General features: G+C 37.9%; 4 protein-coding genes across 6 annotated transcripts; 1 reads left to right on the top strand and 3 right to left on the bottom strand.

The window, feature by feature from the left end:
* The first annotated feature begins 7,766 nt into the window (after positions 1–7,766).
* On the top strand, positions 7,767–39,567 carry prdm6 (PR domain containing 6). 2 transcript variants are annotated; one of them, XM_067393431.1, is made up of 7 exons: positions 7,767–8,193; positions 10,439–10,746; positions 19,528–19,655; positions 28,488–28,612; positions 30,833–31,175; positions 36,589–36,765; positions 39,299–39,567. In XM_067393431.1, exons 1-7 carry the CDS (start codon positions 7,767–7,769, stop codon positions 39,411–39,413), a joined length of 1,623 nt encoding a protein of 540 aa, XP_067249532.1. In that variant the 3' UTR covers positions 39,414–39,567. The 2 variants fall into 2 exon arrangements, with proteins under 2 accessions (XP_067249532.1, XP_067249533.1); XM_067393432.1 differs by having other exon boundaries at positions 36,589–36,775; positions 39,299–39,437.
* A 7,750-nt stretch (positions 39,568–47,317) lies between these two features.
* On the bottom strand, positions 47,318–69,907 carry cep120 (centrosomal protein 120). Of its 2 annotated transcripts, none has more exons than XM_067393429.1 (20): positions 69,756–69,907; positions 69,270–69,426; positions 69,083–69,197; positions 67,473–67,608; positions 67,041–67,189; positions 66,683–66,880; positions 66,362–66,586; positions 65,950–66,256; positions 64,620–64,782; positions 64,395–64,544; positions 64,107–64,289; positions 63,622–63,715; positions 63,394–63,525; positions 63,147–63,236; positions 59,250–59,342; positions 59,010–59,171; positions 56,325–56,447; positions 56,127–56,225; positions 48,369–48,514; positions 47,318–47,761 (listed from the first exon to the last, which is right to left on the bottom strand). In XM_067393429.1, the coding sequence occupies exons 1-20, from the start codon at positions 69,802–69,804 to the stop codon at positions 47,563–47,565; spliced, it is 2,970 nt and encodes a 989-aa protein (XP_067249530.1). In that variant the 5' UTR covers positions 69,805–69,907; the 3' UTR covers positions 47,318–47,562. The 2 variants fall into 2 exon arrangements, with proteins under 2 accessions (XP_067249530.1, XP_067249531.1); XM_067393430.1 differs by having other exon boundaries at positions 66,013–66,256.
* A 1,706-nt stretch (positions 69,908–71,613) lies between these two features.
* znf608 (zinc finger protein 608) lies at positions 71,614–85,185 on the bottom strand. The gene is made up of 9 exons (XM_067393428.1): positions 84,568–85,185; positions 83,721–83,856; positions 81,412–81,499; positions 78,640–80,893; positions 77,907–78,300; positions 76,653–76,792; positions 76,400–76,547; positions 73,910–73,972; positions 71,614–72,210 (listed from the first exon to the last, which is right to left on the bottom strand). Exons 1-9 carry the CDS (start codon positions 85,183–85,185, stop codon positions 72,191–72,193), a joined length of 3,861 nt encoding a protein of 1,286 aa, XP_067249529.1. The 3' UTR covers positions 71,614–72,190.
* Positions 85,186–86,540: 1,355 nt separating this feature from the next.
* Positions 86,541–124,171, bottom strand: LOC137026759 (solute carrier family 12 member 2-like). Its single transcript, XM_067394228.1, has 26 exons — positions 123,663–124,171; positions 120,052–120,177; positions 119,894–119,969; positions 119,725–119,820; positions 119,403–119,542; positions 119,139–119,249; positions 118,938–119,046; positions 118,713–118,840; positions 95,899–95,983; positions 95,667–95,818; positions 95,278–95,385; positions 95,018–95,141; positions 94,840–94,941; positions 94,608–94,763; positions 94,275–94,374; positions 94,094–94,205; positions 92,805–92,945; positions 92,397–92,503; positions 92,211–92,284; positions 91,992–92,132; positions 91,778–91,900; positions 91,566–91,677; positions 89,786–89,872; positions 89,566–89,701; positions 87,236–87,303; positions 86,541–87,131 (listed from the first exon to the last, which is right to left on the bottom strand). Exons 1-26 carry the CDS (start codon positions 124,116–124,118, stop codon positions 86,996–86,998), a joined length of 3,306 nt encoding a protein of 1,101 aa, XP_067250329.1. The 5' UTR covers positions 124,119–124,171; the 3' UTR covers positions 86,541–86,995.
* Positions 124,172–124,436: the final 265 nt, after the last annotated feature.

The following is a 124,436-nucleotide window of genomic DNA, read 5'->3' as shown; positions in this document are numbered from 1 at the left end:
TTTGGTTGCTCATACAGTTCACTGATTGCGGTTTATCCAGCTTCAGTTCTGTCGGGACGTGTTACAGGTATTACGATGACACGAGCAGCAGCGACTCAAAGCGCTTCAAGCTTCAGACACTGAACTGAATTGAGGAAGACAGCAGGAGAAAGAGCAGCGTCTCTCACTGATGGCATCTTCAGATCTGCTTCACACTGACGTCTTCACTGACGGCTCAGAAATGGGTTCTTGTGGTGTAGTGGTTAACAATCTGGGTCGAACCCCACTCAGTATTGAGTTACTGCAGTGAGACTTTATTAATTAAAGCATCAGCAGAATTATCTACAGATATCTCTTCATCATTGAGATGTATTGCTTTAATCATACTAAATCATGCCAAACTCGTGTTTGTTGCTTGCAAGTACAGCTTTTATATAAAACGGCAATAATAGTAATAATGCAAATGAGGTGTTCAGAGTTTGTGTGACTGGATGATGTTGACAGGCTCTAGTGCGCCCCCTCTGTCCCGTGTGACAGAATGACATATATCATTATAGTCCATGCAAATGAGCCGTACATGTTTAATGTGTTGAAGATATATAACTTAATATTGTCTGATTAACCACAGTGGGGGTTAAACACAAACCAATTTGGGTTGTTTTCAACCTAAGGGCTAAGAAAATAAAGGACAGAACACATGTTGGGTTAATTTTATTACCCAGCAAATTGGGTTCATTCATTTTTACTATAATGCTAACTTTTTCTTTTTTACTTCATACATGAATTAATGTTTACAGTTTAACTTAAATCCTCTAAACCTTTTTAAATACTCCACACTACCATTGGTTTGCATGATATTTCATTTATTTTCAATCATATTTTATATTGTTTTTTATACATATTGCCTACATGTAAGATCATTTAACAAATATGAGAAGTAAAAATGAAACATTTAGAAGTAATTCAATGGACCGGTCTCTGTTGTGCTGTTTCCACCGTAACCGCGCTGGATCTCGCGTTTGATGGGGGAACTGATAACTTCGCCTGCTGTGCTGTGACTGACTCCATAACCTGTCCATAAGTAATCAGAGTACAATTCTGAGAACATATTTTAACATTCTGAGTATTTATATTCTGTATCTTTTTTTTAATAAAATCCTAAAATTTTATGCAAGGCATCAGGCGTTTCCCTCAAAAGGCCGACGTGGCACTCATTTAGGTGACTCACATCCCAATCCCCTGTATGCTGCTTTACATAAAATTAAAAGATATACAGAACAATAACGATTTTTTAGATAAAATAAAACGTACACAAACCATTTTACCAAAGACATGCAGCAAGTTGACGGAGTTGCACTGATCTCTCCTGAAGAGGACGCAAAAATCCTGAGATAAATAACTCAACACCTGGGTTGTTACGTCTGACCCAGGATCTGTGTAACACAAAAACTACCCAAACACTGGGTTGTTATTTCTGACCCAGGATCTGGGTAACACAAAAACTACCCAAACACTGGGTTGTTATTTCTGACCCAGGATCTGGGTAACACAAAAACTACCCAAACACTGGGTTGTTATTTCTGACCCAGGATCTGGGTAACACAAAAACTACGCAAACACTGGGTTGTTACGTCTGACCCAGGATCTGTGTAACACAAAAACTACCCAAACACTGGGTTGTTATGTCTGACCCAGGATCTGTGTAACACCAAAAACTTCCCAAACGCTGGGTTGTTACGTCTGACCCAGGATCTGGGTAACACAAAAACTACGCAAACACTGGGTTGTTACGTCTGACCCAGGATCTGGGTAACACAAAAACTACCCAAACACTGGGTTGTTACGTCTGACCCAGGATCTGCGTAACACAAAAACTACCCAAACACTGGGTTGTTATTTCTGACCCAGGATCTGGGTAACACAAAAACTACCCAAACACTGGGTTGTTACGTCTGACCCAGGATCTGTGTAACACAAAAACTACCCAAACACTGGGTTGTTACGTCTGACCCAGGATCTGTGTAACACAAAAACTACCCAAACACTGGGTTGTTACGTCTGACCCAGGATCTGGGTAACACAAAAACTACGCAAACACTGGGTTGTTACGTCTGACCCAGGATCTGGGTAACACAAAAACTACCCAAACGCTGAGTTGTTATTTCTGACCCAGGATCTGTGTAACACAAAAACTACCCAAACACTGGGTTGTTACGTCTGACCCAGGATCTGTGTACACAAAAACTACCCAAACACTGGGTTGTTATGTCTGACCCAGGATCTGTGTAACACCAAAAACTTCCCAAACGCTGGGTTGTTACGTCTGACCCAGGATCTGGGTAACACAAAAACTACCCAAACACTGGGTTGTTACGTCTGACCCAGGATCTGCGTAACACAAAAACTACCCAAACACTGGGTTGTTACATCTGACCCAGGATCTGGGTAACACAAAAACTACGCAAACGCTGGGTTGTTACGTCTGACCCAGGATCTGGGTAACACAAAAACTACCCAAACGCTGAGTTGTTATTTCTGACCCAGGATCTGTGTAACACAAAAACTACCCAAACACTGGGTTGTTACGTCTGACCCAGGATCTGTGTACACAAAAACTACCCAAACACTGGGTTGTTACATCTGACCCAGGATCTGGGTAACACAAAAACTACCCAAACACTGGGTTGTTACATCTGACCCAGGATCTGGGTAACACAAAAACTACCCAAACACTGGGTTGTTACATCTGACCCAGGATCTGGGTAACACAAAAACTACCCAAACACTGGGTTGTTACGTCTGACCCAGGATCTGTGTACACAAAAACTACCCAAACACTGGGTTGTTACATCTGACCCAGGATCTGGGTAACACAAAAACTACCCAAACACTGGGTTGTTACATCTGACCCAGGATCTGGGTAACACAAAAACTACCCAAACACTGGGTTGTTACATCTGACCCAGGATCTGGGTAACACAAAAACTACCCAAACACTGGGTTGTTACGTCTGACCCAGGATCTGCGTAACACAAAAACTACCCAAACACTGGGTTGTTACATCTGACCCAGGATCTGGGTAACACAAAAACTACGCAAACGCTGGGTTGTTACGTCTGACCCAGGATCTGGGTAACACAAAAACTACCCAAACGCTGAGTTGTTATTTCTGACCCAGGATCTGTGTAACACAAAAACTACCCAAACACTGGGTTGTTACGTCTGACCCAGGATCTGTGTACACAAAAACTACCCAAACACTGGGTTGTTACGTCTGACCCAGGATCTGCGTAACACAAAAACTACCCAAACACTGGGTTGTTACATCTGACCCAGGATCTGGGTAACACAAAAACTACCCAAACGCTGAGTTGTTATTTCTGACCCAGGATCTGTGTAACACAAAAACTACCCAAACACTGGGTTGTTATGTCTGACCCAGGATCTGTGTAACACCAAAAACTTCCCAAACGCTGGGTTGTTACGTCTGACCCAGGATCTGGGTAACACAAAAACTACCCAAACACTGGGTTGTTACGTCTGACCCAGGATCTGCGTAACACAAAAACTACCCAAACACTGGGTTGTTACATCTGACCCAGGATCTGGGTAACACAAAAACTACGCAAACGCTGGGTTGTTACGTCTGACCCAGGATCTGGGTAACACAAAAACTACCCAAACGCTGAGTTGTTATTTCTGACCCAGGATCTGTGTAACACAAAAACTACCCAAACACTGGGTTGTTACGTCTGACCCAGGATCTGTGTACACAAAAACTACCCAAACACTGGGTTGTTATGTCTGACCCAGGATCTGTGTACACAAAAACTACTCAAACACTGGGTTGTTACGTCTGACCCAGGATCTGTGTACACAAAAACTACCCAAACACTGGGTTGTTATGTCTGACCCAGGATCTGTGTAACACCAAAAACTTCCCAAACGCTGGGTTGTTACGTCTGACCCAGGATCTGGGTAACACAAAAACTACCCAAACACTGGGTTGTTACGTCTGACCCAGGATCTGCGTAACACAAAAACTACCCAAACACTGGGTTGTTACATCTGACCCAGGATCTGGGTAACACAAAAACTACGCAAACGCTGGGTTGTTACGTCTGACCCAGGATCTGGGTAACACAAAAACTACCCAAACGCTGAGTTGTTATTTCTGACCCAGGATCTGTGTAACACAAAAACTACCCAAACACTGGGTTGTTACGTCTGACCCAGGATCTGTGTACACAAAAACTACCCAAACACTGGGTTGTTATGTCTGACCCAGGATCTGTGTACACAAAAACTACCCAAACACTGGGTTGTTACGTCTGACCCAGGATCTGGGTAACACAAAAACTACCCAAACACTGGGTTGTTACATCTGACCCAGGATCTGTGTAACACAAAAACTACCCAAACACTGGGTTGTTACATCTGACCCAGGATCTGGGTAACACAAAAACAACGCAAACACTGGGTTGTTACGTCTGACCCAGGATCTGTGTAACACCAAAAACTTCCCAAACGCTGGGTTGTTACGTCTGACCCAGGATCTGGTAACAAAAAAACTACCCAAACGCTGGGTTGTTACGTCTGACCCAGGATCTGTGTAACCAAAAACTGTCCAAACGCTGGGTTGTTACGTCTGACCCAGGATCCGGTAACACAAAAACTACCCAAACACTGGGTTGTTATGTCTGACCCAGGATCTGGGTAACACAAATACTACCCAAACGCTGTGTTGTTACATCTGACCCAGGATCTGGGTAACACAAAAACTACCCAAACACTGGGTTGTTATGTCTGACCCAGGATCTGGGTAACACAAAAACTACCCAAATGCTGTGTTGTTACATCTGACCCAGGATCTGGGTAACACAAAAACTACCCAAACACTGGGTTATTACATCTGACCCAGGATCTGGGTAACACAAAAACTACCTAAACACCTAAAATAACACCAAAAATGACCCAAAAGGATGAACTCAGGACTTGTGTAGAAAAAATAACCCAATATATTTTAGAGTAAAGCAAGCAAGCACTATAAATGGTTTCTCGTGCCCTAAACCACACCGATACACACTAGTCTGAATGAGTTCACTTAGAATACCTCTATCAAGTGACACAAAAAGAGTTTTGTTAATGGATAAATAGCAAAAGCGCTTTTACATCATTAATAGATTGATGTAAAACACACTCGCGGCACTTCTATAAATCTCTTACTTGCAGTGCGGGTTATTAGCAGGCAATTTATTATAAATATGAATTGCAACAACAGGACGACAAGCATCAACTCCCATCTGAATATACGTCTATATTAATGAATTATATACTCAGCAACCCGTGACCTTAAAACTATAATAAGAGGCGCTGGTGGCTGAATTCTTTATCGGACTCCTGTCAAACGGGTCCGTTCATTTGTCTTTCAGCCATCAGCGGAATTAATTAACAAGAAATGCAAAGGGTCTAAGTGAATGTCAAACAGCAGTCTATGTTAATGAAAGACACACCTAAACACTTTTCTTCACGCTCTGAAAATATACAAATGAAGCCCAAGCTTTAATAATCCGCTTTTTTGGCACGGAAAATGATATATTTGGGCAGTTAATGTATTGATCCCCGCGGCCCCTCGAGTGCACTTTATTTCACTGCTCATTTATCAATGAATAAAAACACCAATACGCTGTCATAATAGCAATGTTATTTGGAAGTATGACAACTATAAATTGTTTTGAGGTTAGATTTGACATTATTATTGTTACTTAAATAATAATAATAATTCAATTAATTAGCCTAATAATGTTAATGACAGGTAATTGCGCCAGATTTTTGGAAGTCTATCCTTGCGAAAATTCTAATGAACATTAAATCTGTGTGTTGTTATTGCTCACATTCTTAAAGGGTGAAATGCATTTGTAGACAAGAATTCATTTTCAGACGATTATGTTTGTGTTTTGCTTCGTTATCAATCTACAGAGACCTCTGGATGACGAATGGGCCTGTCAGAGTATTGCCAGTCAAAACATTTACCCCTCCTCTGCTGTAAAATGCCCTACATTCAGATATAGAGCGGCTTTCCAAACAGCTGTAACTTTCTCAAGCGTCTGGAAGGCTGGGAAACTGAGAATAGTTACACAGTCTTATCTTTGTGCGGTCATTTCGAGCGAGAAACGGCATGAATATCCAAGGAAATAATGCGTGATTGATCACGCGAAAACTAAAATATAAAATTCTGACATTTGTTATTCTATATCTCTCTTAACGTTCTTTAATGGCGTAGATTGGCGCGAACATCCATTGAGTGAATAAGATTTTTAAAATGGAGGCCATTTTTAATGGATTGTGATGACGCGTTTTAACGGTCATCAGCATGGTAAATCTTGCAAAGTTTTTTATATTTTCTTTTTTTTTATGTATGTATGTAGGCTACACTTATAACACTATACTTAGTATTATATTACCTTTTAATCAAATTACAATAAATAAAAACTAGTTAACAGTGCTGTGAGGGTGTTTCTAATAACGGCTGTGTGAATGGCGGTAAAGTTGACACTTCTGACTGCCATTATCAATCTCTCTATTTTTCCCTCTTTTCGAAAGTTGTAAAAACACTGTTGCTGAGTTTTTCTTTTGCTTTTTGAGAAAATGGGGACACAAAAAATATATTTAATGTATTCTCTCATTCACTGCCATAGAATTTTACCAAAGTATGACGACTTCCGTTTCGAGAAACCAAAAAGGGTCACAAGAAAAATGAATTATTTTAGTTTGGAAACCTCCCTTTTGGAAACTTTATTTTTAAGAGTTGTAGCAACTTTCTTATATGAAATTCTGACATTTATGATTCTATATCTCTCTTCCCGTTGTTTAATGGCGTAGATTGGCGTGAACATCCAGTGAGTGAATAAGATTTTTAAAATGGAGGCCGTTTTTTTTAAACGTATGTACATTTATAACACTATACGTAGTATTATATTAACTTTTAATCAAATTACAATAAATAAAAACTAGTTAACAGTGCTGTGAGGGTGTTTCTAATAACGGCTGTGTAAATGGCGGTAAAGTTGACATCTTTCTCATTTCTGACTGCCGTTATCAATCTCTCTATTTTTTTCACTTTTTGAAATTTTTTGATGAGTTTTTTGCTTTTTGAGAAAATGGGGACACAAAACATATATTTAATGTAGGCTATTCTCTCATTCACCGCCATAAAATTTTACCAAACTATGACGACTTCCGTTTCGAGAAACCGAAAAGGGTCACAAGAAAAATTTGTTCTTTTAGTTTGGAAACTTCCCTTTTGGAAGCTTTATTTTTAAGAGTGTAGGAACTTTCTTACTACAAAAGCAAGACGTTTTGTTTTGTTTTGTCAAATTTGCCGCGTAAACTAAATAAAAGCATTTGCGGTTATCTTACAAAAGATAAATCAAAACTGCTTGAGACAGATGCTCAGCATCACTTCTGTTCTGCGTCCGTCTGTCCGGAGGCACGTGCCCGCGCGGGAGCGCGAGAGGAGGACGGGTGCGCGTGAGAGTGGGAGGACGCTCGTGCTGACGGGGTTCTCGGTCAACACTGTGATGGTGTGAGTGTCCGGGAGTCACAGCCTGGACTCTTCTGACAGGGTAAGTGTGTCTTTACTCGCGATCACTATCATTTTCACGCGCAGAAACATGAGGCGCAGAACTTCCTCACTTGTATTAGTATGTTTAAGTTGAGCGATTCTTCTCTGAAGAAGAGCACATGAGAGTCCATCATCATCATCTGTGCTGCTGTTACAGTCGGACATGCTGAAGCCGAGCGAGCCCAGCGGTTCTGCTTTCCTCAAAGTGGACCCGACCTACATCCAGCACTGGCAGCAGCTCTTCCCGCAGAACCCGCTGAAAAGCGCCGCGCTGCCGCCGCCGGTGCCGCTGGAGAGCCTTCGCCTGCAGAGACCCAGCTTGATCTCGTGCACCTCCTCGTCCTCCTCGAGCTCCTCCACCGCGTCTCCCGCGTGCTCCTTGAGTCAGCTCGCGCTGTTCGGACAGACTCTGAGCTCCGACAGCGGCGGAGGCGCTTCTCAAGCCAAAGAACTTTGTTTGTCGTCCAACTTTAAGAATGATAAAGGCTCGCGGCTGAAGCTGAGCTCCGAGGAGCTGGACTACTACCTGTACGGACAGCAGCGGATGGAGATCATCCCGGTCAACAACCACAACGGAGACGCCAACAACCGTGAGCATTCATCCATCCACACATGAGGATTACACTTTATTTTAATTATGCGTTTGAGTTATATCAATTAAGAGCATGTAGCTACTTTTTAAGGTTGGTTACATGTATAATTTACTGTTAAAATAAAGCGTTACGGGATTCGATTATGAAAAAAAAAAAAAGCCTGATCAAGAATGGGAACTTTTTATTCTCTAGTTCTTTAGAAAACATCACAATTAAAGAATTTGTAATGAAACATCAATAAGTATTTAAATAACTCAAAGGAACTAAAATATGGAAAATAAAAATAACAGAATCGTCCTTATTTTTTAACAAAATGAGCGCCGTGTTTCAGAATATAGTAGATATCGTGATAAATGTAAATTTATGCGCTGTTGTGTTTTAAGTTATTTATAAAATATGCTTTTAATAATTTGGTTTTATGATAAAAAAAGGCGCAATTTTCTGAAAACTAGCTATTTTTGCAGTAGGCCAAAGAATGTGTGTTAAGTGAATTCTGTAGTGATCGAATTGAATTAATTCTCGTGTCGAGTTTGTGAGTTTTATTTTATTAACATCGCGATCATCTCGCGAAATTTATCAGCGCGCGACAATTAACACGAGCAAAATCCCGAAATTATAATTAAAATGAATAGAAATATCTTTAAAAAAAATAATATTCACACTGAAGAAAATCAGCCTTATTTTAAAACACATCAACATTTCTTCAATGTTTTAAAGCTGATTTGTATATTAAAATCGACTTATTTTAGATAAAATCTGAGATGTCTTAAACATTTTTAATTAGGTAGCCTATATCGAATATATGATAATTACACTTATTGTCAACTGAGATCTTCTGAATGGAATCTTTATTAATCGCGCGAATGATTTTTAGCCCGTTTTATTCCGTCTTTTTTCCTCTTTTCCTCAATAAGCGCTCTTCATGCTGTATGATTGTGAGATGTGAGAGTGATCAGCAGATCTTCATCGATAAATGCAGCAGCACATGAGGGATGAGCGGACAACACACAATTAATTGCTGTATAGTTTTGTAGAGTGACTCCGGATCACTGATCGATCTGCTCCATCGGCCCACATTCATCATCCCAACACGGGACATGTGTGTCTCCCGGGGACAGCGAGACTTCTTTATCTACATGCGCGATTCTGAGCCCATATTTCAGAGCAGTGGAGCTCGTTTATAAAGCGGGACACATGTGCTTCACAACCTTCATTTGCGCCGATGATTGGAGGAATTTCAGATGCAAACACGAAATAAGATGCACATTAAATAAATAAGAATTGTGTTCACATTGAGCCGCGCGCTTGATTTCTCTTTGACGAGCAGCACGTGTTCACATGCGTTTAATCATGTGTTTAAGAGATATTTCAGTCGTTTACAATTTCATTTAATTGATGCAAAAATCTTTTAATTTAAAGTCCCGAATGCACAACACCTTTTTTGAATGATTAATATAAAATGCATCTGTTTTTACGTTCATCTTTAAATTTAAAATCATTCATGATTGTTCCACGCACAGTATGCTGGGTTAAAAACAACCCAAGTTGGGTTAAATATGGACAAACCCAGCGATTGGGTTGTTTGCTGTGTGGTGTTATTGTTTAAAAATGACTATATGAATGGATTAAAATGAACCCAAAATAGGTTGGAAATTAAAAATCAGACACATAATTACTAGAGGCAACAATAATAATCAAAAGGTGAACATTTATTAATAATCAATTATTGTTTAATTATTATTCATTAAACATATTAATAAATGTTCATTTCCAACCTATTTTGGGTTCATTTTAAGAGAGCAATACAGTAATTTTTAAACAATAGTTGAGTTAAATAAAACTACCCAGCAGGTTGGGTCAAACATTTAATCCAATCGTTTGGTTTGTCCATTTTTAACCCAACTTGGGTTGTTTTTAACCCAGCATTTTTTAGGCTGTAGAAGGAACGTCTTCATGCACCAACTGATCATTTAAAGTTTGTGTGTGATGAAGTATTTGTATACAATTTAATTTAGTTTTATAATATTTTTCTTAGTCGCAAATTTAACCTGATCTATTTTTACATCCATTTTTGGACAAAGCTTTAGATTTAAAGTCTCCATTCGAAGCACAGCAGAAGGAATGTCTTCATGCACCAGCTCACAGAGGGACAATTTAAAGTTTGTGTGGATCTGCGTGGGCCGTTCGGGGTCCCATCTGTGTGTGCGGTGACTAACTGGCCCTCTCGCTGTGCGTCCCGCAGGCTGTGACATGTGTGCGGACAACCGTAACGGAGAATGCCCCATGCACGGACCCCTGCACTCGCTCCGGAGGCTGGTGGGGACCAGCAGCTCCTCGGTGGCCGTCCCTCCTCCGGAGGTCCCGGACTGGCTGCGGGATTTGCCGCGTGAGGTGTGCCTGTGCACCAGCACCGTCCCGGGTTTGGGATACGGCATCTGCGCAGCCCAGCGCATCCCGCAGGGAACCTGGATCGGGCCCTTCCAGGGCGTCCCGCTGCCGCTGGAGAAGGTGCAGTCGGGATCCGTGCGAAACTCAAGACACTTGTGGGAGGTGAGTGTGTGCTTCGGTACCTGGCGCTCGCAACACCAAAGTCAAGGGTTCGATTCCCAGGGAATCCCAAAACACACAAATGCGTCTGTACAGCGGCAGCGTAAATGAGTTACAGATATTCATAAACTTGCTTTATTTTTCACCTGTGAACGCTTGATTTGAAGCTTGACACAGAGATGTTGTTTGGAGTGTTGAGTAATGTGACATTTATAGACTAAATTAAACTGTACCTGTGCTGTTTTACTGTGGTAACTTACACTGTAGCTCATGTAAAGTGTGTCAGCGTGTGTTCGCTTCTTCCATCACTGGAGTACCAAGATGCACTGCAAAAAATGACTTTCTTAGTCAGCGTTTCTGTCTTGTTTTCCAGCACAAATATTTGAACATTCTTAAATCAAGATACATTTACTGCAGAAGCAATTTGTTAAGATATTTATATGATAAATGAATCAAAATGAAGTGAGCTTGTGCTTAAAACAAGAACAAATATTTGCTAATGGAGTCAGAAAAATAAACTTAATTCAAAGTGAAAACAACATTGTAAAAATGCTGGGTTAAAAATAACCCAAGTTGAGTTAAAAATGGGCAAACTCAGCGATTGGGTTGTTTTGACCCAGGGGTTTGGTTAAATGTTTGCTGGGTAGTTTTATTTAACTCAACTATTGATTAAAAATGACTATATGTCTGGAATGAACCCCAAAATATGTTGGAAATTAAAAATCAGACACATAATTATTAGAGGCAACGGTAATAATCAAAAGGTAAACATTTATTAATAAGCAATTTAATACATGTTTATTGTTTAATTAATTTAATACATTAAACTTATTAATGCATGTTAATTTATTAAACATATTATGGCGAGTCACCGTGAATAAGGTAAAAAAACATCTAATCAACATCAGCACACGTCTCCAGTTGATTGATTACATTAAGAATTGCAAACATTTTTTGCATTACAAGTTTTCTGAAATGTTATGTTTGAATATGCAAATGAGGCATTATCTAATTAAATATGTGCTAATTTGCATACATTTCTAAAACAAAAATCTGAATACTGGATAAAGTCTGGTTTAAAATTCTTGTTTAATTTTTTTGATAGATTAGAGTCAAATGTTTTTTGTTTGTTTTTCCAGAGGGGATTTTGGATTTCTCTTTTTAACACTCCATAAAAATCCAGAAAATACTGTCAATAGTCAGAAAAAATACATTTTCACCAATATTTTAGGAATAAAATATTGTATAAAATCAGGCAAATTATATATGAACAAACCCCTCAGCAGAAACCTTCAGAATATAGACAGGAATAAAACTGGAGATTTCTGACTAAAAACTCATTTTGAGAAAACGTCCTTTAAAGACGTGAAATCTGCAGACGCAAATAGAGAACGTTCTGTAAAAGATGCACTTAAAAGTGTGTTTTGGATGTTTTCTTTTCACCAGTCTGAAAAAACACTAAAAAGTGCAAAATCTCAAAATTGACAGGTGCATTTTCAACATAGTTTGGGTTCATTTTAAGCAATTTTTAAACAATAGTTGAGTTAAATAAAACTGCCCAGCAGGTTGAGCAAACATTTAACCCAAGAAGAACATCATATTAGAACAGCTAAAGCATGAATTTTGCTGAAAGATGAAGACTTGAAAATCTGTTGTTCGGAGTCTGAACCCAACGCTGTTCCTGGTTCAGTGTGACGTCAGTAAATGAAAGCGGACACAAAGACGGTCTGAAGCTGCTGAAGTGTAAAACACAAACATCTGAGCCCAGATCTGCTGTGAACTCGCTCGCTGAACTGAAAGAGCAGAGTGATTCTCTGGAGTGTGTCAGAAATCACTGCTAATGGCAAATGAATCACAGGCTGGATTTGGCAGACTTTGGGAGAGTGTTATTGGTAGCTCGGCAGATTAATATTTCCCCTGTTAGATCATCTATTAGTTTAATATTAGCCAAACAGATCACACGCTGCACTTTGATTAAGACTGTCTGGCTCTCGCCGCTTCCTGACCTTTTATTGACTGCATTATTACGGCTCCTGCTGTCATATCGCTGATGAATGCAAGTCTTGCTGCTTAAACACCTGATCGGAGCCATTTGTTCAGTCAATTAGGAGCAAATAATACTGATAGTTCATCTGGTATTTATTTAACTGACAGAATTCAAATATTTTCATATTGTGCTGGAAAACAAGACAGAAATACTGAGGAACAACATTTTTGCAGTGAAGAAAATGGCTGCAAAATAAGGTGGTTAAGTTGATTAGAGAAAAACACGTGAATGAGCCGTTTGTGCTGCACAGGTCTGATCATATATATATATATATATAAATCAAATGGTGTTGATGTAGTGATGTAAATACAGGTGAAGAGCGAGGCCTACAGGACATTTACTGCTGCTTGTTTATTCTTGCGCTGGTGTCTGTGGATTTGAGTCTGTCATTTCTTGGCTTCTCTGTCATAGCGCTGGAGAATTATTCTGGCTTTTCCCACCCTGAGTCTGGAATGCTTTTCTTAAGAATATTGTACACATGTCTCTCATCGATATTGCCCATTATCAGCCATATTTACCAGCTGTAAATCAGGCGAATAGTTCTGTTTGGTCGTGTTTCACGGTCGGCGTGTCCAATTCAAATATCTCTGCCCTGACACGCGTGAGTCTCGCCCAATAAATAGAGTCTCTTGTTAGAGGTGCTGTCATGATGTCGTGTGTGCGACGGTCACGAGAACCTGCGCGACTTGAGTAATGTGACGTTTATAAACTAAACACTCGACCTGTGGTGTTTTACTGCGGTAAATTATGCTGTAGCTCATGTACAGTGTGCCAGCGTGTGTTCGCTTCTTTCACCGCTGGATGTCTAAAAGGAAAGTACCAAGATCTTGATACTCAGAAAGGCCAGATTGTGAAAACAGCCAAACTGTTTCGACTGGTTCTGTGTTGGGGTAGAAAATTATGGAAGCTTGTTTCTGACACGGGATTAAAAAAATTGAAAGGTAATTGTGACTTTTTTATCTCACAATTCTGACTTTTTTCTCAGATTTGTGAGATATAAATTCGTTATATAGCCTGAATTGTGAGAAAAAGTCAGAATCACAAGTTTTTATCACAGAATTCTTACTTTTTTCTTGTAATTACAAATTATAAAGTCTGAATTGTGAGAAAAAATAAAAATTACCAGTTTATATCTCGCAATTCTGACTTTTTTTCTTGTAATTACAAATAATATAATCCGAATTGCAAGAAAAAAGTAAAAATCGCAAGTTTATATCTCACAGTTCTTACTTTTTTCTTGTAATTACAAGTTATAAAGTCCGAATTGTGAGAAAAATTAAAAATCACAAGTTCATATCTCACAATTCCTACTTTTTTCTTGCAATTACAAGTTAAGTCTGAATTGTGAGAAAAAGTAAAAATCACAAGTTTATTGCTCAAATACTTACTTTTTTCTTGCAATTGCGAGTTATAAAGTCTGAATTGCGAAAAAAAAGAGTAAAAATCGCAAGTTTATATCTCACAATTCTTACTTTTTTCTTGCAATTACAAGTTAAGTCTGAATTGTGAGAAAAAGTAAAAATCACAAGTTCATATCTCAAATACTTACTTTTTTCTCGCAATTGCGAGTTATAAAGTCTGAATTGCGAAAAAAAGAGTAAAAATCGCAAGTTTATATCTCACAATTCTTACTTTTTTCTTGTAATTACAAGTTATAAAGTCTGAATTGTGAGGAAAAAGTAAAAATCACAAGTTCATATCTCACAATTCTTACTTTTTTTCTTGTAATTGCGAGTTATAAAGTCTGAATTGCGAAAAAAAGAGTAAAAATCGCAAGTTTATATCTCACATTTCTTTTTTCTTGTAATTTCAAGTTATAAAGTGTAAATTGTGAGAAACAGTACAAATCGCAAGTTTATATCTCATAATTCTGACTTTTTCTTTCAATTATGAGTTATAAAGTCTGAATTGCAAGAAAAAGTAAAAATCGCAAGTTTATATCCAGATTATAAGTCACTTTATAATCTGTTAGAAGTACATCAATACTAATACAGTATTCGTCTCAGTGTTTGTTCTGCTGTTTATACATTTAAAATACTCTGTTTTATTATTCAGTCTGTCATGTTAATCATTTTGCAAATAATTAGATCGTGAAAATATTAATACATAATAATTATAATACAATTTTGTCACCTTGTCACTTTGTCAGTTATTTATTTATTCTTATTTTTTTATTTAGTTATTTATATTTATTTTTTATATCTCACAATTCTGACTTTTTTCTTGTAATTACAAATAATAAAATCTGAATTGCAAGAAAAAAGTAAAATCTTAAGTTTACATCTCACAATTCCTCCTTTTTTCTTATAATTACAAGTTATAAAATCTGAATTGTAAGAAAAAGTAGAAATCACAAGTTTATTGCTCACAATTCTTCCTTTTTTCTTGTAATTACAATTTATAAAGTCTGAATTGTGAGAAAAAGTAAAAATCACAAGTTTATTGCTCACAATTCTTCCTTTTTTCTTGTAATTACAAGTTATAAAGTCTGAATTGTGAGAAAAAGTAAAAATCACAAGTTTATTGCTCACAATTCTGACTTTTTTCTTGCAATTACAAGTTATAAAGTCTGAATTGTGAGAAAAAATAAAAATCACAAGTTTATTGCTCACAATTCTTCCTTTTTTCTTGTAATTACAAGTTATAAAATCGGATTTGTGAGAAAAAGTAAAAAACTGAAAATTTATTTCTCACAATTCTGACTTTTTTCTTGTAATTACAAGTTACAAAGTCTGAATTGTGAGAAAAAGTAAAAATCACAAGTTTATTTCTCACAATTCTGACTTTTTTCTTGCAATTACAAGTTATAAAATCGGATTTGTGAGAAAAAGTAAAAACTGAAAATTTATTTCTCACAATTCTTCCTTTTTTCTTGTAATTACAAGTTATAAAATCGGATTTGTGAGAAAAAGTAAAAACTGAAAATTTATTTCTCACAATTCTTCCTTTTTTCTTGTAATTACAAGTTATAAAGTCTGAATTGTGAGAAAAAATAAAAATCACAAGTTTATTGCTCACAATTCTTCCTTTTTTCTTGTAATTACAAGTTATAAAATCGGATTTGTGAGAAAAAGTAAAAACTGAAAATTTATTTCTCACAATTCTTCCTTTTTTCTTGTAATTACAAGTTATAAAGTCTGAATTGTGAGAAAAAGTAAAAATCACAAGTTTATTTCTCACAATTCTGACTTTTTTCTTGCAATTACAAGTTATAAAGTCTGAATTGAGAAAAAAAGTAAAAATAGCAAGTTTATTTCTCACAATTCTGACTTTTTTCTTGCAATTACGAGTTATAAAATCCGAATTGAGAGGAAAAAGTCAGAATTGTGAGATAAAAAGTTTCATTTATCTTTTTAATTTTATTCCTCCATGTCAGAAAGAAGCGTCCTTAGAAAATAGTCTGTTCATGCATTTTATTAAACACACAGTATAAATATGTAAAATCGCTGCAGATGAGGCTGATACAGTCGGCCGCTGATGGGAATAATATTTTCTGTCATCGTCTGCCGTCATTGGCTGGACGCGATGATGTCATGGTGACGGGCTGCAGTCCAGGATAAGTATTTTATTTTCTGTTCTTGTTTAATGTCGGTTCGCTGACACAGAAAGCACTGTAATTTGTCACTGAAGTTATTTTATGCTTCATTTGTGTCTTTGTTGTGAAAGAAAGCATCTTTAACCATATCAGACTCTCAGTGTCAACACGAGCTTCATCTGAACGTAAAACATGCTGGTACTTGAATTCTTCTGTTGGTTTTACTCTCGTTCTTCTGCTCTGGAACGAGCGTCTCCAGTGTGTTTTCATTTGAGTTTTTTATGGTTGCTTCTAGTTATTTTAAGACTTGTTTAGTCTGTACATTTCTAAACCATGTCTGACTTTAAACGTTTATATTACACATATTGACGTCCAGCTCAGCCTGTTATGATATTACTGTGATGTGAACATGGGCATGATATTTGAATTGACATGGAGATCCATTTTGCAGGTTTGTTCTGATAGTTATGGGCAGCAGGGAAAAACACAATGTTAAATGTATAATAATCAAATTAACTGAAGCCTTATAATGATGTTTAGTCAGGAGAGAAAAACACTGTGTGTCCAGATTATAAAAGTCACTTTATAATCTGTTAGAAGTACATCAATACTAATACAGTGTTTGTTCTGCTGTTTATACATTTAAAATATTCTGTTTTATTATTCAGTCTGTCATGTTAATCATTTTGCATATAATTAGATCTATGAGGTTTGTGAAAATATTAATACATAATAATTATAATACAATTTTGACACCTTGTCACTTTTGTCATATTTATTTATTTATTTATTTATTCTTATCTTATTTTTTATTTAGTTATTTATATTTATTTTTTATATCTCACAATTCTGACTATTTTCTTGTAATTACAAGTTTTAAAGTCTGAATTGAGAGAAAAAAAGTAAAAATCGCAGGTTTATTTCTCACAATTCTTACTTTTTCTTGTAATTTCAAGTTATAAAGTCTGAATTGTGAGAAAAAGTAAAAATAGCAAGTTTATATCACATTTCTGACATTTTTCTTGCAATTACATGTTCTAAAGTCTGAATTATGAGAAAAAATAAAAAAATTGTCACGTGTCACGTTTTATTTGTTTATTTATTTATTTATATTTTGTTTTATCTTATTTTAATTATTTTTATTTTATTTGCATGTATTTTGTTTGTTTGTTTATATATTTATTTTTTTTGTTATTATTTTTAATTATTTTTTATTTATTTTTTTATTAATTTTATTAACCTTTATTTAGATGTATTTATTAATCTTTAACCAGGAAAGCTTTTCTGAGATGAAAAAGTCTCTTTTTCAGGAGTGTCTTGGCCACAAAACAAGTTCAAAATAAAACAACATACTTACATTAAACAACATTACACATTTGCAGTGCAATAATAATTCCTCCTGTCTTGTGTAAATGAGTAAAGCAGATGAGAAGCTGTTTGTTTTGTAGGTGAAATAGTTGATTTATCATTCAGCTCAGGAGATCTTTCTCATGTTTTCCTCACTAAAGCTTCATCAATGATCTCTGAATACAGACAGACTGATTGAATTACTCTTGATCATTCGTGCAAAAGACAGTACCGTATGGAGAAAGACACAGACGTGAGGTGTGTGTTTCACCTCATTCATTGTCTGTTGCAGTGTGCAGTGAATGTTTCTTCAGTAAACACACAATCAGTTTCTGGCCTGAAGCCGACGGAGAGGTGTTTTAATACGGCTGAAGTGATAAGGAGCGGCGCTATCACCTCCAGAGACGCTCGCGGGCCGAGACCAGCCTCTCGCCTCAAGACCTCTAAGTGTTTCCCGTGATAAAGCGCTCGGCTCCATTACCCAGAGTGCTCGTCTCTCCTCACGCACTGGAAGCTTTCAGCGCCGCCGGCAGCGTAATGGCTGTTGGGCCCTGATTTACTCGCTGTAATAAGGGCGAGAGGTCAAAGCGGCTGTCAGCTCACGTTGTCTCTCTGCGCGGCCCGGTCATCGGCGTTCAGCTGTTCAAGGACTATTTACAGCCTTCGTCAGTGACGGGCTCCAATCAGCACGGCGTAAATGTCGGCCGGAGAGATTGAGCAGTAAGTAACGCAGTGACAGGAGCCTGTCAGGAGCGATCGATCGCCTCCCAGACCTGAGACTCGTCTCGTCACGTCCAGCCGGGTCTTTAAACCAAGAACCATTTCGCTGCAGTAGAAACGGACCGATCAGGACCAATCCCGGTCTGTTCACACTACAAAAACTGATGTTCTTCCTCAGTGTTTCTGCTTTGTTTTTGACTCCAAATTTCACGTTTCATTCAATATTTTACTTGTCATTATTTGTGAAATTTACTAGCAGTTTCTAAATGTGAATTGTTTTAAAGTAAATCCCACACCAGTGTAGGAAATAATATAAAGAAAATCTGTCGTGGTTTGTAAAAAATCCAGTGTTTATTGAGACGTTTTTCAGTCAGTAAACTCTGCTGATGCGGGATCAGATCACATTAATCAGCTTTACGGCCTGTTTAGGGTCTTTCTCACTTACATCCGTAACAAACACGAGACTCAACGACGCCTGTCAGTCACAGAGAGTTTTATACTGAAGCCGTGTTGAACAGAGATCCATCAGACAAACGCTGACAGAATCTGGACACTGAGGAGAAGAGATGGTCAGATGCTTGAAAGCTGAATGTGTGTTTGTGTGTGTTCAGTGTTTCCTCTTATAACAGCAATATTATGTCTGTTGATTGATCTGATTCGTTTTTATGATAACCTTTTTCTGTTTTATTTGGATCAGTTTTTTGTGACCCGCTGCAGCCCTCAGTGTCATCTGAACCACTTTCAGCTAAAACATGTTCTTAAAATAAAGTCCCTTTGAGATTTGAAGTTATTTATGCATTTATGTGTGTGTGTGTGTGTGTGTGTGTGTAAGAGAGAGAGAGAGAGAGTGTGTGTGCACTGCAGGAAACCGCCTGCAGTTTCCTCATGAGCCCCAGTTTAGGAAAAAAGTTTGGTTTAGAGTATAATATTATTATACATATTATTATCATTTAATGATTTTCCTGTTAAAGAGTTATAGCAGTATATGTGTGTTAATAAAATGCCATCAGACAGTAAAAATTATTCTGTCAATAATGAGATTTACTTATTCTGTGAATTAAATCATTTTTGTTCAAAGCAGTGAGAGTTGATCTGCAGAAGCTCCTCACTGTGTTTGTCAATGTTTCTGTTCCAGATTTACGATCAGGAGGGAACGTTACAGCACTTTATCGACGGCAACGAGCCTAGTAAGTCGAGCTGGATGAGGTACATCCGCTGCGCCAGACACTGCGGGGAGCAGAACATGATGGTGGTGCAGTACAGGTTAGTAGTACCAGTTAACTAAACCAACCCACATCTGTTTAACCAGCTGTGGGGATAAATGTGTCTCTATCAGGTTGATCTGAGAAAGTTTTTAACTTGCAATTCTGACTTTATATCTCGCAATTCTGACTTTATATCTCGCAATTCCAACTTTATATCTCGCAATTCTGACTTTATATCTCACAATTCCAACTTTATATCTCGCAATTCCAACTTTATATCTCGCAATTCTGACTTTATATCTCACAATTCCGACTTTATATCACGCAATTCCAACTTTATATCTCACAATTCCGACTTTATATCACGCAATTCCGACTTTATATCACGCAATTCCGACTTTATATCTCGCAATTCTGACTTTATATCACGCAATTCCAACTTTATATCTCGCAATTCCAACTTTATATCTCGCAATTCTGACTTTATATCTCACAATTCCGACTTTATATCACGCAATTCCGACTTTATATCTCGCAATTCCAACTTTATATCACGCAATTCCGACTTTATATCTCGCAATTCTGACTTTATATCTCACAATTCTGACTTTATATCTCGCAATTCTGACTTTATATCTCACAATTCTGACTTTATATCTCGCAATTCTGACTTTATATCTCACAATTCTGACTTTATATCTCACAATTCTGACTTTATATCTCACAATTCCGACTTTATATCACGCAATTCCGACTTTATATCACGCAATTCCGACTTTATATCTCGCAATTCTGACTTTATATCTCGCAATTCTGACTTTATATCTCACAATTCTGACTTTATATCTCGCAATTCCGACTTTATATCTCACAATTCTGACTTTATATCACGTAATTCTGACTTTATATCTCACAATTCCGACTTTATATCTTGTAATTCTGACTTTATATCTCGCAATTCTGACTTTATATCTCGCAATTCCGACTTTATATCTCGCAATTCCGACTTTATATCTTGTAATTCTGACTTTATATCTCGCAATTCTGACTTTATATCTCACAATTCTGACTTTATATCTCGCAATTCTGACTTTATATCTCGTAATTCTGACTTTATATCTCACAATTCTGACTTTATATCTCGCAATTCTGACTTTATATCTTGTAATTCCGACTTTATATCTCGCAATTCCGACTTTATATCTCACAATTCTGACTTTATATCTCGCAATTCTGACTTTATATCTCGTAATTCTGACTTTATATCTCACAATTCTGACTTTATATCTTGCAATTCTAACTTTATATCATGCAATTCCGACTTTATATCTCGCAATTCTGACTTTATATCTCGCAATTCCGACTTTATATCTCGCAATTCTGACTTTATATCTCGCAATTCTGACTTTATATCACGCAATTCCGACTTTATATCTCGCAATTCTGACTTTTTATCTCGCAATTCCGACTTTATATCTCACAATTCTGACTTTATATCATGGAATTCTGACTTACTTTATATCTCGCAATTCCGACTTTTTATCTCGCAATTCCGACTTTATATCTCACAATTCTGACTTACTTTATATCTCGCAATTCCGACTTTACATCTCACAATTCCGACTTTATATCTCACAATTCTGACTTTATATCTTGCAATTCCGACTTTATATCTCACAATTCTGACTTTATATCTCGCAATTCTGACTTTATATCTCGCAATTCCGACTTTATATCTCGCAATTCCGACTTTAAATCTCGCAATTCCGACTTTATATCTCGCAATTCCGACTTTATATCTCGCAATTCTGACTTTATATCTCACAATTCTGACTTTATATATCGCAATTCTGACTTTTTATCACGCAATTCTGACTTTATAACTCACAATTCTGACTTTATATATCGCAATTCTGACTTTTTATCACGCAATTCTGACTTTATAACTCACAATTCTGACTTTATATCTCACAATTCTGACTTTATATATCGCAATTCTGACTTTTTATCACGCAATTCTGACTTTATATCTCACAATTCTGACTTTATATATCGCAATTCTGACTTTATATCTCGCAATTCTGACTTTATATCTCACAATTCTGACTTTATATATCGCAATTCTGACTTTTTATCACGCAATTCTGACTTTTTATCTTGCAATTCCGACTTTATATCTCGCAATTCCAACTTTATATCTCACAATTCCGACTTTATATCACGCAATTCCGACTTTATATCACGCAATTCCGACTTTATATCTCGCAATTCTGACTTTATATCTCACAATTCTGACTTTATATCTCGCAATTCTGACTTTATATCTCGCAATTCCGACTTTATATCTCACAATTCTGACTTTATATCACGGAATTCTGACTTACTTTATATCTTGCAATTCCGACTTTATATCTCACAATTCCAACTTTATATCTCGCAATTCCGACTTTATATCTCGCAATTCTGACTTTATATCATGCAATTCCGACTTTATATCTCGCAATTCTGACTTTATATCTCGCAATTCTGACTTTATATCTCTCAATTATGACTTTATATCACGCAATTCCGACTTTATATCTCGCAATTCTGACTTTATATCTCGCAATTCTGACTTTATATCTCGCAATTCTGACTTTATATCTCGCAATTCTGACTTTATCACTCAATTCTGACTTTATATCTCGCAATTCTGACTTTAAATCTCGCAATTCTGACTTTATATCTTGCAATTCTGACTTTTTATCTCGCAATTCCAACTTTATATCTCGCAATTCCAACTTTATATCTCGCAATTCCAACTTTATATCTCACAATTCCGACTTTATATCACGCAATTCCGACTTTATATCACGCAATTCCGACTTTATATCTCGCAATTCTGACTTTATATCTCGCAATTCTGACTTTATATCTCACAATTCTGACTTTATATCTCGCAATTCCGACTTTATATCTCGCAATTCTGACTTTATATCTCACAATTCTGACTTTATATCTCGCAATTCCGACTTTATATCACGCAATTCCGACTTTATATCACGCAATTCCGACTTTATATCTCGCAATTCTGACTTTATATCTCGCAATTCTGACTTTATATCTCACAATTCTGACTTTATATCTCGCAATTCCGACTTTATATCTCGCAATTCTGACTTTATATCTCACAATTCTGACTTTATATCTCGCAATTCCGACTTTATATCACGCAATTCCGACTTTATATCACGCAATTCCGACTTTATATCTCGCAATTCTGACTTTATATCTCGCAATTCTGACTTTATATCTCGCAATTCTGACTTTATATCTCACAATTCTGACTTTATATCTCGCAATTCCGACTTTATATCTCGCAATTCTGACTTTATATCTCACAATTCTGACTTTATATCTCGCAATTCCGACTTTATATCTCGCAATTCTGACTTTATATCTCGCAATTCTGACTTTATATCTCACAATTCTGACTTTATATCTCACAATTCTGACTTTATATCTCGCAATTCTGACTTTATATCTCACAATTCTGACTTTATATCTCGCAATTCCGACTTTATATCTCGCAATTCTGACTTTATATCTCACAATTCTGACTTTTTATCTCGCAATTCCGACTTTATATCTCGCAATTCCGACTTTATATCTCGTAATTCTGACTTTATATCTCGCAATTCTGACTTTATATCTCGCAATTCCGACTTTATATCTCGTAATTCTGACTTTATATCTCACAATTCTGACTTTATATCTTGCAATTCTAACTTTATATCATGCAATTCCGACTTTATATCTCGCAATTCCGACTTTATATCTCGCAATTCTGACTTTATATCTCACAATTCTGACTTTATATCTCGCAATTCTGACTTTATATCACGCAATTCCGACTTTATATCACGCAATTCCGACTTACATTATATCTCGCAATTCCGACTTTTTATCTCGCAATTCTGACTTTATATCTCGCAATTCTGACTTTATATCTCGCAATTCTGACTTTATATCTCGCAATTCTGACTTTTTATCACGCAATTCTGACTTTATATCTCGCAATTCTGACTTTATATCATGCAATTCCGACTTTATATCTCGCAATTCTGACTTTATATCTCGCAATTCTGACTTTATATCTCGCAATTCTGACTTTATATCACGCAATTCCGACTTAATATCACGCAATTCCGACTTACTTTATATCTCGCAATTCCGACTTTTTATCTCGCAATTCCGACTTTATATCTCACAATTCTGACTTTATATCATGGAATTCTGACTTACTTTATATCTCGCAATTCCGACTTTTTATCTCGCAATTCCGACTTTATATCTCACAATTCTGACTTACTTTATATCTCGCAATTCCGACTTTACATCTCACAATTCCGACTTTATATCTCACAATTCTGACTTTATATCTTGCAATTCCGACTTTATATCTCACAATTCTGACTTTATATCTCGCAATTCTGACTTTATATCTCGCAATTCCGACTTTATATCTCGCAATTCCAACTTTATATCTCGCAATTCCGACTTTATATCTCGCAATTCTGACTTTATATCATGCAATTCCGACTTTATATCTCGCAATTCTGACTTTATATCTCGCAATTCTGACTTTATATCTCTCAATTATGACTTTATATCACGCAATTCCGACTTTATATCTCGCAATTCTGACTTTATATCTCGCAATTCTGACTTTATATCTCGCAATTCTGACTTTATATCTCGCAATTCTGACTTTATCACTCAATTCTGACTTTATATCTCGCAATTCTGACTTTAAATCTCGCAATTCTGACTTTATATCTTGCAATTCTGACTTTTTATCTCGCAATTCCAACTTTATATCTCGCAATTCCAACTTTATATCTCGCAATTCCAACTTTATATCTCACAATTCCGACTTTATATCACGCAATTCCGACTTTATATCACGCAATTCCGACTTTATATCTCGCAATTCTGACTTTATATCTCGCAATTCTGACTTTATATCTCACAATTCTGACTTTATATCTCGCAATTCCGACTTTATATCTCGCAATTCTGACTTTATATCTCACAATTCTGACTTTATATCTCGCAATTCCGACTTTATATCACGCAATTCCGACTTTATATCACGCAATTCCGACTTTATATCTCGCAATTCTGACTTTATATCTCGCAATTCTGACTTTATATCTCACAATTCTGACTTTATATCTCGCAATTCCGACTTTATATCTCGCAATTCTGACTTTATATCTCACAATTCTGACTTTATATCTCGCAATTCCGACTTTATATCACGCAATTCCGACTTTATATCACGCAATTCCGACTTTATATCTCGCAATTCTGACTTTATATCTCGCAATTCTGACTTTATATCTCGCAATTCTGACTTTATATCTCACAATTCTGACTTTATATCTCGCAATTCCGACTTTATATCTCGCAATTCTGACTTTATATCTCACAATTCTGACTTTATATCTCGCAATTCCGACTTTATATCTCGCAATTCTGACTTTATATCTCGCAATTCTGACTTTATATCTCACAATTCTGACTTTATATCTCACAATTCTGACTTTATATCTCGCAATTCTGACTTTATATCTCACAATTCTGACTTTATATCTCGCAATTCCGACTTTATATCTCGCAATTCTGACTTTATATCTCACAATTCTGACTTTTTATCTCGCAATTCCGACTTTATATCTCGCAATTCCGACTTTATATCTCGTAATTCTGACTTTATATCTCGCAATTCTGACTTTATATCTCGCAATTCCGACTTTATATCTCGTAATTCTGACTTTATATCTCACAATTCTGACTTTATATCTTGCAATTCTAACTTTATATCATGCAATTCCGACTTTATATCTCGCAATTCCGACTTTATATCTCGCAATTCTGACTTTATATCTCACAATTCTGACTTTATATCTCGCAATTCTGACTTTATATCACGCAATTCCGACTTTATATCACGCAATTCCGACTTACATTATATCTCGCAATTCCGACTTTTTATCTCGCAATTCTGACTTTATATCTCGCAATTCTGACTTTATATCTCGCAATTCTGACTTTATATCTCGCAATTCTGACTTTTTATCACGCAATTCTGACTTTATATCTCGCAATTCTGACTTTATATCATGCAATTCCGACTTTATATCTCGCAATTCTGACTTTATATCTCGCAATTCTGACTTTATATCTCGCAATTCTGACTTTATATCACGCAATTTCGACTTAATATCACGCAATTCCGACTTACTTTATATCTCGCAATTCCGACTTTTTATCTCGCAATTCCGACTTTATATCTCACAATTCTGACTTTATATCATGGAATTCTGACTTACTTTATATCTCGCAATTCCGACTTTTTATCTCGCAATTCCGACTTTATATCTCACAATTCTGACTTACTTTATATCTCGCAATTCCGACTTTACATCTCACAATTCCGACTTTATATCTCACAATTCTGACTTTATATCTTGCAATTCCGACTTTATATCTCACAATTCTGACTTTATATCTCGCAATTCTGACTTTATATCTCGCAATTCCGACTTTATATCTCGCAATTCCGACTTTATATCTCGCAATTCTGACTTTATATCTCACAATTCTGACTTTATATCTCGCAATTCTAACTTTATATCTCGCAATTCCAACTTTATATCTCGCTATTCTGACTTTATATCTCGCAATTCTGACTTTATATCTCGCAATTCTGACTTTATATCACGCAATTTTGACTTTATATCTCACAATTCCGACTTTAGAACTCGCAATTGTGATTTAATATTGTGCAATTGTGAGAAAAAAGTCACAATTATCTTTTTTTTTATTCCGTGGCGGAATCAAGCTTCTATAGACTAGTGTTCTAAGTTACTTTTTAAAAAACACGTCTCCAGACCTTATTAACCTGCGTTTGCTTTTTACAGCAAAAACGTTTTGTGTGTAAACCGGCCCTTAGTCTGCATCTGATGATCCACTGAGGTCATTAACTTTGAGCCCATCTTCTTAGTTTGAGATGCATGTACGTGATCAGCTGGAGACCGTGGGCCGTTCGTTGTGTTTCCAGATCAAGATCCGCCTGTTATGATTCGCAATATCTTCATGGAATTCTCTTCAAAGCCACCGCTGATGGATGGAGTCCGAGTCGGCTGTTTTGTTTTGCTCTGACAGTAACGTCTACTGGCATCTCCCGCGCAGGGGACGTCCCGCCGGCGGCTTTATGACTCATCCAACCACAATACTAAATACATGTCAGCACGGGAAACCTTATCCAAGACGGGCTTTGATCTGCAGAGATTCATGCGCGCTCTGGAGGTGACGGCAGGCTTGTAAGAGCCGGTGTTGGTTTACACTCACTCTGAGCGTGTATGAGACCACCCATTGCTCCCAAAACAGCCCTCTTTCAGCGGCCCACTGAGTCATTTAGTCCCACTACATTTATTTGTGCGCTGCAGTGTTTACGTTGAGTGAAGCCAAACTGAGAGACGAAGCGTTACGAGCCGCGCGTTTCTCATGCTACGCCGTGTTTTCTCTCTCGTGGCTCGTGAGATGTTGGTGATTTATGGACTCGGCTTTTGTTTTATTTTGATGTCGTGGTGGAAAGAATTAATAAAATGCGCCGATCTCAGCACTTCCAGCGAGACCAAAGAGTCAAATATTTCTCCTCCGGTCGGTTAAAGCAGCGGATTGAGGTTAGTTGGGTAAAGGCTTGTTCACTCCAAGAATGACAACTTTAAATCTTAAAGATATTCTTCTAAAAATCATTCTAAAGGTAACAGTAGCAAAGTCCACATCTATAATGAATACAACAGAAGACTGTGAGATACAAAGTCAGAATTGCGAGATATAAAGTTGGAATTTTTATATGATACAAAGTCGGAATTGCGAGATATAAAGTCGGAATTGCTTGATATAAAGTTGGAATAGCGTGAATTAAAGTCAGAATTGCGAGATATAAGATCAGAATTGCAAGATACAAAGTCGGAATTGCTTTACATAAAGTTGGAATCGCATGATACAAAGTTGGAATTGCATGATACAAAATCGTAATTGCGTGACAAAGTCGGAATAGTGTGAAATAAAGTCGGAATAACGTGAAATAAAGTCGGAATTGCATGATATAACGTCGGAATTGCATGACAAAGTTGGAATAGCGTGAAATAAGGTCAGAATTGCGAGATATAAAGTCAGAATTACGTGACATAAAGTCGGAATTGTGTGACAAAGTCGTAATTGCATTACATAAAGTTGGAATTGCATGATGCAAAGTCGGAATTGTGAGATATAAAGTCAGAATTGCGTGACAAAGTCGGAATTGCGTGATTTAAAGTCAAAATAGTGAGATAACTCGTACTTTATATCCCGCAATTGCCAATTTAAATCTTGCAATTGTGAGAAAGAAAGTCAGAATTGTGAGATAAAAAGATGCAATTTTTATTTTTTTATTTAGTGGTGGAAACAAGCTTCAATAATATAATCACTTTCAGAATGATTTTTTCCAGCTGATGAACGATAAAAACACTGACAACTAATCAGAATCCATCCTGTTTAAAGAGCTCCAGCATTTAAAGCGGCAGACGATAAAACTGCAGCGCGTATAATAAACAGAATGATGTCGTCCGCTGGGGTGAACGCTAATATAGTTATCGTTATAGTTATTGTTCTTGGTTTGAACGGGCCTTTAGTCTGTTCAGCTGCTCACATGAATCAAATCAGGAAATGCTCCTTTATGAAGGGTTATGTGTATTAAACTTCATTTAAAGTAGAATGATTGATTGATTTGATAGATTTGATAATGGATTGAGGTATTTTATTGCGTGTGATTTGTTGTAATGTTGCTGTGTTTCAGGTCGTGTATTTTCTATCGGGCGTGCGCGGACATCCCTCGAGGAACCGAGCTGCTGGTTTGGTACAACGACAGCTACACGTCTTTCTTCGGGATCCCGCTGCAGTGCGTCGCACAAGACGAAAACTGTGAGAGTCTCGCAAACTCCTCTGTAACACAATTTATTAACACGTTATTCCCATTACAGAGTCACTGATGCTTGTTTCTGAGTGTTTTCCGCCATTGTTTTTCCATCTTTCATATGCCATTCAGGCGTTTAACTGTTTGTTGTAGCGTTTAGTCGCTTAGTTCATCCAGAATATGGCCTGGTGAATGTTTCACCCACATTGCAGACGGGTTTGAACTCAACAGTGTCCGTTCTGAATGTACTTCTGCAGCAATCATTCATGTTCTCAGTATAAACCAGCACTCGCTCCTCACAGCGAAGCCTGTTCCTGTGGAGGCTGAGAAATCCTGGACGTGACAGTTGAGTGTTTACACCAGACAGACTTTATGAGTTCAGTCTGGTTACTGTTCTGTTTAGACAGCGCTCTTTCCTTCCAAACGCTTCTCTAGAGCGTGTCGTGTGTGTGATGGATGTGATACTGTACATGAGAGCTCTTCATCGATCTCATTATGTGCTCTTCAGAAAGACTAAAAAGCTGTTTCTGAAATTCTGTGGTTTGCACTACAAAAAAAGATTTTTTCCCCCAGCACAAATATCTAAACATTCTTAAATCAAGATACATTTACTGGAGAAGCAAAATGACTGAAGATATTAAGACTTGTTTAATCAAAATGAAGTGTTTGTGCTTAAAACAAGAACAAATATCTGCCAATGAGGTCAGAAAAATAAACTTGTTTTCACTTTGAATTAAGATTATTTTTCTGACTCCATTGGCAGATATTTGTTCTTGTTTTAAGCACTAACTCACTTGATTCTGATTTATTTTTCAGTCTTAATATCTTCAGTCATTTCTCTTTTCATCTTGATTTAAGAATGTTTAGATATTGGTGATGGAAAACAAGCCAGAAACACTGAGGAAGAACATACATTTTTTGAAGGATTCATATCTGAATCTGAATATATGAAAACATACTCATATTACTTTGGTTTGTTCTGAAAACCACGACTAACATGTAATCAGTGCGAGTCCTGAAATAGCCTGAGCTGATCTGTGCGTGTTTTCAGAGCGTCTCTTCACGTTGGGTCTAATCTCACGTCTACGGCTGACGCTCAGCAGTGATCAGACGAGGTCTGGAGATTCATACTTCATACTGCATTGAATGCGCTGGCTTTATTAAATCAGAGCGCTCTCACATGTCTCGTCTTACAGTCGGCTAATTCAGTGTTTATGTGCACAGCGTGTTGCGTGATGAAGAATGTGGAATGAGGTTTGATGATGGAAGCGTTTCTGTTCCGCTGTCTGAATGTAAAGCAGCTTTGAAGATGCCAGTTCCTTATTATTTATTTAAATAATTCTTTTGAAAATATTTATTTAAAAAATAAAAAATATTTTTATTTTAAAAAATATTTTAAAAATAATTATTTAAAGAAATAATTTAATAAAAATAAATTAAACTAAAAATAAATAAATTAATAAATACAATTTCTTTATAAATAAAATGTATAAAATTTTATTTTGAATTAATTAACATTAAATTTATTGCATTGATGATTAAAGATATACAATTATTTATTTACAAATTAAAACAAAGAAAAATAATGTTGTAAAATGAAGCTCTATTTCTGTGTGATCAATGAAATCTACCGTTCAAAATATTTTTAAAGAAATTAATACTTGCAAACACGCAATGCAAAGAAGCATTAAACCAATCTAAAGTGACAGTAACGACATTTATAATGTTACAAAATATTCTTTTCAAATACTTTCTATTCATCAAAGAATCCTGAAAAATAAGATGTATCACAGTTTCCACATAAATATGAACTGTTTTCAACACTGATAATAATAATAAATGTTTCTTGAGCAGCAAATCATCATATTAGAATGATTTCTGAAGGATCATGTGACTCTGAAGACTGGAGTAATGATGCTGAAAATTCAGCTTTGATCACAGGAATAAATTATATTTTACTATATATTCACATATATAAAAGTTCTTTTAAATTACAAAAATATTTCACTGTGTATTTTTAATCAAATAAATGCAGCCTTGGTGAGCAGAAGAAACATTAAAAGTCTTAAACTTTAGACCGCTAGTGTATCTAAGTGAGTGTCGTTGATCATGTGACTCTTTGTAAAGGTTTGGTTAGATCAGATCATGTATCTGCAGTGCAGCTGTCATTAACGTTCTTAACCCATCTTTCACTCAGATGTTTGTGTCTGCTTGTGCTCGTGTCGCAGTGAACGTGCCGTCTACTGTAATGGAGGCCATGACCCGTCAGGACTCCCTCCAGCCCTTCAGTAAGAGCCCCAAACCCTCCTCGCTGGTCCTGCCGCGCTCCATGGTCTTTCCTCAGTCGCCCTGCTCGCGGAGCTTCTCGCTGCTGGACAAGACCGGCCACGCCGAGTCCAGTTTAAACCAGATGAGCGCCAAGAACCAGCGCGTGCTGGCCAGCCCCACGTCTACCAGCCAGCTGAGCTCCGAGTTCAGTGACTGGCACCTGTGGAAATGCGGCCAGTGCTTCAAGACCTTCACGCAGCGAATCCTGCTGCAGATGCACGTGTGCACGCAGAACCCCGACAGGTACGACAATAGCATCAATTCAGTTCAATGTTGATTCAGTTCAGTTCAGTAGCAGTGTAAATGTTGTAAGGTTCAATTATGAACCAAATTCAGTTCAGTTCAATAATGGTGTCAATGTTACAAAATTCATCAATTATGAAACAAATTCAATTCAGTTCAATTCAGTTCAATGTTGATTCAGTTCAGTTCAGTAGCAGTGTAAATGTTGTAAAGTTCAATTATGAAACAAATTTAATTCAGTTCAATAATGGTGTCAATGTTACAAAATTCATCAATTATGAAACAAATTCAGTTCAATTCAGTTCAATGTTGATTCATTTCAGTTCAGTAACAGTCTAAATGTTGTAAAGTTCAATTATGAACCAAATTCAGTTCAGTTCAATAATGGTGTCAGTGTAACATAATTCATCAATTATGAAACAAATTCAATTCAGTTCAATTCAGTTCAATGTTGATTCAGTTCAGTTCAATATTTATTCACTTAATTCAATGTTGATTCAATTCAGTTTAATAGCAGTGTAAATGTTGAAAAGTTCAATTATGAATCAAATTCAGTTCAGTTCAATAACAGTCAATGTTGCAAATTAATTAATTTCAGTTCAGTAAGTTTCAGTGTTGCAATTATTGTTTGATTGTGAAATTAATTCAACTAAAGCAGCTCTACAGAAGACAATAGTGTCAATTCAGTTCAATAACAGTGTAAATGCTGAAAAGTTTAAATATGTAGCATTCAGTTCAGGGTTAATTCAATTCAATGACTGTGTAAAAATTAATTTATGAAACAAATTCAGTTCAGTTCAATAATGGTGTCAATGTTGGAAAATTAATTAATTATGAAATGAATTCCACTAAAGCAGCTCTACAGAAGACAATAGCATCAATTCAGTTCAATGTTGATTCAGTTCAGTTCAGTGTAAATGTTGTAAAGTTCAATTATGAAACAAATTCAGTTCAGTTCAATAATGGTGTCAATGTTACAAAATTCATCAATTATGAAACAAATTCAATTCAGTTCAATTCAGTTCAATGTTGATTCAGTTCAGTAGTAGTGTAAATGTTGTAAAGTTCAATTATGAACCAAATTCAGTTCAGTTCAATAACAGTCAATGTTGCAAATTAATTAATTTCAGTTCAGTAAGTTTCAGTGTTGCAATTATTGTTTGATTGTGAAATTAATTCAACTAAAGCAGCTCTACAGAAGACAATAGTGTCAATTCAGTTCAATAACAGTGTAAATGCTGAAAAGTTCAAATATGTAGCATTCAGTTCAGTTCAATGTTGATTCATTTCAATGACTGTGTGAATGTTTAAAAATTCATTTATTAAACAAATTCAATTCAGTTCAATTACAGTGTCAATGTTGTAAAATTAATCGACTGTGAAATGAATTCAACTAAAGCAGCTCTACAGAAGACAGTAGCATCAATTCAGTTCAATGTTGATTCAGTTCAGTTCAGTAGCAGTGTAAATGTTGTAAAGTTCAATAATAAAACAAATTTAATTCAGTTCAATAATGGTGTCAATGTTACAAAATTCATCAATTATGAAACAAATTCAATTCAGTTCAATTCAGTTCAATGTTGATTCAGTTCAGTTCAGTAGCAGTGTAAATGTTGTAAAGTTCAATAATAAAACAAATTTAATTCAGTTCAATAATGGTGTCAATGTTACAAAATTCATCAATTATGAAACAAATTCAATTCAGTTCAATTCAGTTCAATGTTGATTCAGTTCAGTTCAATATTTATTCAATTAATTCAATGTTGATTCAATTCAGTTTAATAGCAGTGTAAATGTTGTAAAGTTCAAGTATGAATCAAATTCAGTTCAGTTCAATAACAGTCAATGTTGCAAATTAATTAATTTCAGTTCAGTAAGTTTCAGTGTTGCAATTATTGTTTGATTGTGAAATTAATTCAACTAAAGCAGCTCTACAGAAGACAATAGTGTCAATTCAGTTCAATTCGGTTCAATAACAGTGTAAATGCTGAAAAGTTTAAATATGTAGCATTCAGTTCAGTGTTAATTCAATTCAATGACTGTGTGAATGTTTAAAAATTAATTTATGAAACAAATTCAATTCAGTTCAATAATGATGTCAATGTTAGAAAATTCATCAATTATGAAACTAATTCAGTTCAGTTCAATTACAGTGTCAATGTTGGAAAATTAATTAATGATGAAATGAATTCAACTAAAGCAGCTCTACAGAAGACAATAGCATCAATTCAGTTCAATGTTGATTCAGTTCAGTTCAGTGTAAATGTTGTAAAGTTCAATTATGAAACAAATTCAGTTCAGTTCAATAATGGTGTCAATGTTACAAAATTCATCAATTATGAAACAAATTCAATTCAGTTCAATAACAGTCAATGTTGATTCAGTTCAGTTCAATACTTATTCAATTCATTCAATGTTGATTCAGTTCAGTTCAATACTTTTTCAATTCATTCAATGTTGATTCAGTTCAGTTTAATAGCAGTGTCAATGTTGCAAAATGTATGTACTATGAAATGATAATAGTGTCGTCATTATTCAGTTGGTCAAATCGACAATGTTACTGGAGGCGTCTTTTAAACCCCAAGAAGAGTCAATAAACAGAAGAAGGTGAAGTCATCCTGATGAAGCGTGTGGCCTGATCTCTGTTGTTGTAACTGAAACTGAGCGTCATGATGGGATTCTTTCTAGAACATTGAATGTTTTCAGTCGTTGTAAACTCAGCTCTCACATGTTGATCCAGGAACCTCGCGTCTTCGCGCTAAATCGTGCGGCAGAATTAATGCGGCTGGTGAAGAACACGCTGATGAGCTGCTCACAGCAACATCTGACCTCCAGCATGAACCTTTTCCCTTCTCAGTCCAGAGCTTTGCCTCAGAAAGCAACACGGTTTCCGGGTCCAAACGCGGAGTGTAACATCTCTAAACCTAATTAAACACGGCAGAGGATGTATTGGAAATTTTTTGCTTAGCTCTATTTTCTCGGCTGCGTTCAGGCCTATAAATCAGCTGCTGCCGTCACAAAGAAATACCCACTCCAAAGGTGATGCAGAGGAAAACAGATGCCACTTATTCAATAAACTAATATTCATACAGAAGAAAAATGTTTGCGGGATACCCGAGGAGATGAAGTCAATGTGAGGCTTTGTCAATATTCAACTTTATGACCCTGAGGTGCAGATAAAATTTAGCTGAACAAGGCAATCTGGGATGCGCCGCTGTTTGGCCTGGAAGCCGGCGTGACTCTGGGAATCTGTTTTAAATGATCTCACACATGCTTTATGGCCTTTGGCTTATACATATTTATTGATGTTTAGTTTATATGTACATTTTAGAGGGGATAAATCATCGGATCATTGGAAAAAAATCCGTTTGTGCTGATGTGTTTTGCTGAGCCCTGGTCTGGACTCGAGGTGTTTTTCTTGTTTTTGTTTGCTCGCATCAATCACGTGACGACGTGCGGCTCCGGTAATGAGCAGAGCCCTCAAAAGAGCGATTCATTACGATATCGAGCAGAATTAACCAGCTCAAATAAATATTCTGCTTCTGAAAGAGTCAAATAAGACACGCGGAGGAAGCGCTTTAAGTGTACAGAGGTGAAAACCTGAATACGGTTTGTAGGACGGCTCCACCGCAGGCCTGGTGAAGGTTTGGGAAGTGCGGTATTGGAGGTCCGCAGGGTTATTTATGTCCTGCACCGGCCGCTGCAGCAATAAACAATAAGCCGACATTAATCACAAGTGCTGCTGGAGTTAATGCTCCACACACATTCATCATCTTAAGATATTCACCATCACTGCGTCTGCAGACAGAAAAACTTCAGTCACACGCGTTTGATTTCGCTGACAGTGGAGGATCTGCTCAGGAAACCCTGACATTAAAGACAGAAACTGTCAAGAAATCATCAGTTTCCACCTCGCTGCACTATTTCATATATTACATTTTATTTTATTTAACTTTTTAAATATAATTTGATATGCTTTTTTTTGTATATTAAATAATTTTGACATTTTAGATAGATGCATAGATAGATATATAATATAATATATTACATCATATATATATATATATATATATATATATATAATTATAAAATATAACTATATATGTATTATATTATATAATTATATATAAATATTAAATATTTTGTTTCTTTAAAAAAATAGTTGATATTTTAGATTGATACATAAATATATAATATATTACATAATTTTATAAATATAATTATATATTTATGAAAATAGATATAATATTATAATAATATATAAAATGCTACATATAGATAGAATATTTTCTTTAAAAAACAAGATATATATTAAATATTTAATTTCTTTTGTACTCTGTTATGAGAGAAAAATTAATATAAAAATTAATAAAAAAGAAAATGTATGTATACATTTCTAAAAAATGTACATAAGTGTCTATATATAATTATTTTAGAAATTTAAACATATATACAGTATATTATTATATTATTTGATTTTTTTCTATTTGATTTTTTATTTCATAATTTTGTCTCAGTTATGATTTTTGTCTCATAACAAAGACTTATTAATCAAATTTTTTTAAATATTTAAAATATTATTATTAAATATTAGATATTTTCACATTTTAGATAGATGCATATATATATAATATATTATATATAATATATATAATATATTACATTATATATTTATATATATATATATACATATATTATGTTATACAATTTTTATGTAATTATACATAAATATTAAATATTTTTCTTAAAAAATGTAAAATTTTAGATACATAAATAAATATTTAATTTATATTACAATATTTTATAAATATAATTATATACTTTTAAAAATAGATATAATATTATAATAATATATAAAATATTAGATATATAATATATATATAAAATATTTTTTTCTTTTTCAAAAACAAGATATAAAGTATTAAGTTTCTTTTGTACTCTGTTATGAAAAATAAATGATTGAGAAAAATTCTGTAAAAAAAGTATATTTAAAATTCTTATATATATATATATATGTAGAGAGTGAGGGAATTATTTTAGATTTTTAAACATATATTCTGTATATTATTTTTAATGTTTATTTTATTTGTTCTATTTTCTTTTATTTTTCATTATTATTTTGGTCTCAGAACGGAGACTGACGCCAGAATAAGAGGATCTGCTCATCATTTTGATGTGATTCACAAAAAAGCATGTTCTGGTTTTCATCAGTGCGTTCAGTCAGATGTTCTACTCGATTCAGGCTGACAGAAGCGATCCGACAGGACGGTTCCCGCGGCCTCTCGAACGGGACGAGCGGCTGCAGATATTGATCGATGGCCCGAACCGTGTTCTCGCCCCAGTGTTGATGAGGGTCACGCTGCCATGGCAACCGCATCGGGACGTCCCGTGATCTCTGTGCTCTGTGTTTCAGACCGTATCAGTGCGGACACTGCTCCCAGTCCTTCTCCCAGCCGTCGGAGCTGCGCAATCACGTGGTCACGCACTCCAGCGACCGGCCCTTCAAGTGCGGCTACTGCGGCCGAGCGTTCGCCGGCGCCACCACCCTCAACAACCACATCCGCACGCACACCGGGGAGAAGCCTTTCAAGTAAGTAACAGTGAGTACCATCGATTCCTAGAACTGCTTCCTTCACTGTTTACAATCTGAATCTCGCTCCACACTTTAGCTGGACACAAGCGCCACACTTCAAGCCTCAGCATGACAATGTTATCACACGCTTTCTTTAAAAGAATCAAACGACCGTCTGACTCCAGCATGCTTTCAGCTCTGGAGAAATACGACCCAGACCCTCTAGAGTTCAGATTATTTGTGTAAATGTCTTTGTTTTCAGTGTTAAACTGCTGAAAGTCTCGACGCTCTTCTCTTCCAGTAACAAATCAAGCATCTAATGAGCAATCAGTGAAACACAAACGTGTCATCAGCGTTTCAGGAGCTCCAGAGACGAAGAGCACAAAGACAATAGTGAAAGCGCCACAGAAATCTTTATCCGGTCAATAAGCCGGAGTTCTTCCGATCGAGCCGATCTGCTTGACAGAATCAGGCTGTTCCTCAGTTTAATGCGTCTGTCAGGAGATCATAAACACATCGAACCGTCGAGAGCGTGCGTTACACTCACATTCACGTGTTCACTGACGCTTTCATCAGCTCAAACATCTGAACGTTCTCAAATCAAGGTCATTTACTGGAGATTGACATGATGCTGAGAGATTATTAAGTGAGTTTATGCTTGAAATGCTTCAAAATGTGCCAATGGAGTCAGGAAAATAATCTTGTGTTCACTTCCACTTAAGATTATTTTTCTGATCATGTTGGCAGATATTTTTCTTTAAGTATTTTAAGCATAAACTCACCTTTTTTATTGTTTCATGTCATTTTGTTTCTCTAGTAAATGTATCTCGGTTCAGATATTTTACATTATTTACATTTATTTAAATTTATTTAGATGATTTACATTTAAACAACTTCCACGCATGACTGAGAATGTGAGAAAATAATGTTATTTTGTATTATTACATTTTTTTATTTATTTAATTTATATTATTTATTTAATTTTTATATATATATATATATATATATATATATACACATATATGTTTTAAATAATTTTAGAATTATATATAATAAATATAATTTTATAATAAAAAAATAAGTTTATATTCTAAAATATTAATTTATAAATATATATAATTTTGTGTTTTAAATATTTATTCAAGCTCTTATTTTTTGTAATTTAAAAACCAAATTATCTATCTATCTATCTATCTATCTATCTATCTATCTATCTATCTATCTATCTATCTATCTATCTATCTATATATCTATCTATCTATCTATCTATCTATATATATATATATATATATATATATATATATATATATAATATTAATGAATTATATATATATATATATATATATATATATATATATATATATATATATATATATATATATATATATATATATATATATATATATATATATATATATATAAAGGGGACCCTAACAACCCTAAATATATATATAATTTCTTATCATTTTGTGTTAAATATTTATTCAAGCTCTCATTTTTTTTAATTTTATTTTTAAAAATATTATGTTCTATGTATATTTATGTAATTAAATATTAATTTATATTTAGTATATATATATATATATATATATATATATATATATGTCATTTTTATAATTTTATTTTTAATAGTTTTTAAATCTTTTTTATGATTGTATTTTTAAATATATATATATATATATATTTGTGTAATTTTGATATATATAAATTTGTATATACAAAAATATATATTAATTTATATATATATATATATATATATATATATATATAATTTTGTATCATTTTATTTTAAATTATTCATAATTTGTATTATTATATTATATTATATTATTATTTATATTATTATTAATATTCATATTTATATTATTCAAGCTCTCATTTTTATATGAATATATATATATACATATATATATATATTTAAAATAATATATTTTAAAAATGCAATTATATTAAACTATTAAATGTGTGTGTGTGTAAAAAATAAAACAAATCAATTTCTTAATAAGTAAATTTCAAATTAAATACAATAATACAAAAAAAAGAAATGACTACACATTATTTTCTCTAATATATTATGTATATGTGAGAGAATAACATGATTATTTTAGCTCAAACAACTGAGCGCAGCGCTTGCGACACGAAGGTCGTGGGTTCGATTCCCAGGAAATGCATGAAAACCAATGTAAACCTCGTGGCTTTGGATAAAAAGATTGAGAACTGCTGATGTTCAGATGATCGTGTTCTCCAGACTCAAACCTGCAGAATAAAGACACGCGGTGCTCGCTTTGATCAGCAGCCTCAGAGCTGCTTTTATTCTTTATCTGCGGTAAGTGACAGCGTTTCTGGACAGGCGTCTCCAGGGGCCGCCCATCCGCTCACATTATTGACAGCTCTCTGTGTTGTGAAGCCAGTCGTCGTCGTCATCAGGACTCGCAATTACACCTCGCCGGCCCGTACGCTTCCCACCGCTTTCAAGTGTCAGTTGTGGTTTCATCTGTGCCGCTCTGTTTGACTCGCGTGTGTGTGTGTGTGTGTGTGTGTGTGTGTGCAGGTGCGAGCGATGCGACCGCAGCTTCACGCAGGCCACTCAGCTCAGCAGACACCAGCGGATGCCCAACGAGTGCAAACCCATCAGCGAGAGCAGCGAATCAATCGAGGTGGATTAACTGATTGACCGGCCGGAATTAAACGGCGAGGGAAAATCATGATTAAATGTCACGGACACTTAAGCAAAACCAAAGATTTCCTAAGAGAAACTCTCAATCACGCGCAGAAAACCAAAAGCAGTAATAAAATAAGTGAGATGTTAAGAGTTATCGATCCTGGCACAGATAGGGGCGGGGCAGGGGCGGGGCCATTGGGTTTGGGGAGATTATTTATTCATGAGTTAGTCAAATGAGATTGTGTTCAGAAGACACTGCAGAAACCGACGCTCTCTCTCTCTCTCTCTCTCTCTCTCAGGACACTCATTCAGTACAGTTATTACAGTATTTATATATTACAGTTGATAAAGATCCACTAAATAATATTATTTTGATTTTATTAATGCATAATTTAATTGTATGCATATGCATGCATGCATATAATTAATTTCAAATGTTAAAATTAATATAAATATTTTTCATTGTTAGTTCACTGATTTATCTAAACATTCTTAAAGTACATTTACTGGAGAAATTATTGATCAAAATGATTAAAACAAGAACAAATATCTGCCAATGGAGTCAGAAAATGATCTTAATTCAAAGATATTTTTAAACATTTCAAGCATAAACTTTCTCGAAAACACCTCTCGTCTCGTCATTTTGCATTTCCAGTGAATGTGTCTTGTTTTAGATATTACATTTTTCAATTAAAAATACTTTATTACACACACACACACACACACATTCATCAGACTGTAGTCGTGAGGAGGAGCAGCTCTTTCTGCAGTGTCGAGGTTCTGTCCAGCACACAAAACCTGATTCATATATATATATATAATATAATATAATATAATATATATATATCTATCTAGATGTGTTTGACTGCGTTATGAGGCCGTGTGTGTTCAGGGTCGAGCGGACAGAATCGCTCCACGTCTGTGTAATCGCACCGTTTCAGCAGCATGACGTACAGGGCAGCGACTGCTTCACCAAAAATGACTTTTCTTTGTATAAAATGTAAATTATGAATATTATATTTCTCCCATATCATGCTGTATGGCACTTTTGACAATTATCATTATTTAATATTTCAACTCTGTGTAAAGGGAATCACAGCAGACCGAATGTCGATCGTTTACTTTGTTACTGAACTTTCTATCTTCAGTTTCCAGAGACTCTTTCTAATCAAAGTCATTACGATGTTTCACTCTAACCAAAGCCACTCCTTTTCTAAACACACAGAATCTATTTTGTTTTTACGAATCATGTGAAACTCTGTGCTGTTTTTTCAAATCCACCTTCTGTTTGCATGATTTCAACATTTTTGTACATAAACAGGCCAAAAAATGTTCTTGTGAATAAAGTAATGACCGAACTTTGATTAACATTAAACTGCTTGATTGTATTTGATATTATTTCGCATGCAATGTATTCTTCCGCAGGAGCGGCTCCTGTTGTCCTCTTTATAAACACGAGAGTGAGTTTTTCCGCTCTTCCCTTGTTCTTGCAGAAGCGTGAGATCCATCTTCGGCCGCTGGTGATGTATCTCGGGCCCCTGCGGTGTCTGCGGGGAAGGTCACGTCCCCCAGCGCCGGCGCGTCTCGGGCAGCTGTCGAGGGGTTACGCGTCTGACCCGCACACGTGAACCCGCGCACCATCTGATTTATTAGGCCGCGCACCTTTTCCCCGATTTCAGGCCGGAGTCCTTCTTTCATGTGGAGCGCTCGAGCGCTCGTGTGTTTGTTTGCCGCGCCGCTGATAAACGGGGTAAATGATCGGAGCGCATTACATCAACATTATTCCCAACGTTTCTGGCTTTGTTGTGTTTTGTTTGGCTCGTCTGCCGCCGCACACTATTAGAGCAATACTTACAGTCTTAATATAGTACCGGCCTCCTGGTTCGACTGTAGACTTTGGAAAATCTGCTGCTATTCAGAGTCCCTGCGCTGCCAATTACACTTCATTATTACAGTTCAAGGTTCTTTAGTGACAAAAAACATGCTCTTCCTCTTGTTTTCCAGCACAAATATCTAAACATTCTTAAATCAAGAAACATTTCCTGGAGAAGAGAAATGACTGAAGATATTAAGACTGGAAAATGAAGTGAGTTTGTGCTTAAAACAAGAACAAATATCTACAAATGAAGAGTTTGGTTCCAATAACTCCATTTTGATTCATTTGAGCAAAAATGCGTTTTCTTTACCAAGAAAGCGGCAAGATGAAAACCACTATTTTCTGTTTCAGACTTTCACATGGCATCTTTTGGTTATAAAAACATTAAACATTCAAATCTACATTTTGATTTTAAAAAGTTTATTATAAAAACTGATTATTTTTTTCCCAAAATGCATGACACTTTTTTTAATTAATTAATTCATCAATATAAAACTTATTTTTCATATTGAAAATGCACAACGTAAGTTGATTCACATATATGACTAAGCCAATATTTATCTTAAATACAGACATTTTACTAAAAATACATTCAGTCGTCGCTCTCAAAATGAATTCAACGGGTCATCTTGTTAATGTTATAAATTATTTGTCATCACCGATTAAAGAGTATCTGGCGCCACTGCACGGTTAAATAAACACATTTGCCGAGTACATTGGTATTAAAAACGGCTTTTTAAAAAAGCTTTCAATGGTTACAGAGCGTGGAATGGTGCGCTGTGATTGGTGTAGAGCGGATATATCGCGTTCTGCGGAAAAAGGAGACTGGCGTTTGTCGCGTTTTGGAAAGAAAGGGAGAAAACATGACAGAATAACACGACGGATATCGCATCTTGCGCAAAATTAATAAATGACTTTACCAACCAGATACAAATTTTTTTTGAAAACGGCGTTTATTGTGTTTTGGATCCAAACTCTTCATATGTAACATTCAATAATTCAAAAGGAAAACAAGTTTATCCATTGGCAGATATTTGTTCTTGTTTTAAGCACAAACTGTGTGCTAAAATAAGTTATCAGCATAACAGTGGAAGTTAAACCCGTAGCGTTTGATTATTTGTCCAATTGTTAAAGTATAAATATTGAAAAGAAGAGAACCCAAGACCGAACCTTGAGGAACACCAGAACTGATGGATTTGTGCTTCTGATTTATAAAGAAATTGTTGCCTCCCTGTCATAGAGGAGGAAAACCAATTATTTATACATCGTTCATGCAGCGTTTTAGTTGGACATTCGTCTAACATTTTTTAAACGTTTCTATCTGTTTCAGAACTTTCAGAGAATTCAAAAGTAACGTTCCCATAATGTTTGAAGAATGAGAAAATTCACAAAACCAAGAAAAGCATTTTTAAAAAACTTAATGGGAACGTTAGCAAAGAGTTCTTTGAAAATATTTTTTTTTTTACTTGGGGAAAAAACAAAAATACGTTTTAAGAACGTTTTGTCAACGTTCTCATTAAGTTATGAAAACATTATTTTAAAGGTTCTCTAACATTTGCATAAAAACGTTTTTATGCAAATGTTAAAGTAGTGGTTCATTATGTCACTTTTTAGCTTTAGTTAGTGTGTAATGTTGCTGTTTGATCATAAACAACATCTGCAAAGTTACGACACTCAAAGTTCAATGCAAAGAGAGATATTTTCTTTTACAGAAATCACTACAACAAGCTTCTTCCCGGGTTAGTGACATCACAAACCATAAATTTGCATAAACCCCGCCCCCGAGAACACACAACAAAGGGGGCGGGGCCATGTTGGGCTGCTTTAGAGAAGAGGAAGAGTTGTTGTAGTCGAGTGTTGTTGTCATGCCGTCATTTTACGCCGGACTGCTTCACAAACGAGGGTCGATTCAACACAAAAGATGAACATGACGGCACATGCTAGTGGATGAGTTGAATCAACTCCACAGCAACTACATCAATTTATCCACTAACCATTCAGAAACGTCTAAAAGTTGTAACTTCTTCCTGAGTCTCTCCATCAGTGTCGACTCCGGTTTGAACAATGTAAGGCTGAACACTTTCCTCATTTTGGCTGCGTGAGATTCTCCAGCTTTGTTGTTGTTGAGCTGTTAAAGCTCCGCCCTCTTCTGGAAAGCGGAGCTCATTTGCATTTAAAGGGACACACACAAAAACGGCGTGTTTTTGCTCACGCCCAAATAGAGGCAAATTTGACAAGATATAATAAATGATCTGTGGGGGACTTTGAGTCAAGTCAAGTCACCTTTATGCAGATTGTGTCAAAGCAGCTTTACATTGAGCTGAAACTTCACACACGCATTCTGGGAGACTTATTTTACATCTTGTGAAAGAGGCATTATAGGATCCCTTTAAAGTAACATTCCCTTTTACAAACATTATGGGACTGTTCTGAGACATGTAATTTAAAATGTAAAATTGTTAAGATGCATGTCCAACTAAACTGTTTCAGAAATAGACAATTTTGTGCTGATGTTCTGAGAATGTTATTAAAGACAACGTTGAATGAATGTTCTATTAACGTTACTGGAGGTTCATAACTTTCTCTGTTCACTGGGAGTTTGTGAGAGAGAAGCTGATGAATGATGTCTCTCTCAAGGGAAACGTCACATTAAACTGCACAATGTTGAGAACTTATTCCCTGACGTTGAACATGGACTGACGTTCTCGTCTGCGGTTTGGTGAAAGTGGAAGCGTCCACCTGTTTTTCTCTTGCACAACTATTTTAATAATTCTTCAGACAGTAGAACGTTCCCAGTTCTTGCATATTGTTCCCAGGGGAGCGTCGCACATTTGTAAAACAAATAGTTAAGATTTGCAGCATCAATCACGGCACCCGGCCATGGGAACGGAGACCTGTGAACCGCAGAGGCCAAACAAATGATCAGATGAGAATTATTATTTTGCAAACATACATGTGAAAGTGGCCCGTGGGTTTTCAGCGCCTGGGCTTTTGCTTTCTGTGGAATTTCCTGCTCGCCGCTCTGAGGTCACACTTTCACAACCAATTAGCAATAAAGTCAGACTTTCTTAAACGTCTCCAAAAAGCCTAATTGGAAACATATAGAGTCTGTGAGAAATGCCTCTTCTCGTCTAGATTTGATCGCTCGGTTTATTCACATGACAAATGTGGCTGGTGTGTTCGTTAGGCCGCTCGTTACGGCTTTAAAGTATGGAAGCACATTTCTGCCACAAAAAATCAAGGTTTGTACGTCATAATTATGATGTATAAATGTTAAATTATGACATATTTATGAGATCAAAAGTTGAAATTATAATTATAATTTAAAAAGCCATAATTATGACCTTAAAATTTTTGTCTCTCACATAATATTGACCTTTTAATGTCATAATTTATTTTTTTGTATTTCATAATGACTTACTGTTAGTATATCATAATTTTGACTTTCTAATCTCAGAATTATGACTTAGTATGTCAATTTAGACTTGTCATAATTTCAACTTTTTGTCATAATTTAGATTTTCTAATCTCATTATTATGATTTAGTATGTCACAAGATGTCAACTTTTAATTTCATAATTATGACTTTTTATATAATTTTGACTTTTTATGTAGTTTTGACATGTCATAATTATGATTTAGTATGTCATAAAATTTTCATAATTTTCTACTTTCTAATCTCATCTCTGATTGTCAAAAATGTTGACTTTTTAATCTAAATTTCAATTTTGTCAATTTTGACTTAATATCATAATTATGATTTAGTATGTCATAAAATTTCAACTTTTTAACCATAATTTGAAATTATGATTTTATAAAGTAAAAATTGACGATTTGGTGTCAAAATTTTGACTTTTTTGTCATAATTTAAATTTTGTCAATTTTGACTTAATCTCATAATTGTGATTTAGTATGTCATAAAATTTTCAATTTTGACTCAATTTTCATAATTTTCGACTTTCTAATCTCATAACTGTCATAAATTTTGACTCAATATCATAATTATGATTTAGTGTCATAAAATTTTAACTTTTTAATCATAATTTCGATTTATAATTTTGAAATTATGATTTTATAGTCTTTTTTGTCATAATTTAAATTTTTGTCTTAATTTCGACTTTATAATCTCATAATTTCAATTTATGACATAGTTTTGACTCATAATTTCGATTTAGTATGTCAAAATTTTGACTTTTTAATCATAATTTTGACTTTCTAAAATCTCATAATTACGATTTCGTGTCATAAATTTTCAACTTTTTAATCTCATAATTATGATTTAGGATTCTACTTTTTAATGATAATTTTGACTTTGTTATAATTTCTACTTTTTATGTCAGTTTTTGACTTTTTGTCATTTCAACTTTCTAAAATCATAATTTCAACTTTCTAAAATCATAATTTCAACTTTCTCTGTCATAATTATGATTGTCATAGTTTTGACTTACTAATATTATTTAGTATTTTTAATATTTATATATATAAAATATAATCTTATATATATATATCTGTCATAATTTCTTTTCTGAAGTGGCATAAATGTGCTTCCATATTAACGCAAACCGACTGTGACGTCAGCAGCATCAGCGCAGAGGTCGAGCGTCTCGGAGGAGCCGTACGGTAGGAGAAACATCATCAGCGTCAAATGCTGTTTTCAGCGGTTCTGTGTTCTGCTCCAAACATCATACGAGTTCACGAGTTCATGAAAGCATTTATGAAAACCATCAGGACTGCCATGTCAAACTTTGATATCATGACCACATTAGAATAATAACACTGGTGGAAATATGTGCTCTTGTGCTCACGAGGGGCGATAAACCACATGAAAGCACTTACACTGTCAGCAGCTGCATGTTATTCTTTCATTTAAAAAGGTCCACGTTAAGAGGAACACTTACAATAATATTAGTTCATAAAATGCTGTAATAAGCTTATTATGATTCAGAGATGTTCGGTTGTTTTTGGGATCTGAAATGAACATATATGAGGCTTCAGAGCAGCTGATTAATACACAGCGTTTACGGCTCATTCTCAGAATCCCTGCCATTGATGGACTCTGTGTCTCGACAAATACTCTGGTTAGCGTGCAAATTAAAGAAGTGATTTACACGATAGAAACCGAGTGACCACTAGAATTCATTCAGCCATCACTTTGTTGGCCGGTACTTTGAGGCTGAGCTGGGAGAAATATTTTCATTTTTCATATGAAATCTCTCCTGCTTTCCTGTAGAGAAGAAGATAGACTGATTAAAGTTCTCGAGTGGTTTTTCAGCACAAACAGCAATGTTTCGCGAACAGGACGTCAGTCTCTATCAGCGTGTCTGATGGACTGTTTAACGCCACTATCAGCTCCAGACGCAGATAAAGAGCCGCAGCAGCTTCATCACAGACCAAACGTGTTCGTTCATCACTTACAGAAGCTCAAAACAACACAGACACAAAAGCCAGCGCTCGAGGGACGGTTCAGCTCGTCATTTCATTTATTTCTTCTGTGGATTTCTGAAGAACGTCCAGCTGCTCTTCTCACACAAGAACAACAGAAAATGGGTTTAAGAGACTGCAGAAAAAACGATGTTCTTCCTCAGTGTTTCTGTCTTGTTTTCAAGCACAAACATTCTTAAATCAAGATTCATTTACTGGAGAAGAGAAATGACTGAAGATATTAAAAATTGATCAAAATTAAGCAAATGTATAAAAAGAAGAAATAAACTGAATTCAAAGTGAAAACAAGTTGATTTTTCTGACTCTATTGTCAGATATTTGCTCTTGTTTTAAGCACAAACTCATTTTTCAGTCTTAATATCTTAATATCTTCAGTCATTTCTCTTCTCCAGTAAATGAATCTTGATTTAAGAATGTTTAGATATTTGTGCTGGAAAACAAGACAGAAACACTGAAGAAGAAAGTCATTTTTGAGGTGAGGATGAGTAAATTATGACCTTTAACTATATTTAAACCACCTTACACACACAAAAAGACGACAGAATAGGAAAACACATAAAAATATTTATTTCATCCGAGATTCACACAGCTAGTACAAAACACACAGACAAACTATAAATAAAGTCACATATAAATCCCTGATGAAGCTCTATAAAGTGTTCAAAAATGATTTGTTGAGAAACAGCACCACCTGCTGAAAGCTCTCACACATTTAGATTAAATCTGTGCAAAAGGTCATGGAATATGTTCTGGTGTGAGGTAAAATCCCCCTCTCCTCTGACGAGTTTTATTTATTAGTAACATTAATGCATTATAACAGACAGAGGGGCTTCAGTCACGTGCTCCTGCCGGCCATGGCCTGTTGAATCTGCCGGTCGAGCTCGGAGATGATGCGGTCGTCGTGCGTGTAAACGCCGGTGCGCAGCAGCGTGTCTCTCTCCTCCAGCAGACGCGTCACATGCTCATCCGCGCTCTCGCTCACGCAGGCGCGCGCCGCTTCCGTCCAGCTCCGCGGTTCCTCCTGCTGCTTCAGCCTGATCACAGATTCAAATGCCTCATGTCAATATCTACAGTTTATAGAGACACACAGAACTACAAGAAAAACTGATGAAGACAAAACCTTTGTCACATTCATGAGGGAAATACCATATCTGGCCACATACTTACCGTCTGATTATCTAAAAATGGACCAAACTACACGATTAATCAGTCTGGCTGATATATATCATCTCTCTCCGCTATTAAAGTCATTTGACAGAATTAATGACTGTATTGTGAAGTATTTCCATGTGAAACTGCTATTAAAAAGATCTAAATACGGTTGATTTAAAGTCAACAAAAGACAAAACTGACTTTTTATTTTTTTAATTCATGTTCCTCATAATCTTGAATCAGAAGATTATGATGATGAGGGCGGGGCAACCTGTCACTCACATGAGATCCACCAATAGCAAACCACAACCATCCAATCAATTCCCCACAGACATAAGCAAGCTCCACCCTACATTTGTTCTTGTTTGCGAAGCAGTTTCACTTAGATATACGACACAGTAGAGAAGACGAGAGCAACTTTTCTTTCAAGACGACTTTAATATTTATAATTTATAAAGCAATCAGATGCTTGGGTGCAGCGGTTCTTACCTGTTCAGCTCGTTGCGGATGTCCTGAAGCTCATTCTTCTCGTTCTTGACAGCTTCCTTCTCTTCAGCGGCCAGGTAGCGAAGCCTCATGTGCTCCAGTTCCTGCTGCTGCTTCTTCAAGCGTGTCATGGCGTTCTCCTGCTCACGCTGAACATAAACACACTCACATGACGCTTTCACACTCCGGCAGCAGAAGCACCACCATCTTATTACTCACAGGACAATAAAGGCTTAATTTCACACTAAGAATGATAAAGTTTTCAAAATATAAAAGAATAGTAAAGTCTACAACAGCACAAAGATAACGACAATCACTTTCAGAGCGACTTTTTACAGATGACCGATAAAAACTCTAAAGCAGGATGGATTCTGATTGTCAAAGAGTTGAGCATTTCAAGCGGCAGACCACAAAACTGCAGCGCACTTATAATAAACAGAATAATATCGTTATATATTGATATTGTTATAGTTCTGTCATTACAGCTCTCAGAGTGTTTGTCATGGTAATGGGTATAACAATTTTCATATTTTTGGTCTTGGTTATTCCTACTATTGCTGCTTTTGTTGCTGCTGGTTATTATTGCTTCTGCTGATGATTATTATTGCTGCTGCTGATTATTATTATTGCTGATTATTATTGCTGCTGATTGTTATTGCCGCTGCTGCTGATTATTATTATTGTTGCTGTTGCTTTTGCTGCTGCTGATTATCATTGCTGCTGATTATTGCTGCTGCTGATGTTGATTATTATTATTACCGCTGCTGCTCTTATTGCTGCTTTTGCTACTTTCTGCTTCTGATTATTGCTGCTGCTGATGATTATTATTATTGCTGCTGATTATTATTATTGCTGCTGATTATTGCTGCTGCTGCTGATGATTATTATTATTGCTGCTGATTATTATTATTGCTGCTGATTATTATTATTGCTGCTGCTGATTATTGCTGCTGCTGATTATTGCTGCTGCTGATTATTGCTGCTGCTGCTGATTATTGCTGCTGCTGCTGATTATTGCTGCTGCTGCTGATTATTGCTGCTGCTGCTGATTATTGCTGCTGCTGCTGATTATTATTGCTGCTGATTATTATTGCTGCTGATTATTATTGCTGCTGATTATTATTGCTGCTGCTGATTATTGCTGCTGCTGATTATTGCTGCTGCTGCTGCTGATTATTGCTGCTGCTGATTATTGCTGCTGCTGATTATTGCTGCTGCTGCTGCTGATTATTGCTGCTGCTGATTATTGCTGCTGCTGCTGATTATTGCTGCTGCTGCTGATTATTGCTGCTGCTGCTGATTATTGCTGCTGCTGATTATTGCTGCTGCTGCTGATTATTGCTGCTGCTGCTGATTATTATTGCTGCTGATTATTATTGCTGCTGATTATTATTGCTGCTGCTGATTATTGCTGCTGCTGATTATTGCTGCTGCTGCTGATTATTGCTGCTGCTGATTATTGCTGCTGCTGATTATTGCTGCTGCTGCTGATTATTGCTGCTGCTGCTGATTATTGCTGCTGCTGATTATTGCTGCTGCTGATTATTGCTGCTGCTGATTATTGCTGCTGCTGATTATTGCTGCTGCTGATTATTGCTGCTGCTGATTATTGCTGCTGCTGCTGCTGATTATTGCTGCTGCTGATTATTGCTGCTGCTGATTATTGCTGCTGCTGATTATTGCTGCTGCTGCTGATTATTGCTGCTGCTGATTATTGCTGCTGCTGCTGCTGATTATTGCTGCTGCTGCTGCTGATTATTGCTGCTGCTGATTATTGCTGCTGCTGATGATGATTATTGCTGCTGCTGATTATTGCTGCTGCTGATTATTGCTGCTGCTGCTGATGATTATTGCTGCTGATGATGATTATTGCTGCTGTTTATTGCTGCTGCTGCTGCTGATTATTGCTGCTGCTGATTATTGCTGCTGCTGATTATTGCTGCTGCTGCTGCTGATTATTGCTGCTGCTGATTATTGCTGCTGCTGCTGCTGATTATTGCTGCTGCTGATTATTGCTGCTGCTGCTGATTATTGCTGCTGCTGATTATTGCTGCTGCTGCTGCTGATTATTGCTGCTGCTGATGATGATTATTGCTGCTGCTGATTATTGCTGCTGCTGCTGATGATTATTGCTGCTGCTGATTATTGCTGCTGCTGATTATTGCTGCTGCTGCTGATGATTATTGCTGCTGATGATGATTATTGCTGCTGCTGATTATTGCTGCTGCTGCTGATGATTATTGCTGCTGATGATGATTATTGCTGCTGTTTATTGCTGCTGATGATGCTGATTATTGCTGATGCTGATTATTATTATTATTGCTGCTGATGCTGATTATTATTATTGCTGCTGCTGATGATGATTATTGCTGCTGCTGATGATGATTATTGCTGATGCTGATTATTATTATTATTGCTGCTGATGATGATTATTGCTGCTGATGCTGATTATTATTATTATTGCTGCTGATGATGATTATTGCTGCTGATTATTGCTGCTGCTGCTGCTGATTATTGCTGCTGCTGCTGCTGATTATTGCTGCTGCTGCTGCTGATTATTGCTGCTGCTGCTGCTGATTATTGCTGCTGCTGCTGCTGATTATTGCTGCTGCTGATTATTGCTGCTGCTGATTATTGCTGCTGCTGCTGCTGATTATTGCTGCTGCTGATTATTGCTGCTGCTGATTATTGCTGCTGCTGCTGCTGATTATTGCTGCTGCTGATTATTGCTGCTGCTGCTGCTGATTATTGCTGCTGCTGATTATTGCTGCTGCTGCTGCTGATGATTATTGCTGCTGCTGATTATTGCTGCTGCTGCTGCTGATTATTGCTGCTGCTGCTGATGATTATTGCTGCTGCTGCTGATGATTATTGCTGCTGCTGCTGATGATTATTGCTGCTGATGATGATTATTGCTGCTGTTTATTGCTGCTGATGATGCTGATTATTGCTGATGCTGATTATTATTATTATTGCTGCTGATGATGATTATTGCTGCTGATGCTGATTATTATTATTGCTGCTGATGATGATTATTATTGCTGATGCTGATTATTATTATTGCTGCTGATGATGATTATTATTGCTGATGCTGATTATTATTATTGCTGCTGCTGATGATGATTATTGCTGATGCTGATTATTATTATTATTGCTGCTGATGATGATTATTGCTGCTGATGCTGATTATTATTATTGCTGCTGATGATGATTATTGCTGCTGCTGCTGATGATTATTGCTGCTGATGATTATTGCTGCTGCTGATTATTGCTGCTGCTGCTGATGATTATTGCTGCTGCTGCTGATGATTATTGCTGCTGCTGCTGATGATGATTATTGCTGCTGCTGCTGATGATTATTGCTGCTGCTGATGATTATTGCTGCTGATGATGATTATTATTATTGCTGCTGATTATTATTATTGCTGCTGATTATTATTATTGCTGCTGATTATTATTGCTGCTGATTATTGCTGCTGATTATTGCTGCTGCTGCTGCTGATTATTGCTGCTGCTGCTGCTGATTATTGCTGCTGCTGCTGATGATTATTGCTGCTGCTGCTGATGATTATTGCTGCTGCTGCTGATGATTATTGCTGCTGCTGCTGATGATTATTGCTGCTGTTTATTGCTGCTGCTGATGATGATTATTGCTGCTGCTGATGATTATTGCTGCTGCTGCTGATGATTATTGCTGCTGCTGATGATTATTGCTGCTGTTTATTGCTGCTGCTGATGATGATTATTGCTGATGCTGATTATTATTATTATTGCTGCTGATGATGATTATTGCTGCTGATGCTGATTATTATTATTGCTGCTGATGATGATTATTATTGCTGATGCTGATTATTATTATTGCTGCTGCTGATGATGATTATTGCTGATGCTGATTATTATTATTGCTGCTGATGATGATTATTATTATTGCTGCTGATGCTGATTATTATTGCTGATGCTGATTATTATTATTGCTGCTGATGATGATTATTATTGCTGATGCTGATTATTATTATTGCTGCTGCTGATGATGATTATTGCTGATGCTGATTATTATTATTATTGCTGCTGATGCTGATTATTGCTGCTGATGCTGATTATTATTATTGCTGCTGATGATGATTATTGCTGCTGATTATTATTATTGCTGCTGATGATGATTATTGCTGATGCTGATTATTATTATTATTGCTGCTGATGATGATTATTGCTGATGCTGATTATTATTATTGCTGCTGATGATGATTATTGCTGATGCTGATTATTATTATTATTGCTGCTGATGATGATTATTGCTGCTGCTGATTATTATAATTGCTGCTGCTGCTGATGATTATTATTGCTGCTGATTATTGCTGCTGCTGATTATTATTATAATTATTATCGCTGCTGTTGATTATTGCTGCTTTTGCTACTTTCTGCTACTGGTTATTGCTTCTGCTGATTATTGCTGCTGCTGCTGATGATGATGATGATGATGATGATGATGATGATTTTTGCTGATGCTGATTATTATTATTACCGCTGCTGCTGCTCTTATTGCTGCTTTTGCTACTTTCTGCTGCTGGTTATTGCTTCTGCATACACGACACTGTAAGCAAAACATGCTGCTGTGCAATATAGCTAACATGAATTACCTGTAGTACATCTATACAGGTGGAGCAGGGGAAGGTGGAGGCATGCTGCAACTGCTACAGCAAATGCTGATCAAGTATTTGAAGGTTAAACAGTTAATCAGTTGTGCCCTATAGAGAGTTATGTGATTACAATCAGGTTGGGTTAAGAACCTATAAGCCTGCGCCATCTAGAGTTTCATGGCAGAACTTTGTATTTATTGTTCTTGGTGTGAATGGGCCTTAATTCCTAAAACAGTTGAGTATTTTTATAGGACATCTCTTCATTTTAATGTGAGAAATGTGAAATCTGTAGATTAAGCAGCGATGCATCTGTGAAAACTCTGATGAGCTTGATTTTATTGATGATGTGTTTGAGATAATATCATTCAATTCGCAGTTTTCCTGATGCATTACAACATAGTAAAACATTCGCTGCAGCCAGAAGTGCAAGAAAAACAAAACACACTTAGATGTGGCCTTGACTAACAGCCAAAAATCTGCTGAAGGAAAACACACAATTATCCTGAAGATTTGAGGAGTTTCCTTCGCTACCCGCGGTTAATGGCATTCCCAGAGTTTCTGTCAAGGTGTGTGGTGCTGAGCGTCAGCTGTAATAATGGCTGAAGATGGCTTGTGTAAACACGTGTGACCAGCGAATGACCCGTCTCGCCGCTCCAGACGCGACTCAAGAGCAGTTTTCTGGAGAGAGTCGCTCTGACGGAAAACATTTGGGCCGCTTCACTGTTGAAATTTCCCCAAAACCCCAAACAGAGCTGACAGATCACGTCGCTGCAGATCTTTACGTACATTTCTAATGAAAATCTGTGCTCTCTGTCGTCTCATAAAGATCCCGAACATACATGTAGTTTCTACTACTAAGTCACATGGGAATTATTTCAGTGAAAAACGATGCACTTAAATTCACCCATCCATCTTCCAACAAGCCAACTTGATATTCAGATGTTTAATGTTGAACATAATACAGGCCTGATTTATAGTTCAATATCATATTAAGTTATGAAGGCCTCAAAGCGCCATGAATCATCAGATGTTTTCTTTATATTTATCTGGCACTTGAAAAGAAAGAAGAGGAAAAAAGCGAGGCTTCAGACGCTCCAGCTGGTTTGTGTCTGTAACAGTTATTAGCAGGCTGATAAGCTCCGTGCGGCGCCTCTGTTTATACTGTATTGGTCCCGTACAGGGTTCACTGGAGACGCGGCCCGATGTTTCACTGCGGCTCGTGACAGCTCACCGTTTCTCAATGTTTTTTTTCCATGAGAACTCACATTCACGTCTGCTTTAGTGCAGTAAACCAGTCCATTAGTCTTCTGAACGCGCTCGAGACCCTGCAGTCTGACTGGATCCAGAGCACAAACTCAAGACTATTTTTAGAGCCATTAAGATTTTTCACATTGTAACATTATTTTCATGACACTGAAGCACATTTACACTGAATTCTCATGACTGTCTCATTAATGGGACAAAGATATATTTAAATGCTAAAGAATTAATGCTCTATTATTACAGTGTTTGATGTACTGACTTCATGCTGATTTAAATGTTATTTTTTTTTATTTTATAATATTTTTTAAATATATAGTTTTTAAAAAAATATATATTTTTAATTATAACATTGTAATATTAAGTATTTTAAGTAATATATATTAGTATAACTTGAATACAGTACAAGAAAACATTTAAAAAATATATATTTTAGTATAAATTGAATGTAGTAAAAAAAGTATTTAAAATATTTTTAAGTGTTTTTAGAATAACTTGAATATAGTATTTAGATATGCATTTATAATGTTTAAAATATTTTATTTTTAGTCTAACTTGAGTGCAGTATTTTTTATTTTACATTTATAATATTTGTAAAACTATTTAAGTATTTAGCTTTAATACAGTAAAAATGCTTATATACATTTATAATATTTGTAAAACTATAAACTTTTACTGTATTCAAGTTAAATATTTTTACTATTATTATAAATGTATACAAGTATTTATCTTGAATATAGTAAAAAAAATTATATTACATTTATAATATTTGTATATAAATTTTTAGTATATTTATATACAATTATAATTTTTAAAAATATTTTAAGTATTTTTAGTAAAACTTGAACAGAGTATATTTACATTTACAATATTTTAAAAAATTATTTAAGTATTTTAGTATAACTTGGATGTAGTAAAAAATTATTTATATTTTAAAAATATTTTTAGAATAACATATATATATATATATAAAATATGTTCATTAAATATTTTATTTATGAATACAGTAATTTTATATTTTACATTTATATTATAAATGTAAAAATAATTGTAAGCATTTTTAGTAAAACTTGAATGTAGTAAAAATATATTTATATTTTAAAAATATTTTTAAAGTATTTTTAGAATAACTTGAATATATCTATCTATATCTATATCTATCTATCTATATATATGTTTATTAAATATTTTATTTTTAGAATAACCTGAATACAGTAATTTTATATTTTACATTTATAATATTATAAATGTAAAAATAATTGTAAGTATTTTTAGTAAAAGTTGAATGTAGTAAAAATATATTTTTAAAGTTTTATTTTAAAATAACATGAATATAGTATTTTTATATATATTTATAATATGTTTTAAAATATTGTAAGTATTTTAGTATAACTTGAATACAGTAATTTTTATTGTACATTTAAAATATTTGTAAAACTATTTTAAAGTATTTAACTTGAATACAGTAAAAATGTTTGTAAACATTTATAATATTTTAATAAATTAAGTATTTTTGTATAACTTGAATGTAGTAAAAATATTATACATTTATTATACAATAAATGTCTTTAATTGTCATTAAAATAATATCACAATGGGGGGGAAAATAATAATAATAATGGTCTTTAAAACAGGCTTAATTTTCTTTATGCAAAATATATTTTTTGTGTGAGATTTGGGGAGATGTTTTCATGAGATTGACCCAGTTCAATTAATTTTCATAATTATGCACAAAATAATCTGATCCTGTCTGAGAGGTTCAAACTACAGTACAACATCTGAAAGCTTTCACGCATCATTTACAGTCGAGTCAAAACTACTAGAGTAACACACTCTCTAGTGACGGACAGTTAACCCGGGTCACCTGTTTGAATCTGGCCAGCTCCTTCAGCGCTCGTCCCCACTGCTGCTTGTAATGCAGTTTAGATTTAGTCGCCGATTCCAGTTTCCGCTCCAGTTCCACCTTGAGAATAAAAACATGAACGATTCCATGATTATATAGGTGTATATTTACACATTAAACTCATTAAAGCACCATAATGTATATGTTAGTGTCTCTGACCTTCTCGAGGGTCAGCAGGTTGATCTCTGACTGCAGACGGACCTCCGGCCGAACGCTCTGCTGCTCCCGGTACTGCTGAAACTCCTTCTCCAGCTGCTTGTGTTTATTCTCAGCCTCTTGCATCTTTAAGAGTGAAAACATGATGATTGATTGAGCAAAAGACAAATGGAAAAAATGTGCATGAGAAAAGCCTGACATGTGACATAATAGTCTGAAATATCTCATTTTTTTTAACCTGAAGACAAAAAAACCATTGCATGTTTTATGTTTTGTTTCACATTTGTGCTTTTATGGCTCATATAGTGTGATATAGTGAGAACACAGAAGAAAAACCAGCCGAGTGAGAAGAACTGAGCCTGTGAATGATGTCCGAGGTGAACCGACACAGAGAGAAGCGTTCGGGGCTGTGTGTGTTCAACACGTCTGCGTGTCGAGCAGCACATCCATCAGCTCGCGAGCGGCTACCGCTGAAACACTTCAAGGGTGTTAGACAGCGTCCAGTCCAACTAAAACCTTACAAGCGCTCTCCATTCGCCGCTTCTCTCGCTGACAGAAAGCAGATGCCGGAGAAATCTGACACACCATGTTTGGTATTCGCAAACGAGGAGATTGTGTCCAGAAGAAGAAGAAGGGGGAGGATTCTGCCTGGATAAACCGGTTAGAGCGTGTCGACGCGGGACAAATGTATGTTTACACGTTACTGACACCAGAGGGAAGACGATATATGTGCTGCGCGGCCAAAGAGCTCTCATCACCGGCTCTTCTCTTTTCGCATGTCAGAAACCTACTTTGCTTGATTTGTTAGCGCTGTGCCGGGCCAGATGTTTTCTGGGAAAAAATGAGTCGGCAGGCTGAAGTATTTCAGTAGGTGGGCTGTCTGAGGAAAGACGCTCTATTTCACCGACGGATTCAACAGGAAACAGACGCAGGATCTCGCTGCAGAAAACTCCACTTTATGTCCGCTGATTAATCACGTCAGCGATAACGAGAACTTCTGGGAACATGATTCTGGATGTCTGAAATGCAGAAAGATGCCAATAACAAACATTCACCGTCATCATGTAAAATAAACATATGAAAGTGCGTCAGATAATTCAATAAAAACGCTGCGATGTGAGCAGATAGATTTAGTTTTAATTGTGCAGGGCTGTTTTTGTGCCAGATGATAGAGAAAAAAACAGATCAAATCCAGACTTTGAATGTTTTCAGGCGACGCCGACGCTTGCGAAGATTTGACCGTTTTATTTGAGAAAAATGATCATAAACACACCGAAACCCGAAAGTCTTCCTGGCAACCCGTCAAAATAAAAGTAAAAAGAAATTGTGACAGAAATATATATTACTGTTGTACAGTAGAGTATAGCTACGTCTCAATAACAATACTAACACTAATAATAATTATAATAAATTATTATTAAAACTTAATTTTTAAGGAATAATCACAATTGTTCCATGTTTTAATTTTAATAGCAAAGCTCTGTTGTGCAGCACTTTGTTTGATAAAAAGTGTTTCGTGTCATAAGATTAAAAGATAAATTAAATTAATATCTTATGCCTTCATTTGATTGCCAGAAAAATTGAAATGCAATTTCTGAAGAAAACAAAAACAAAACAATTCATATGATTTAAAAAAAAAAAAAAAAAATGAATACATTTTGTTTTTTTTAATCAATTCAATTAATTAGACATGCTTATTGATTATTACAATATAATTGAACCATTAAAATGGAATCCAGTAAACAGAATTTGGTAAAAATAAATAAAATGTATTTCAAAGGGTCCTAAAAAAGGTCATTTTTGTTAAACTTTTAATAAATTGTTAAATTGTATGAGTTTCATGATTTCAATTAATTAGACATGCTTTTTGATTACTAAAATTTAATTTAACCATTAAAATAGAGTCCAAACCGAATTTGGAATTTGGACAAAAAATAAAACGCATTTCATATTGCCCTAGTTATGATATCCTTATATTGTAATCATTACGAGCACAAGTTGTGATCGCTGCATTGAAACAATTCACACTGTGAAAAACTCTATACAAATAAACTTGAATTGAATTAATTCAACACTCAGTGACGCTTCAAAGAACTGAAATCATTTGCACCAATAATAGTACTTTTGATAAACGTGTTTAAAACGAGACATCCATGAGACCTAGTGTATTTAGTGGTTGTAGAAACAGCTCTTATGGTGGCCGCCACATTGAGTCACATGACCAGCATGATATTACAGGCTTTACTACTTGAGGGACTGGAGAAAAAAAAATACATTCTCTGATCAGAATCTTTCAACTGATTCAAACGGCTGATTCATTCAGGAAGCATGAGTGAGTCATTGAATCACTCATTCAAACGATTCATTCATTCGCTGTGTGTTGCTCAGAGACACAAAACAGCTTTTGTTTGGAACTATTTTCCTCGTGAAATAGAGCAAAAACTAAAATGTCTAAAATGTAAGTCACTTAAAACTTCTTTATTTATTGAGAGAATATAAAGTTCAAGATCAACAACACACTGGATCAGAGGTAAACCTCTTTACTCTTCACTTGAGAATGGGTGGATTAGAGAGTATTGACATCAGTTGGGGGCGTGACCTTATGACCCCAGGGTCAACAGACCCCTCCCAGCTCACGCTTTTGGAAGGGCAGAGATCAGCCTCACAGGTCGCGTTCGCTGCGTTTACCTGCTGTCGCTGTCGGGCCAGTTGATCCTCGAGCTGCCTGACCTTCGACCTCTCCAGCTCCACCTGGTGGGCGCAGTCCTCGCGCAGACGCCGGCCGCTGTCCTGCAGCTCCCGCATGCTGAACTCGTGTTCGGCGCGCATCTCTCGCTGCAGCCTCTGGGTCTAAAGGAGCCGCGGCACAATCACAGTCAGTCATCACGCGTCTGAAGCTCAGAGAGAAACGCGGCGGCGGCGCCTCACCTCCGTCTCAGCGTGAGCCAGAGCCTTCTCTCTCTTCTCCAGATCAGACAGAGTCTTCTGCAGCTGCTCCTCCAGGAGGCCGTACTCCATTTCCTGAAAAACAACGTCTCATAAACCTCAGTGTGACTAAAAATCTAATCATTTCATTCAAGTCATTATTTGCTCACCGTCATGTTTTTAATATTAGAGGTCCTAAATCACCAAGGCCGTATTTTGCTTTTTTTTGTAATTATTGGAATTGGAAGCAGGACTTTTATTTTGACAGCGCTGAGCACGTCAGTACCTGAGCTCACATTCTCCATCTTTGTTCGTTTACTGCCACTGTTTTATGGAAGCTTGTTTCCACCACAAAATAAATAAAAGGTAACTGCAACCATTTATCTCACTATTCTGATCATTTGTCGTCACAATCTCGAGTTTATATCCACAATTCAGACTTTTTTTCCTCACAATCTCGAGTTTATATCCACAATTCAGACTTTTTTCCTCACAATCTCGAGTTTATATCCACAATTCAGACTTTTTTCCTCACAATCTCGAGTTTATATCCACAATTCAGACTTTTTTCCTCACAATCTCGAGTTTATATCCACAATTCAGACTTTTTTCCTCACAATCTCGAGTTTATATCCACAATTCAGACTTTTTTCCTCACAATCTCGAGTTTATAGCCACAATTCAGACTTTTTTCCTCACAATCTCGAGTTTATATCCACAATTCAGACTTTTTTTCCCTCACAATCTCGAGTTTATATCCACAATTCAGACTTTTTTCCTCACAATCTCGAGTTTATATCCACAATTCAGACTTTTTTCCTCACAATCTAGAGTTTATATCCACAATTCAGACTTTTTTCCTCACAATCTCGAGTTTATATCCACAATTCAGACTTTTTTCCTCACAATCTCGAGTTTATATCCACAATTCAGACTTTTTTCCTCACAATCTCGAGTTTATATCCACAATTCAGACTTTTTTCCTCACAATCTCGAGTTTATATCCACAATTCAGACTTTTTTCCTCACAATCTCGAGTTTATATCCACAATTCAGACTTTTTTCCTCACAATCTCGAGTTTATATCCACAATTCAGACTTTTTTCCTCACAATCTCGAGTTTATATCCACAATTCAGACTTTTTTTCCTCACAATCTCGAGTTTATATCCACAATTCAGACTTTTTTCCTCACAATCTCGAGTTTATATCCACAATTCAGACTTTTTTCCTCACAATCTCGAGTTTATATCCACAATTCAGACTTTTTTTCCTCACAATCTCGAGTTTATATCCACAATTCAGACTTTTTTTCCTCACAATCTCGAGTTTATATCCACAATTCAGACTTTTTTTCCTCACAATCTCGAGTTTATATCCACAATTCAGACTTTTTTCCTCACAATCTCGAGTTTATATCCACAATTCAGACTTTTTTCCTCACAATCTCGAGTTTATAGCCACAATTCAGACTTTTTTCCTCACAATCTCGAGTTTATAGCCACAATTCAGACTTTTTTCCTCACAATCTCGAGTTTATATCCACAATTCAGACTTTTTTTCCCTCACAATCTCGAGTTTATATCCACAATTCAGACTTTTTTCCTCACAATCTCGAGTTTATATCCACAATTCAGACTTTTTTCCTCACAATCTAGAGTTTATATCCACAATTCAGACTTTTTTCCTCACAATCTCGAGTTTATATCCACAATTCAGACTTTTTTCCTCACAATCTCGAGTTTATATCCACAATTCAGACTTTTTTCCTCACAATCTCGAGTTTATATCCACAATTCAGACTTTTTTCCTCACAATCTCGAGTTTATATCCACAATTCAGACTTTTTTCCTCACAATCTCGAGTTTATATCCACAATTCAGACTTTTTTCCTCACAATCTCGAGTTTATATCCACAATTCAGACTTTTTTCCTCACAATCTCGAGTTTATATCCACAATTCAGACTTTTTTCCTCACAATCTCGAGTTTATATCCACAATTCAGACTTTTTTCCTCACAATCTCGAGTTTATATCCACAATTCAGACTTTTTTCCTCACAATCTCGAGTTTATATCCACAATTCAGACTTTTTTCCTCACAATCTCGAGTTTATATCCACAATTCAGACTTTTTTCCTCACAATCTCGAGTTTATATCCACAATTCAGACTTTTTTCCTCACAATCTCGAGTTTATATCCACAATTCAGACTTTTTTCCTCACAATCTCGTTTATATCCACAATTCAGACTTTTTTCCTCACAATCTCGTTTATATCCACAATTCAGACTTTTTTCCTCACAATCTCGTTTATATCCACAATTCAGACTTTTTTCCTCACAATCTCGTTTATATCCACAATTCAGACTTTTTTCCTCACAATCTCGTGTTTATATCCACAATTCAGACTTTTTTCCTCACAATCTCGTTTATATCCACAATTCAGACTTTTTTCCTCACAATCTCGTTTATATCCACAATTCAGACTTTTTTTCCTCACAATCTCGTGTTTATATCCACAATTCAGACTTTTTTCCTCACAATCTCGTGTTTATATCCACAATTCAGACTTTTTTCCTCACAATCTCGAGTTTATATCCACAATTCAGACTTTTTTCCTCACAATCTCGTTTATATCCACAATTCAGACTTTTTTCCTCACAATCTCGAGTTTATATCCACAATTCAGACTTTTTTCCTCACAATCTCGAGTTTATATCCACAATTCAGACTTTTTTCCTCACAATCTCGAGTTTATATCCACAATTCAGACTTTTTTCCTCACAATCTCGAGTTTATATCCACAATTCAGACTTTTTTCCTCACAATCTCGAGTTTATATCCACAATTCAGACTTTTTTCCTCACAATCTCGAGTTTATATCCACAATTCAGACTTTTTTCCTCACAATCTCGAGTTTATATCCACAATTCAGACTTTTTTCCTCACAATCTCGAGTTTATATCCACAATTCAGACTTTTTTCCTCACAATCTCGAGTTTATATCCACAATTCAGACTTTTTTCCTCACAATCTCGAGTTTATATCCACAATTCAGACTTTTTTCCTCACAATCTCGAGTTTATATCCACAATTCAGACTTTTTTCCTCACAATCTCGAGTTTATATCCACAATTCAGACTTTTTTCCTCACAATCTCGAGTTTATATCCACAATTCAGACTTTTTCCCTCACAATCTCGAGTTTATATCCACAATTCAGACTTTTTCCCTCACAATCTCGAGTTTATATCCACAATTCAGACTTTTTTCTCACAACTGAGGTATAAACTTTCAATTGCAAGGAAAAAAAGTCAGAACTTCCTTAAACATTTTTAATGACAGAAACAACAATTCCATAATGTTTAACAGTTCTGTCTAATAAATAACTATTAAACAAAGTAAAAAGTATACGAAAAAAGTATTTGCATTTCTATTTTTAGTAATATAAACTCATTTTTCTCATCTATCGTCAGCATTCAGCAAGAACGCATTTATATTATTTAAAATATTCCTTAAAAATAAATATTTAATTTCACAATCCTTGGTGAATCCAGCTGTGAGATCTACATAAAGATTATGTAAAATATAAATTTCAGCAATTGTTATTAAAGTATTTACTATTTTTAAATTAAATAGTGATATCTATCAGCTTTATATCGGCTACGATTGCAAAAAAACAAAACATGAGTTGACCACTAATTCCAGTCCCGTATGATTATCACAATGACAGCAGATCTGAGGCTGTCGAGCTCCAGAAAGCACATAAAAACACCATAAAGCCTCATAACAATAGATCGAACGACTAACTGTTTGAGGAACAGAGTTCAGGCTGTTTAGCTTCAAATTTGTCTGTGTTCCACTGAGGTGATTTAACCCTTAACGCAGTCAGTGTTTAGACCTTCTTCTTGATGAGCGCCTCCCGCTGCTGATCTCTCCTCCTCCACTCCTCCGCCAGCGCCTGCATGTGACTCAACTCCTTCTGCTTCAGCTGAGGACCAAACAAACACACAAGGACAGAACAATAACTCAAACATATCTAGCATATTATTGGTTCAAATCTTTGCATATTCAATGAGTAACTCTGCATATGAAATGAGCTGCTGAACACTGAATAAAGACAGGTGACTGATGAACTGAACTGCTACCTGATCATCGAACAGATCTTCCTGCATCTCCTTCCACATTTCCAGCTCCAGCGCTGCCTTGTACTCCAGGGTCTCTCGAGGTCGTGTGAGCGTCTCTGACCCACCGTGACCCTGAGGAGGAGCCACTGCTGCCTGCAAACAAACATTACCCATAATCCAACCGTTCATTCACAGATTCTCCAGTACACAAACATCTTCATGACACAGATGCGTAAATAAGTCGAGCACCTGTGAGGATTCAGAGACGAGGATTTCTTGAGCTTTCACAAAACCCAGATCTTCAAGAACGCTCACATAACAGAGTTCAGCCAACTTCTCAGACCTACAGACACAGAAAATGATCATTTACTCGCCCTCATGTCACTTTCTTTCTGCTGAACACAAAAGATGATGTTTAGAAGAACGCCTTTTTTGTTTTTTTGTCCATACAATTAAAGTCAATGTTGTTTGTTTGCCAAAATTGTACAGAATATCTTCTTTTGTGCTGTGAAAAATAAAGAATGTTCATTTCTGGGTGACTGTCCCTTTAAGAGAAATGCACCAGCAGTCAGTCACTGTGTGTTTAGATGCTGCCATCTAGAGGTCAGATCTGTGTGCTGCAGGATATGATCAAACAACTGAAACTGTATTATTTATGGCCCAGTGATGTACTAAAGTATGTCCGCAGGCACTCCACATCAAGTGCACGATTCAGAACAGGGCCAAACACAAACCCGTCTGCTTTAATGATGGGAATCCTCTCAGAACAGCTCTGTCTCCAGTGCTGCCGGCCGGATGGGTCGAGGAAGCGTGTTTTCTCTGAGCTGAGGAGGCGGGACAGCTGAATACTGACAGAACCCAGCAGAACGTCTGGAGAGTTCGACTCTCGATGCCACATCTCCACCAGCAGAGGAACCCTGAACACACGATAACAGCTCTATTAAATCATGCTGATCATTTCACTTAGACGTTTGAGTATCAGACATTAGGATTACAGGGTTAATGAATGACTCTGATCTCACCTGAGGAAGGTGTCCTGAAGCTGATTGGGCAGAGCTGCGAAATCAAAGGCGCAGTACGACTGCGGCAGAAACACCTCCGTGTTCTTCTTCACTTCCACCGCTGGACTCGTCATGATGGGAGCCGCGCTGCCGAAGAACTGGTAAGCGTATCTGCGACCAGAAGAAACCACGTTATGATACGAGTAGGAACGTTTCAGAAGAGTTCGTTCATGTGTACCGAGTCACCTGAGGATGCAGTTGACAGGGAAGCTAGTCCTGAGATCCCGGACGCTGCGCAGGTCCAGAGAGAAACAGTAGTGGTGCGCGGAAGCAGGAATGGAGATCTTTGGAGCAGAAACTGACACGGACGAATCTGCGGCATCAGTTTCATCTGGAGCAACAGGAACATCTGAAAGAACCAAACACAGTTATTAATATTTCAGCACACATATAAAGTCAGAACTGCATGATATAAAGTCGGAATTGAAGTCGGAATTGCAAGTTATAAATTTGGAATTGAGATATAAAGTGGGAATTCCGAGATATTAGTTCAGAATTGCAAGTTATAAAGTGGAAATTGCAAGTCATACATTCAGAATTGCAAGATATAAAGTGGGAATTTGAGATATAAAGTGGGAATTTGAGATATAAAGTGGGAATTCCGAGTCATAAAGTGGCGAATTGTGAGTCATAAAGTGGGAATTGCGAGTCATAAAGTGGAAATTGCGAGTCATAAAGTGAGAATTCCGAGGTATAAAGTTGGAATTGTGAGTCATAAAGTGGGAATTGCGAGTCATAAAGTGGGAATTGCGAGTTATAAAGTGGGAATTGCGAGTTATAAAGTGAGAATTCCGAGTTATAAAGTGAGAATTCCGAGGTATAAAGTGGGAATTGCGAGTCATTAAGTGGGAATTCTGAGATATAAAGTGGGAATTCCGTGATATAAAGTGGGAATTGTGAGAAAGTGGGAATTCCAAGATATAAAGTGGGAATTGGGAGTCATAAAGTGGGAATTGCGAGTCATTAAGTGGGAATTCTGAGATATAAAGTGGGAATTCCGTGATATAAAGTGGGAATTGTGAGAAAGTGGGAATTCCAAGATATAAAGTGGGAATTGGGAGACATAAAGTGGGAATAGTGAGATGTAAAGTCAGAATTGCAAGATATAAAGTCGGAATTACTTTTTTTTTTTTTTTAGAACTGAGTTTATATCTCGCAATTCTGATTTAGCATGACATGTAATTGAGTTTTAAAGTCAGAATTGTGAGATATAAAGTCGCAATTCTGAGAAAAAACGTCATTCTTTTTTGTGTTTTTCATCCAAGTGGATGCTGCACACTGGAGGTGGATGAGGAGACCTTGTAAAGCGCTTTGGGTGTACAGTAGTACATAGGAAAGCGTTATATAAATGCCTCATCCATTCATTTTTTTCCCCTCGCAATTCCACAATATAACACATCCAAATTACAGTTTATAGTTTATATCACACAATTCTGACTTTGTAACCCGCATTTGAGTTTATATCTCAATCCTGAAAAAAAAAAAAGTCAGAATTCTGAGATAAAGTCACAATTACCTTTTTTATTTTTTATTTCATTTTCAAAAAATGACATTCTTCTACATGTGCGTGAACACTTGCCATGCGCTGTGGGTGGGGCCTGTCTGTCATGTGCGGTGGGCGGAGCCTGTCTGACATCACTAGACAGACTCTCGGCCTCGCTCTCAGAGTGCTGGCGCTCAGGAGAAGCAGCCGGAGATGGGAGAGGGCGGTCCGGTGATTTCCTGGCAGGTGACGGGCTCAGCGGTACTCTGTGCTCCTCATGACGGCCGGCAGGAACGGGGCCTTTCTTCACTGGAGTTTTAGGCCCGTTTTCAATGTCTAACTGTTTATAAAAAGATCTGTTAAAACACTGAAATATTAAAAATATACATTTTTAGTTTTAGTTAACTATAATAACCCTGCATATGATCCTCCTGTATGATCACACCTGATTACTGATATCTTCCGCCCTCAATGTCACAGACACGCCCACAGTCGGCTGGAGGTCCGGCGGGACAGACTGCAGGTGGGGTTTGACCCGGTTCGGGGGCTGCAGGATGAAAGCGCCCTCTATAGTGGCAGAATGTTTGGTCAGATCAGCGCTGCTCTTTATTAAACCAGCCAGACTGACGTCGGTGCTGCCGAGAGACTGGTTTCCACAGCAGAGATGGATCTGTGCGCAGAACACATGCGACATCACATCCTGTACATTCATCACCAGATACCATGTGATTAATCAGCCAGGTCTGTCACTGATCATAAGCTTCACCTGGAGACAGGGCTGCTGGCTGAGAAAGAGCCGCAGGACTCGGTCACTGCTGCGAACGCGGACGGACGCCCGCTCCGGCTCGAAGTTTGGACTGATGAGGTTCTGGAACGGTTCGCTGGTGACGTCGTTCCCCAGCAGAGTGTAATAGAAGAAGAACTCGGACCCCTCACTGGACAGCTTAGTCGAGCTGGAGATCAACTTAAGAGCAGAAAACGTGTCATTTTGTTATTATGTTCTACACTGATATAGAGAATAGCTCTGTGCTCTGGAACCGTGCAGAGCTTGTTCATCTGTCTTTAGTGTTGCTGTTTGAGCATGAAAATGGACAAAAGCAGATACAGTAATGAGATTGACGTACCTGCTCCAGTTTAGTAGCAAACGCAACTGTTACGGACAGCACAAATATGTCCCTACAGAGATCTTCAGGTCCGATCTGATGAAAACCATCTTCCTCGTTCAGAACCGCTCTGAGTTTAGCAGCTTCCAGAGGAACCAGCGCTGGAGAACCTGAGAGTTTACAGTGACATCAACAAAACGCTCATTAAATCAGCGCGAACGACACTCGCAACATGGTTAATTAGTTTCAACACATTAGGTTGTTTTAGTGGAGGAGAAAGTTATTACATTTTGGTGAAAAACAATCATTTTATACTTTGTACATTTTAATTTCATGTTGATTTGATCAATGATGAACTGAACCTGGAAAAACAAACATGAAGCTTTGCAGCCCGTCAACAGAAGCAGAGAGGAAGAGGAAAAGGACACAAGCGTCCGTGTGCAGTCGGTGTACCTGCTCTCGGTGGAGCTTTCTTTGCTTTGAAGGGCTCAGCGGTGTGTTTGCTGTCGTTCTCTAGGACCATACTGATCAGCAGGGCAGGTTTGAGCTTCGTGTACTTGCTGCTGAGCAGAGGATGCCATTTAGGAGCCTGAAGAACACAATCAAGATTCAGAAATACAGTCGTCAAAGAGCAAACTAAAACCTTGAGTGACATATTGTTATGACTTAAAAGTCATTAGTCATCTTCATTTATATAGCGCTTTCACAATACATATTGCTTCAAAGCAGTGACAATAGGAAAATTATTATCGAGCTAAAGTTGGTTTTTGATTGAATCACTTCTGTTGTAAAAATGGTTAATTATTACTTCAGGAGCCGCTTAAATGACACCTTTCCTACTGAAAACCGAATACCTTTAATGCACTCTTGCCGTTCATTTACATGTTTAGTCTATAGGTTTGAGTGTCATTTTATATTATTATATTATATTATTTATATCATTATAATTATCATTTATATATATATATATATATATATATATATATATATATATATATATATATATATATATATATATATATATATATATAAAAAATACAACATTATTGTTTTATAATCATTATTATTACAAAATTAAAATTTTATCTTAAAAAGCCATAAGTATTACAAAAATATGACATTAAAATTCAAAATTCTTACAGTCAAAATTATAACAAAGTCAGAATAGTGGCATAAAAAGTCAAAAATGTGACATACTAAGTCAAAATTATGAGGTTGAAATTCTTACAAAGTTAAAATTCCGACTTAAAAAGTCAATTATTACATATAATGTCAAAAATATGACAGTCTAAATTATGACATTAAAAAGTTGAAATTCTGACTTAATTGTGGCATAAAAAATAATTGTGACACGTACACTAGTGATCAAAGGACTGGAATAATTAAGATTTGTTAAAGTTTTTAAAAAGAGTCTCTTCTGCTCACTAAAGCTGCATTTATTTGATTAAAAATACAGTAAAAATGTGAAATATTATTATAATGTAAATCTGCTGTTTTCTATGTGAATATATAGTAAAGTGTAATTTATTCCTGTGATCTTTCAGCATCATTACTCCAGTCTTCAGTGTCACATGATCCTTCAGAAATCATTCTAATATGATGATAAAGAAACATTTATGATTATTATTCAAGTTTACTGCTTAATATTTTCATAGAAACCAGGAGGATACACTTCCGTTCAAAAGTTTGAGGTTAAGAAAATTAATATTTTTATTCATCAAGGAAGCATTTATAATGTTACAAAAGTTTCTATTTCAAATAAATGTTTTCATCAAAGAATCCTGAAAAATAAAAACATGAACCGTTTCCAACACTGATAATAATCATGGATGTTTCTTGTGCATCAAATCATCATATCAGAATGATTTCTGAAGGATCATGTGACACTGAAGACTGGAGTAATGATGCTGAAAATTCACAGGAATAAATTACACTTCACAATAGAAAACAGCTGATTCACATTGGCATAATATTTCACATTTTTTGCAGTATTTTTGATGAAATAAACACAGCTTTGGTGAGCAGAAGAGACTGTAAAGAGCAGCGGGACGTTTCGATCTGACCTGCTTGACCTCCTGCACTGATCTCAGGTCGAGGACGATGTATCCCACACTCTCTCTCGCAGACGAGCCGGAGTCGACGGCGAAACACTGCAGTTTGATGGGAGTCCTCTGGAGCCTGTGAGGGAAGAGACGGACACTGAGTGACGGACGGACGGACGGATCGTGAGCGGTCAGAGCAGGAACACACCTGTGCTGGTGGAGGGTCTTCCGGTCCAGCTCCCAGGCCAGCTCCGTGCAGAACTGCGGCTGTTCCGTGTGGTCCACCGGATCCGTGGCCAGAGTCTCTCCGTCGAAGCGAGCCTCCACAACCAGAGCGAGCCGAGGGCTTCTGGGAAACTGACGGCCTGAGGAGAGAAACACGGATCAGATCCGCTTTATTTCTACAGAATCAATGATGAAACTTCATCAAACATGACACTAATTCACATTCTACTGTAAAGCAGACAACATATCACAAATACACAGATGTACTGTAGTGAGAGCATGGTATCAGATTCATATACTCTGGTATATTTCATGTTACTCACAATGAAAAATTATATTACCATCGTACTTTTAGTAATGACATATTTATCAGCAAGATAGACACCAAAACCCTTTTAGAATGAATGAAAACAGCTGATTAATATGATTTAAAGCGTTAATCATCGTTATTCGGGAGTGAATCTGTCACCTTCCAGAATCGACACGACGATCAGCAGCTGCTCTGGTTTTGAAGTCATCTCTCTGCGCTAATTAAACTCTCTCATGATGATTCTGGAGTGATTTGATCTCTTGTTTACTTTCAGCGCGTCTGTTGTGTTCAAATAACGACGGTAACTGTCAGCCTGCGGCACTTCCGCCGGAAACAGCAGCGTGTTTGTGTGTGACTCGCGCTCCCCCTGTAGGACGGATGAACATCACACATTTAATTTAACATCTTTTGTTTGTTTGGAAAACGAATGGAAGCACATTTCCACCACATTAGAAAAAAAGGCTTTTGTAGATCATGATTATGACATATGTCGAAATTAAATAAGATTATGAGATGAAATTGAAAACTCGAAATTATGACTTAAAAATCATAGTTATGACATATTATGCCATATTAAGCCAAAATTATGATGTAAAAAGTCATTATTATGATATTAAAATGTCGAGATTCTTACAAAATTAAAATTCTGACTTTAAGAGTCATAATTATTACATAAAAAGTAAAAAATATGACATACTAAGTATAGATTATGAAATAAAAAGTCAAAATTATGACAGAAAAAGTCAATTATAACATTAAAAAGTTGACATTTTTACTAGTTAAAACTAGTTAAAAGTTAAAATTCTGACCTAAAAAGTTGAAATTGTGGCATAAAAAAGTCAGAAAATCTCATAATTATGACATTAAAAGATTGAAATTCTTACAAAGGTAAAATTCCAACTTGAAAAGTCGTAATTATTACATAAAGTCAAAAATAGGACATACTAAGTATAAATTATGGCATCAAAAAGTCACAATTATGACATAAAAAGTAATAATTATGACATTAAAATGTTGAAATTCTTACAAAGTTAAAATTCCAACTTAAAAAGACATAATTGTGGCATAAGAAGTAAAAAAATGTGACATACTAAGTCAAAATGACATGTCAAACATATGACTAAATCAAAATTATGACATAAAAAGTTATAATTATGACAAAAAGTCAAAATTGACAGACTAAATTGAAATTATGACAAATGTCATAAAGACAAAATTGTCTTAAAAATTCAATTATGACAAAAAAGCTAACTTTTTATCTCATAATTTTGACTTTTAAACCTCTCAAGTATGAATTACTCATAATTATGACTTGGTATGTGATAAGATCAACATTTTTTTACAAAGTTAAAATTGTGGCATAAAAATTCAGAAAAACTCATAATTATTATATTAAAAGGTTGAAATTCTTACAAAGTTAAAATTCCAAATTAAAAAGTCACAATTATGGCATAAAAAGTAAAAAATGTGACATACTAAGAGAAAATGATGACAAAGAATAAAATTATGACAAAAGAAAAAAATGACATACTAAATCAAAATTATGACCAAAAGTTATAATTATGACAAAAAGTCCAAATTGACAGACTAAACTGAAATTATGACTTAAATGTCAAAAAGTCAAAATTGTCTTAAAAAGTCAATTATGACAAAAACAACAACAACAAAAGCAAACTTTTTATCTTAATTTTGACTTTTAAACCTCTCAAGTATGAATTATGTGATAAGTTCAACATTAATCTCAATTATGATGCGGTTTATTTCACACACACACACACACACACACACACACACACACACACACACACACACACACACACACACTGTATAAACTCCATTTATTCCCACACTGGAATCATTTTCCACAACAAGAACAACAAGGACTCGCGTGTAAAAACAACCTTGACTGTTTATTTGGATTGCCAAACATGTTAAGGCAGAGACAGTATAAAAAGCAACAGCAGTTTGATGATACAGCAGACATCAAGAAAACCTAAAGACGGGACTCGACCCGGCCACACCACTGACTTCTGTCCAGAAACCACTGTAAACATGTCCAGTTATGCATCACGACTGAAGGAACAAAGGTCGGTGAGGCGGCAGACAACCAGACATTGCACTGAATCAATACAAAGGTACATAAGCTAGTTATAGTCGCTGTTGAGCTTCGGGAAACTATGTACAACTATGTACATCACGATAATACTGTATGGCACTGAGATGAACATCCACTTTATACGATACAATAGATTAATGGCTGTTAATAACAGTTTATTCATGTTAATAAGTCAATGCAGAGCGAGCCACCTTACTTACAGTCACTGGTAATCTATTGCAAACCGTCCTTTAGAGGTGATGAGAGAGCAAATACATTCAATAGTATGGTTACACAACAATATAAGTGCATACGAACAGCTAGATGTAGCCATGTACAGGCAGAGTCCACGAGCAGAGCGTTTACACAGACCTCGAGAACGTCTTTCAGGCCTACATTCATTGGTTAGAAGTGAAATTAGTCGCTGCCTCCCATAGAGGCGATGAGTTCAACACCATGGAAGTGATGTCTGTGAATCCTTGTGTGCGTCCGGAACGTCTCACATCTTCCCGTCGTTTTCTGCAGAGATTAAACAGACGGTAAGAAACGCGCACAAGATGAAAGTCATCCGGGCTTTAATAACATTATTTATACGTCCCCCTGTAGGACGGATGGACACATCTACATTTAAGATAAATAACACATCTTTTGTCTTTTTATGGAAAATAATAGATGAATGGAAGCTCATTTCTGCCACATACGGAAAAAGGCTTTTGTAGATCATGATTATGACGTATAAAGTTGAAATTTTTACAAGATTATGAGATAAAATTGAACACTCGAAATTATGACTTAAAAAGTCATAGTTATGACATAAAAATAAAAAATTATGACATACTAAGCCAAAATTATGATTTAAAAGTCAAAATGACATTAGAAAAAGTCAAAATTTTTACACAATTAAAATTCTATCTTAAAAAGTAATAATTAATACATAAAAAGTCAGAAATATGAGTCAAAATTATGACAGAAAAAGTCACATTTATGACATTAAATAGTTGAAATTCTTACAATGTTAAAATTCTGACTTGAGTCATAATTGTGGCATACAAACTCAAAATTTCAACTTATGTCACATTTATAACATAAAAAAGTCACAAATGTGACATACTAATTCGAAATTATGACATAAAAAGTCAAGATTATGAGATAAAAAAATATGACAGAAAAAGTTATATTTATGACATTAAATAGTTTACAATATTCTTACAAAGTTAAAATTCTGACTTGAGTCATAATTGTGGCATAAAGTCAAAAATGTGACATACTAAATTATGACATAAAAATTCGAAATTATGACAGAAAGTAATAATTATGACATTAAAAGATCAAAATTCTTACAAAGTTAAAATTCCGACTTAAAAAGGTCATATTTATGACATTAATTAGTTGAAATTCTTACAAAGTTAAAATTCCGACTTAAAAAGTCACAATTATGACATAAAAAGTCAAAAATGTGACATACTAAGTTTAAATTATGACATAAAATTATGTTTTCTGCAGAGATTAAACAGACAGTAAGAAACACGCACAAAATGAAAGTCATCTGGTCTTTAATATAATTTTTTATACATCGCTCATGGAGTGTTTTTATATTATAGTTATTATAGTTGGATGTTTGTCTAACGTTTTTAAAATGTTACTACATGTTTCAGAATGTTCAACATTTAAAAGTAACATTCCCATAATCAAATGGAATGTTTCCTGAACACTGTTTTTTAAACATGTTTTGAATGTTCAGAAATAACATTTTCATAACTTTATGGGAACATTCTTAGAACATATTTTTGTCAGCTGGGTAAAAACTCAGAAGTGAAAGCTCCATTCATTTTCTCCATAGGGAAACTTATTTTTAACGATAACTTATAAACCTTTAAAGACAGATCTTTTGTGAGCTATGAGGTTGTTAATCGATGGTATTATCTTCTGTTGAAACCGTCAGCCCACTTTTAAAATAATCATATTAAAAATCACAATTTGTGGTGAAAAACTACATTACCCATGATGCTGTACAAAAGATTCCACCAATCATCTCATTTGCTCTACCCACTATCACTCCCATGCTCTCAAAATACTTAAATATTTGAATATATATACATATTTTGCAATGAACTTAAAATATATTGTTTTCATCATTTTTAAATGAGTAGTTTTATAGCTCCGCACCGCTAAAACAGTGGGCGGGCACTTATGTATTCTATTGCATTTGTTTCCTCACCGCTGGAGCATGTCTGTGTTGTCGTCACTTGCTGGTTCGCAACCAGAGCCGCCGAGCTCAAACCTTCAGGATCATAGATCACAGAACATTACAATCAACTCTTGCCGTATAACCATTCACGGTGAACTATGGAAGCCTTTTTCTGCCATGAAATAAACGATAAAGAAAGTAACTGCAACTTTTTATCTCACAATTCAGACGTTTTTTTCTCAGAATTGCATGATATAAAGTCAAAATTGCGAGTAATAACGTCAGAATTGTGAGATATAAAGTCAGAATTGAGTTATGAAGTCAGAATTGCGAGATATAAAGTCAGAATTGCGAGATATAAAGTCAGAATTGCGAGATATAAAGTCAGAATTGCGAGATATAAAGTTAGAATTGCGAGATATAAAGTCAGAATTGCGAGATATAAAGTCAGAATTGCGAGTTATGAAGTCAGAGTTGCGAGATATAAAGTCAGATTTGCGAGTTATAAAGTCAGAATTGCGAGTTATGAAGTCAGAGTTGCGAGATATAAAGTCAGAATTGTGATATAAAGTCAGAGTTGCGAGTTATGAAGTCAGAATTGCGAGATATAAAGTCAGAGTTGCGAGTTATGAAGTCAGAGTTGCGAGATATAAAGTCAGATTTGCGAGTTATAAAGTCAGAATTGCAAGTTATGAAGTCAGAGTTGCGAGATATAAAGTCAGAATTGTGATATAAAGTCAGAGTTGCGAGTTATGAAGTCAGAATTGCGAGATATAAAGTCAGAGTTGCGAGATATAAAGTCAGAATTGCGAGATATAAAGTCAGAATTGCGAGATATAAAGTCAGAATTGCGAGATATAAAGTCAGAGTTGCGAGATATAAAGTCAGAATTGCGAGATATAAAGTCAGAATTGCGAGATATAAAGTCAGAATTGCGAGTTATGAAGTCAGAGTTGCGAGATATAAAGTCAGATTTGCGAGTTATAAAGTCAGAATTGCGAGATATGAAGTCAGAGTTGCGAGATATAAAGTCAGATTTGCGAGTTATAAAGTCAGAATTGCGAGTTATGAAGTCAGAGTTGCGAGATATAAAGTCAGAATTGCGAGATATGAAGTCAGAGTTGCGAGATATAAAGTCAGATTTGCGAGTTATAAAGTCAGAATTGCGAGATATGAAGTCAGAGTTGCGAGATATAAAGTCAGATTTGCGAGTTATAAAGTCAGAGTTGCGAGTTATGAAGTCAGAGTTGCGAGATATAAAGTCAGAGTTGCGAGATATAAAGTCAGAATTGCGAGATATAAAGTCAGAATTGCGAGATATAAAGTCAGAATTGCGAGTTATGAAGTCAGAGTTGCGAGATATAAAGTCAGAATTGCGAGATATAAAGTCAGAGTTGCGAGATATAAAGTCAGAATTGCAAAATATAAAGTCAGAGTTGCGAGATATAAAGTCAGAATTGCGAGATATAAAGTCAGAATTGCGAGATATAAAGTCAGAGTTGCGAGATATAAAGTCAGATTTGCGAGATATAAAGTCAGAGTTGCGAGTTATAAAGTCAGAGTTGCGAGTTATAAAGTCAGAGTTGCGAGATATAAAGTCAGAGTTGCGAGTTATAAAGTCAGAGTTGCGAGATATAAAGTCAGATTTGCGAGATATAAAGTCAGAGTTGCGAGATATAAAGTCAGAATTGCGAGATATAAAGTCAGAATTGCGAGTTATAAAGTCAGAGTTGCGAGTTATAAAGTCAGAGTTGTGAGTTATAAAGTCAGAGTTGCGAGATATAAAGTCAGAATTGCGAGATATAAAGTCAGAGTTGCGAGTTATAAAGTCAGAGTTGCGAGTTATAAAGTCAGAATTGCGAGTTATAAAGTCAGAATTCAGAGTTCATTGCAATTCTGACTTTTTAACTCTCAATTGTAAGTTTAAATCTTGCAACTGTGAGAGAAAAAATCTGAAATGAGAGATAAAATGTTGCAAGCTTCCATAGTAAACACACCTAAAGGGCTCATATTGACTGCTTAGTTTTTGCAACCAAAACTGATCATAGTTTAGTTTTTTATGAGCATACTTTTGAATATCCTCTCAACATTCTGAAACAAGTAGTAACATTTAAAAACATCCAACTAAAACACTTCAGAAAAACGATCCATGAATGATGTTTTTGTACTAACATCTTCAGAACATTATTTAAGACCAGAAAACGAATGTTCTATTAACATTATTGGAGAACGTGTGTTCATAACTTTGAGAGAAACTTGCCAGAATGTTCCCTGTTAGCTGGACAGTAGCGTTGAGATGTTCGGTAACAGTTTATTTAAACAGTATTTCAAACTATTTTTTACCTCTAAGCAAATGCCATAGTACATTGGGGCCTTTACAGTATGTTTTAATAGTACAAGGAACTTCTTCTTTACAAGATCAAGCAACATTTGATTCCTCACAATATGAGCCCTTTAATATAGGCTATAGAGAGTTCAGAAGTAATAGTATAGTTCATAGTTAGTTTTTGACCTTTTCACCTTGAAAGGGGTCATACTGGCCGGACACCAGTGTGTAGCTCATGCCCAGGTGAGTGAGATGATGCGCCTGAAGGTGGCGGCCGTACGGAACTGGTTCTCTCTCCCGTTCAGTTTCTCGCTCCTGCTCTGGAGATCCTCTTTCTCCAGGCTGAAGGGGCAAAACATACAACGTGTAAACAATAAAATACTGTGAAGACTATGACATTTGTCATGTTTTATTTGGTTAGAAGCTATACACTCTTAAAATACATACAACAGGAGATTTGCCATGATAAGGCAGGAGAGGATGCGACAGAAGCTCTAATGCTGTTGAATCTGTCACTGGTTTGCTGCTTTGAGCTGCTTCTGAATCCTCTCTCCCTGCCGTTTTTCCATACAGAGGGTAATGGAAACCTAGAAAGGAAAACAAAAAGCTTACTCTTTGTAGCGGCACAATAAAAACAATCCATACCTGGGGAGGGAATAACTTCTGTGACGCCAATCCTTGATACTCGCATCTTGTTTTATTTATAAAGCTTTGTACTGTAAACAAACATATGTGCTCCTGCACTCACGCCCACTCTTTCATGCTAATGGCTGACTCACATGGGGTGTCGGCATTAACGCTTCTCATTTACTTTGAATGGGTGACGTCATGCGTCGCCGAACTGAATTGTTGGTTCCATTGCGTCGTGTCACTGCCATCGCTTGCGGTAGAAGTAGAAAAATTATCAACTTTTCAAGCGCCAATGCAATCAGACTGTCTTATGAAAATACCCTAGCACAGACGCAACACTGGAAAATAGAGGAACATCAAAATGGAGATCAGTCTTTATATACGTACCGGGACTTATTCCAGAGGGACCAAGCCTGGAAGGAGCTGGCAGAGGCGACTGGTGAATCTGGTGTGTATTGTGCTTGTATTGTGTCTGTGTACTCTGTTTATCATTGAATCATTTAGCCTCCTTGTTAGAGAGCCCGACTCCCATGTTGGCGGACCTGAGTTTGAGTCCTGCTTAGAGCAGGGAGTTTGAACTTGAGGGGAATGGGAGTGAGGTTTAGGGGGTGAGTGTAACAGATGTAGGCTATTAAGAGCCATGTAAACCTCACTCCCCTGATCTCAAGAGGTGCTCTAGTGACTGACGCTATAGAGACTGCAGTCTTTAGCCTCCTTATTTGACCGTCTGACTCCCATGCTGGTGGACCCGGGTTCGAGTCCTGCTTAGTGTGGTTCGATCTGGAGGGGCTACACTAGCATAGCATAGCATGTAAGTAATCTAGAAGTAATTTGGTTGGCTGTTGTCACTGTGTTGGTCGCGTCAGCACCAAGCTTCAGACATGGCCTCCGTAATGCGTCAAAGCCCCGTGTGAATCAGCCGTAACACATACACCCCACATAGTTAATAACACTCCACTTCTACCCTTGGTCACATGACATTCTCATTACATGACTCCTAAGTTTGTTGTACAAGCTCCACTTCAATAAAGATTTGTGGCGTCATATTAACAGCGTGTAGAAGATGATTACCTGGGTAATTGTGCACCAAAGCTGGAGACATCACTCTGTACGCATTGCTGCTTGCCTCACACAGGTGCAAATAGGGGTAGGAGTGCTGAAACTGGAGGAAGGATTGCTGGGGTGATGAGGCGGCCCCTCTTGCGGTCTGCGAGTCTTCAGACATCTCGCCTGCTATCTCGTCTCCCTCCGGTCTGGTACTTTCCTCGGTGACCTCGGCAGCCGTCTCACACTTGACATTCTGGAGATCGGCCTCCAGCCTGGACTCGGACTCTACGGGAATGTGCCAGTCTTTCCCCTTGTCTGGACTGAGACTCATTTCCTCAGAGATCTTGTTGACCTCTTGATTTTGCTGCTTCACATATTTGGACTGATAAGAGTGGCTCCAGGACTGAGATTCTGAAGCCTAAACCCAGAGGAACATCTACTGTCAAACAGTTTCTGCTCTGACAACCAAAGAAATTACACACCTTACAGGGAAGCCCTTTGTTATGAAACAGTAGCCCTGTGTTTAATGCGTTCATTGAAAACTTCAAAAGGAGGGCAACATCAATATGATCTCAATCATCAAAGAATCCTGGCAATTCGATCATTTGATGATTAAGGACCATATTTCCAAAAACACCACTCAAAACAACATGCGTTGGACTGTTATCCCAGCATAACCAAGGACATTTCTAGAAGTCTGTTAATGTCTTTAAAAGAACATTTCCTCAGTAAATGATAAGTAACATCAGTAACTTACATTTAGAAATGTTACATTTGTGTCCACATTTGATTTTGAGTTTGAACTCTCCAAACTGAGGTCTTCAGATTCCTTAAGGACCCCTTGTTCTTTTGTCATGCTGATATGGGATGGCTTTCCCTGCTGCTGCTGTTGCTGAAATGACAGCTGCTTGTCCAATTCCACATAGATGAAGCCAGGTTTTGCACAGTTAATCTTAACAGAGTTTGGCCCCTTGTGAATAGACTGAGGAGAGCTCATAAATTGTTTTTGCTCATCCTTTGTTCGTTCCTTTTGCTCAGATCCTCGCCTAACTTGACCTCTGCTCTGCTTGCTATACTGTATTTCCTCACAGCACGCCTCACTGTGCGGCCTGTGGGTGCTGGGCATCATCAGAACCTTCTGGTCCATGGAAACACCCCGGCTGTACTGTCCGTAATACAAGGACTGAGCCAGCGCTGTGTGCGTTTCAGCGTACTGAAGCTGTGATTGGGAACTTGAGTGACTAGACGATTCAGAGCTTTTTACATCCTCATTTAAGTCATCCTTTGTCCGACCGTAAGGTGAAGCCACCTTATGGAATGAAGTGGAATTGGCTTGCCCAGAGTGCATGTAACCTGGGATACAATGGGATTCATAGCCATGGCCATGAGATGTGGACTGGACCTCTTTTCCTGGGGTCACAGTGGGAATTTTGGGATTGATATTGGCGTTTGAATCTTGTGTGGAGTTCCTTCTAGATCTCGAGTTTGATCCACCGTCCTCGGCTGCATCGGATATGTCGGAGTATGCAGGGCTGTTTGTTTTAGTGGTCCCTCCATCACCATTTGTAAGAGGGCCACAGTCCATTCTTGCAGAGCTCCCAATGGAAGGACTCGGTGCGTTGTCTGAGAAGGTGTACACCTTATCGGCTTCGGCTCTGATGCTCGCCATGCGGCTTTCCTGCGTTTCACCGGGACCATTCACAACATCTTGCTTGCTCAAGTGCTCTTTCAAGAGGCTTACAGGAAACTCTTTCCCGGTGCTCTTGGCATCGTCCGTTTTGGTGTAAATCGGGTCGCTTTTGGGACTCCGGGGATCTTTGCAATTCCTGTCCTTTAATCGATGCTTTTCCTTTCTCTTACTGTCTTTGCTCAAGACTGCGGTGGGGTTGGCCATGTTAACTTGTGCAATAATGTCCAGCTTTGGCTTAATGGGTTTCAGGGAGAGGTTCTTGGCTTTTGTGAGGGCAACAGTTGGAGAGGCCTGATGAGAAGAAACTTCTGGGATTTTAGTAGGAAACGCAGTGGGTGGAATAGCAGTCAGCTTCGGAGGAGCAGGGGCAGCGTTGATGAGTCTGTTTGTTCTAGACTTAGCCGAGCATCTCTCTGTGAACCCACTTTCTTTCTTTACTTTGCTACAGATGTCCCTCTTATCAATAGCACCCTCCGCTTCGAGCTTAGGCATCTCGACAGATGTGTTACGATCCGTCATGAGGCAGTTCTCAAGGACGACAGACATGTTGGAAATGAGTGGGAGGTTGCTCAGATCGTCTATGGATCCGTCCTTACTTGCCACGTTCGGACGTATTTTTGCATTGGCTATGGGACTGCTATCGTTGTTGAGCAATGCTTTCCTGCTCTTTGGAGAACCAACTGCATTGAGTTTATAAATGCTTCTGGGCTTCTTGGAGATGACGTTCTCAGAAGAATCAAAAGGTACAGAGCTAAGTGCTTCATCAAAATCTGAAAGTCTGTCCTCGCTTTCCACTTCAAACTCTTGCTTGCTGTCAGTGTTCAGGTGAGCATGTGACTGGTGGTAACGAAGCCCGTTGATATGTTTGTACTTCTTGTTGCAGTTCGGATGTGGACAGTCTATTAGCATTGGGGACGCGCAAACTTGATCAAGAAACACAGGGTCAGATTTACCCTGAGGGGTGGAAGGAGCACTCCTGGATTTGGCTCGTATCCTTTTCCCATTCCCATTCCGAATGTCCTCCGAGACCAAGCTTAAATCTAGATCCGCTGGGGCTTTGCTTTTTCTTTTTCCACAAATAAGTGGATTGGATTTGATGTCCTCCACGGCATAGTATCCAGGTGTCCTACAGCCACTGAGGTTCAGACTCCCTCGTCTTCCTTTGTTGCTGATTCCCACACCGCGCCTCTTGTGAGATAGTCCTCGTATCTTGGATAGACTTGGGTCGGCAGTTGGTTGTTCTGGCATGCTGAGCCGCATCCGTTTACCACGTCCACGTGCACAAGGCATTTCAGAGTCACTCATTGGCGACTCACAAAACCTAGTTAAAAACAACAAAGATTCATGAGAGTATGTAAATAAGCACACTTTAAATGAACGATCTAAACAGGTTTAAACCTAGACCTTAAAAGGAACAGATTTACTAACAGCTTGTGATAGCTCAAACTCTCTTTTGGGGTTAAAAAACTACTGTCAGGATTTACTTAAGACACAGTGAAAAGCCGTGGCCAGTTATTTTTGTGGCTGACCATATTGCATATGCATTTCTAAGAGTTTCCTTTTCAGACACAAAATGTATGGGAAGAGAGTATTTAAATAAATTAAAAAATATTTAAAAAAATGTGATTTACTAAGGTTTACTGGTTGTTGCGCCATTATTTAACACCCAACAAAGCATGTCTTAACCCATTTTCCACTCGATAGTTAATTTGCGCTGCTCTTGGTAGATTGTGACTGCTCTTATGGCTCTAATTTGCCCCGTTTAGTAAATCTGGCACCTTGGATCTTCAGGACACTGCAAGTCATGCATTCAAGAAGAAAGAAAGGAAGGTGTATTACCGTGGAGGAGCCCAGTCATGCTTGGTACAGTCCAAGAGAGTTCCCACATAGGTCCTTTTTCTCCATGTGACGTTCACAACTAGAACCCCTGGAATCAAAGAGAAACAGTCACAGAAATGAGTACCTCTGAAATATTGTGTGCAGGAGCAAAAAACACCCAGAATGTAAAAAAAGAATTAAAACATTTTTCATAATCACCAAATAAAAGCATTTAGGTTTAGCCCTAAGTGAACTCTTAAGAATAAAGGTTCCAAAAGGTGCCAAATAACAGTACCGGTCCTCCCAATACGCAAAATATGGAAGTTATGTAGGCACCGAACCACCTCTCAGAGATGATTTAATGACTAAGGATGCAATAGTTTTGGTTTTGATTTAAAGCGGTGTGCTGTTGTCCTTCCTACATAACATACAAATCAGACAAATCATGTAACATGACTGTCGTAATAAAGCCTACAGTCTTGCTCGATACTAATAGAGTTGCAAAAGAGATGCTGTTCCTCAGGTGGCTTTCTGTGCGCATGATCCGAGATGGAGTGAAACACGGATAACTATAGGTCACTTTGGGCTTCAGGTGTGCACTTAAACGGACAAATACACACAGAAAATATGTCAAAATGCTTGTCTTGGCGTGTTTTGACTTAAACAGAGTCAGTTATGTCTTAAAGGGTTAGTTCACCCAAAAATGAAAATTCTGTCATTTATTACTCACCCTCATGCCGTTTCATCCCCGTAAGACCTTTGTTCATCTTCAGAGCACAAATTGCGATATTTTTGATGAAATCTGAGAGGTATATAAGGCCTTAGACAGCAATATAATCCATACTTTCAAGGTCCAGAAAGGTACTAAAGACATTGTTAAAACAGTCATGTGACTGCAGTGGTTCAACCTTAATGTTATTAAGAGGCGAGAATACTTTCTGTGCGCAAAAACAAAACAAAAATAACGGCTTTATTCAACAATCTCTTCTCTTCTGTGTCATTCTCATTCGTTGTTTACGTCCAGCACTTCCAGGTTCATCGTCAGAACGCCGACTCATTATTGGCCGGCTCCTGCGTCAGCATCACACGCATGCGTCATGCTGATCACGTGATCAGCTTTGGCCAATACTGAGCCAGCATTCGGACATAAACACGGAAGCCTTCACTGTGTTACTGCGTCACCTGCGTAAGATAATGACAGAGAAGAGATTGTTGAATAAAGTGGTTATTTTTGTTTTGTTTTTGCGCTCAAAAAGTATTCTCGTCTCTTCGTAACATTAAGGCTGAAACACCTGCAGTCACATGACTGTTTTAACGATGTCTTTAGTACCTTTCTGGACCTTGAGAGTGTTGATTATATTGCTGTCTATGGACGAGTCATATTCCTCTTGGATTTCATCAAAAATATCTTAATTTGTGTTCTGAAGAGAAACAAAGGTCTTACGGGTGTGGAACGACATGAGGGTGAGTAATTAATGAGAGAATTTTTATTTTGGGGTAATCGAATGCTTGTCAGTTTATTAGATCTGTGCATTCGTTCTTAAAGTGACAGCAGCCTAATAAACCTGCTGCTGTCTGTCATTTAATGTTAATCAAACAACACAAAACAAAAAAACGAGAGAATAATTTACTCGTCTTCACTTAATAACCTTAATAAGAATCAATGTATATTTAATTTATAAGGTGTAGATTTATTTTTGCATTTGATTACTTGATTCAATTTCTGTAAAGTACACTATTATTAGTAGTAAGCTAAATCCCCTATTGTTTTATGGACTGTTTCAAACTGCTCTGAAAGAACAGATTGGGGGTCATTTTGGGTTTTTTATGAACGCATTACAGAGATTTTTTTAGGGCCCCCAGAAGTCTAGGACCGGCACTGCCAAAGAACCATTTTTGGAACCTTTCAGTGAGCAGTTCCATTTTTCTTGCTGAACATTTTAATAATAAGCCTTTTTTCCCTCTGTAAAGAAGATTGTGCAATGGAAAGATTCCATGGATGTTAAGTGTTCTTCATGGAACCATCGATGGCAATAAAGAAGCTTTATTTTCAAGAGTGTATTTTCGAATGGATTCATTCAGCGATGGAAGTTAAGATGGTGGTCTGCAATTTTAATTTGCTTAATCAATATGCAACCAGTGTCTCCTCTTCCTTCAAACGATTCAGTCTCACAGCTGCTTTGAAAACGCAGTCCTGCGGAGCTAATGACAAAAACTCGCCCTTCACTCATCATCACGGATCCAGTAAAACCAAACCATTCATAATGTGGTGAAGAGAGGCTTGATGACATATTTCTGCTTTAACTGTGCACAGAATAAAAAGCTCTCACCTTCCTCAGTCTCATGCCACACAATACCCTCTAGATTGACACTCGTTCCTGGTTGACATGGCTCCATGTAGCTGGACTCGAGGGCTTTCTCGGCTTCTTGTGTGTTTGTTCCAACTGACCGCGTCTTTACACTCAACTGGAGAGAGAGAGAGAGAGAGAGAGAGAGAGAGAGAGAGCATAAACAGTGCAGCTGATGTATAATGCAGCTCAATTTGATCAAAACAAGTGACTGATGTTCTCCAAGCATATAAATATCCAATTGATCACTTAATCCTCACTCAAATGGCGATGCCAACACCATCATGTCAGATCGGCCCTGTGAATGGTGTCACTGGAATCAAGACAAAATGAAAAAGACATCTAGCAGGACAATAGAGCAGAAGGGGGCGGAGCCTCTCGCTATATTTAAAACTGCAAATAACACACGAAAAGCGAATTGGCTTCAAACAAGCCAGTGTGTCTTTGTCCAAAACAAACAGAGGGAATTATGTTGCTTAGGTTTCCAATAGCAACAGACATGACGGTTTTCACAGGGGCTGCATGCGTTAACAAAGGAAATGGCTGACAAACAAAAGAATGATGATATTGCAAAGCAAAACGCCGGATGGAGCTCTTTAGGATTTTGAGGAATCTGGAAAGAGATTCATGTCGCTCACAAAGAAGCACCTTTGGTGCATGTGGAGGCTTCATTCTCAAGCACACAAACACTGAATCCGCCATCAGCTCGAGCTACAGCCTCACGCGCGTTTCCACATCACGATAGTTCGTATAAGGATCGCGCGTAATTATGCGCGTATCGACTTGTTTTAGCGACATGAAGGTGTCTGAAGGACAGGCGTGCGCTTACCGTGCTCGTGTCGTCGATGTGCTCAACAATAGCCGCGTCCATCCCGCCTCTGCTGATGAGGCTCTCCGCGCCGTTCTCAAATTCATCGCCGTGCTTCTCTTTCCGCGTCCTCGCCGCGTCTTTCTCTCTCCTCACTCCTTTGCTCTGGCTTTTGCCTTTCTTGGCGTCTTTGGCGGCTCGTGCGCGCGCGTCGGGGCTGCTGTCCACCGCCGCTGGTGCTGAATTCATCTCCCCGCCGCGTCCTTGAGCCTCGCGCCGCTTGCCGACGCACACTTTAGGAATTCCGCTCACAATCTCCAGCGCGTCCGTGGCGGAATTCCTCCGTTTCAGCTTGAATTTCTTGGGCTCCTTGCAGAGAAACGGCTGCTCGGCTCGCGCAAGGCCGTCGAAAACGGCGCCTGCGCTCGCGCAATTGTACTCGAGCTCTTGCTCGCGACCTTCCGCCGTGCTTTTAACGCTCAAAACGCGATTCATCTCCAATCTCTGTCGATCCTTCTCCAAATCCGCGTCCAGGTCGATGATCAGATTCCCGACCCCGATCTCCCAGTCATCCCCGCTGTCGTCCGGATCCGCTCCGTGTGTCTTGATCCTGTGCTGAAGGGAGGAACTGACTGACATTCTCCACACAGGATTTCTGACAGAAAACGGTGATGAATCCTAAATCAAGTGGATGGGAGGGTATTAATCACACACAAGTGCTAATGGAAACTGAGTGACCGTGGTGCTGGAGAAATGCTCATGACTGTCTCCACATTAAAACTCATTAAAACAGATCAGCGTGTGTAACCAAACACTCTTGAGTGACGGAATGATTGTGTGCAAATGAATCCATCAATATGTTACAGCAACATCTTTATGTCCATTTAACCCGCCACAACTAACACGAACGTTTCTCTAACGTTACAATGAAGTTATTTTGTGAATGATCTCAGCGTTCAGGTGTTAAAATGTTTTTTTGTTTTTTGTTTTCTTGTTTATGTGAACGCTATTTAATCATTTTGCATGTTTTATGGAATACTTTTGAATGTTCTCTCAACCATATGGGGAAAAAAAGTTTTTATTGCAATGAAATGAATGTACTTTATTTTAGTCCGATAATGTTTTTTATTTAATATTTTGTATTTTTTAGTGGATTTTATGGTACTAAATTATATTTACGCAATAGTTATAATCCATTTATTGAATTTTTGAGCATAGACCTGAAAATGAAATTTCCAACTTAAACTCTCATAAATTTTGAATGCTTTAGACTTAATTTTGGTCTTTTTTTTTAAAGGCGACACTTGGCAAATTATTGCTGAAGTGAAAAAAGTTTTGTTTTTTTAAATGAACTTAAAGTTACAGAATTTTATGTTTATTGTTATGAAAAATGCACAAAAATACTTCTAAGTTTTTTTTTATGAAATATATATAAAAAACAAAAAACAAGAAAAAACAAGACGCATCAAGAAAATCAAAGCCATGAATCTAAACTAGCTGTGTTCCAACTTTGAGATTGATATCTCAAAAAATGAGCTTTCAGTAAGATTTTGTTCTGGCGCAGTACCAAACGCTTCCACTAGATGAAATTCGTTTCCAATGTGGTCATTTTTGACAAGTGTGACTATTTTTTCCAGGACCTTTTAACCTTTTCGAAATCATGACCATTCATTTTTAGTGTGTTCACATAGCAAGTGCCAAAACCTTTACCAAGTTTCGTACCATTCAGATGAAGTAAAAAAAAAAAACTTAAAATGTTTCAGTCAAAAATGACCCGAAGAGCACCAGAGGGTTAAAAAAAGCATTAGATAAACGTCCAACTAAAATGTTTCAGAAAAAGTTCCATGAATGATTTATAAATAACATTTTTGTTATTGTTATCCAAAGTTATCTACAAAACATATTTCACAGTTAAGTTTACACACACACACACACACACACACAATAATGCATGAAAAAACACAAAAGATATAGTTAAAATCAGGCCATTTATTTAATGCATAGCATCTTTCAATATTCCTCCTGTTTAGAAGAATGTTTTGACATTTGCATTTAAAGTAATGACTTTTTCCATGATTATGAGAATTATTAAGTGTCAGTTAGTTCTTAGATGCCAAATAGTTTTTAGAGTTGACCGAGAACAGGCACGTCTGAAGATATGAAGATACAGAGCGAGTTTGACTAGAATTTCATCTCAGGCTTGAAAAATGTTCTGGATCAAGCAAAATTAAGGGCTTTTAATTTGATGCGTTAATGTAAAAATGGAGATCAAATGCATTTCAAGCATCATTTTATCTGCTGAGTGTCATTACATTAAAAATATCTACAAATAAATTCGAACATTTCTGTAGCATGGTTAGTTCAACTCAATAAATTAAATATAAGTAGATTTGGCAACAGTGAACAAATGTGGTCAATATACAAATGTACTGATTGTAACAGTGTCTCTTCAGGAGTAGAAGGTCAGAACACTCTGATGGTTTCCTCGGACAAGAAGTATCGGCGGCAGATCTTTAGATAATGTGTCCAGCCAGGACATGTAAAGAGCGCTGGACACTGTCCCCTTTCTGGCCAGTGGCATGGTTCTGTGAATCAAATCATCAGCCCAAAACAGGTCAGGTCATCTGTGTGCTCCACATATATATTTAAATGAAGTGATTTATGTGTTAAATACGTGATCAGTACTTACATGACGATGAGGTTGGCAGTGCTGGAGTGTTCCTTCAGAAGCTCGTTCAGTCTGATTTGGCGATTCGACTACATGAAAGAAGAGTGAGAACAGTGTATTTTATATGTGATGTTCTGTCTGCTTTGATGGAAGAATGGAGACATTGAAGAACTGTTAGAACAAATCATCATTAAATTTAAAGTTCCAATATTTTCTCTTAACACCATGTCCTAACCTGAGGCAATTCCAGTGACAAGCAGTTGTATGTCCACAGCAGACACGAGATGCGACAAAATCAATATAAAAACTCACAGCCAATCAGAAGAGCATGTGGGCGGAGTCTCTCTGCAAGCGCACTGCACTCGCAAACAAATCAATCAAAAATCACAGCCAATCAGAAGAGCATGTGGGCGGAGTCTCTCTGCAAGCACACTGCACTCGCAAACAAATCAATCAAACATCAGCCAATCAGAAGAGCGTGTGGGCGGAGTCTCTCTGCAAGCGCACTGCACTCGCAACAAAATGAATCAAAAATCACAGCCAATCAGAAGAGCATGTGGGCGGAGTCTCTCTGCAAGCGCACTGCACTCGCAAACAAATCAATCAAAAATCACAGCCAATCAGAAGAGCATGTGGGCGGAGTCTCTCTGCAAGCACACTGCACTCGCAAACAAATCAATCAAACATCAGCCAATCAGAAGAGCGTGTGGGCGGAGTCTCTCTGCAAGCGCACTGCACTCGCAACAAAATGAATCAAAAATCACAGCCAATCAGAAGAGCATGTGGGCGGAGTCTCTCTGCAAGCGCACTGCACTCGCAAACAAATCAATCAAAAACCACAGCCAATCAGAAGAGCATGTGGGCGGAGTCTCTCTGCAAGCGCACTGCACTCGCAACAAAATGAATCAAAAATCACAGCCAATCAGAAGAGCATGTGGGCGGAGTCTCTCTGCAAGCGCACTGCACTCGCAACCAATTCAATCAAACATCAGCCAATCAGAAGATCCAGTGGGTGGAGTCTCTCTGCAAACACACTGCACTCGCAACCAAATCAATCAAAAATCACAGCCAATCAGAAGAACATGTGGGCGGAGTCTCTCTGCAAGCACACTACACTCACAACCAAATCAATCAAAAATCACAGCCAATCAGAAGAGCATGTGGGCGGAGTCTCTCTGCAATGCACTGCACTCACAACCAAATAAAAAATAACAGCCAATCAGAAGAGCTTGTGGGTGGAGTCTCTCTGTAAGCGCACTGCACTCGCAACCAAATGAATCAAAAATCACAGCCAACCAGAAAAGCCTGTGGGCGGAGTCTCTGCAGGCGCACTACCAAGTCAATCCAAAATTACAGCCAATCAGAAGAGCATGTGGATGGAGTCTCTCTGCAATGCACTGCACTGCACTCGCAACCAAATCAAAAATCACAGCCAATCAGAAGAGCGTGTGGGCGGAGTCTCTCTGCAAGCGCATTGCATTCGCAACCAATACAATCAAACATCAGCCAATCAGAAGATCCAGTGGGCAGAGTCTCTCTGCAAACACACTGCACTCGCAACCAAATCAATCAAAAATCACAGCCAATCATAAGAGCATGTGGGCGGAGTTTCTCTGCAAGCGCACTGCACTCGCAACCAAATAGATAAGTAATTAAACTCATGAATATTACACCATTTTAACATTAAAAATACATACTGAATCACTAAAACAATCTTTGTGTAATACACTTGTTTTTCCACAGTTTGAAGGTTCTTGCTTCCTTTCATTTATTTTGAAGATCTGAGGAGAATTGTCCATTGTTGCCTTCAGTACGGCAATAAAGGTCACACAAAATGATATTCAAACTCACATTAGATGCACATAATCAGTAGCTGAGATTACCATTGTCATTCTTTGTATGTTGTTGTTCCAGCCGCAGACTTGCAGAAATAGGAATTGATCTGAGCTCATGCACGTCAGATTCTGAGTGATAAACACCGACTCAAGCTTATTCACCTCAAAATCACTGAGGAGCTCAGATCAATGAGGCCTACGATCAATCAGATCCAAAAGTAAACACAAAACTTGTGCTAATTGAAATCAAAACAAGCTGATAAAAAGATCGAATCCAATATTTGGTGATAACACAGCATAATGAGAGATTTATAAACAGGTTTTGTAGGCGGGTCATTTTTTACCCAGAACACCAAATAAGGTAAAGGATTTTGAGCTCAGCACAAGGGTATGGAGCAGGTTCTGAATAAGATCTATGCAGTAAAATAAGGCTGGTTAGTTATGTGTCTTTCCACTCCATATCAAAGTACAATAAGAGCACGACACATCCTCAAGAGTACGTGATGGTAAGCTGACCTTGGCCCTGTAGAGCTCCAGCTCATTATCTGTGATCCTCCAGGGCTCTTCTGCCTTCAGTTTCTCAGCAGCGTCCTGCTCCATGTCGTCTTCCCTCAGTCTGTACGGCTCAATCATCTCCTGAAACACCTGCTTACTGAGCACAGAATCAAACAGCTGCTGTTTCTGAAGGATAGCGGTACAAAACATGCTCATTATTTACCAATTGATCTAAACTTACTTGTGTTTCTTTGGCTTGATGTTGATGTCTCCAAGAACAGTGATGTCAGAGAAATCAATCCTGAACTTACTGAGCAATGCCGCCATTCTGTGCCGAGCAAAAGCTTTAGTATTTTTCACCAAATGTATACACTGCAATATCTTGTCTTGTTTTCCAGCACAAATATATAAACATTCTTAAATGAAGATACATTTACTGTAGAAGAAAAATTACTTAAATATGAATCAAAATTTTGAACAAGAACAAATATCTGCCAATGTGTTTAGAAAAATAAAATTAAATATAGCTGCGAGCAGCAACAGGGTTCAAGCTCTTTAAGGCCTAAAAATATATTATGTTTTAATTAGCAAAGCCTGTAACCATCTTGATCATAGATGGAAAAGAGCAAATACAGGCAATTCACCATAGGAAATATATGGTTTTTAAAGCTTTTTAACAGCTATTGAGGTTGAGCCAAAAACCTAGGACTAGTTCACCTAAGTTGGTTTTTGAAATAATCTCCAATATTTAACAAACAATTTGATGGACAGTGGCAAAGTAGAGGCAAAGCTGTTCAGAATTCTACCATGTGGTACAAATGTTGTTGGGGCACATGAAAAATCACGCGTTACACGATCCTTTACACGCGTCAAAAACGAGAAGGTTCGAGAAGGCCAATTTCTTTCAAATTTCTCACAGGCCTCTAGTTTCATTCCGATCGGCCTCCGTTAACCTTCTCTGATTGCTGCTCAAACTTCATTGGCCGATGGCGGACATGTTTTTAAAGATGTGTCAATGTCCTCATAGACAGACGTGCCACCTCAGACGAAGACACTGCATGCCAATTTTCGATCGACAAAGTCGATCGGACTACCAGTGAAGTAGTTATAGCCATTTTCAAGTTTTTTTCCTGTTATGGCGCCACCAAGTGGCCAGTCACCACGTGCTTTTCCATGCAATCACAGAATGAGCTCTTGCATAGATGTGCCAAATTTGGTGAAAATATCTCATTCCGTTCACAAGTTATAGGCATTATAGTAAAAGTGGCTCCACCCACTTTGAACGTTTTGGCGCCCCTTAGAGACCGTGAATCAGAATTTCAACTTTTTTTGATAATTATTGACAATCAGACTCTGGAGAATCTCACTGCACTGGTTTGGCTCAGATCGGGTCAAAAACCTAGGACTAGTTCGCAAAAGTAGATTTTTCAAAAACTCCAAAATACCCCAAAATTTTGCCAGAACGACGAGCGAATCCAAGGCATGCATCTTGTCTATCTTGAGCCAAGAATTCCAACGACACTTGAGCCTATGCCTAACAGTTCAGGAGTTATGAGCCATTTCATACTTTTGACTGCTGTAGCGCCCCCATCAGGCCGACCGAGCCTTGGTGACGTTGTAGGCGGTGTGAGTACTACCAGCCCTCAAAGTTTCAAGTCTCTACGACTTAGGGATTGATCCTTTTAGGGGAGAATGCTGATCCTTGGAAATTTTTACAATTACAATAAAGTTTGAGCGCTTGAACCCCGACTTCAAAGTAAAGGGTTAGGGTTACTAGTTACAAGTGCACTAGTTGATCATCTCCATTTCTAAACAGTTTTATTTGTTAAACTACCAGTCAAAATTTTGGACACACTGACTTAACTTGTTTCTAAAGACCTTCAGCTCTATAAGCTTTTGATTAAATTATTGAAACTAATTTTGTTGACAAATATAAACTGTCTACAAATTGATTTCTTTACAAAACTAAGCAAAAGGAGCAAAATACCTCCAGCATGTGTAGGAATGTGTGTAATACTCACGCTCTGCGGTCGTGGTCGATCCGGTTTATCTTTCCTCCGATGAACACACGGATCTTGCAGTCGCGCCATTTCTTTTTGTTGGTGAGCAAATACGGAATCAGAAGAGTCAAGCCTACAGCATAAATCAGTCATGGTGTCATTTATTAAAGCCACAAACTCTCACAGGATATATTGCAAAACAAAACCACATTGAAATTGAAATACGGCTTTACCTCCATCGTCAAACAGCCACCAGACATCAATCGTCCCTTTGCTCTGCTTCTTCTGGAACTGCTGACTGGCGGCCAGAAGTTTCTCGTCTGCAGGACTGAGCCGCAGCGGAAGCTTCTTAGTGTCTGAGGAACATTCCAGTTCATCATTCTTCAAACATTATGGGAACATTACTTTCTCTGAACATTTCTGATACATTAAATGTGATTTTCTGACCTCTGAAGATAAGTGGGCTGCTTTGACAGCTGGTTGCTATAGATGATGGTTTCGAGGAATCGCTGTCAAAGTCTTTGATGTTGATGGACACCAAGAGATCCTTCATTCCAGGTGTTTTCTCCTGCGAGGACAGAAATTCATCTGAAGAAAGACCGGTGGCGTTAAAATCACTGATGAAGAGACTGATGAAGTGTACTCTTCAGTAACTGGAAACTCGACCTTGTATGTGAGAGATGTCGAGACCTTCCTTCAGTCTCAGGAGAACCACCCCATACTGTAGGTCAAACGCATCGCTGAGACACACATGAAGATTTCAGTTCATCATAACCCAAGGCAATAAAAACATCAGTGAGAGTTATCAGATTAAAGATGAAGACATGAAGAGCGTCAGACGGTCAGACTCACTGGATGGTGTTGATGTAGGTTTCCACATCCTTCATCTCGCCGTCCCTCCAGTTGTTCTTAAAGCCGAATACTAGTGTGTTTGGTTTCAGGCGACCCAAACCAGCGGTCTGTGAATCACAACAACATTATGCTGAACAAGTGAGTTTCATTCGTACACTGAACAAAAATTGGTATAGAAGCAATTTTCACTCAGAAATTGCTAGTAAATTTCACAAACATTCACAAAGAAAACAGCAAGAAATACACTGAATTAAGTGTGATATAGAAAACTTGAAATAGTATTTTCTTGTAAAATATACTCCAATAAACTTTAGTTACAATTTCAAAAACACATTGCAAAAATGAGTTTTCTATTTCTATTTTATCAAAAGTTACATAATCTGTTGTATTTCCCTCATGCGTTCTGACCTGTAGGAGATACTGCGCTCCTTGTCTGAGATCATCAGCAAACACAGGAGCGTAGAAGGCTTTGATTCGTGCCTTCAGGAGCCAGCGCTGATAGCGGACCTGCTCGTTCATCATCTCCTTATAGTTCGGCCGCCGGTATCCCTGCAGGAAAATGAGAGAACAGGTGCAGTTTTGGTTGTGGGAACTGATGTTCTTACACAGTATTTTTGTCTTGTTTTAATAGTACAAGTATCTAAACACTTTTAACCCTCTTGTGCTCCTCATTTAGGGCTCACAATCACCCTCATTCCCAGACAAAAGTGGCCGAACACCTCAAATATAATTTTTTTTCCAGTAAAATCAATGTAATTGTAATGCAGGATGTTTCAGAAATGAGGGAGAGTTGGATACAAATGCAACAAAAGACATTTATTAACAAACATAAAGTTAAACCCAAAAAAATCACGCAATACACAATCCTTTATGCAAGTCAAAAACACGAAGGCGGCCCCTGGTGGGTGATTTCTTTCAAATTTCTCACAGGCCTCTAGGGCCGTGAGTTAAAGACAGTCGTGGCACCTCGGACAAAAACACTACACAGCAGTTTTAAAGTTGATTGGACTAACTGTGAAGTAGTTATAGCCATTTTCAAGTTTTTTTCCTGTTATGGCGCCACCAAGTGGCTAGTCACTGTGTCCTTTTTCATGCGACCACAGAATGAGCTCTTACATAAGCGTGCCAAGTTTGGTGAGAATATTTCATTCCGTTCACGAGTTATAGACATTTTAGTAAAAGTGGCTCCACCCACTTTGAACGTTTGGCGCCCCTTAGAGACTGTTTTTTTGATAATTTTGGTTCCGATCGGGCCAAAAACCTAGGACTAGTTCGCAAAAGTAGGTTTTTCAAAAAATCCAAAATACCCGAAAATTTTGCAAAGCGAATCCAAGGCATTCCAATGACACTTGAGCCAATGCCCAATACTTTAGAAGTTCTGAGCCATTTCGTGCTTTTCTCTGCTGTAGCGCCCCCGTCAGGCCAATTAGGGGCAAGCATTGGTGATGTTGTAGATGGTGTGAGTACTACTAGCTCTCAAAGTTTCAAGTCTCTATAACTTACAGTTTGGTCTGCCTGATCCCTTTAATTGGAGAATGCTGTTCAGAATGCGGTTTCAGCTTGAACCCCTAATGAATGTATCTTGATTTCAGAATGTTTCGATATTTGTGCTGGACAAAAAGTTAGAAACACTGAGGAAGATCATCATTAATTGCAGTGTCATATTGAATAAAAGCTGAAATATTGAAGTGACGTACCGTGCGCACATGGCCGCAGACCATCAAGCCCACACTTTTGGTGAAGGCGTGCACCAGATACATCAGCGCAGGGCGTGAGTTTGGAAAACCAGACATTATGAGACACTGAGGCCTGTGGGAAACATCACATGATCAGTCTCTAGAGTCACACATGCAGTGTTTGTATGAACATGTGCATCACCTGAAGTTCTTGATGTGATCCTCGACTCCCGTGAGATGCAGGCTGTGTGTCAGGGCTTTATTGTACATCAGCGCTTGTGTCGACGAACCCCAGTTCACATCTGCAGCAGGAAGACGCATTTATCCTCTCAGTTATGATTCATTCAGGGCTCACATTAGTTAACATTTATCCTTTTGGCAGATGCTTTTATCAAAGCAACACACATTGCATTAAAACTATACATTTAATCGGTTCATGCGTTTCCTGGGAATCGAACCCATGACCTTGCTGTTGCAAGCGCATGTTCTACAAGATGGCACATAATTACAGATCTGAAGTGAAGGCAAATCTGACCTGGTTTCTTATAGCTGACGTATATGTAGAGCGCCAGGACGATGCCGTTGGTGACCAGCGCGGCCCACCAGTTGATCACGAACATCACGACGCAGCACAGAACGGCTCCGGCCAGAGACACCCACTTATTATAGTATTTGAAACTCGGACGCCACCCTGTCCAGATGGAATCAGCATGATCAACTTCATCTATGATGTTTTGCACACTGACTTCAGAGCAAATGACACTTGCCTGGAGAGTTCGCCAGCGACGCGTGAAAAACAGAGAAGTTTATCAACGCGTAAGAGGCCAAGAAGAAGTTGGAAATGATGGGAGCGATGATGTTTAACTCCGCTGAAACACCAACACATGTGGTTTTAGACACAGCCGCTGTGGTTTACACATAAGAGTTCAGCGGAGTGTGATTTACCGATCAGGATGAAGGCCAGGCCGATGAGGAAGGTGAGGACGTAAGCGCGCAGAGGCTCTTTGTTCTTTCCGTATCCTTTGGCAAACACGTGTAATCCGGGGTAGATTCGATCCTTACACAACGCCTGCAGAAGCACACACACATAAAACACCTGCATCAACTATAACATCCTATAAGATCATAGGAAACACTTATATAACACTGTCCATCATTTATCTGTTGTAAGGTGTTGCAAACAGAGAAAGAGCTGAAGATCTGACCTGGAAGACTTTAGGAGCGCTGACCAGAGATGCCAGCGCCGACGAGAGGGTGGCAGAGAAGATTCCAGCCGTAATGAGCGGCCCGAAGCCGGACACCAAACTCATGACCTGACAGAACCATCATCAACATCACATTCATCACAGAGAGCTCCGCAAAGCTGTGTTTATTTGAGCAAAAATACAGTAAAAATGTGAAATAACAGCTGTTTTCTATGTGAATATATAGTGAAGTGTAATTTATATCCAGTGATCAAAGCTGAATTTTCAGCATCATTACTCCAGTCTTCAGTGTCATATGATCTTCAGAAATCATTCTGATATGATGATTTGCTGCAAGCTTTTGACTAGCTGATAATTATAAGCACATCTGGTTGGCATCGCACACACACCTGGAAGTCGTTCTGAAGTCCGTACTTGCAGCCGCCCTCTCTGCAGATGGAGAAGTCGTATCCGAGCGTGCAGGACGCGTCCGTACAGTTCTCCAGCGAGCCGGCGATGGTGTCGTTATCATCACCTGTGGCGTCTCGCACAATACAAGAGCCTGAAAATACAGCAAACGCACAACATCACTTCTGATCTGTGACTCCAGACCACAGTCAGAGGAAGAACACACTCCAATACCGTTTGAGATGGCGACGGCGATGTAAACCACTCCGGTGATGAGGATCGCCAGGAGAGTTCCTTTGGGAATCGCTGATTGCGGATCCTGGAGAGATGGGCCGATGTAGGCAGATGTTACTAATATCATCTCTTTAGAAATGTGATGACAAAAATCCAACGAAACTCAAAAATAACCCTTTTCGGCCTAAACAGTTTTCAGGTGAAATGGTTTTGGATGGCCAAAATCATTGACTGAAACAGTGATGTTTAATTATTAACCAGCTTTAAATCTTGCAATTCTGACTTTATATCTCGCAATTCTGACTTTATATCTCGCAATTCTGACTTTATAACACGCAATTCTGAATTTTTATCTCGCAATTCTGACTTTATATCTCGCAATTCTGACTTTATATCTCGCAATTCTGACTTTATAACTCGCAATTCTGACTTTATATCTCGCAATTCTGACTTTATAACTCGTATTTCTGACTTTATACCTCGCAATTCTGACTTTATAACTCGCAAATCTGACTTTATAACTCGCAATTCTGACTTTATATCTCGCAATTCTGACTTTATATCTCGTAATTCTGACTTTATAACTCGCAATTCTGACTTTATATCTCGCAATACCGACTTTATATCTCGTAATTCTGACTTTATAACTCGCAATTCTGACTTTATAACTCGCAATTCTGACTTTATATCTCGCAATTCTGACTTTATATCTCGTAATTCTGACTTTATAACTCGCAAATCTGACTTTATAACTCGCAATTCTGACTTTATATCTCGCAATTCTGACTTTATATCTCGTAATTCTGACTTTATAACTCGCAATTCTGACTTTATATCTCGCAATACCGACTTTATATCTCGTAATTCTGACTTTATAACTCGCAATTCTGACTTTATATCTCGCAATTCTGACTTTATATCTCACAATTCTGACTTTATATCTCGCAATTCTGACTTTATATCTCGCAATTCTGACTTTATATCTCGCAATTCTGACTTTATATCTCGCATTTCTGACTTTATATCTCCCAATTCTGACTTTATATCTCGCAATTCTGACTTTATAACTCGCAATTCTGACTTTATAACTCGCATTTCTGACTTTATATCTTGCAATTCTGACTTTATATCTCGCAATTCTGACTTTATATCTCGCAATTCTGACTTTATATCTCGCAATTCTGACTTTATATCTCGCAATTCTGACTTTATATCTCGCAATTCTGACTTTATATCTCGTAATTCTGACTTTATAACTCGCAATTCTGACTTTATAACTCGCAATTCTGACTTTATATCTCGCAATTCTGACTTTATATCTCACAATTCTGACTTTATATCTTGCAATTCTGACTTTATATCTCGCAATTCTGACTTTATATCTCGCAATTCTGACTTTATATCTCGCATTTCTGACTTTATATCTCGCAATTCTGACTTTATAACTCGCAATTCTGACTTTATAACTCGCATTTCTGACTTTATATCTCGCAATTCTGACTTTATATCTCGCAATTCTGACTTTATATCTCGCAATTCTGACTTTTATATCTCGCAAATCTGACTTTATAACTCGCAATTCTGACTTTATAACTCGCATTTCTGACTTTATATCACGCAATTCTGACTTTATAACTCGCAATTCTGACTTTATATCACACAATTCTGACTTTTATATCTCGCAAATCTGACTTTATAACTCGCAATTCTGACTTTATATCTCGCAATTCTGACTTTATATCTCGCAATTCTGACTTTTATATCTCGCAAATCTGACTTTATAACTCGCAATTCTGACTTTATAACTCGCATTTCTGACTTTATATCACGCAATTCTGACTTTATAACTCGCAATTCTGACTTTATATCACGCAATTCTGACTTTTATATCTCGCAAATCTGACTTTATAACTCGCAATTCTGACTTTATAACTCGCATTTCTGACTTTATATCACGCAATTCTGACTTTATAACTCGCAATTCTGACTTTATATCTCGCAATTCTGACTTTATATCTCGCAAATCTGACTTTATAACTCGCAATTCTGACTTTATATCACGCAATTCTGACTTTATAACTCGCAATTCTGACTTTATATCACGCAATTCTGACTTACATCTCGCAATTCTGACTTTATATCACGCAATTCTGACTTTATAACTCGCAATTCTGACTTTATATCTCGCAATTCTGACTTTATATCTCGCAATTCTGACTTTATATCACACAATTCTGACTTTATAACTCGCAATTCTGACTTACATCTCGCAATTCTGACTTTATATCTCGCAATTCTGACTTACATCTCGCAATTCTGACTTTATATCACGCAATTCTGACTTTATATCTCGCAATTCTGACTTTATATCTCGCAATTCTGCCTTTATATCTCACAATTCTGACTATATAACTCGCATTTCTGACTTTATATCTCACAATTCTGACTTTATATCTCGCAATTCTGACTTTATAACTCGCAATTCTGACTTTATAACTCGCATTTCTGACTTTATATCTTGCAATTCTGACTATATAACTCGCATTTCTGACTTTATATCGTCTCGGTTACGTATGTAACCCTCGTTCCCTGAAGGAGGGAACGGAGACGTACGTCAGTAGTGACCGACGAATTGGGATATCGCTTAGAGAGCCCTATCATCTTCGTGTAAACTAAAACAAGCCAATGGAATTGGCGTGCGATATTTGCATAATGCGCACCGCCCCCGACAGGTGTATATAAATAGGAAGCAGATGCAATCGCACTCTGTTTTTCGCTGAGGAGACAACTGGTGTCCGCACTACAGCGAGGGTACAGAAACTGTGGCGACGGGACGTACGTCTCCGTTCCCTCCTTCAGGGAACGAGGGTTACATACGTAACCGAGACGTTCCCTTTCAGTCGGTCACGTTCGACGTACGTCAGTAGTGACCGACGAATTGGGATCCCAACTAAAGCGCCACAGTTACGAAACCCCTTCCAGTGCCCAGCGCAAGCTCAGCCGCCCATAGCACCGGCTGGCGGTGAAGGGGGCGAGCTTACACCGAGAGAGTCTACTGCTGTCTAACCACTACCCACTAAGTAAACTAGACACACTGGGGAAGCGAACCCGTAAGGGACGCTGCGGAAACCACTACCTACCCAATGGGGGAGGAGTTTACGTGGGAATACACATATGGACTGGCCCGGAGGGGCAGTACGCATATGGAGTCCCTGGGATGGCTCCACCTGGTTAGGGGGAGACTCATCTGACAGGTGACAGCAGAGCTGGCTCTGCTAAGGGAAGACACGGACTCGGCCCGTAGGGAGTTTTAAACCGTGGAAAATACACATATGGGACCGCTCACGTAGAGGGGTCACGACATATGGGCCCCAGCCAACAGACAGCGTCAGCGACGGATGTAGGCCTGGCATCAGACACTCCGCAATGTCCGAGCCGAAGGGGGAGGCGGAGGAACTCGACAGGGTTCGCCAAGCGGGGAACGCGACTGGAGTGAAAGTATGCACGTATCCGGCCAGAGGCGGGAATGGCATTGCAAGCCGACACTTAGAGTGGGTACAACACGTCTACCGACTAGTGGATGCGAGTACACGCGAGGATACCGGCTCTACACGTAGGCTATAAAACCTAGCGAACGTGTTAGGTGTCGCCCAGCCCGCAGCTCTACAGATATCTGTCAGCGAGGCGCCATGAGCCAGCGCCCAGGAAGAGGCCACCCCTCTGGTGGAGTGGGCTCTCAACCCGAGCGGGCAAGGCACGCCCTGGGATTCGTACGCCAAGGCGATGGCATCCACTATCCAGTGGGCCATCCTCTGCTTGGAGACAGCCTTTCCCTTCTGCTGGCCTCCGTAACAGATGAAGAGCTGATCTGAGGTCCTAAAGCTTCGCGTTCTGTCCACGTAAACGCGCAGAGCGCGGACGGGACAGAGCAAAGCTAGGGCTGGGTCTGCCTCCTCCGAGGGCAGCGCTTGCAGGTTCACTACCTGATCTCTGAAGGGAGTGGTAGGAACCTTGGGCACGTATCCAGGCCGGGGTCTCAGGATGACGTGAGAAGCACCGGGCCCGAATTCTAGGCACGTTTCGTCGACCGAAAATGCATGCAGATCCCCTACCCTCTTCAGGGAAGCCAATGCAACCAGAAGAACCGTCTTAAGAGACATTAGTTTCAGGTCGACTGATTGCAAAGGTTCGAAGGGATGACCCCGGAGAGCTGTGAGAACCAGGGTCAAATCCCAAGAGGGTACGGAGGAAGGGCGAGGAGGATTCAGTCTCCTGGCCCCCCTCAGGAATCTGACGATCAGATCGTGTTTCCCCAGGGACTTACCCTCAACTGCATGGTGATGTGCGGCAATGGCGGCAACATACACCTTGAGGGTGGAGGGAGACAGCCTTCGCTCCAACCCATCTTGCAGAAAGGAAAGCACGGATCCGACCGAACATGATCGGGGGTCCTCTCGGCGAGAGGCGCACCATTCGACGAACAGGTTCCACTTCAGCGCGTAGAGATTCCTAGTGGACGGAGCTCTAGCGGAAGTGATGGTGTCTACGACCGCTTGCGGGAGATCACTCAGAACCTCCGCATCCCGTCCAGGGACCACACGTGGAGGTTCCACAGATCGGGACGCGGGTGCCACAGGGTGCCCCGTCTCTGAGTCAGGGGGTCCTTCCTCAAAGGAATCGGCCAGGGAGGTGCTGTCACGAGGAGAATGAGGTCTGAGAATCAGGTCCGAGTGGGCCAGTACGGAGCCACTAACAGAACCTGCTCCCCGTCCTCCCTGACCTTGCACATGAGTTGTGCGAGAAGGCTCACTGGGGGGAACGCATGTTTGCGCAGACCCGGGGGCCAGCTGTGTGCCAGGACATCCGTGCCGAGCGTGCCGCCGGTCAGGGAATAAAACCACTGGCGGAGGCAGTTTCCGGGGAGGCAAGCAGGACTACCTGGGCCTCGCCGAAACGCTGCCAAATCAGCTGGACCACCTGGTGGTGGAGCCGCCACTCGCCCGCAAGTAGATGCTGCCGTGACAGCTCGTCGGCTGCACGGTTGAGCACACCTGAGACACGAGTGGCCCGAAGGGACCTCAGATCCTTCTGACTCCACAACAAGAGATGGCGGGCGAGTTGCAACATGCGACGGAAGCGTAGACCACCTTGACGGTAGGTGTACGCAACGGCCGCAATGCTTAGTGAGCGGACTAGAACGTGCTTGCCTGACAACAGCTCCTTGAAGCGGGCCAGCGCAAGACGAACCGCTAGCAACTCGAGGCAATTGGTATGCCAATGCAGCTGAGGCCCCGTCCAAAGACCTGTCACTGCATGCCCGTTGTACGTGGCCCCCCATCCCGTGGCAGAGACATCTGTGGAGACCACAGCGTGCCTGGACACTCGTTCGAGGGGTACTCCGGCCCACAGGAACGAAGGGTCCAACCACCGGATAAGGGTGCGACGGCAGCTCGGTGTCACGGGGACACGGAGCGTGCCGCACTGCCACGCCCATCTCGGGACCCGGCCGCGGAGCCAGTGTTGAAGCGGTCTCATATGAAGCAATCCGAGCGGCGTTACCGCGGCTGCAGATGCCATATGCCCCAGGAGCCTCTGAAAATCTTTCAGTGGAGCCGCTGTCCTGCACTTGAGCGAGCTCAGGCAGTTCAACACCGACTGGACGCGCACCTCAGTGAGACGCGCAGTCCGTGCGACCGAGTCTAGCTCGAGACCGAAACAAGAGATCCTCTACCCGGGGGCGAGTTAGCTCTTGTCCCAGTTGACCTGAAGACCCAACCGGTTGGGAGCTACAACCATGTCGGGTAGGACTTTGTACTGACATGCCCGACCCTCGAACGCAGACCGACCTAGGAAGGGTCTGCGTCGAGGCAGAATCGAGACATGAAAGTATGCGTCCTTCAGGTCTATTGCTGCAAACCAATCCTGGGGACGGTCCAGGATTGGCCGTAGCCCACCGCCCTTTTACGGTACAATGAAGTAGGGGCTGTAAAACCCCGACTTCATATCGGCTGGAGGGACCGGCTTGATTGTACCCTTCGCCAGGAGGACAGCAATCTCCACCCGGAGAACAGGAGCACTGTCCAACGACACCGGAGTGAAGTGGACAGCCCTGAAGACCGGGGGACGCCGGGCGAACTGAATCGCATAGCCGAGTCTGATAGTACGAATGAGCCAACTGGACAGGCTGGGGAGCGTGCTCCATGCTTCCAGACACTGAGCCAGCAGGACCAAAGGCACCACAGACGCACCGGGGGTGGGGCAGCAAGGCAGAGAGGGACCCGACCCGGACGGCTTGGGGGCGGCCCGGAGTGGGGTCAGACTCTGTGAGGCAGCAGTGTGCATGGGAGACGGCGCACGGGACGCGGTCTGCACCATCACACTGCCACCTGCTGGCGAATGGGGAGGGAGCTGACAGCAGCGAGGCGGAGCCTGGCACACTGGCAGACACCCCCTGTTGTGACCTGGAGTTTGAGGAAACTGCTCCTTTTGTGGCAAAGTGGGTACCGCTGGACTCCGGAGAGCCAGCGGCGGTAGATGGACAGCCGCCACAAAATCCCCCCCGGCCCTCCTCCGGGGGTGGGAGAGCAGATGGAATACTCTCCCAAAGGGCAGGAACCTTCCGCTCCAGGTCGCCCGTCTCAGGGCCGAGTTTTCCCCGACCGCTTGCCACCTGGCTGGCAGAGACGGGCTGGGCACCACGTCCGCGCCCGGCACCCTGCTGTTTGGCTGGTGTAGGCTGCTGCTTTGCCAACTTAGCAGGGGCGGAGGAAGACGCAGGCGGGCGCCCTCGGCGACGAGCGGGCTGAGGCTGAGCCACGGGCGGCTGGGTGGAGGCAGCAGCGGACCGCCGTGGCATGACATGTCTGATAGCCTCAGCCTGCTTCTGTGCAGCGGAGGACTGTTGGGCACAGCTCTCCACCGCGTCGCCGAAAAGGCCGACCGGAGACACGGGGGAATCCAGGAACCGATGTTTGTCGGTCTCCCTCATGTCTGCCAAGGTCAGCCAGAGGTGGCGTTGCTGGGCTACCAGAGTAGACATCGCCTGGCCAACAGAACGCGCTGTCACTTTCGTTGCCCGGAGGGCAAGGTCAGTGGCAGCGCGCAGCTCCCCAAGCAGCTGTTGGTCAGGACCTTCCTGGGGCATCTGCGACAGCGCTTTTGCCTGATAGACCTGCAAAAGGGCCACCGCGTGCAGGGCAGAGTCAGCCTGCCCACAGGCACTGTAAGCTTTCTCAGTCAGACCGGCTGAGAATTCACAGGCCTGGGACGGGAGACGCGGCTCACCGCGCCAGCCAGCGGCCGTTGGACACAACTGCGTCGCAACAGACCGCTCGACTGGCGGGATCTTCGCGTACCCCCTGGCTAGCCCGCCGTCCAGGGAGGTGAAGGCGGACGAGGGACCAGGCCCCGTACGAGCCCCAAGCGGAGCTTGCCAAGACCTGGTCACCTCATCGTGTACTTCCGGGAAGAAAGGCATTGGGGCGGGACGCTGGATTTGACCAGCGCGACCCCCCGCCAAGTACCAATCGTCCAACCGAGATGGGCCGGGACAGGGTGGAGGGTTCCACTCAAGCCCGACGCACAAGGCGGCCCGGGAGAGCACAGCCGTAAGCTCGGGATCCGACTCGGGCAACGCTACCGTCCCGGGCGGCAGCGCGTCCGAATCCTCCCCCGAGGACTCAGGCTCACCTTCCGATGCAGCGATCGACATCTGATCCGCCGCCGGCACACCAAAGGTAACGGCTGGACAGTCCGTAGAGGGCCCAGCGGAAACCAACGGTGGCACGATGGGTTGCGGTGCTGATGAGGCGGCAGGGGCCCGAGGAGCGTTTCCGCTCGGCGGGGAAGCCCTGACCGTAATCCTCCGGTCACCCTTCCTATACAGCGCCGTACCGTCATTCCGGTTCCCGGGGCCGGAAAAAACGGTCGTACGCGGCATAGGAGAGGGGACCCCCGCTTCCTGAGACTTCAGGAAGGAGAGTCTCGACCTCAGCATCGCGATAGTCATGTTCCCGCAATGGGAACATGAACCATCCACAAAAGCTGCTTCAGCGTGCAGAATGCCCAAACACGAGATGCAACGATTGTGCCCATCAGCAGGGACCAGGGAACGACCGCACCCATTAACGCACAGACGAAATGACATACTGTCAGGGTTCGTCTGTAAAGCTCTTTTAGAAGGGGAAGTCAACTCACTCGTGCTGAAGCACCCAGGGAGCGACGCGATGTGTCAGGTACACCACTCCCTGACACACCGAGGAACCGGCCCAAATCGCTACACACGCACACGCTCTTTGTGTTGCTGTGAAAACAGCAGTTTTCGAGCTTATAGCTCAGCTCCTCGGAGACTCGCGACCTCGCTGAACGTGCCCTTTCACCAGCACTGAAAGCTCGCTGTAAATCCTCTTCTGAGGCAATGTTTTAGAATAAAACAAACGAAGAAAGGAGTCTTCTAAAACAGGACACCAGTGAATGGCTCCGAAGCGAAAGACAGAGTGCGATTGCATCTGCTTCCTATTTATATACACCTGTCGGGGGCGGTGCACATTATGCAAATATCGCACGCCAATTCCATTGGCTTGTTTTAGTTTACACGAAGATGATAGGGCTCTCTAAGCGATATCCCAATTCGTCGGTCACTACTGACGTACGTCGAACGTGACCGACTGAAAGGAAACTCGCAATTCTGACTTTATATTTCGCATTTCTGACTTTATATCTTGCAATTCTGACTTTATATCTCGCAATTCTGACTTTATATCTCGCAATTCTGACTTTATATCTCGCAATTCTGACTTTTATATCTCGCAAATCTGACTTTATAACTCGCAATTCTGACTTTATAACTCGCATTTCTGACTTTATATCTCGCAATTCTGACTTTATATCTCGCAAATCTGACTTTATAACTCGCAATTCTGACTTTATATCACGCAATTCTGACTTTATAACTCGCAATTCTGACTTTATATCACACAATTCTGACTTACATCTCGCAATTCTGACTTTATATCACGCAATTCTGACTTTATAACTCGCAATTCTGACTTTATATCTCGCAATTCTGACTTTATATCTCGCAATTCTGACTTTATATCACGCAATTCTGACTTTATAACTCGCAATTCTGACTTACATCTCGCAATTCTGACTTTATATCACGCAATTCTGACTTTATAACTCGCAATTCTGACTTTATATCTCGCAATTCTGACTTTATATCTCGCAATTCTGACTTTATATCACGCAATTCTGACTTTATAACTCGCAATTCTGACTTACATCTCGCAATTCTGACTTTATATCTCGCAATTCTGACTTACATCTCGCAATTCTGACTTTATATCACGCAATTCTGACTTTATATCTCGCAATTCTGACTTTATATCTCGCAATTCTGACTTTTATATCTCGCAAATCTGACTTTATAACTCGCAATTCTGACTTTATAACTCGCAATTCTGACTTTATATCTCGCAATACCGACTTTATATCTCGTAATTCTGACTTTATAACTCGCAATTCTGACTTTATATCTCGCAATTCTGACTTTATATCTCACAATTCTGACTTTATATCTCGCAATTCTGACTTTATATCTCGCAATTCTGACTTTATATCTCGCAATTCTGACTTTATATCTCGCATTTCTGACTTTATATCTCCCAATTCTGACTTTATATCTCGCAATTCTGACTTTATAACTCGCAATTCTGACTTTATAACTCGCATTTCTGACTTTATATCTCGCAATTCTGACTTTATATCTCGCAATTCTGACTTTATATCTCGCAATTCTGACTTTATATCTCGCAATTCTGACTTTTTATCTCGCAATTCTGACTTTATATCTCGTAATTCTGACTTTATATCTTGCAATTCTTACTTTATATCTCGCAATTCTGACTTTATATCTCGCAATTCTGACTTTATATCTCGCATTTCTGACTTTATATCTCGCAATTCTGACTTTATAACTCGCAATTCTGACTTTATAACTCGCATTTCTGACTTTATATCTCGCAATTCTGACTTTATATCTCGCAATTCTGACTTTATATCTCGCAATTCTGACTTTTATATCTCGCAAATCTGACTGTATAACTCGCAATTCTGACTTTATAACTCGCATTTCTGACTTTATATCACGCAATTCTGACTTTATAACTCGCAATTCTGACTTTATATCACGCAATTCTGACTTTTATATCTCGCAAATCTGACTTTATAACTCGCAATTCTGACTTTATATCTCGCAATTCTGACTTTATATCACGCAATTCTGACTTTATATCTCGCAATTCTGACTTTTATATCTCGCAAATCTGACTTTATAACTCGCAATTCTGACTTTATATCTCGCAATTCTGACTTTATATCACGCAATTATGACTTTATATCTCGCAATTCTGACTTTTATATCTCGCAAATCTGACTTTATAACTCGCAATTCTGACTTTATAACTCGCATTTCTGACTTTATATCACGCAATTCTGACTTTATAACTCGCAATTCTGACTTTATATCACGCAATTCTGACTTTTATATCTCGCAAATCTGACTTTATAACTCGCAATTCTGACTTTATATCTCGCAATTCTGACTTTATATCTCGCAATTCTGACTTTATATCACGCAATTCTGACTTTTATATCTCGCAAATCTGACTTTATAACTCGCAATTCTGACTTTATATCTCGCAATTCTGACTTTATATCACGCAATTATGACTTTATATCTCGCAATTCTGACTTTTATATCTCGCAAATCTGACTTTATAACTCGCAATTCTGACTTTATAACTCGCATTTCTGACTTTATATCACGCAATTCTGACTTTATAACTCGCAATTCTGACTTTATATCACGCAATTCTGACTTTTATATCTCGCAATTCTGACTTTATATCACGCAATTCTGACTTTATAACTCGCAATTCTGACTTTATATCTCGCAATTCTGTCTTTATATCTCGCAATTCTGACTTTATATCACGCAATTCTGACTTTATAACTCGCAATTCTGACTTACATCTTGCAATTCTGACTTTATATCTCGCAATTCTGACTTACATCTCGCAATTCTGACTTTATATCACGCAATTCTGACTTTATATCTCGCAATTCTGACTTTATATCTCGCAATTCTGACTTTATATCTCACAATTCTGACTATATAACTCGCATTTCTGACTTTATATCTCACAATTCTGACTTTATATCTCGCAATTCTGACTTTATAACTCGCAATTCTGACTTTATAACTCGCATTTCTGCCTTTATATCTTGCAATTCTGACTATATAACTCGCATTTCTGACTTTATATCTCGCAATTCTGACTTTATATCTCGCATTTCTGACTTTATATCTCGCAATTCTGACTTTACATCTCGCAATTCTGACTTTATATCTCACAATTCTGACTATATAACTCGCATTTCTGACTTTATATCACGCAATTCTGACTTTATAACTCGCAATTCTGACTTTATATCACGCAATTCTGACTTTTATATCTCGCAAATCTGACTTTATAACTCGCAATTCTGACTTTATATCTCACAATTCTGACTATATAACTCGCATTTCTGACTTTATATCTCGCAATTCTGACTTTTATATCTCGCAAATCTGACTTTATAACTTGCAATTCTGACTTTATAACTCGCATTTCTGACTTTATATCTCGCAATTCTGACTTTATATCTCGCATTTCTGACTTTATATCTCGCAATTCTGACTTTATATTTCGCATTTCTGACTTTATAACTCGCAATTCTGACTTTATATCACGCAATTCTGACTTTTATATCTCGCAAATCTGACTTTATAACTCGCAATTCTGACTTTATATCTCGCAATTCTGACTTTATATCACGCAATTATGACTTTATATCTCGCAATTCTGACTTTTATATCTCGCAAATCTGACTTTATAACTCGCAATTCTGACTTTATAACTCGCATTTCTGACTTTATATCACGCAATTCTGACTTTATAACTCGCAATTCTGACTTTATATCACGCAATTCTGACTTTTATATCTCGCAATTCTGACTTTATATCACGCAATTCTGACTTTATAACTCGCAATTCTGACTTTATATCTCGCAATTCTGTCTTTATATCTCGCAATTCTGACTTTATATCACGCAATTCTGACTTTATAACTCGCAATTCTGACTTACATCTCGCAATTCTGACTTTATATCTCGCAATTCTGACTTACATCTCGCAATTCTGACTTTATATCACGCAATTCTGACTTTATATCTCGCAATTCTGACTTTATATCTCGCAATTCTGACTTTATATCTCACAATTCTGACTATATAACTTGCATTTCTGACTTTATATCTCACAATTCTGACTTTATATCTCGCAATTCTGACTTTATAACTCGCAATTCTGACTTTATAACTCGCATTTCTGCCTTTATATCTTGCAATTCTGACTATATAACTCGCATTTCTGACTTTATATCTCGCAATTCTGACTTTATATTTCGCATTTCTGACTTTATATCTCGCAATTCTGACTTTACATCTCGCAATTCTGACTTTATATCTCACAATTCTGACTATATAACTCGCATTTCTGACTTTATATCACGCAATTCTGACTTTATAACTCGCAATTCTGACTTTATATCACGCAATTCTGACTTTTATATCTCGCAAATCTGACTTTATAACTCGCAATTCTGACTTTATATCTCGCAATTCTGACTTTATATCTCGCAATTCTGACTTTATATCACGCAATTCTGACTTTTATATCTCGCAAATCTGACTTTATAACTCGCAATTCTGACTTTATATCTCGCAATTCTGACTTTATATCACGCAATTATGACTTTATATCTCGCAATTCTGACTTTTATATCTCGCAAATCTGACTTTATAACTCGCAATTCTGACTTTATAACTCGCATTTCTGACTTTATATCACGCAATTCTGACTTTATAACTCGCAATTCTGACTTTATATCACGCAATTCTGACTTTTATATCTCGCAATTCTGACTTTATATCACGCAATTCTGACTTTATAACTCGCAATTCTGACTTTATATCTCGCAATTCTGTCTTTATATCTCGCAATTCTGACTTTATATCACGCAATTCTGACTTTATAACTCGCAATTCTGACTTACATCTCGCAATTCTGACTTTATATCTCGCAATTCTGACTTACATCTCGCAATTCTGACTTTATATCACGCAATTCTGACTTTATATCTCGCAATTCTGACTTTATATCTCACAATTCTGACTTTATATCTCGCAATTCTGACTTTATAACTCGCAATTCTGACTTTATAACTCGCATTTCTGCCTTTATATCTTGCAATTCTGACTATATAACTCGCATTTCTGACTTTATATCTCGCAATTCTGACTTTATATTTCGCATTTCTGACTTTATATCTCGCAATTCTGACTTTATATCTCGCAATTCTGACTTTATATCTCACAATTCTGACTATATAACTCGCATTTCTGACTTTATATCTCGCAATTCTGACTTTTATATCTCGCAAATCTGACTTTATAACTTGCAATTCTGACTTTATAACTCGCAATTCTGACTTTATATTTCGCATTTCTGACTTTATATCTTGCAATTCTGACTTTATATCTCGCAATTCTGACTTTATATCTCGCAATTCTGACTTTATATCTCGCAATTCTGACTTTTATATCTCGCAAATCTGACTTTATAACTTGCAATTCTGACTTTATAACTCGCATTTCTGACTTTATATCTCGCAATTCTGACTTTATATCTCGCAAATCTGACTTTATAACTCGCAATTCTGACTTTATATCACGCAATTCTGACTTTATAACTCGCAATTCTGACTTTATATCACACAATTCTGACTTACATCTCGCAATTCTGACTTTATATCACGCAATTCTGACTTTATAACTCGCAATTCTGACTTTATATCTCGCAATTCTGACTTTATATCTCGCAATTCTGACTTTATATCACGCAATTCTGACTTTATAACTCGCAATTCTGACTTACATCTCGCAATTCTGACTTTATATCACGCAATTCTGACTTTATAACTCGCAATTCTGACTTTATATCTCGCAATTCTGACTTTATATCTCGCAATTCTGACTTTATATCACGCAATTCTGACTTTATAACTCGCAATTCTGACTTACATCTCGCAATTCTGACTTTATATCTCGCAATTCTGACTTACATCTCGCAATTCTGACTTTATATCACGCAATTCTGACTTTATATCTCGCAATTCTGACTTTATATCTCGCAATTCTGACTTTTATATCTCGCAAATCTGACTTTATAACTCGCAATTCTGACTTTATAACTCGCAATTCTGACTTTATATCTCGCAATACCGACTTTATATCTCGTAATTCTGACTTTATAACTCGCAATTCTGACTTTATATCTCGCAATTCTGACTTTATATCTCACAATTCTGACTTTATATCTCGCAATTCTGACTTTATATCTCGCAATTCTGACTTTATATCTCGCAATTCTGACTTTATATCTCGCATTTCTGACTTTATATCTCCCAATTCTGACTTTATATCTCGCAATTCTGACTTTATAACTCGCAATTCTGACTTTATAACTCGCATTTCTGACTTTATATCTCGCAATTCTGACTTTATATCTCGCAATTCTGACTTTATATCTCGCAATTCTGACTTTATATCTCGCAATTCTGACTTTTTATCTCGCAATTCTGACTTTATATCTCGTAATTCTGACTTTATATCTTGCAATTCTTACTTTATATCTCGCAATTCTGACTTTATATCTCGCAATTCTGACTTTATATCTCGCATTTCTGACTTTATATCTCGCAATTCTGACTTTATAACTCGCAATTCTGACTTTATAACTCGCATTTCTGACTTTATATCTCGCAATTCTGACTTTATATCTCGCAATTCTGACTTTATATCTCGCAATTCTGACTTTTATATCTCGCAAATCTGACTGTATAACTCGCAATTCTGACTTTATAACTCGCATTTCTGACTTTATATCACGCAATTCTGACTTTATAACTCGCAATTCTGACTTTATATCACGCAATTCTGACTTTTATATCTCGCAAATCTGACTTTATAACTCGCAATTCTGACTTTATATCTCGCAATTCTGACTTTATATCACGCAATTCTGACTTTATATCTCGCAATTCTGACTTTTATATCTCGCAAATCTGACTTTATAACTCGCAATTCTGACTTTATATCTCGCAATTCTGACTTTATATCACGCAATTATGACTTTATATCTCGCAATTCTGACTTTTATATCTCGCAAATCTGACTTTATAACTCGCAATTCTGACTTTATAACTCGCATTTCTGACTTTATATCACGCAATTCTGACTTTATAACTCGCAATTCTGACTTTATATCACGCAATTCTGACTTTTATATCTCGCAAATCTGACTTTATAACTCGCAATTCTGACTTTATATCTCGCAATTCTGACTTTATATCTCGCAATTCTGACTTTATATCACGCAATTCTGACTTTTATATCTCGCAAATCTGACTTTATAACTCGCAATTCTGACTTTATATCTCGCAATTCTGACTTTATATCACGCAATTATGACTTTATATCTCGCAATTCTGACTTTTATATCTCGCAAATCTGACTTTATAACTCGCAATTCTGACTTTATAACTCGCATTTCTGACTTTATATCACGCAATTCTGACTTTATAACTCGCAATTCTGACTTTATATCACGCAATTCTGACTTTTATATCTCGCAATTCTGACTTTATATCACGCAATTCTGACTTTATAACTCGCAATTCTGACTTTATATCTCGCAATTCTGTCTTTATATCTCGCAATTCTGACTTTATATCACGCAATTCTGACTTTATAACTCGCAATTCTGACTTACATCTCGCAATTCTGACTTTATATCTCGCAATTCTGACTTACATCTCGCAATTCTGACTTTATATCACGCAATTCTGACTTTATATCTCGCAATTCTGACTTTATATCTCGCAATTCTGACTTTATATCTCACAATTCTGACTATATAACTCGCATTTCTGACTTTATATCTCACAATTCTGACTTTATATCTCGCAATTCTGACTTTATAACTCGCAATTCTGACTTTATAACTCGCATTTCTGCCTTTATATCTTGCAATTCTGACTATATAACTCGCATTTCTGACTTTATATCTCGCAATTCTGACTTTATATCTCGCATTTCTGACTTTATATCTCGCAATTCTGACTTTACATCTCGCAATTCTGACTTTATATCTCACAATTCTGACTATATAACTCGCATTTCTGACTTTATATCACGCAATTCTGACTTTATAACTCGCAATTCTGACTTTATATCACGCAATTCTGACTTTTATATCTCGCAAATCTGACTTTATAACTCGCAATTCTGACTTTATATCTCACAATTCTGACTATATAACTCGCATTTCTGACTTTATATCTCGCAATTCTGACTTTTATATCTCGCAAATCTGACTTTATAACTTGCAATTCTGACTTTATAACTCGCATTTCTGACTTTATATCTCGCAATTCTGACTTTATATCTCGCATTTCTGACTTTATATCTCGCAATTCTGACTTTATATTTCGCATTTCTGACTTTATAACTCGCAATTCTGACTTTATATCACGCAATTCTGACTTTTATATCTCGCAAATCTGACTTTATAACTCGCAATTCTGACTTTATATCTCGCAATTCTGACTTTATATCACGCAATTATGACTTTATATCTCGCAATTCTGACTTTTATATCTCGCAAATCTGACTTTATAACTCGCAATTCTGACTTTATAACTCGCATTTCTGACTTTATATCACGCAATTCTGACTTTATAACTCGCAATTCTGACTTTATATCACGCAATTCTGACTTTTATATCTCGCAATTCTGACTTTATATCACGCAATTCTGACTTTATAACTCGCAATTCTGACTTTATATCTCGCAATTCTGTCTTTATATCTCGCAATTCTGACTTTATATCACGCAATTCTGACTTTATAACTCGCAATTCTGACTTACATCTCGCAATTCTGACTTTATATCTCGCAATTCTGACTTACATCTCGCAATTCTGACTTTATATCACGCAATTCTGACTTTATATCTCGCAATTCTGACTTTATATCTCGCAATTCTGACTTTATATCTCACAATTCTGACTATATAACTTGCATTTCTGACTTTATATCTCACAATTCTGACTTTATATCTCGCAATTCTGACTTTATAACTCGCAATTCTGACTTTATAACTCGCATTTCTGCCTTTATATCTTGCAATTCTGACTATATAACTCGCATTTCTGACTTTATATCTCGCAATTCTGACTTTATATTTCGCATTTCTGACTTTATATCTCGCAATTCTGACTTTACATCTCGCAATTCTGACTTTATATCTCACAATTCTGACTATATAACTCGCATTTCTGACTTTATATCACGCAATTCTGACTTTATAACTCGCAATTCTGACTTTATATCACGCAATTCTGACTTTTATATCTCGCAAATCTGACTTTATAACTCGCAATTCTGACTTTATATCTCGCAATTCTGACTTTATATCTCGCAATTCTGACTTTATATCACGCAATTCTGACTTTTATATCTCGCAAATCTGACTTTATAACTCGCAATTCTGACTTTATATCTCGCAATTCTGACTTTATATCACGCAATTATGACTTTATATCTCGCAATTCTGACTTTTATATCTCGCAAATCTGACTTTATAACTCGCAATTCTGACTTTATAACTCGCATTTCTGACTTTATATCACGCAATTCTGACTTTATAACTCGCAATTCTGACTTTATATCACGCAATTCTGACTTTTATATCTCGCAATTCTGACTTTATATCACGCAATTCTGACTTTATAACTCGCAATTCTGACTTTATATCTCGCAATTCTGTCTTTATATCTCGCAATTCTGACTTTATATCACGCAATTCTGACTTTATAACTCGCAATTCTGACTTACATCTCGCAATTCTGACTTTATATCTCGCAATTCTGACTTACATCTCGCAATTCTGACTTTATATCACGCAATTCTGACTTTATATCTCGCAATTCTGACTTTATATCTCACAATTCTGACTTTATATCTCGCAATTCTGACTTTATAACTCGCAATTCTGACTTTATAACTCGCATTTCTGCCTTTATATCTTGCAATTCTGACTATATAACTCGCATTTCTGACTTTATATCTCGCAATTCTGACTTTATATTTCGCATTTCTGACTTTATATCTCGCAATTCTGACTTTATATCTCGCAATTCTGACTTTATATCTCACAATTCTGACTATATAACTCGCATTTCTGACTTTATATCTCGCAATTCTGACTTTTATATCTCGCAAATCTGACTTTATAACTTGCAATTCTGACTTTATAACTCGCATTTCTGACTTTATATCTCGCAATTCTGACTTTATATCTCGCATTTCTGACTTTATATCTCGCAATTCTGACTTTATATTTCGCATTTCTGACTTTATAACTCGCAATTCTGACTTTATATCACGCAATTCTGACTTACATCTCGCAATTCTGACTTTATATCCCGCAATTCTGACTTTATAACTCGCAATTCTGACTTTATATCTCGCAATTCTGACTTTATATCTCGCAATTCTGACTTTATATCACGCAATTCTGACTTTATAACTCGCAATTCTGACTTACATCTCGCAATTCTGACTTTATATCACGCAATTCTGACTTTATAACTCGCAATTCTGACTTTATATCTCGCAATTCTGACTTTATATCTCGCAATTCTGACTTTATATCACGCAATTCTGACTTTATAACTCGCAATTCTGACTTACATCTCGCAATTCTGACTTTATATCTCGCAATTCTGACTTACATCTCGCAATTCTGACTTTATATCACGCAATTCTGACTTTATATCTCGCAATTCTGACTTTATATCTCGCAATTCTGACTTTATATCTCACAATTCTGACTATATAATTCGCATTTCTGACTTTATATCTCGCAATTCTGACTTTATATCTCGCAATTCTGACTTTATAACTCGCAATTCTGACTTTATAACTCGCATTTCTGACTTTATATCTTGCAATTCTGACTATATAACTCGCATTTCTGACTTTATATCTCGCAATTCTGACTTTATATTTCGCATTTCTGACTTTATATCTTGCAATTCTGACTTTATATCTCGCAATTCTGACTTTATATCTCGCAATTCTGACTTTATATCTCGCAATTCTGACTTTTATATCTCGCAAATCTGACTTTATAACTCGCAATTCTGACTTTATAACTCGCATTTCTGACTTTATATCTCGCAATTCTGACTTTATATCTCGCAAATCTGACTTTATATCTCGCAATTCTGACTTTATATCTCGCAATTCTGACTTTATAACTCGCAATTCTGACTTTATATCACGCAATTCTGACTTACATCTCGCAATTCTGACTTTATATCACGCAATTCTGACTTTATAACTCGCAATTCTGACTTTATATCTCGCAATTCTGACTTTATATCTCGCAATTCTGACTTTATATCACGCAATTCTGACTTTATAACTCGCAATTCTGACTTACATCTCGCAATTCTGACTTTATATCTCGCAATTCTGACTTTATATCACGCAATTCTGACTTTATAACTCGCAATTCTGACTTACATCTCGCAATTCTGACTTTATATCACGCAATTCTGACTTTATAACTCGCAATTCTGACTTTATATCACGCAATTCTGACTTTATAACTCGCAATTCTGACTTACATCTCGCAATTCTGACTTTATATCTCGCAATTCTGACTTTATATCTCGCAATTCTGACTTTATATCTCGCAATTCTGACTTTACATCTCGCAATTCTGACTTTATATCTTGCAATTCTGACTTTATATCTCGCAATTCTGACTTTATATCTCGCAATTCTGACTATATAACTCGCAATTCTGACTTTATATCTCGCAATTCTGACTTTATATCTCGCAATTCTGACTTTATATCTTGCAATTCTGACTTTATATCTTGCAATTCTGACTTTATATCTCGCAAATCTGACTTTATAACTCGCAATTCTGACTTTATATCTCGCAATTCTGACTTTATATCTCGCAATTCTGACTTTATATCTCGCAATTCTGACTTTATAACTCGCATTTCTGACTTTATATCACGCAATTCTGACTTTATAACTCGCAATTCTGACTTTATATCACGCAATTCTGACTTTTATATCTCGCAAATCTGACTTTATAACTCGCAATTCTGACTTTATATCTCGCAATTCTGACTTTATATCTCGCAATTCTGACTTTATATCACGCAATTCTGACTTTTATATCTCGCAAATCTGACTTTATAACTCGCAATTCTGACTTTATATCTCGCAATTCTGACTTTATATCACGCAATTATGACTTTATATCTCGCAATTCTGACTTTTATATCTCGCAATTCTGACTTTATAACTCGCAATTCTGACTTTATAACTCGCATTTCTGACTTTATATCACGCAATTCTGACTTTATAACTCGCAATTCTGACTTTATATCACGCAATTCTGACTTTTATATCTCGCAAATCTGACTTTATAACTCGCAATTCTGACTTTATAACTCGCATTTCTGACTTTATATCACGCAATTCTGACTTTATAACTCGCAATTCTGACTTTATATCTCGCAATTCTGACTTTATATCTCGCAAATCTGACTTTATAACTCGCAATTCTGACTTTATATCACGCAATTCTGACTTTATAACTCGCAATTCTGACTTTATATCACGCAATTCTGACTTACATCTCGCAATTCTGACTTTATATCACGCAATTCTGACTTTATAACTCGCAATTCTGACTTTATATCTCGCAATTCTGACTTTATATCCCGCAATTCTGACTTTATAACTCGCAATTCTGACTTTATATCTCGCAATTCTGACTTTATATCTCGCAATTCTGACTTTATATCACGCAATTCTGACTTTATAACTCGCAATTCTGACTTACATCTCGCAATTCTGACTTTATATCACGCAATTCTGACTTTATAACTCGCAATTCTGACTTTATATCTCGCAATTCTGACTTTATATCTCGCAATTCTGACTTTATATCACGCAATTCTGACTTTATAACTCGCAATTCTGACTTACATCTCGCAATTCTGACTTTATATCTCGCAATTCTGACTTACATCTCGCAATTCTGACTTTATATCACGCAATTCTGACTTTATATCTCGCAATTCTGACTTTATATCTCGCAATTCTGACTTTATATCTCACAATTCTGACTATATAATTCGCATTTCTGACTTTATATCTCGCAATTCTGACTTTATATCTCGCAATTCTGACTTTATAACTCGCAATTCTGACTTTATAACTCGCATTTCTGACTTTATATCTTGCAATTCTGACTATATAACTCGCATTTCTGACTTTATATCTCGCAATTCTGACTTTATATTTCGCATTTCTGACTTTATATCTTGCAATTCTGACTTTATATCTCGCAATTCTGACTTTATATCTCGCAATTCTGACTTTATATCTCGCAATTCTGACTTTTATATCTCGCAAATCTGACTTTATAACTCGCAATTCTGACTTTATAACTCGCATTTCTGACTTTATATCTCGCAATTCTGACTTTATATCTCGCAAATCTGACTTTATATCTCGCAATTCTGACTTTATATCACGCAATTCTGACTTTATAACTCGCAATTCTGACTTTATATCACGCAATTCTGACTTACATCTCGCAATTCTGACTTTATATCACGCAATTCTGACTTTATAACTCGCAATTCTGACTTTATATCTCGCAATTCTGACTTTATATCTCGCAATTCTGACTTTATATCACGCAATTCTGACTTTATATCTCGCAATTCTGACTTTATATCTCGCAAATCTGACTTTATAACTCGCAATTCTGACTTTATATCACGCAATTCTGACTTTATAACTCGCAATTCTGACTTTATAACTCGCATTTCTGACTTTATATCACGCAATTCTGACTTTATAACTCGCAATTCTGACTTTATATCACGCAATTCTGACTTTATAACTCGCAATTCTGACTTTACATCTCGCAATTCTGACTTTATATCTCGCAATTCTGACTTTATATCTCGCAATTCTGACTTTATATCTCGCAATTCTGACTTTACATCTCGCAATTCTGACTTTATATCTTGCAATTCTGACTTTATATCTCGCAATTCTGACTTTATATCTCGCAATTCTGACTATATAACTCGCAATTCTGACTTTATATCTCGCAATTCTGACTTTATATCTCGCAATTCTGACTTTATATCTTGCAATTCTGACTTTATATCTTGCAATTCTGACTTTATATCTCGCAAATCTGACTTTATAACTCGCAATTCTGACTTTATATCTCGCAATTCTGACTTTATAACTCGCAATTCTGACTTTATAACTCGCAATTCTGACTTTATAACTCGCAATTCTGACTTTATATCTCGTAATTCTGACTTTATATCTCGCAATTCTGACTTTATATCTTGCAATTCTGAGAATTTTTTTTTATATCATGGTGGTGGAAACAAGCTTCCATACTAATGTGCGATTTAAATGTTTGCACAACTCAACAAAAAAATTTTTCGGCTAAATTAAAACTTTAATTTTGGTTTCAGCAAAAGATTTTCAGTGCATCACTTGTTCAGCATGAATAATCCCTCACCGCCAGGTCTCCGGATATATTGGCCCCTGCCAGGATTCCTGTGGCAGCCGGGAAGAAGATGGCAAAGACCGAGAAGAAGGTTTCATCCTCTCTGAAGTCTGGACCCATGTTCTCCATCATTATAGCAGCTTTGAGATGGACAAACACAGGAATGATAAAGCTTTGAGTATGAAGAATCACCAATAACACAATCTAGATTCATATAAAATAGCAGAGACGTCCCACCGTTATAACCAAAGAAACCTTTGGGTTCCTTTGAGTCCACAGGGATGAAGGATCCAATGAAGTAGTTGCAAATTGCCGCCACAAGAATCACCAACAACACGATCTGGGCCTGTCAAAGAAAATCAATACATCAGGAGAATAATAACTATAACATCTGAAGAAATAAACTGTAGAATTCTGTGAATGTAGGAATATACTGACCTTCGCCTCCCACTCCATTCCAGCTATGGAGATTCCCAGGAGTAAAATGACCGTGAGCGTTCCCACGATCCTGATGTCATTCATCTCATCGGTCATCAGAGCGTCTATACTCTGACAAACACACAGTTTACATCATAAAACTTTATAAGAATGAATCAGAGTATAGACACTAGACAATATATGTCAGTCTGTCACCCTCAGAGAAGGCATGTACATCTGATCATCTTCATCATCATCATCCAAGGCCTTTAGGTTCATACTCACATCCAGAAGTTCAACGACAGTTTCTGCGAATCCCACGACATACATGGCCACAGCGACGGCATTGGCAAAGGCAAAAATCAGACCAATGGATCCTCCGAACTCTGGACCCAAACTCCTGGAGATTAGGTAATACGCCCCGCCTACAAAAATAAATTACACTTTACTATATATTCACATAGAAAAAGGTTCTTTTAAATTACAATAATATTTTACAATTTTTACTGCATTTTTGATCAAATAAACACAGCCTTGATGAGCAGAAGAGACTCCTTCACAAACTTTTTGGTTATAATTAGAGTTACGGTTATCATTTTAATTATACCTCCGCGCACGAAGCCGTTGGTGGCGATCGCTGATGTTGACAGTCCAGTGATGGTGGTCACCACAATCGCCATGAGAACGATGGCGCAGGACAGAGCTGAAAACAACCAGACATTCACAATCTATGACCAGACACTGCAAACCAGTACAGGTTAGTTTAGTTAGCGTACCGATGCCAGCTTGACCCACAATCCACGACATCCTGATGAACAGCATCACTCCCCAGATGTTCAGCATGCATCGTATCTGGACACAATCATCATGAACAATCATCAGCACGAACGATTGATCATTACGTCTGTGAAACGCTTGTGTTCGTCAGACTGACCAGGACCCCTTTGACCCATCCGAACTTCACCGTGCCGCCCTTGGAATCGGACGCTTCCTTCAGTGTGATGATCTCAGCGGACGTCAGCTCCTCTCCTCCAATGGGAAATCCCTCCTCAAACGGCTCCTACAAACCAGAAAACAAATATCTGCCAATGAGGTCAGAAAAATCAACTTAATTCAAAGAGAAAACAAGGTTATTTTTCTGACTCAATTGGCACTCCACTTTTATCTAAAAAAGACTTGTCAACAGTAACCTAGAGTCACAGACAGAGAAGTGAAACACAAGAAGAGAATTATATTACTTTTTCTTTATTATAGAAAGTGCCTTTACTTGTGGACTAGTTAAGAACTTGTGGATAATATATGGAGCAACATCAATTAAAACTTTCTGATTTTCATCTGATCATTATAATGTCATTTGTTTCCATCCATTAACGTGTCAATCTTGATGTTGCAATAGAAACTATTGGCTCTCTCTTTTCCAGCACATTACACTCAGTTGCTCCCTTGCACTTGAAGAAGATTAAGGAAAATAGTCAAATGCCGTGGTACAACGAGCACACTCGGGCCCTTAAGAGAGCAGCCAAAAAAATGGAGCGCAGCTGGAACAAAACAAAACTAGAGGTTTTTCGCATTTCGTGGAAAGAAAGCAATTTTGCATACACAATCCTAAAAAACACAACCCTAGGTATTTATTTGATACAGTGGCTAAATTAATAAAGAAATAAAGCTTCAACTTCTGATGTTTCCAAACAGCACAGCAGTAATGACTTTATGAATTTCTTTATTTGCAAGATTGATAATATTAGAGAGAAAAGTATCACCATAGTGCACTGTAGTGTCCCTGAGGAAAAATTCCATTCATTCACTGCTATAGGAGAATTGTCTAAACTTGTTAAATCATCAAAATCAACAACATGTATGTTAGACCCTATACCGACTAAGCTATTGAAAGAGATACTTCCAGAAGTCATAGATCCTCTTTAATTCATCTTTATCACTAGGATACGTACTGAAATCTTTTAAGATGGCTATTATCAAACCTCTTATTAAAAAATCAAAACATAATCCTAGAGAATTAGTCAATTACAGGCCGATCTCAAATCTTCCTTTTCTGTCAAAAATACTAGAAAAGGCAGTATCATCACAACTATGTTCCTTTTTAGAAAGAAATAGTATCTGTGAAGATTTCCAGTCAGGATTTAGACCGTACCATAGTACTGAGACTGCTCTCATTAGAGTTACTAATGATTTGCTCTTATCATCAGATCGTGGTTGTATCTCTCTATTAGTGTTACTGGATCTTAGTGCTGCATTTGACACTATCGATCACAATATTCTTCTAAACAGACTCGAAAACTATGTTGGCATTAGTGGAATTGCATTGGCATGGTTCAAATCATACTTATCTGACCGTTATCAGTTTGTAGTAGTAAACGATGAGATGTCATATCAATCACAAGTTAAATATGGAGTACCACAAGGCTCAGTACTAGGACCGTTGCTTTTCACTCTGTACATGCTACCCTCGGGAGATATCATTAGGAAGCATGGTGTTAGGTTTCATTGTTACGCTGATGATACTCAGCTCTATATTTCTCCACGCCCTGACGAAACTTACCAATTCACAAAATTAACAGAATGCATAGCTGATATAAAAAAATGGATGACCAGTAATTTCCTACTACTAAATTCAGAAAAAACAGAGATTCTAATTTTTGGACCGAAAACTACTTCACGCAATAATCTAGAATACTGTCTAACACTTGATGGCTGCTCTGTTAAGTCTTCGTCGTCAGTTAGGAACCTGGGTGTGCTCTTTGATACCAATCTTTCATTTGAAGGCCATGTTTCTAGCATCTGTAAAACCGCATTCTTCCATCTTAAAAATATATCAAAACTACAACATATGCTCTCAATGACAAATGCAGAACAGTTTTCATACGTTCATGACCTCAAGGCTAGATTACTGTAACGCTCTACTGGGTGGTTGTTCTGCTCGCTTGATAAACAAACTCCAGCTGGTCCAAAACACAGCAGCTAGAGTTCTTACTAGAACCATGAAGTATGACCATATTAGCCCAGTTCTGTCATCATGGCATTGGCTCCCTATTGAACATCATATAGATTTTAAAATCTTGCTAATTACTTACAAAGCACTAAATGGATTAGCTCCCCAGTGTATATTAGGCTAAGGATATATGATCAAACCTTCAGAATATAGAAATGAATATAACTGTAAAGTTTGGTGTGTGTGTGTGTGTAAAGTGATTTCTGACTCAAACTCACCGCCTTTAAAGATTGAAATATACAGATGCATTAAAAGTGTATTTTGGATGTTTTCTCTACACTAATCTGAATAGAGCTCAAAACTGACCGGTGCATGAGAACACAATGGTTTGCCTGTAGAGTCTCATCTTTAAGTTTTCAGTTTGGCGAGTTGAGCTGTTTTACTGATTGACAAACATCCTTTCACAGAAGTGTGTAACCTGTGTGTTCAGTGATGTTCGGGACACTGGGTCTTTGACAGAGATGTGCGGGTCACACGCTGACATTGTGACGCGACCCAGAGCTGCAGCGGGCGATCATGGCGCCGCACGGGGTGGATGTGTGAGAGAGACTATTGTCTGAAGACAAGAGTGTGTGTGTGTGTGTGTGTGTGTGTGTGTGTGTGTGTGTGTGAGAGAGAGAGAGAGTGTGTTGTCTGACATCACACAAGTCAGGAGAAACATACAGAAGAATCAGCCGAGGGTCGACGCATCAGTCATACTGCTATAACACATCTGAATATGATCTGATGAGAGTTTTTAATACCACATTTATATTGTCATTAAAAACAATAAACTGCAGAAATCATAGAGTTATAAAAGTTCTCGGTAGTTTTATATGTCAGTTTCAAATACTAATTTTGAATCAGACTTCTGCAGACAAAAATAATGATTTGATATTTTTGTAAATTAAAAATAACCCAAGTTGAGTTAAAAATGGACAAACCCAGTGACTGGGTTGTTTTAACCCAGCCTGCTGGGTAATTTAATTTAACTCAATTATTGTTTAAAAATGACAATATTGCTCACTTAAAATGAACCCAAAATAGGTTGGAAATTAATATTTGTTAATATGTTTAATAAATAATAATAATAAACATGTATTAAATTGATTATTAATGAATGTTCACCTTTTGATTATTATTGTTGCCTCTAGTAATTATGTGTCTGATTTCCAACCTATTTTGGGTTCAATTTAAGCCAGACATATAGTCATTTTTAATCAATAGTTGAGTTCAATAAAACTACCCAGCAAACATTTAACCCAACTGCTGGGTTTGTCCATAATTAACCCAACCTGGGTTGTTTTTAACCCAGCGTGTTTTAGAATGTATATTTCCTATTTCAAACAAAGATATTAATAGCACGTTAATATTCTGACAAATTACCCCATTTTTCTGTTTTGTGTTTAGACAGAATTGATTTTGTAAAACAAACCCACCCTGATAATATTCACAGTATGTGACAACATGCCCCAACATAACTCGAGCACTAAATAAAAGCCACACTGTATAAAGTAAACCCTAATGAAAGTGTGTGAGAGCTGAACAGAAGCACAGACCTTGTCGAGCTCATCGTGTAGTTCCGACAGCGACGGCCGCAGGAGCTTCTCCCCGAGCGGAGCTTCTGTCTGCCGGTAGAAGTCGATGTTCGGCACCGCGTCGATGGTGTTGTGACCGAAAGTCCGCAGGTAATAAGTGCTGGAGTGCGTGTCCGAGAAATGACTGAGACCTCCGGTGGACGAATGCAGACTCGCCTCGCTTCTCACCGTGTCTCCGTTCACACCCGCTTCAGGTGCGGCGTCAGACGGGCTTAGGAAGTTCACCACCCGGAACCTGCCCTTGGACTCCTCGCCGGTGGAGGAGCGCGATCCCGGGGGAGCGACACCCGCTGCCGCCGCAGCCGCCGCAGCTGCTGCCTCCGCCACCGGGTCCACCTGGAAGCGGCTCTGAGAGGATCCAGGGGCCCGGAGGGCGGGTTTCTGTCCGGCTGGAGGAGATGAGGGCTGATCTGACATGATGGAGATGGAAAATCACGAGGCGCGCAGCAGGTAACGGTCCGGTAGCGCGCTCTGCGCGTCCATCAGTTACTATAGAGACACCGGAGATCACCGGCGGTTATAATCCGTCAGACGTGACGACACTCGTGACCGTGATTGACAGCAGAGTTTCAGCTCTTCACAAGTTTGAGTTAGACTTGGCTTTTGTTCGAAATCAGTTCGATTCCGAATTGAAAGTATTTAGAATTAGTTGATATTTTCATTGTTTTCATTTCTGATGTTTTCGCGTTTTTTCGAGCAGAAAGCGTTTAGTTTATGTGTTCACTCTTATGTATG

Source organism: Chanodichthys erythropterus, chromosome 9 (assembly GCF_024489055.1).
Source record: "Chanodichthys erythropterus isolate Z2021 chromosome 9, ASM2448905v1, whole genome shotgun sequence".
In the NCBI taxonomy this organism is placed as follows: domain Eukaryota; kingdom Metazoa; phylum Chordata; class Actinopteri; order Cypriniformes; family Xenocyprididae; genus Chanodichthys; species Chanodichthys erythropterus.
This window is presented reverse-complemented; position numbering and strand designations above follow the sequence as displayed.

What these genes read in the sequence shown, in the direction of transcription:
- prdm6 (XM_067393431.1), top strand. Translation starts at nt 7,767, where the DNA reads ATGCTGAAGCCGAGCGAGCCCAGCGGTTCTGCTTTCCTCAAAGTGGAC. An exon ending in ACTCAAGACACTTGTGGGAG is followed by an intron (nt 10,747 to 19,527) that starts GTGAGTGTGTGC and finishes TTTCTGTTCCAG; the next exon opens with ATTTACGATCAGGAGGGAAC. An exon ending in CGTCGCACAAGACGAAAACT is followed by an intron (nt 28,613 to 30,832) that starts GTGAGAGTCTCG and finishes CTCGTGTCGCAG; the next exon opens with TGAACGTGCCGTCTACTGTA.
- cep120 (XM_067393429.1), bottom strand. Translation starts at nt 69,804, where the DNA reads ATGACTTCAAAACCAGAGCAGCTGCTGATCGTCGTGTCGATTCTGGAA. An exon ending in CGGAAGATATCAGTAATCAG is followed by an intron (nt 66,257 to 66,361) that starts GTGTGATCATAC and finishes TTTTATAAACAG; the next exon opens with TTAGACATTGAAAACGGGCC. An exon ending in TGGCTCACGCTGAGACGGAG is followed by an intron (nt 59,172 to 59,249) that starts GTGAGGCGCCGC and finishes CGGCTCCTTTAG; the next exon opens with ACCCAGAGGCTGCAGCGAGA.
- znf608 (XM_067393428.1), bottom strand. Translation starts at nt 85,185, where the DNA reads ATGTCAGTCAGTTCCTCCCTTCAGCACAGGATCAAGACACACGGAGCG. An exon ending in CATGACTGGGCTCCTCCACG is followed by an intron (nt 80,894 to 81,411) that starts GTAATACACCTT and finishes GTTTTTAACTAG; the next exon opens with GTTTTGTGAGTCGCCAATGA. An exon ending in ATCATGGCAAATCTCCTGTT is followed by an intron (nt 76,548 to 76,652) that starts GTATGTATTTTA and finishes TTGCCCCTTCAG; the next exon opens with CCTGGAGAAAGAGGATCTCC.
- LOC137026759 (XM_067394228.1), bottom strand. Translation starts at nt 124,118, where the DNA reads ATGTCAGATCAGCCCTCATCTCCTCCAGCCGGACAGAAACCCGCCCTC. An exon ending in GATCACATCAAGAACTTCAG is followed by an intron (nt 94,206 to 94,274) that starts GTGATGCACATG and finishes TGTTTCCCACAG; the next exon opens with GCCTCAGTGTCTCATAATGT. An exon ending in CGACATCTCTCACATACAAG is followed by an intron (nt 92,133 to 92,210) that starts GTCGAGTTTCCA and finishes GTCTTTCTTCAG; the next exon opens with ATGAATTTCTGTCCTCGCAG.